The following is a 117,912-nucleotide window of genomic DNA, read 5'->3' on the forward strand; positions in this document are numbered from 1 at the left end:
ATGCACGATTTTTCATTGGAAGCTCCATAGGGTCCCATGAGGTCCCATGAGTTTTCTTAACTATCTGGGTGGAATCTTTCTATCATCCTACTAGGTTCGAAACTCATTTATAAGTTTAAGTCTAATCTCAATCGTTTCTCCATGCATTCCCCCCCACAACAGAAAAAGGGGGCACAGAAAAATAATTTTGGGAAGAATTAAAAAAACGCCGAAACAATTGAAGTGTGATGAAGATTTTTTCCTTCATGAAACTACGTTTTGTCGAGAAATTCTAACAATTACATCGCTTTTTCGCTGAGAAACACACACGTTCAGAGAAAGGCCAGATTTATTCCCTGCTGTGGGTACTTGAGTGCAATGCGATTTTCTTTTTTTTTTCGATGGCCAGAGAGCATCGTTACGCTAATATTCTGGTAATGATGATGTCATAAAAATTGTGCATCTATGGATTAACGGCTCGATAGTCGAAACGAACGATTCGATTATACGACAGAACTAGGCCATCACGTTCTTTTTTTCCGATTCACCGTAGTTTTTTTTTTACGTTGAACCCATAAATCACGGATATGTAGGTGTTTTCAACCCATATGACATTACCGTGGAAATTTCGGGAATCAGCCACGATACGATAGAAAGTCCGTGAACGGTCACCTATCTTTAGAAAAAAATTTCCGCGGATTTTTCACTTTTATTGCAGGCACAACAATAGTGAAACTCAACTAAACTCAATGAATGACGTCACGAGAGATAGTCGAATAAGTTGGTAAATAATAAGTAAATATCAATATTCTTGCCAAATGCTGAATTCATACTCTACTGATGGATTGGGATTCCCTGAGGAATTCATACTTGGTTTTTAAGAGAGCTAAGGGAAACTGAGGATGATTGGAACTGTAAACATTGGTGACAAGGAAATTTGTCCACTTCCCTTGTTCTTTTTTTTTTACTGGCAATAAAAAAATAAAGTCATAATAAATATAGAGTCATCACAAAAAAAAACTTCTTAAATCGAACAAGATACGGTAGTTTTCCTACTGACCTCTGGTCCTCGGCATTTTCTCCACAATTCCTCGACAATTTCTCCATCTTTTCTTCCCCACTTCCCTAGATTTCCTTCGACTTCTGATCTACACCCTTCCGCTAATTTGTGATCTACACCTCCAACACTATATCTTTTCCTCGAAATATCTCAACATCCTTATTTTTGTGGCATGCTTCGTAGCGGAAATTTTCGCCCTGCGGGGGAAGGGAGGGGGAGGGGGGATGCTCTTTTCCTCTGAAAACACCGTGGCTTATTTTCACCTGCACCCAATTGATCAATAAGCAGCTCGTTTGCACCGCTGCAACTTGCTGGCATACGGTATTGTATAGAAATGATTTTTGACGTTTTACATCGAATAATGAAAATCCACTGGGATTTCGCTAATCCGCCGACCTTTTCTAAACATTTACATCGAAAATTAATCGCTGTAAAAAACGGAGAGAAAAAAGTCAAAGTTGCAAGAGGATTTGCAAAATATTGTTGTTATAGCTTTAGAAATCGGAATAATTGCAATCGTTTTTCCTTTTTCTTCATTTCCTTATTGAGAAAAGTACAAATTTAAGCAGTTTTCATGTCCATCGTTTTTTTTTTCGCGCAAAGCTATGAATAATGAAAATGTTTTCGGCGATGGGAAGATTTGTGGGATAATTTTTAAAAATTGATTGTGATACTCACAGAAGGAAAAAATTGATTGAGGACTTTAGAAATTTATTGATTGACACAAAGAGATGGAGAATGAGTGTTTTTTTTTTCTCCTGAGAGGAACGAAACGATTTTCTGACCTCACCTGTGCATCATTTAGCACCGTTGAATGGACAATTTTCTGGGAACAGTTATTTTTTATCTCTATTCAGTTATAACAGCGTATAGCTGCTGCTGCCAGTGCCATCAAAATGGCATTAAAAAAATGTATTTCTTTCCTGTATCGTTGATATTCACTTCCGTTTGAGACCCATAAGCCAATTTTGAATGTTTTGTTGTTGTTGTTTTGTTGATCCTCTTCTATTCCGTTACTACCTAAATAGATTTTATTCACTATTGAATTTATTTATTCGTTAGTTTATATTTATATTACTATATTTGTGTTTGTATTAAATTATTTATAGCCATTATTATTAGTTGTTATTAATTATTACATTATATTTTATTATTATTTTTCTTTTTCTGGTTAACCTGGAAAGACTGATATCCTCTACCACTCTCTTTTTTTCATATTTTATAAAACGTTCAGAACAGTTCTCAAGGTTGTGTACTGTTTCTTCAGCTATTTTGGTCCGTAGAAAAACTGAAAAAAGGGTGCTATAGAAGTAGTAAGTGTAGAAATAAATCGTTGGAAATCACATCAAAAATATCAAGCCAATAGTGCGAAAAAAATAACACGAGAAAAAAAAACTGTCGAATGGGAGAGCACGACACACCAGTGGATTGTAGCCAAAAAAAATGGAAAAAAGAGCGCCTGTCCCCTCGGGCGATGAAATATTATTATTTGTATATTGTTATTTTATTACATCATCATTATCGTTTATTATTAATATTATTTATTATGGGATGGTGTAGTGTAGCGGTTAGAGGTTCCGCTTCCTGCACAATCGATCGGAGGTTCGATTCCGCCCTAGTGCTCACAAAACCTTTCATCCCTCTGGGGTCGATAGATTGGTACCGGACTTGTCCGGGAGGATAAAACCGCTGACTTGACCCATCGGCTAGCTCCCGCAAGTCATTGTATAGGCCAGTTACACGTTTGTGAACCTCAAACGATTCTGAATTGAAGTGAACGTGGGGGCGCATCCAAAGCGATTAACGCCACAAACTTTAACTTTAACTTTATTATTTATTATTAATATATTATTATATTACATTATTATTTGATTATTATTAATATTAATTAATTAAACGCGCTTTGTGGTCAACGTATCAAAGGGCAGCACCTCTTTTTGCTGATTAGCTGGTGATTGTCCATTTTTGAATCAATTCACAACTTCTTCCATTCTTAATCATCGTTTCTCGCTCGCTTAAAGGCATCACCCCACGATTCTGAGGTGGTACGGATTTCCGGTGGAGTATTCGAATACGGGATCGTAGATTACGGAGAGGGGGTGATTCCGTTCATTTCTTCCCAATTGCCGTAGAAAACGGCCCGTAAGATATGGCTTCGAGCGTTCCGAAGCGCTATTTCCTACAAGGAGTTGGATTGGAGCGCGCCGGCCTTGTGCACGCGCCGCATCTTCCGGGCCGTTTTTTTACGGCAATTAGGAAGAAATGGACGAAATCACCCACCTCTCCATAATCTTCTATCCCGTATACGAATACACCACCTAAAATCCGTACCACCTCAGATTCGTGGGGTGATGCCTTTAAAAAAAACGTCTACAAAAAATGCAAAGTTTTTTTTCTGCTCGCTCGCTCCCTTCGCGAAAAATCGTTGACATCGATGGTTGGCGGGGCAGATATTGGGAGCTGTGTTCATGGGCTGGATGACAAAATAGAATGTTTAATGATGATGGTGGTGGTGCCGGCGATGGTGGTGGTTATAGAACGAAAATTGGAAACATTAATCGAACGATACGTGTTGCACTTTTGAAGCAAAACTAAACACTGATTGCCGTCGAATAACGGGGTTCGGTAAACAGCAGACGTCAAAGGTTTTGAGGGCAATACGCCTGCGCATGTATGGGAGCAATTAAGTGTATGTGTATGTGTTTATCCACCATTAATATAACGCGCTAGCGTAGCGCAAACGTTTCCGTCGCTTGTGTACGAGCATTTTTTTTTAGATTAGAGCAAGTTGGGCACACTCACCGCTGTGCTCGGCCCAATAGCTCATAGTATACGGTCGGTGTAGTTCAAATAAGTGTGTTCTCCTTGAATCTCACTAAGGATTGAATTCGTGAAATTCCATAATTCGTGAAATTTTGTATCCACATTTTGTGCCGTTTTGTTACAAGAAGAGCCAGCTGTACATATGTATAAATCAATCTGATCCAATGTATCAGTGATCACCTTCTCCTTGATTGATCTTGATCTAATGCTTCAGTGATAGGAGTTTCTTTTCTCTTCTTTCTTTTTTTTCCTACTGACTTCTACACCAGCACTTCGCTGAGCGTTTTTTTTTCTTTTTCGAAAATCTTGTTTTATTTATTACTACGATTTTATTCATTATTACTTTTATTTATTTATTTTTTTAAATGTTTACTATTCTTTTCATTTTTCTGCAGACAATTTCCTGAAAGAAAAATCCAGTGGTTATGTTCAGTTTGTGGAATATATTTGGATTATTTTTAGTTTAAGCGAAGTTTGTATGGTTGAATTTATCCTATTTATTTTTTTTCCGTAGAAGGCTTAGTCGTGATTAAAAATTTTGGTTATGTGACGTATTTTCACAGCTCTCATTTTTCCTGCGAATTCTAGAATTAATTCACTCCATTGATCCTTCAATGATTTAATGTGTCTATATGGAAATATGTCTGCACGTTTTTTTTCCTGAACATTCGACGAGGGCTGCATGTGCACTTTATATTTCTCCTGAAATGCAAAAATCATCCATATGAAAACAATTGAAGCCAGGGTTTTCAAAAAAGAGAAACAACGTTGCGTTCAGGGCTGCAAGAACAGTGAAGAAATTTAACAAAAATTAAATCAGCATCTAAAAAAAAACAAAAACATTTTCTTTTGTATTATTTTGTAGATTTTTTTTGTGTATTTTTTTGAACTCTTTTTTTTCCTTTGCGCAAGTTTAAATCTTAAAAAAGACCTTTTCTTATACATCAGCCTATGAAAATCAGAAGAAAAAAAACTTCTGAATCAAAAAGTTTTTCCTCCATATATGCCATCCACGTTCTGTATTTTTTTTCCTATTTTTCCGTCTTCATCGCTAAATGGATTATATTTATGGAGTTTCATGTGAAATGCTGCCTTGTTTACTTGCTGTAGTACCTTAACTACCTAAGTATAAATATCGGTGAAAGCAGCAAGTTGTTGGATTAATTTAATTTTTGCTAGGTGCTAATTAAGTTCTCACGGTGATCGATACGCACTACTTTATTATCTGCTGGATTTTGGTTCGGTTAGTGGATGTTTTATGGATGGTTTCGGAATCTCTCCCTACCTGCACCGTTTCTTATCGTCTAAATAAACGGGAAATTTGCAAATTTTGCAATTTTATGTTTTTTTTTCACAAAACTAAATATTAGGTGAAAAAAGTAAGGTAAAAAAGCCTTAGTTTATCAAAAAATAGTGTTGAAACTAATAAAACAAGAAAACCTGCATTTCTTTTGCACCAACCGAATATAACTTCTGGTGCATATATAACTCTATATTCATTTGAAACCACTTTTCCCATCGAATTCATGAAAAAATTCGCAGTGAATTCAACTTGGAATAGTGATGTTTTTTGAAATTTGACAGCCAGAGGTCTTCTGAGGCTGAACTTTCCCCGAAAAAATTCCTTCATTCCTTCCAAAAAAAAGCGATGTGAGTTTATTGTCTTTTCAATTTTTGATCTCTTTTTTCTCTCTAATGATCTTTTCATATTATTCTCATTACTTCTCTTGCTCTCTCTTTTTCACTTCCCTTATCTGTTACGTTCATCTCATTACGTAATGGACTTGCAGCACGACACATACTGATTAGATCCGATCCAGCTGCATCCGATTTTTGCACGGATAAACATCGAAGACCATAGTTCGCTACTATTTATACTTTTCGTATTTTCCTCATCCAACTTACTGGATAGTCTTTGCATATCCGTTTTCTCACTTTTAAGGGAAAAATTGAAGAATTCTGTTTCATTTTTACCGAACAAGGATTAGCTATTTGATTGCCACCATTATAAGCAACGCCGTGGGAACCACTTTAGTTCCTACGAGGTACGTTAGAACGCTCTTCTGAGTAGACGTTCTAGTCCCTTCAAGAGCCTATACATTTCCCTCACTTGAGTAAGGTGATGAGAAAACACCGATGGTTAACCGCTCGCATGTGAATGCGGCGCGTGCACTAGGCTGTCGCGCTCCAATCGAACTCGTTCTAGAAAATAGCGCCCCGGAACGCTTCAACCCGCACCTTCCGGGCCGTTTTTTTTAACGGCAATTAGGAAGAAATGAACGGAATCACCCTCCTCCCCATAATCTACGACCCCGTATAGGCATAACCCACCCAAAACTCACCCCGCCACAGATTGGTGGGGTGATGCCTTTAACTGCTGGCACATGAGTGCAGGGCGTGCGCAAGCGTCGTAACGTAACGAGGAGAAGTATTTACGACGATTTCAATTGCAAAGTCCTAAGGGAGTAAGATCGGAACCAACCAGGATCCCACAATCTATAACCTCATCTTAAGCTTTTCTCGCGGATTCCCTTACCACGTCAGATTCGTGGTATCCTGGCTCCAATGAACAAAGTTTCGGTGTTTTTCTTCCAGAAGGAGAGAGGCTACGACGATAAAGTGTCGTTGAGTACTTTTTTGACTGCCTCCCTACCCCCATGAGTTCGCAGCAAGCCGGGGCTCGTAGAAGATGCAGTGTTCGAGTTTGAAGACGGGTCGTCATAGGATAAAGGATAAAGTTTCTGGCGTTAATCAATCAGCTTGGGATGCGCCCCCACGTTCAGTTCAATTCAGAATCGTTCGAGATTAACGATCGTGTAACCATGCCATAAAATAACCAGCTAATGGTCAAATCAGTGTTTTTATCCTCCTATATAAGTCTGGTACCAGTTTTTCGACCCCGCAGGGATGACGTCTTGGTGGTCACAAAGGCGGGTTCGAACTTTTGATCGATCGTGCAGCTACAATCGAACCGCTCACCGACTGCGCTACACCCACCACATTTCGCCGGCTCATTACGTTGAAGAAAGTTTTATACACCCGGTCTTATATACTTTTAGAAGAAAGCATTTCGATAAACTCCTACAATACACTCGTTCCGTTCCTCAAATTTCTCAACGCAAATTGGAATAAAATTTAAGATAAAAAAGGGAAGAAAGACGTGAGGAGGCCCAATAATAGAAAAGAAGAAAAGTAGAAATAATATAATAAATGGATAAATAAAATGAGTGAAAAATAAAAATAAATTAATAAAATGAATAAATGGATAATTGATAAATAATAATAGTAATAATCATGACAGTAACTAAACAGGAAGCCTGAGCACCAGCATCGACTCCCGCTGCTTCTTCATGCTTCATCCGCCTAGTTTTTTCCCTCTCATCCGAGTACATATAGCTCGACAACTACATCTTCTTCATTCGATCCGGTCTTACCTACATATGTATGCGATTAAATCGCGCCAGCGGACGAGTGAACGATTAGCAGCTCACGAAAATCGCTCTTGATATCCCTAAAATGTTTTTTGTTCATGTCCGAAAACCGCGATCGAATCCCGACGCTCCTCATCTCACAAAGCGTGGGTGTCGTCGCGCCTATTTTTTTTTTCCATTAAAACTGTTTTCACAACTGCATCGCATCGGTACACGGCAGCAGAACAGCATCACCTTTATAAGCGGGAAGTGGGAAGCGAGCGAATGCCGCAGTGATTGTCGACGGCACTTGTTTTTCTTCATGTGCATGCACATATTTCCATCGTTCTTTAGTTGGGATTTTCGGGAAAATAACATCCGTTGAACACACGGCGGCGGCGGTGGCTGAGCGGAAACAGAAATCGCTTCATAGTCTCCAATATCAGAGATGGTCAACACCACCTGAGCCGCCGCCGTCGTCGCCGCCGCCGCCGCGCAACATCCCGTGATTGAAAAAGCTGCTCAACATATGATTAAATTCCCTCGAAACTCGTTTCGAATATGTGTTTTTTTCTGCAAATTTTGTTTTGACCAAAAAATAGGGGGATTTCAATTCCGTTTTGTTATGTTGGAAAATTAATATCCTGTAATATGATATTATAATATTAATATTAATATTAGTTCTCGTTTTCGTCTGGAATTTTTGCATAGGAACATTTTCCCGGCACAGTCGATGTTTGGTTTGTTTTGATGAGGTAGCAATGATTTCCTCTCTTTTTTAAGTGAAGGCAACATGCATACATTTTTTTGTTCCGTAGAATTTTATTCATTTCCATTGTTTAGATTTTTTTCTGGAAGATTTTTCTAGATTTTAACGCGAGCGGTTTTACTTTCAAAATCCTTAGTTAATTCTATTCTTTCTAATTAAATTTAATTAATTAAATTTAATTTTTTTTAAAATCTTTTTTGCAGCAGCCATTGCAGGGCGAATAGGGTAACATTCGCAGTTTTTAGTGACATTTGGAGCAAATATGTCAATTTTGAGACATGCGAATAAATTTGCATCGCTGCTGTTCCCATACCCCGTCGTGAATTTCACGTGAATAAGTCGTGTAGAGAGAGGTGTAAATAGGCTGAACTGTCTACTAGATTTATTCGAAATTGTTGAATTAAAAACCGATAACCGTTTGGTGTTTCACTACTACCGTATCCGAGTCTTCCCGGATGAAGTTATCGTGTGGATCATTTATGGATCATCGTGAATCCGTCGCCTTACCATCTCCTCCGCACTGCCGTTGTTCTTCGACTCAGTTGAGCCGCTTAATAGTTCCATTATTTACGATAACGCGTCGGGAGTTGCTCAGCGACTTTTTTCTTCTTGCGAACGATTCGGAACAGTATCGTGACCTTCTTAAACCGTTCGACCGCGGCGCAGCCGACCGCTGAACCGCGAAATTTTTGGCTATTTTTCACGGTTTTTACGATAACGCAATGATTATTTTTCGTGATTTGAGAATTTTTCAAAAGGTTTTTCTCCACTTAATGAGTTTACCAACTTCGATTCATATCGTAAACAACATGGATGAGGAAAATGAAAACGTGGACCGCACCAGATACGCAAAAGAAGCGCTCTATCGTCAAAAGGATTAAACGACTTTGAGAAGATGTCTAAAAGAAAAGAACTTGTTCTCGATTAATTTCTACGTAAAATTTTAATATTTCACTGCATTACGCGATAACATCTGATCCGTGTTGGCCTTCACTAATTCCACCGTCTCTTTTTAGTTTGGTTTGATCTATGGTTTGGAAATCATGCAGGGCTCACCCATCACCGGAAGAGTGGAGATCCCGCGGTCCATCGGTCGGCGGAGTTTTTCGTGTGGTGCGCTTAGTCCATCAAACACAAAACACAAAACGGCTCATACGTCTGGTCTAAGGGTTATCGCTGAAGCGCATGATGCACCCAGCACACTTGATTTTACTTTCCTTGATGGAGATACGGTATCGTCTTTAATCTGTGATCGGTGACGGAAGGGAAAACCACAGGCATATGTTTCACTGACGAAGTAAAGCGGAACACTCTTTGTATCACTTTTCAATTGGCGCTAACCGTCGCATTTCCTTTTTGTCTGCGATAGGCTGTGCCTGGTTTCTGGAACATAGATCAAACGAAATCAAAAATGGTGGAATTTCAAAGAAAAGGAGGTGGATGGGCGGATTAAGTTAATTGCTCAATACATACTTACCTGAATAAACTCACTCAAATGGTATGCAAAAACTAAACGAAAACTGGTCTCTCTAGAAGAAAATCCAGCTCTAGATTAAGAAGATGTTAGAGCGATGAATGTGATAGCGGATTTTTCTGGAAGAAATTGGAAAAGTTGTCGAAGAACTGCGAAGTTAGAGCTAAATTGCAATGCGCCATCTTTTAGCATCGAAATAAAAAACGACGAGCGTAAAGACTCTGAAAACGAGTAGAAAAGCCAAAAATATTCATAAGTGCTGAATTGCTTTGTAAACTAGCCGCTAGCCGTAAACACATTTTTGGAATCTCTGGAAAAGGTCAGCAAAAAGAGCATTTACGCTGAGTTTTCATGTGAGTGTTGTTCGCGAAATTTCTATTGCAACCGTGATTTTTTAGTTCGAGTTTTTTTCTCTTTCATGGCTCTCAAAAAATGTGAGAATTGTCCATTTTTAAGGAAATAGCCTCAGATTGAGAGGGGGAGATTGGAATTGAAGGTGAAGAAAACTCTCAAGGTAGAAACTTAAGTTAGAGTAGTTTAGTTAAAGTAAAGCTAGTAAAGTAAAGCTTTAGCTGAAGTATAAACTATTTGAAATGTTCCAAATATTTATTGGAATTGTAATCCTTGACGAGACTGCAGTTTTCTCCAACAGTTGCTTCTTTTCTGCTTACCTATCAGTTAAATCAAGTCGTTATTAATATATATTTATTTATATATTTGTATTTATGTGCCGTTATTATTTACATATTTATTTATTTATATATTATACTGCATAAGTGTTTATAATATAGGCCAGTTTGTGCCTGATCATTTACAAAGCGTCTCGATTACTGATAGGGATCCTTATCTGAGAAACAACAAGCACTAGTTTGTTTGCCCTCATGTGATGCTGGGAATCAAGAAAACAAAAAGAAACAGATTTCTTTTATCACATGTCCAAAATATTTTTTCCTTTTTTTTGGGTATTTTCTAGAATCTTCTTCTAGAATCTTCTTTCTAGAAAAAAAAAACGAGCCCAACTATTCATAATTTCCTATTCATTGAGAAAAAATTATTGGGGAATTGTTATTGAGAAAATTATTGGGAAATTAAAAAAAAACTATCGAGAAAAATTGTTAGATGTTAGATTGGCTCCGTCCATTTCAAGAAAAAGAAGGAAATTGGAAATTTGAAATAAATCCCATGGGCGTGGTTCCTTATCCATGCCACGTTATCTGTTTTTCCACAAGAGCTTGTTTTGAAATTTTCCCTTTGTCGTTTTTTTTGTCAACAGCAGCCTCTGCAAAGAGTGCATAACAAAGCATGACGAAAAGCATAGCGACATCGATATTTCTCATTTTTTGTCTATTTTTTAAAATTTTTCCTGGAACTCAACAGCATCAGCTACAATTTGAAACTTTAGAAGCTTTCAGCTTCTTCTTGATCCTTATTTTATGATTCCTAAGAGGTTTTTTTTTTGAGTTATGGACTCAAAAAATGCGAGCATTGGACGCGCTGCTGCTCTTTTTTCTGTCATTTCACAACTTTTTCCGTCTGTGTAGGTGTTTGTTTGCGGTGCGGATGCGCTCAGCCACGTTTTAGCTAAAGTGTTTTTTTTTCTCTAAACGTTCCTGGATTAGATTTGGATAAGTTTGTTGGTTTTATTAAATTTAGGTTAATTTATTTTTATTCTATATTCTTTGAAATCAAACTGCAACAGCAGATATCGAGACACCATGCGTATGGGACCTTTGTGTGTTGGTTGTGACGTCATTACAGTGTTCCGTTGTTATCAGCCGTGTTTAAGCATCTGCGCTTCTCGCTAAATTCTTCCTACAGTCGTTCGCTTCGCTCACTTGCCTTTCCACTGACGAGATCATAAAACCACATGTTTATTTATTATTTATTTATTTATTGTTATCATAAGGCAAACATCTCTTATGTGTTTAGAAGTTTTTCGTGAATAAACGTGCGGATAACGATAAAGTGTCTGTTGCGTTAACCAATCCATTTGGGATCCACCAATTCGTTCTCCTCAATTCAGAATTGTCTGAGGTTTACGAACGCGTGTTGACCCACGCAATGACTTGCGGGGGGCTACCCGATGTATCAGGTCACTGTTCTTATCCTCCCTGACAACTCTGGCACCAATTTATTGAGCCCGGAAGTATGAAAGGCTTGGTTGGCACCAGGGCGATTTCGAACTATCGACCAAGCGTTCAGTCGCAGCCGAACCTCTTACCGTCTGCGCTACATCCACTGTCCATATAAACACCACCGGGAAAAGTAGACAAACTCTCCTTGCTTTGCGGAACTAAACTAAATTTTCACTGCTATTTTCACTCTAAAAGTGCTTTTTTTGTTGCTCAAGACACAGTACATAAAACAGTACAGTAATAATAAATACAAATACAGTAGATATACAAAATAAAAATAGGTACAGTAAATATAAAATACAAATGCAGTATACAGTACAGGAAAGTACAGTAAATATAAGGGCTAATACAAGTTTTTTTTTTGTTTCTGCTCGTAAAGATTCAATTGTCAGAATATTTCCCTCAAGATTCCCGGTAGCGGATTCTCCTGAAACTTACGTGCGGCTACCTGGAATCACGAAAAAAAAGATGAAAATCGAGCCATATTGTTGTGAATGAATATTTTTTAAAAAATGCTGTTAAGATTTGCTATTGAAAAAGGTTGAAATAGTTCCGGAAAAAGGTTCTGAGAGAAGAAGTAGCGATTTGTGTTCTCCGATTCGATTGATTCTTTGCTCTGCTTCAGTTCTTCGCTATTCTTCTTCTTTCATTTCTTTTATTCTTTGTTAAATTTCTACTAAGACATTTGTAGTGTCTTATACGTGCTTGTATGCTTTCCTTTTTTTTAGTTTCAATAGTGAATTGATGGAGAGTAAGTTTAAAAAAAAAGGAAAATGAAATAAAAAATTTCTTTTTGAACTTATTTCCACTTTCTTTTTGTTGTTTGGCTACTTGGAAATGGAACTAGATGTTAAAGGCATCGCTCCACGGATCTGAGGTGGTACGGATTTCAGGTGGAGTATTCGTATAAGGGATAGTAGATTATGGAGAGAGGGGTGATCACGTCCATTTCTTCCTGATTGCCGTAAAAAACGGCCCGGTAGATACGGCTTCGAGCAATCCGGCGCTTCTACAACGAGTTCGATTGGAGCGCGCCAGCCGTGTGCACACGCCGCATCCTCCGGGCCGTTTTTTTACGGCAATTGGGAAGAAGTCACCCTCTTCTTCATAATCTACAACCCCGTATAGGCATAACCCACCTGAAACCCGTACCACCACAGATTTGTGGTATGCTGCCTTCAAATGAAAGAAAAAAAAAACAGTGATGTTGTGGCTCAGTTCATCGAACAAAGTACGTTCAATTACGAACTAATGATTAATTATTAATTTCAATTAATAATTAATCATTTAACTTTAAATAATTACAAATCAAAGTGCATACGAAATTCACGTGGCCTCAAACAATGTTTTTCTCCTCTCTGAAAAGGAGTAAGCCGAGCGTGTTGTTTTATTTTAAAATCAAATTTTCGAATCGAGGAAGGGTGTGGTCCCGACACGGCCCAATATGGTTTATGGTGTACATACGACTTTTGATTGCTTTTTGTTAGGGATTTAGCTATCAGAGCGCATCAGGCAACAATCACATGCGAGCATTCTTCTACTATCAGCTGCCGACGAGTGAACACTTTTCACGTAATCGGCGACGTGGTTTTTCGCCTCTGTTCTTTTCTAATCAAACCTAAAATATTTTCATTATTTTGCATAGAAATTAAGTGACATATCTATTTTCAGAAAATTTTTACAGTTTGGTTTACTTGTGTTTGTTACTCGTAGAGAACATAAATTGTAATATGTTCTATTTTTACTCAGATGGAAAATATTTACCGGATCCTAAACTTACGAGGATTTCTTGAGAAATATTTTTTCTGATCTACATAAGATTCTTAAGAAAAAAAAACAATAAATTCGCCGAGATTTTCCCTCTCCCTTAAATGGTTCCATGTTATATTATAGAAACCAACCGCAGTATGCAGTTTAGGAAATTTCATTATCGCATAAATAAATAAATATGCTCAGCGTCTGCACTTTATTCAAAGTGTTTACGTTGCCTACGAATCCAATAAGGACCTCAATTGAGCAGATTTAATGGATTTTTGTGTGCTTTTTACGGAAGCGTATATGTATAACATGAAGCGAGTGTAGCGCAGTCGGTAAGAGGTCCGCCGATGACTGCACGATCGATCGGATCGATGGTTCGAGTGCGCCCTAGTGCCAATCAAGACTATCGATCGTTCCGAGGTCGATAAATTGGTACCAGACGTGTCTGGGAGAATAGAAACACCGACGTACCGTTCACGTACCGGTTAACCCCCGCAAATCATTTTATAGGTTAGACACACGTTCATAAACCCTCAAACATTTCCGAATTTGAAAGGACGCGTTGGCGGATCCGTCGCGGATTTCGTAGCCAGGCACCTTATTCTTTCTGCATAGATCTATAGCGTAAATTCGATAATAAATCGATAATTGATAAAAAAAGAATAAGAATAGCCCAGAATTTTTTCCATTTTTTATGACACGAGGTGCAATTTATTCGAAGTTCTCACAGTTCGCTTTTAAAAGACATTATATGTGTTCATAATCGTTTTATCCGCTGTTTACTGGTTATTTAAAAAATAAAAACTTCGGGTACTGCTTAGTTTTATATTAATTTTTATATTAAGTTGATTTCTGAATGCAACATGGAACATTTTTTCTTAATTTTTTTCCTTTTTCTCACTTATTTTTTGTTTATTACCTTATTTGTTTATTTTCTTTGTATTTATTTACTTACGTATTCATTCTATTTATTGAAGAGTACCTGAGACAAAAAAAAATATCCACATACAGCACGTTTAACTACAATTTGAATTAATCATTTGCGAGTAAACGATAGACATTTCTTTAATGAACCTCTAGGAGAAACTCGATCCCTGCACCGTGAAGTGCATATAGTGCTGAGCATATTTATTTTTCTGTAAAAGAGAAAATGTCCTTAATTTCCTTCATTGTTGGTTTCTGTAACATGCTAGGACGCTTTTTTTTTTTGTTTCGGAGAGGAAATGTCAACGAATTCATTGTTGATTTCCCCCGAAATCCTATAAAAACCGAGAAAATTTCTCTGCTAAAAATGTAGGTGATCTCAGGATCTGCGGTAGATATAAGGATCCATATAGTGCTTGTAGAGCACGTATTGTGATAATTTTTTAAAATTATTTGACCGCGAACTTAAAATGAGAATTTGGGTTAAAAGGGAGTTTTCTCATTTGTTATTTCTTTAACTCCACGAATTCCTTCAAGGTTCCTCAAAATTCAACAAAAAAATTTCAATGTATTTGTTTTATCTTATTTTATTTTTTTTTTAAATTTATTTTTTAATGCAATTCAATTCAATAAATTTTTTAATGTATGCGAAAATTTCAGGATGCATTAGGGATTCCAATGGGTTTTTTTAATGGAATATAAATTAAAAATAAACAGGAATATAAAAAACATAGAGTATAAGATATAATGAAATATAAGCTATTTAATTAATATAAAATATAAAATTTTAACAAAGTTCCCAAGTTCTCTTCTGCCATCTGATATTTTTCTTCTTTAGTAATGGTGTTGTTTTTCGTGAATCACAAACTTTTCGTGAATCACAAAAAATTCATTGGATGGAAAATCAATTTTTATTCATACTAAGCCCCAAACCGTGTTATAACGTCGAGAATACTATTTATTTATTGATTAATGTACAATTTTTCTGTCCTCCTTTAGGATTTCATTTTTGCTCCCTTCCTCCCTCCCGCCTTATCTTCCCCGTTAGCTCTCTCTTTTTTCTTGGAGCCGGAAAGTCTCGCAACCTTTTTGGGGAAATTTGCTAGGAGCAGTTGCGAAAAATGTACTGTAGGTGAGTGTAACATTTTTATGATTCGTAAATTTTGTACGGCATTGTCCACTCAACCGCTTAGTGCAAAATTGATGGTCGGGTTGCCAACGTCTGCCGCAATCGCCACGAAGTGTGTGCCGTGTGAGGCATGAAGACGTAGCTTTTCTCGACAAATTTTGCGAAAAAAGTATAGTTTCCCGTTAGGATCAAATTCTAATAAGTAAAATGAGACCATTTTTGAGTTATCACCATAACTTCATGCGCATTCTCTGCAACATTTAAAGGCATCACCCCACGAATCTGGAGTGGTGCGGGTTTCAGGTGGGCTATGCCCATTTGGGGTCGTAGATTATGCGGAGGAGAGTGATTCCGATTCTCCAACTTTCTGCAGCGAGTTCGATTGGAGCGCGCCAGCCCTGTACATGCCCCGCATCTTCCGCTTTTTATGGCGATTAGAAAGAAATTGAAGGAATCACCCTCTTTCCAACAATCTACGACCCCGTATAGGCATTACCCACCTGAAACCCCGCCAGCCCCGATCAGTAGGGTGATGCCTTCAAGAGGAACAGAAATAGAGTACACGGAAAAATTAATAGAGTAAAATTAATGGAAAAAAGAGAGTAGGAACTCCAATAACGGTTATAAGTTAAGCCACAGAGAATTTGGAAAATTTTCTATTCACCTATTTCACAACAAAACAAAGGTTTTCGTGGATCTGACAAATGAACCTAAAGAGGGGAACAAGTAGAGGAAAAAAATTAAAGAAAAAGATTAAAAAGACAACGATGAAATAAAGAACATACAACAAAAGGATTTTACTTTTTACAGACTTTTTTCTCTCTTTACAAAAGGAAATGAATTTTAGTTTTAAAAACTTTAAAATTTGACTTAAAATAAGCAAAAGTCTCGAGAAAACTCTCTTTAACTCCCTTTTTACATCGCTTTTCGTTTTTATTTTCTTGTTTTTTTTTTCTAAATGGAGATTTTTCTCGATAATTAGTAGTGCCCAATGGTGAGTGTATCAGATAAATTAATCATTTTAAAATTTTGCCATCATCTTTAAGTTGACACAATCAGCTGTTGTTCTCAAAAGTGCATGTGAAGTGCTACCGCGCTTCAAATAAACAAACAGCTTATTGCTGTTTTTCTCCCGCTGTAAATTGTATAAGCGGAATTTTCATTGCTGGAGTGACACGTCCGAAGGAAGATCCAAAAATGCACTTTCCGAGAAATTTCCTCTAAATGGGAAGTTTTCAGCAGGAAAAAAAAACTTGCACGGACTACAATGAAGATTTCGAATTTCGAATTGTTCGAAACGTTTACAAGTTATTCATTCGACTGATTGAATGATTGTTCAATTCGGTTCGAAGTATGATTATCATCTTTGAGGTTAGATCTTTAGCTTCGTTTCAACTCTCTTCCAATGAAGAAGTTTTCGAAAATCCGTTTTTTACCGAAAATTTTCTGGTACACTGCATGGAATCAATTTGTAGCGTCCGGCCATTTTATTCCGTAAACGGGATTTTAGTTCAAAGACAAAGACAAAAATAATTTCTCGTTAGGTGTCCACGTCTTGCAAGATATTTGCTCGGATTTAGTGAGATTTAGGAGGGGCAGAAATTAAAAAAAAAAGCTTTTTTCTACGTGATCAAATTATATATGAGGTTGAAGTCGATAAGTTTTTTTTTTCGTTGAAAGAACTGCTTTTTTCTTGATGTTTCTAATTTTCCTACTTTTTTCTTCACATTAAGAAGACTTTAAAATTTCAATTCTCTAGTTTCGAACCTCTACCGTAATACGAGTTTTCTGTTTCTATTGTTTTATGGATTCATCGACGAAAAAATCCTTCACTGTGCAAATGTTTCCCCTAACGTGACCCTAAATCTACTCACCGATATTATTTATGTGTTTTTTTTTTCAGTAACGTTGGCCGCCTCAAATCCATTAGGCTGATAGATGTTTGTGGACGAATTTCACCGGATAGCTTTTCGGGTCTCCACTCTTCCCGTTTTGTTGACGAGCTTCACCGAATAGTTTCTTTTAAGATCTTCTCTCGTATGACCTAAACTAACTTTTTAGGAAATCCTAGGGATTTCTGAACAGATCGTGGTCTAACGGAACTTTCTCTACTTCCACTTATATCCGTTCTAATGTTACAATCGATTTTTTTTTCGGATAACGTTTTTTTTTCTCGTTGCTCTAAGGGATTCGACCACGCGTTTCGGTAATCTGCGCGACAAATTGCAGTAGCACAAGCTAATGGGCTCGCTTATAAGCCATAGCCTCAGGATATCCTCCTCCCCTCTCGGGATCTCTCGGAATGAGATTGCTCCGTGCGTTTTCCATGCGAGATCCTTTTATGTCCCTTTGTTTGTCCATCCCTCGTGGTGGTGGGCGACCGACAATCACCTCTACTGGAACTACTCGTGTCCACCATTCCCATACGCACAGAAATTTCATTGTTCACACACAGATTTTGTCATAAGGGGCGGGGAAAAAAACGAGAATTAAGTTCCCCACAAGAAACATCATCGTTCCCCTTGCAATTTCCAGAAATTTCTTCTGTGTATTTGCGCAATTCCCCCCCCCCTGAATCGGTTGAATTTCCGCTGCACGTATTGCCCCTACGTAGATGGGAACAAATTAGCGTTCTCGGCCACGATGCTATTCGAGCACATATGAATGCGTAATTTTACGTATCCGTATGCGATCGAATAGCGTCGCAGCCACTCGGATAACTAACGCGTCTTATCCCCAACATTGTATAGACGATGATGTCATGGCGCTTTGTCCTCTTAGTGCGATTTTTTTCCTCGCTGTTCCAATTACAACACGCTGGATTAGGTGAAGTACGCCGGCACAGCAGCTTTCTATACTCGAACGGTTGAAAAAACCTCCTTTGCCCTTTCACTTTACGGATATTTTTAGGTTTCACAATTAAAAATCGTTAGTGTTGAATGTCACATGCTAATCTATTTTGTGCTAGATCGTTTTAAGCTGGGGTTTTTTTTTTTAATTTCTGTGACGGAAACATTGCGACATTACACTTATGACTAGACTACATATAAGTCATTTGGCAGAAATAGAAATCATTTTTAAAGAAAAAAAAGCAGGAAAGGAAGAAAAAAACTATAGGAAAAATGCATAAATAGTTGTTGGCGGATTTTTTTCTCTTTTTGTATTGCCATATTTCAAATTCTCTCTGGTCTGTAGTTATAGAAGGAATCGCTGAATTTTCTTCAGGAAAATCCTGTGGTAGAAAAAAATCATTTCAGCTAAAGGAAACAAAAAATTTAAAAAAAAAGACAAAAGAAATAAAAATGCAGAAATCTTTCTTTAGGTAATTTTAATTAATTAATTAAATAAAAAATAAAATAGAAGTAGAAATACAGAGATTCTCATAGCTTATGTTTTTTTTTCTTTTTTATTGCTAATCTTCCTCTGGCAGAAATAAAAATAATTTTAGCTAAAGGAAACAAAACTAATTTTAAGAAAGACAAAAGAAATAAAAAGGCAGAAATCTTCTTCAGGTAATTTTAATCAAATTTTCTCTGATCTATAGTTCCAGCAGTAATCTCTCAACTTGCTTTGAGGGAAATTCCGGATAAGGGTAAAGTGCTCTGTTGCTGTCTTTTTTTTCTCGTTCGGGTATCGGTAGCGCGCAACGTAAGCGAATTCCGTGATATGCGTATCATAAAACTGCGCCCATGTGTGGTCTCTCCACGCGTGCGCGCAAATCACAATTATTCGGAACGATGACGTGCCTTGAAATGGTAGTTAACTACCGTTTTACTCAAGAAACACGAGCTTTCGTTACCGTTATCGTTTCCTATGGACGTCATGCATGTGGTGAAGAAATTTTAGAAAAATGAAGGTAAAATTGAACGACAGAGAGAAAAGACAGCAGAGCAGCAGCTAATATTTCATCCAATCATACGTTGTAGTACTATCGTTTCATCTTAGAGAGACATTGCTTTTTTTCAGAGATTCTTAACTAAATTTATTTTTTATACATTTTTTTTCAAAAAAAGACGAAAAAATAAGATCAAAATTGCAAAGAACTGTAAAATATAGGCTTTGAAAAATATTTTTTCAAAAAAAAAAACAACCCTGCAAGAACTCAGAAAATTTCCTTTCGGAAAGAAAAATTTGAAAACACTTGGAAATTTCACTGAAATCTCTGATCTCCTTCATCCAATTTCAATTTCATTCTTTCATCCAAGGGGAAATTCCGGATCTTCAGTACAGTAATTTTCATTCAGAGAAGATCCTATGGGGGTAGGGGGCTTCATTTAGGCGAATTAACGATTTAACTAGCTGAACTTCTTTTTCCATGCCAAATTTCTATTATTTCTTTTAATTCTTAGTCAATGGGTCTCAAATATAATTTTTGAAATTTTCAATTTACATACAAATGTACATAACTTGCATATAATTCTCTTTTTTCCAATTTCTTTCAAATTCAATTTTTTTCAGTTATTCAATTGCTTTACTGGTGGTCAATGGTTTCATTCTTTCTTTGGATTTCTTTGAGTTTTTTTCTTGAGCATTTACATTTAGAGAATTGTTTGATTTTGTAATCTATGGGCATAACGTGGAACCTATCCAAATGTCATGAATGCCATTGGATTAGAGAGACATTACGCTGCTGACCGCACTTTGCAAAGCTTTTTCTCCTGCAGTTGTCTTCTGGAACTGAAAAATGCTTTTAAAAAAATTAAAAAGAGAAATAAATATAAAATAAATGAATAGAAGCCCAAAACTAGACTGGACGGGATCGCTGACAATCCATAGACGGCCGAATACGTTGGCCCTCAACTGGGAACTGCTGCCATTTTCGCCTTTTTAGCTCAATTTTTCACAAAATCAGGACAACCCTTCCTTAGTTTTTAAATACCCTAAAAGAAATTTCTAAAAAATCAATTCCCTCCTTGAAAAACAACCAGAAAACGATCTAGTTTCAGGAAGAAAAAGTGTTTTATGCAAGTATCACACCGTTTGATGACTCAGGAGAGACTGACCACCGCATAGAAAGTTCGTCGTATAAAAATAAGAAATTAAAATAATGGCAACATAAAATAAACAGCAACAAAGAATATGAATAATATAAATAAAATAATAAGGGATAACGACTTCTCGACATGCGGATCCGAATAATCTCCGGAATCTCCGGTTGTTCCTGCAGTGCAAAATGGATGAGGCCGGATCACCTATGATGGCGGCGAATGAAAAAAGCCCACTGGATGCCCATGACACGAATCCTAGCAAGTTTTCGCTCGATTTTTCTTCTACAGTTTCATTTCATTCGAAATGGAAGAGAAAACTGTACGTGAACCAATTTAAGCTTTCCTTGTGGTGAACTACAAATGGAGAAAATTTGAAATTGAGCAGTAAAAAAAAGGAAAAAATTTTGCCGGAGGAATTTTTGTGATCAAGTCTCTATTTTTTTTTTTTTTTTTTTCCTTCTTTCGAGGTGACATGTCACCTTGAAGATCAAAACGCGACGCGATTAATTGATCAAGCTCATTGATCGAGCCAATAGCTTTTGACTGAGTTCCCTCTGCAAATCTGCGCATTTCTTTTGGTTTTTTTTTTTGAAAAACGGTCATGTTAGTACGGATGTCTATGTATCACCCACCGTTTGCGTGACATTATCGACATGAATGATGTGAAAAAATGAGGTGAAATTGGAATTTGACGGAGAAAAATATTGCTGTAGTATATGCAATTAATTCCTTTCCCCAAGCTAATTATTAATGGGACCTTTTTTTGAGCAGTGTTGTTGTCGATTTCTATGGAAACTCTGCGAAAATTCACAGAAAGGAATCACGCACTCTGATGTGCCCAGTCCGGTTGCAACCGGACGGGAGATGACGTGATGACATTTCCACTGTGAAATTTCGTTGATTGTTAGAAGTCGACGGCATCGTTGCTGCTCCGCTGCAACTAACAAACACAAATAATTTACGGTTTGAAATGGCGTGCTGCAGTGCGAAAGCGAAATGTGAGGATCCGTTAAAGGATCACCTATTTTCATCCACAGCTCCTACGAAGGGAATGCGGAATGGAACGGGGTTCAAATGAATGTACTGATGCAAGAATTTTCGAATTTTCGAATAAAGTTGAAGTCGATAATTTTTTTCCGTTGAAGAAACTGCTTTTTTCTTAATGCCTCTAATTTCATTATTTTTTCTTTACATCAAGAAAACTTCAACTTCAATTCTCTAGTTTTGAACACTTCCACCGAGTTAAAGTTGGAGTTTTTTGCGCGCCTACGACTCGCGTATTATGTTGTTTTCTGGATTGATTGGAAAAGAAATTCCTTCGCTGTGCAAATGTTTTCCCACCATGAATCGTAATTCTACTCACCGATAAACTCCATAGAGTTTGGAGAAACTTTTAGGGGAACGAACGGGAATTGATTTCTTTCCCTCTTCTTTTTCCGTCAATAATCTCTTCCGACACTTTACAGTTTTCCGAGTTATCCATGACAAAGGTTCTTCTTTTTTTTACTATAAATTATTGTGCCGATCTTTTTGTGCTAATGTTGTCATTAATTCTAAAAGAGTAAATCACGTCACTTTTCTTTGTGATTTTTTTTTCTACTTTCCGATAAAATCCGACAAGACTAAACTATTTATTTTCATTCGTCCGTAATGCGCTTGCAAAAACGTAACGTAACTTGCATTTGTATGATTGAATGTCTCGACTGTCAAAAAAACGAAATGTTTTGAAAAAAAAGTCCCTAACTTCTATTTAACTACTACTAACTACTTTCAAAAGTGCACAATACGAGGAAGTTCCCTAAAAATATTATCTACAGTTGAAAACTAAAATTATCTGCGTTTTTTTTTAAATTCCTATCTAAACAAAAAGGTTATTCTATTCAATTGTTAAAGGCATCACCCCACGAATCTGAGGTGGTGCAGATTTCAGGTGGAGTATTCTTATAAGGGATAGTAGATTATGGAGAGGAGGCTAATTCCGCCCATTTCTTCTTAATTGCCGTTTTTTGCAAACTAATTCTTAATTTGTAAAAAACGGCCCGGAAGATGCGGCGCCGCACAAGGCTGGCGCGCTCCAGTCGAACTCCCTGTAGAAAATAGTGCGCCAGAACGCCTGAAGCTGTATCTTCCGGGCCGTTTTTTACGGCAATTAGGAAGAAATGGACAGAATCACACCCCTTCCCATAATCTATTATCCCATATACGAATACTCCACCTGAAATCCGTACCACCTCAGATTCGTGGAGTGACGCCTTTAAATTCAATTGTTTAACGGGAAATAGAGCTGCAACTATTCCTTCGCAATGTTAAGGATGCAGTGGTTTAGTTAACTTGCCAAATTACTTAAAAGAGTGCATTAAATTATTGCATTGAATAACACATCGTCAGAAATTTATTTGATATTTATTTCTCGATTATTTGCAATCTACTCGATTCTTCCCTCTCCAGCCCCTTATTTTCTATGCCATATCAAATAGGCATACATATATGTATGTGAAAAATTCGAAGAAAAAAAAAACAATCCACCTCAACTATATTACCAGCTTCTGATTTTTTTTACTTTTTTCTTTTTGAATTTTTCTAAATCAATTATTTCCATATAGGTGTCAGAGTCTGGGCGCCGTTCCGAACCACGTTCAGGATTTTTGTGACACTTGCATCGGTTGCCTTCAGCTATCAACAAAAACAACGAACTAAAAGCACTTTCTGTAAATTTCTGCTACAAAATTAAATTTGGTGTTTTCTCCCTAGCAGCGTTACTTTCGCCATGTTTTTTTTTCCTCTGGAAGTACAAACATTGATGAAAATATTCTGTAGTTTTTTTTTCTGTTAACAACGTCAGTACGACATTTTGGGAATATTCTAGCTTAACTTCACACCTACATTCCTTTGATACCGCTACAATTTGAAAATATAATTTGAATTATCAGCTTTTTCTCGTATTTTTCTTCAAATTTAAAATAAAATGGTGAGGTATGTGATGTGCCGTGAACGTCATCATCGTCCCGATAAGTATAAGGGTCCCACGTCAGATCACGTGAGCTTCTAGTTGCTATTTAGGCAGCACTTTGCGTGTGCATATGCAGTTTCTAAAGAAAGGATCCGACCAACCTTATTGATAAAAACGTACACGAGAATAGACATACAGAGGCGCTCACCAGAGCGAAACGCTACGCACGCAATTGTAACGACCATGAAGCGATTGACAACATCTTTTTTTTTACCTTCTGACAAATCCGCTTGGAATTATCGCTCGGTACTGCTTGTTCACCAATCGGAAATCACATGTTATTCGTTCACTGGCAAAAAAAAGCTTGCTCAGTATTCAGCTGCAACCTTCGTCAAGTGATGTAGATGTGATGGAGCCTAGCTACGGTAATACAGCACTAGGGATTTGCAGCGATTCGTCAGAGAAGGACTTCGTTTACCATCAAATCTCTCGATAAGAGACCTTGTTCGGGTGCTGGTGCCTGATCTCAGCGTCATCTTCCTCTCGAGCATCCAATGGACACCACTTCTTGAAACAAGGAATTGAACCAGTCGAGAAAGAGACATTTCTAGTCAAAGGGTCAGGAAGAGGTAGAGGTTGTGTGAAATGTGTCATACAGCACAGAATTGGTGCGTTGATGCCAGAAATTCAGAAAGTCTGACCAGCAACACGACGAAGCTAATCAAGAAATCACAGTCAAGTCACTGAATTAGAATCAGCGCGGTTACTGGTGCACTGGGGCCGCCTCAGTGACTAGACTGCGATTTCTTGATTTGCTTCGTCGTGTTGGCGGTCGGGCTTTCTGAATTTCTGGCATCCATGTACCAATTCTATGCTGTATGACAGTTTCAATCCCATTCTACCGCCTTCTGACGCTTGCGCACCAATTCGACGCCATTGGACTCATCTCAAGACAAAAGCACCGGTACGGACTTGGATCCTACCCACTGTCTAAATATAGCCCTGACACGCAGACAAACACACACATACTAAGCCCAATATTACATAGCATGATATCAGTCAACAAAAAAAAACAAGGAGATAATTTAACACTCAGTGGAATAACATTTTTGTAAGGGCATCTAAGGGCGCTATAGAGAGGTGTAAAAGAGTCAGCAGAGTGTCTGTACGGTCGATGGTTCGAGACCGGCGTAGGGCAACTAAGGCTTCTCTTACCCCGGGTTTGATGAATTGGTGCCAAGCGGATAAAAACATGATATATCGTTGGGACCAGCACGTTACTGTGTACGTACTATGTGTGTTCTTGAACGTCAACGTCATGAACTTTATTGAAATTAAGCTCCCTTATGTACTACTAAGAAATTGATCAACACGAAGCAGTGTGGCGCAAAAAAATGCGCAGAGGAAGGAAGATGAGGTGTCCGAAGTGGATTTTTAGTGGCACAAGCTGTGGCGAAGGCTGAAACCATTTTAATCCATATTAACGGTAACTGCAGATTCTTCAGTTTACGATACGCAAAAAAGTGCGATGTCCTCAATGGCTCAGACTTGAAAGGTTCAAATAATTGTTGTTAAATATAAATTTTCAAACATATAAAAGAACTTGCAAAGTGTTCACAAAAGATCTCTTAGAAAAAATAGAATAGTGGTAATTGTTCACTGCGTGCCTTCTCCGAAAACCAACAGTAACCCCTCTACCCTATCCATCGTTTCGTCCCCCGTTCAAAATTAATTGATGCAGCAAAACTTCTCAAATCGATCACACAATTGCGTCGCAAATAATGGCAGCTATGTAAAATGTATCATTTTCAGCACAAATTGTAAAAAAAAAGCTGGTCGTGAAAAAATTAAATTGGATTCACCGTACCACTTGGTTGACCTTTCAGATATGGGTTTTTCCCTTGCCGTACCATGCCGTTCCTATTCGGTCTTCAAAAATGTGGATAGATTTCAAATGGCTATAGTTATCTTCTTTTTTGGATGCGTTCGATCATTCACGCAATGGAAAAATTTTTGCATGTGAGCGTTCAACGTTTTATCATATTTTGTCCGCTGTCGATAGCTATGAGGAAGCAAGGATGTCTAACAAATGCATACTATGCATATCGATCCAGTACATTTTCGTCTGAATGGTACTTTTTCGGCAGCGAAAATTTGTCGTGGGTGTTAGAAATAGTCCATCATCCACCACTGCTGAACGGTTTCTTTGATTTCGTCCCAGCCAACTCAGAGGTTCTCAGAAGAAGATCGAACTTCTGAACTGCGACGTTCGTGGAGTATTTCTGAAGTAGGCGTCTTTCTCCCTCGGTTTTTCCTTGAAGCTTGACAAATACACGAATCGAGTGTCTTCATCGTCACTCTTTTCCTCGGTAACATACTTATGCTACTGGCTACTATTATTGCCTCTGGCATTGTTGCCTCTCAGTAGACTACTTCACTTATGTATACACGTGATGACTGCATCATTCCGAACGCTGCACAATCCCTGAATTATCGACGCTTGACGAGAAAACAATGTGAACAACAACGGAAGTCTGACAGAGATTCCATTGTCGTTACGCTGCTTTCTTCGGCGGATACCTTCTGCTGAGTATTGTTTACATTTCGGCAGATATATCTTGAGGAGATGTTGATGGAGTGAATTGATCGCTCTGCAGTGGGTATTGGGAGAAAACATTCTGAGTTTAATTTAAGCATTCTATGACTGTCGAGAAGATCAGTTAAGGCCTGCAAGAGCCGTAAGGTTATGAAGTTTGAAGGGCTCCGCTGGCGGTTTCGTTCACGTATCGTTCACTAGTTTTCACTCTCCTAGAATAGATTCACACTCAACCGAACGAATATATCCGAATGCTCCAGCTATGTATATCTAGGTCGGAATATATCTAGGTCGGAAAATTAACATGACGAACGGACTGACTTCCAAGCGGGCCAGGAGAAAACGAGCTGCTTGGAGGGCATGTAAGAGTATCGACGATGTGTTGAAGAAGACCAGGAACACTCAGCTCGGTGCTAACCTTTTTAACAACACCGCACTTCCTGCTTTGGGCTGCGCTTTGAAAATCTCGGTATTTTGGAGACCAGGGGAAAAATGTGAGGTCAGCGTCGTAGAACGCTCAATTGAAAAGCTGACGCTAGGAGTATCCTGCTTTACGCAAGTGAAGGAGGCTGTTTGAAGTTTACTCCTACGTCAGCGATCGAAGATCAGAGACGCTGCCGCATGCATATATGTCGTGGGAAGTGAAATTAGGTGGGCCGGACACGTGATGCGTTTCAACGGGCCAAGCTGTTAGCGACTGCATATCATGCGATGTCAAACATACTGCAGGAAGACCGCCGATTCGATGGTCAGTCCTCACGAACTCCTTCAAAGAAGGATATGATGTTCTCTTCGAGTTCCTCGCGAGAAGAGGAGCCATTGGGGAGCCCTTCCTTGTGCACGACTGGGACAAATAAATAGAAGTATTACTGATGCCGGTCGAGCAAATCGACGAACAACGAGGGCACAGGTGAAACGGAATACGGTACAAATCTAATCCCTAGAAGTAACTTCTTAAAAAAACCAACGTAATTTTCCTTTGCACTTTGAATATGTCTGTTATGAAGAAAATTGCAACATTGACATGAACTCGGTACCGCTACTTTCGGCTCACTAAGGATTTCTTCTTTTTTCCATTTTCCAGTACTGAAACGCGATGGTTTTGGTTAACCAATTTTAGGAAATGGAATTGTTTATGAAATCACAAAGTTCTTAAATCTGATTAATGTTTTCCACGTTAATCAGATTTAAGTACTTTATGTTTGTATGCAAGTTGTTTTCATGTTTTTCCCTTCTGAAGTGAATCCAAATTCTTGAAATGCATGAACCTGGTGACATCGCAATAAACCCTTTATTTATCCTCCACTCAGTCAGAGTGTGAAGCTCATCAGTAGATTGAAAGAGAAAAAAAAATCTTTCGAAAAATCCAGCCATAAATTAATCATAATAAGTAAATATTAAGCTAATAAATTGGTTTCGGAATATTTGAAATATTTTTTTTCAAATGATTGTGATTTTGCAAGATTGCAAAAGAGCTGATGCGTATTTAATTGAAAAACTCTTTGATTTGCTAGATTGCCGTGTATTTTTCTTTCAAAGAGCAAACTAAATTTCAAATTATCCCCAGATGAAGGGCTCGTTTTCATTTTGAATTGCATTCGCTTCAACTTTGCATGAACGAATTTAATAAATACAGTATGATCCAAATAAAATTTCAATTTAGTGTTGGAGGATTTTTTTGTTGAAGTGCGGATTAGCGATTAAACGATTCTGTTTTACATAGAAGAGTGCACCATTTTATCCTTAATAATCCTCTTATCCCTTAACCTTAACACCAGAAATTAACAAAAAAGTTACTGTAGAATTTATGAAGAATTAACTAAGCGCTTGCGTTTCTGTTCTGTTTTTTTTATGTATGTACGAAGGCTGGTCTCTTATCTAACACTGTTTTTTTTATTCTCAATAAAAAAAGTTATAAGAGATATAAAGAATTGATAAAAAGAAAAAGATTTGAAAAATCATATAATAATAGGAGTATATGATGAGATATATGAGGTATATAAAAATTAGGTGGTCGGTGGATGAAATCCGTATTTATCCTGAGTTAATTTTATCCACATTTTCCTTTTTTCCGCCGTTAACTACCATTTTCTTCGCATTCCTCTGCTGTTTACTTTTGGTTTTTCCCCCCAGAAAATTCAATGCCCATTGTTGAGCGACTGACGTCGATCTCGTAACGAATTTGAGAAATTCTCCCCTTTATCTCTAGTGGTGTGAGCATATTTGAAATTACAGCATGAATTTTATTAGAGACGTCGCCTGAGGATAATGATGTGATTCGCCATGTTGGATGATGTCATTCGCCCGGTTACGTACAATAGGATCAGCATAACACAGCTGGGGACTTACATGTGCCTGCACCAGAATATGGTACCACAGTAAAAATCGATATATCCGCCCTACAGTCGACGCTCTGCACCGTGTCTCAAAAATTCATCAAAAATACCCGCCGCGTGTGAACGTTCACTGCGTCACCATCCCACCATTTGCGGATCCAAGTGATTTGTAACCTGTGGGGCGTGGAAGAACGCGAATTTGAATTCATCCACGTCCCGTTACCACCCACACATCCATACATAAAAGATTGGATTGGAGAAATGTCATTCACATTTTTTCCTATGTGAATAATGTCTTCTCTTTTCTCAACGACGACACTTTCACGCGCAAAAAAACAGATTGTCAGATGTTGCGTCGAATTCTGACGGTTCCCTAAAAGAGTAGAAGTTGAAAGAATTTTTGACCACGTGCATTTCAAAGTCGGCGATTCGAGGAGCGGTAACTTTGCGTTGAGTTACGCCTCCAACGTTGGAGTTCCGCGTTTCCAACATGGTATGACCACAATTGTTGGATTTCTTCAACTTCCCGTTAAAAAAATGCTTAGCGCTTAAGTTCACTTCGATAAGGTTGATCAATTCTGCATGGTAGGATGTAAGAAGACATTGGTTGGTTCTATGGGTTCTACTACTAGGGCTAACCGGCAAGAGGTCCGCTGTGACTGCACGGTCGGTGGTTCGAAACCGCGCTGATGCCAACCAACCCGTTCATCCCTCCACGATTGATAAATTGGAACCAGGCTTGTCTGGAGGGACAAAAAACATTGACTTTATATGTGGATTAGGCCCCGGAAGTCATTCTATGGACCAAACCGCGTTCCAAAACCTCGAAAAACGGCAGCAAAACGCGTTGGCGCATCCCAAATGGATTGATACGGCAGAGACTTTGTCGCTTCAATCTTTTAAGACCAATCTGTTCAAAACGGTGCGTCCAGAGTACATGACACTTTCAAGAGCTCTCCTCTACTTAGAAGGCAGTCGATAGTTCGATACCTCCCTCATGTAATCCAAAAATTTCATCGTAAGAGCAGCAACCTGGATGTTTCCATCAATTGAGCGCCGGAAATCATTGTATAGGCTCGGCCACATGCGCGTGTTCATAAAACCTCAATGTTTCTGAATTGAAATTGAATGCATTTGCACATCACGAGTGGATTGACGCTTTAGCATCGAGGAAAAAAAAGAGGATTTGTGGAACTGTACATGCGTTGCTGCTACCGGCGTTTCTATCGGCTAGAAATATCTCCGCCCACATGCCGAGTCTAAGCACGTTGAAATTGTTCAAAAAAAATGAAATAATAAATAATAGCAAATAAAAGGACAAGAGTATAAATGGAACAGAATATGAGAATCGTTTTTTCACGTGAAAGAAGGCATCCGAATGTTCTCAACGATCGAAGATCAACTACGCTGCCATGTATGCCGAGAGGAGTAAAATTAGGTGGGCCGGGCACGTGATGCGTTTAAACGACGACAATCGTTGGGCTAGAGCTATGAACGACTGGATACTACACGATATCGAACGCATCGCAGGAAAACCGACGACCCGATGGTCAGACCTCTTCCCGAAGTCCTTCAATGTCCTTCAAAGAAACGTATGATGCTCTCCGAGTCCCACGCAAGAAAAAAACCACTGGGCAACTTTGGCACGCAATCGCGAAAAATGGAAGAATTACTGATGCTCGCCGAAGTAATTCGACGAACAACGGGACAGGTGACAGGAATGAAAACAAGAGTTTGAGGTTAATCCAGAAAAACCAGGAAGAGTCGATTTGGTAGAGTCGATAGCGTTCTTGGACAACGTTCTCAAAGATTGACAAGCTTGAGGTTGTCCTCCCGCTCAGGAATAAGATTTCTGAACGCTTCATTGAGAGCATTGAAGTCCGCATACTATCTTTAGCACTACATGTCGTCTGAAATTGAAAAATTAGATCTATTCGCAACTCCCCCCACTTACAACAACCTCTTTGACTTCAATGGTCAGGAGATGAAGGTTCGAATTTGAATATGGGAAAAATGTTTATTTTTTTCGGACAGGAACACGTAGAATTAGGTTGGGAATTTGCTAAATTAAGTTACAGAGAAGCCTTTTTGAGATTCATCACGCAAGCTCTCAAGAGAATTTCTCATCTGCTGATGAGAGGTTTCTTAATGTCCCTGAAAAAGAGCTAATTTTGCGCCAGATTGAATTCGAATGCTCCGAAAAAAAATTCTACCGAAAAAATGAGCCAGAAAGTTAGAAAACTGAGATTTAGGTTCTAAAAAAATTAGAAAAACATACGTCTCTGGCATATGTGATGTTCAGTACTTTCGGTGGTCTAACCAGTTTCCCAGAAACGAACCCTTACCTGCTCTTGATACCTTTCGTTAGGGCCAACCCCAGCTGCCTCCAAAAAAAAACACGAAAAGAGAGAAGCTCATTAGAGATTCAATCCATGGCCAGCCATAAGAGCAGCAGCACTCATTGCCTGCAGCTGCACACCTTACCACTAAGTGCTCTAAGTGCTGGTCAAGCTCTAATGAGTGCCAATTTGTTCGAATTGACCGTAAAAAAAAACCAATAAGAAATAAAAGAGAAATGAAAGAGGAGGAAGAAGAAGCTGAGGTTCAGGCTAGGCTGTTGCCCCGGTCAAAGTTCTTTTTTTAAATGAGATAGAGGGTTTTAGATCATCCAGAGTAGAGTTCTCTGGAATTTTCAGAAATTTCACCTTTAAATTCTGCTTCTTTGATTTAGCTATCTATCTTATAGTCCTGTATTCGTTTCATGCTTAGCAGCTCGGGGAGAAGGATTCTATTTCTTCTTTTTTAATCCAACGCAAACGCAGTAAAATCATTTTAATTCGCCAACTCAGACCTGAATCTGAGTTACGAGTTTAATTCATCTGCTTGCTCCTCTTTTACAACCGGTTCGAGTAATGAGGTGGTAACGAGGTGTCGTCATACCGAATACTTTAAGCTCAATAATTTGCCCATGAATAGATTTTATTAAACTATGTTGACCACCACTAGTCGATACTGAACATTCCAGAATATTCTTAGCATTTACAAAAAAGGTCACACCTAATCCTTTGCAAATATCTTTGCGCATGCAAAAAAAAGAAGGCCGAGAACATTCCGCCGCTACTTGACGTCAATCGCTCTTAAGCGGGTCGTGCTATCATCATTCCAAATATATCGCGGACTTTTTTTTCGATGTCCCATGCATTAGTGTGAATGCATAGCTTTCTAATTATAGACGGACTTAACCAATTACCCTTATCGATGAAAAGACAAAGGACCTTTGTGCGCGTTAAGGCCGATTCATGTCATTCATTCATTCGGTCATTCACCTTCTGTGAATGAAATGGGAAACTTAAACACAGTACAGCGTTGAAGACGCTGCCCTGGGGGAATACACTGGAATCCGCCCGCCAGCTTCCAATGTGAGAATAGTCAAATGACCTCCTAGAATTAGGATTAGAAGCAAAAAACTTGAACAACATGGACTCCAACCATTCCGCTCTTATCCAAGTATGTCTTCACAAAAAAAAAAATTGAAAAAAAAACAGAAAAATAAATAAAGGAAATAAAATAAATAATGCAAACAGCTGGTTTTTTTTTTGCTCCAGACCTTCTGCAACGTCCCCTGAGTAATTACGCTCCTTGTCAAGACAGATTTTCATTGCTTATCGGAATGTTGAATAAAAGGAAAGAGTCGAGAGGAAAAAAACAGAACGCTAAGATGCAACCCAGTAAAACTTCCGCTTTTCCTGGATAAGGACAACTAAGAGGTTGTTGTACTGGAATAGCCAAAAAAAACCCCCACCGAAAACATAGAGAATCTGTTCTGACAATTGAACTGTCACATGGCAACATTAGCAAAAAAAAGCGTACATTATGCGTAATAATGCAGTACGGTAGTATGTAGATAGTATATGAGTGCATCCCAGTAAATTACGGTAACCCCCTCCGACTTCGGATTGTCTCGTTATTCCTTCCCTTCACTCTAATCATCCACTAATGTTTACCATGTCTATGTCGAAGCCCGTAGTAGAGTATCCTAATTGATGGTTGATGACGAATTCTGGACGCTGTCCAAACGACGTCAACGCCGGCAGCGGCCACGCCCCCTCCCCTCGAGGGAATGACATCATTTTTGACCGACAACAAAAGTGACGCCAAGCAGCTGCGTGGGCTCCGCTGCGGCCGTCCGAGCAGCGCTGAGCGAGAGTGCTCGCCGAGCCCGGAGAGTGCTGGGCACGGCTCGGAAGCTTCTAGAGCCGGGCGTTCGGCCCATGTAGGGAGGGAGTGTGTTCGGCGCGGCATCGCCGAGATAGCACCGTGTGGGCTGAGCGTACGGAGCCGTGGCCGCGATAAGAGCACAAACGCCGGCGGAGTGCGCCAAACACGGGCTCACCACGCCCATCGCCATCGTCGTCCTCGACGAAGCGAGCGGGCGGGGCGACGGATTGCTGGACGGGGGCAGCCTGGGCCTGCATTGATCGTCATCGCTAGAAGAAGAAGCGGTCGTTCTTTTGGTGTGTGTGTGCGTGTCTCGTCACTGGTCGACGATTCCGAATTAATTCTTTTATCGAAGTGCAGTACGTACTACAGTGAACGTATCGTACGCGTTTCATTCGATGCAGTCGTCCAGGAAACGTCTTGTATCACAATGGCCAAGAGGGGTAAGTGAATGAATGGATCAGTGATAAGACATTTCAATGACATCGGGGATAGCGTTAGAACTTCGGTTCCGCCTAATTTTACGATCACTACTTACGCACACACACATCGAACCTTTGGGAGTTCGCCTTGGTATTCAGCGCAGCCGCGTCTGCACCCTTTCTATTCGCTTCAGAATTGCTGTTCCCCCACTTTTTTCTACTTTAAAAAATCCACTTCATAAAACGATCATTGTTGATGTTTTTTCTTCCTAAGAAGTGCACTTTTTATCACTTTTCAATAGCAGTTACGTCACTGTTTTTGTTGCCTATCGGCCGTATTTCACCGATACCCGCACCCATTTCAAAATGTTTGGTCATTTAGAGTTCTTGTTTTGATTCTATGCTCTTTCCGGACCTTTCTCTTTCTGTTTGTGAAGTGAGCCATGTTTTTGTTTCTCTCTCTCTCTCTCTCTTAGCGATGCTGCGTTAGAATTCATTTCCTCTGGCAATTACTGTCAAAATCCATGGATCTTATCCACTTCCTGGATGTTATCCGACTTATCCGCGCTAGCACCTTATCCGGGATTATTAAGGCAAACTTTAATATTCTTTGGCAGCGGATAATTTTCTGGATTTACACTTATGGTTATCGAGCAGCTGAAGTGCATAGAATTCCATTAAAGAAGTTCTTTTGCTCACTGTTTTTTTTTTGTTTGTTTTTGGAATGAAACGTTAACTTTTGGATACCTGAGCGTTGTGAGGGAGTATAGAGCGAGTAAAATCGGCTTCTATTAACTCCTCACCTCACACATGCAGACATAGTCGGCTGAAAACCTGACCTGAAAGTCGGTGCAGTTATCGAAAGTAATCGAGATCGGATCGTGGTGGGACCATCACGAAGTGCACTGTGGTGATGGCAAAGGTCGCACCTCGATCTTAACCGCTTCCGGTATGCCGCACCGATTCGAGCGCGGCAGCTTACGCAACTGTACGGGAATTACGGCTTGAAACGCTATTTGCCTTTAAATTTCTACTAAGAAAACCTCTCTTTTTTGGGTAAATCCTACAACTACATTTGTATCGTTTGTTTTTTTTTTGTATCCTACTGCTTAGAGTCTTTCTCCCCTCAGGCGGTTCCAGCCGACCCCGTGGTGCCATTCTCAAATTCTAACTTCTGGTTTATGAAACGGAGGAAACTACCTGTGTCTTTCCATGAAATCCATTTAATCCGCTCAAACTCTCCTTAAAACTTCAACTTCAAGTGACTCCAAATTAACAGGATTTTCTCCCGGAGAGGCACTCTCCTCTGCCCCTAGACATCGTTTTGTGGGGCCAAATATTCGGATGCGGCTCTTTTCACCAGCGTTTAGGTTACATTTGCGTAGAGAACGTGGAAAAATCTTTTTTTTTTCAAGAAAAAAATCATTGTTGCATGGAGTGAGATCTTTTTTGAGCAGTCTACTGCCTGTCACTGTGTTGTTTCCGTTCTTCTCTCATTACATTACTGTATTTCATCCTGTTGTACAAATAATTTCATTGTGACAAACAACTTTTTTCTATGTTCATTTTTCAAATAATTTGAAATTTTCCACACGCATACGGCTCACAATCCATCCATAACCTCCTGGTTTTGGATGGACCTATTTTCAAATCTCTCTCCACTATTTTTGTAATTGATGGCAGCAATTGAAAATCAATCCGTTTCGATTCATTTAATACCATACATTGTTAGAATCAAATCTAGCTATGGTAACCCTCATTCACTCACTCTTCTCTGCTTTCCATTGCGGTAGGGATAAAAACGGCAGTTGTTCAAACTAAGCCCCGAAATCATTCTGGAACCATAGTACCAGAATTAAAATCAACTCTAATTTTCTCGATTTTTCCAGCTCACCGTGGCCCCTCATTCGCATAGTTCGAGAAGTATGAACAAGGAGGGACCATATGTGGCGAGTACAACCGAGCTCACGCGGAAACAGGTACAGTTCGTCTTTTTTTCCCCGCGTCTTTTTTTTTTGGACCTCCTGGAAGTAACTGCACGAGTTAGAAATTTGAATCATGGATTAGTCGGGGAAGGCGAATATTTTCTGTCACAACGGTAGTTGTCTGCGGTTTTCCCTTTTTTATTGAGCATAAAACAAGACGCACGACATTTTCTCCGCTGCCTACGTAGAGGTTTTGATGAAGCGTTAGCATGACTGCGTTTGCGTTTTGCATTTCTATGATTTCTTGGTCGTCCACGAATAATCTCAACACTTCCAGCACGTCAAGCGACGACGATTTCCATAGCCGTTCTTTTTTTTGCGCTCCTCTAGAAATGCATTTCGTTTCAACGACGAGCGACGCTAACGCCTATTGCTTTTTTCTGACAGTATGGCGTTATGAAATATGACACGCATATATATATATATATATATATATATATATATATATATATATATATATATATATATATATATATATATATATATATATATATATATATATATATATATATATATATATATATATATATACACAACGATATGCATATCAGCTGATATTTGTGCACATATAGCATCTCATATATTTAAATATATAGCGCGTATAGATATTCTGGAAACCCACACACGTCTATTGCGTAGGCGTGACGTACGACGTTGACATTGACGTACGTACGTATGTATACATGCAAATTGTGCTGAGAAGGAATACACGTCAACACATCAGCAGCAGCAGCAGCAGTTATGTCTATAATTTATCGCAGCGCATATGAGGCATACCATATACTTCCCAGAAACTTCTGGGAAATGAAAAGAAAATTTTTTCCTTCCTAGTTTCTTTCTTCTCCACCGTCCCCGAAAATTCAACAACAATATCTATCAAAAAGTGCTATTAATAACATGACTTATGATTGTGTTGTTAGAAGGGGGGGGGGGGGGGGGAATGTCTCACAAATACATAATAACGATTGCTGTGCTTGCTTGCTTGCTCTTTTAAAGGACGTGCTGCACCACACGTTTATAAGACGCTACCGTATCTGGCGGCAATAAACATATAAACACATTAAAGTTTGTTTGAATGTCGTGAAGTTGAAAAGTGACGACATTTTCATTTTTATGTGGGGCCGTTAAATATTATCACTTTCTTTGCAGCTTTTCTTTTTCTTTGTTTACGATGGAAAATTCAGGGAAGAACTGTAGCTGTTATCTGACCCTCCACTCGGTGAAACATTGGATTTAGTGTGTAGATGGGGGGAAAAATGCAACATGGGTCATTCAAACCTGATCGATGTTCACAAATAAGAAGTGGAACTTATGTGGGAAGATGATTTTTGTTTTAAACAGTTCAATTTCTGACCGATTCCTGATGCGCCAGACTGCTACGGTGCTGTTCCTATTCTTTTGAAAAATTCTCATCCCGTAATTTTTCTTACCGCATTCGATCACTTCAATTCATACATTGGACTCCCGTTTTGTTTAGATCATGGAAATTTTTCTTTACATGATAATTTTGGAATTGTGGAAACTTTGTTTGGAATCAAATTTGGAATCATGGAAATTTGTGGAATTTAGGTGGAATATGGTCTTCCGGGAAAAAAAAATAGTTTTGATGCTGTTCATGAGGATTTTTTGAGATTTTCCTATGTGTGTGCCATGTATCGAAATGATCAGCTGAGCGCTGATCGTTGTTGATCGGATTCTATTCGCCTCTGTCAGCACACATGCACACCTACCACACACACACATCCCAATACGTTAATCCTTCAAGGTCTCTGGCCGATCTAATGGAACTTATCGCTTGCTATTTTTAGCGTACAGCGTATTCGAGCATTTATTTTTTTTGGAGAATTCTCCCCCTAACTCAGCACCAATTGCTTCAATTTTCTTTTTCACAGCAGCAGCAGAAGTAAGGATGGTGAGGTTATTGAAAGCTATAAATATTGTTCTTGCTGAAGAAATCCAATATGCCGGGTTTCTCGTTCAACGCAGCGCCGTCTAATTAACGCCTCCGGCTCTGCGATGACGGTCGTTGACGTAACGCTGTTTTTTTTTCCCCGGTCATATCCTTAGTTGAACGAGTTACGACGACGACGACGGCTGCTTCTATGTATGTGCTCCATCGTCGTCGGTGAATGAACGAAATCCTGCATTTCTTTTCGAGAAAAAAAAACGGCCGATTTTCACCACCACAAATTCCCCCACATTTTGCCGATATTGAATAAAACATACCGCCCACACGTCTCCGCACGCACACATGCATTACATACATACGTACATGCCTGCCTGCCTGCTTTCCTGCCATGTCGACAAGAGTGTGTATGTGTGTATGTGTGTGTGTGTGTGTGTGTGTGTGCAAATTCTCGGAGATTTTCGTTAGCGATTTATTCGGATGCCGATGCGAAAACATCATGAATTACAATTTTCCACCCTACCGTATCCTTTCATGCACGAAATGACGTTGCAAAGAAAGGATACGTCCATACGCACACACACACACAAATGCGCACACAGACACATACGCGTGCTCCCAACACGCAAATTCTCAAATTGCGACCTACAGATGTCACGCGAGCCACTACGGATATGTGGATGGTGAGAGACGCGTCAAACGAACCAGCCACCCACATCCTTTCCATCCATTCGTGTTACAAGGTAATGTGCTATTCGATGTTGAAGCACATATTTGTGCATGATGCGTGCTGACGTCACGTTGGAAGCACTCGTCGCCCGACTCTCCAACATTAATATCACGGAAAGTTGCACAAGTGCAAATCAACGTCAGCCCTCGTCGACAATGAAGTGGTTCATTACCGGAAGAGGAAGTGAGCGGGAAGGGGACGAAGGGGTGGCGGATAGGCGGTGGTTCACTTACTACCGTAACAGTTCATGATATTTTGCTGAATGATGCAGACTAAATGGTACTGACCCACATCTCAGGAAATATGCACCCACCAAAAAATGTATTTGGGCCAGGAGGTAAAGGGTAAGGAGGGAATGAGGGGGCGGGGAAGAAAAGGGAAGCTTAGCTTCGTTAGCAAACGTATGTGTGAGAAACCTGCCCAAAAGCTTAGGGATACGAAGAAAATCCCCTCCCCCCACAAAAAAAAAACTGTGAAGGCGCAAAATGTTGTGTTATATTTATCTAAAAATTAACAAAAAAAATTTATAGCATGAAAGACAAAAAGGAGTATCTTTTCCGGAAAGAAATGCTCTTCAAATAACACGTTACATAACGCTAAACTCTCTTTTTTTTGCATACGCAAATTAAAAATTTAAAAAAGGCATCACTTATGCGTCAACCTAACGGAGAAGATGCCTGTCTCCTATCAGCAAAAAATGTCACTGACGAATTCCAGCCAACAACTTTTAATGGGTGGATTTTTTGGTACTTAGGGGGCTTCTCTGGTAACTAATTTTGTTGTGTGAAGAAGTGAAAGAAAAGGATTATACCGTATCAAGCGATCACACTAAAATATGTGGAATAAACTCTTTAAGGCTTTAAAGGATTATGTCCTTTAAAAGTTATACAGGAACGTTAATCGTGCACTACAGACAACCTTGAGGCAGACTGGAATGTATCGAGGTCGCAACGTTTCCCTCAAGTCCATCTTCGTAGTTAATTCTGGAGAAAAACAAAAGAGCAGAGCACTGCAGGTGGTCGGTCGCCGCCGACTCCGCTGCTGATGAGTACTCGTCTCTGCGAGTGAAAGAGAGAGAGAACTCACATAAAACAATGGCGATTTATGCATGCATTGCTATTTTGAGACATGTAAAGTCCTAATGAATTGCAATTCGTACACATCAAAACATCGACTGGATGACCCCAAAATGAAATTGACGGAAACGAAAAAAGAGAACGAAAAACGGAGGAAGAAAAAAGAGAAAAACCAACGCTAAGAAGCGATAACGGATAACACAGTAAAAATTGTATTGATGTTCGTATCGTGTTGAGCTGTATAGAAGTTTATTAAATAATTTTATTGGCTCACATTTTGGAAAAATCATCAATCTTCACCCCCTAAAATGCCCGATTCAATTCCGAATTTAAACGAGCAAATTTTTTCACAATGAAATTCCATTTATGTGCGTGTTTTTTTCTTCAGGTTGATCGTCTTCGAACCGTCCTCAGCGAGACGGTGGAAATTCATGGGAAAGGGAATTTCCCGACCATTTCGGCTCGCCTTATCGATATAATCTCATGCGTTCGAGAGAAGCTCAGGTTGGTGGTGGTTTTCTGGCTTTCTGCAATTTTATTCGAATATTCATTACAGTTGCTGCTGAGAAAAAACAAACCATTCAATTTATTCAGTTGTAGAATGTCAACTTCTCTTCCTCTTCAAAGTTTTCATACTGCTCTCATGCTGTCACAAAAGCACATTCTAATAATCTCTTTATCACGGAACCTCTTCATGGAAAATCTTTATGGAAATTAGGATGAGCAGAAAAAAAAAACTAACGAGAAACTCTCACATCGTTCTATTGATTGAAAAAGTTTCATTGGGTCGTGGGAAATTACTGAAATTAAAAGCTCGAAAATTTGAGGGTTCGAAATAACCTCATTTCAGTTAACACTATAACAGTTCATCCTATTAGAGAAGATCTCTCCATAAACTGCGTTAATCTCCGCCCACGTAGCGGAAACTGTAAACACTGTGCTTGCACCCCTTCGTATTGTATTAGTGCGCACTGTGCACCGTCTAAAAACACAACAAAAAACACCTTGCAGCATACGGTAGTTCTGCAGTTCTGCAATTGCACTTGTGAAAAGATGAGCCAGACGTCTCGAACTTCTTCCACGATGGGAAAATCGTGGAAGAAGTTCAAGACGTCTGGTTTCAACTTTTCAAATACGCGTCTTTTTTTGGGGTGAATTTCGGGTATTCTCTCGCCTAGAATTCTACCGCTTGGTACCACAGTTCTGAACGTCCTTTGAGGGGTTTTCACGTGTGATTCGCTTCTGAAGTGCGGTTCAGAAGATGTGACGATTTCGGGGAAGATCCTAATTTCGCATTGTCGCATCTGAGCGAGCGAAAGCTCGTGGTCCTTTTCGTGGTTCGCCGCTTCAACGGCTCTTTCCCTCATATCTGATGTATTTATTTCATTTAATCTCCAGGTGGAATGTATGGGAATCAAATGCACTCGTCATTTTCGATGAAAAATTGTTTGGATGCGTTTGTTGTGCTTATATGTGCGACGATGTATTGATGCGCAACGCTGAGAGGATATCCATATGTACTATGCTCGCCTACTTCAACGCTTCCTACCTCTACAGCTGTTCAATCTATCCATGTGCGGAAGCATAACGTCAATGATCCTCCTGAAATCATAATATCAGTAGTAGTCGAACTAAATAAACGGAAGCTGTTTACCAGCAGTCGCAACAAATATTTGGGCACATCTGCGCCGGGAGCGGCAAGGACATTTCGCCATTTCGCCGTGACGACAGATGCGACAAAGCATACGACGACAAGAAGTGTATTTACGTTCGCCTCTTGTTCGCCGGCGACAAAAACCGCACATCTGCGATGATTGTTTACGGTGAAAAGTAAACTAATAAGTGACGATGGAAATAGACGAGGAACCACTTTTCAAAGTCCTCTTTGATTAAGTTAGAGGGAATTATTACGGTAAAAATAACGGGGAAGGATGTATAATAACATGTTGTGCGTGGTTGTCCATAATTGGGTTATGTCAGCAGCAGTGAACGAATTGCATGTGTGTGTGTGTATGTATGTAGTAAGTGCTGGTAACTATTATGAATGAAGAAGGATACGGTATATTTGGATAGTGACGTCAATTGTTTCTTAAGCATTTTTGATCTTTTCACATCCACGAATCCAGTCCAAATTTCAGGCAAGCCGGTATGCCGCCTAAGTCGGTGAAGCTCAACGGTGGCGCCGCATCGTATGTTGCGTCCGCTGACGACTTCTCGTACGCAGATCTTGATCTCATTTTCCCCATGGATGTGGAGAATTCGGACAGTTTTGACAAGGTATGGAACGTCTCAGTGGTTACGATTTGCTTAGAATTGTTCTTCTTTTCGAAAAGTGAATCAGTTTCAATGCACTGCGGTTGAAGAAGGGATGATTTTTTTTGTTCTCTTCTCTGCTATTGGGTTTTGTTTGGGGTTTATTGCATACATACACACACATACGTACACAAGCGACGCGGTTATATGAGCATATGACATCTTACAGCCCAATATGATCAGGATAATCGCAGTGTGGAAAATGTATTTTGATCATAAATTCAATCATAAGTGCACAAACTGGTAACGTCATATTCCATATGCAAACATTTGCAAACATTGAAGTTCTGCAAATTTCTTCATTAACTTTGCAAATATTTTCATGAAAATTTTGCATACATTCATGATGAGCAGAACTAGTATAACCGATTAGCGAAAACAAGAAGTAGTTTCTTTTTTTTTTAGGTTCGTGAAGCTGTATTCGACACGATCATGGATATGATGCCATCAGCGAACAAAACCAAAATCAATGCGGACACCTTGAAAGATGTATATATTGGAAAAATGGTCAAGGTAAGAATGTGACTAGCGATAGGATTCGTCACATAGTAGCTCCCAGTCGTTTCGGGTCCGTATATCCATAGTACGTATCCACATATATCGTTCATGTCCGACGTTAAGGTGTCTGGGGATGACGATCGTTGGTCGCTTTTCTCGTTGCACAACGACTTCGGCCGGTGTATCGAACTGAAGTTCGTCGATAAAATGCGACGCCAGTTTGAGTTCTCCGTCGACTCGTTCCAGATCACATTGGACCCCCTACTTGATGACTTTAACGCGTCGGACGCTAAAGTCTACATTGAAAGCATGTTCGGTGACGTTCATCAGGTTAGTGTTGTCCTTTTTTTCAAACTCCGGACCCTAAAAATTAGGTAACGGGGAATGAAGTGTAATTAGGTATTTGGAAAAGTTATTTTGTGCTGTTTTCGTTATATGGATGTCTCTTCCCTTTTATTCTAGGGTTTGGAAGCTATACCGTTTCTTAAAAGAAGAAACGAGAAACTTATGGTTTTATGATGGCAAATCTCAAAGCACAATAATTTCCCCACTTATAAAGATTAACGATTCTCCAACAAATTTTATGTGATTACATTATAAAACATCTCGAAACTTACAGCCAGCTTAGCTTGACGTGTTTTATGTGATGCACTATTAGGTAATGGGAAAATATGGGAAAATATGACGTGTATGATTTGCGTATAACGTTTCTCATTTCTCTACGCAACGAAGTGAGGGATTTGTACCGAGTATCGATCGTTCCTAATCTTTTTCTTCCAGAAAAAAAAACTTGGAAGTTTTGGTTCTGTGAAGGAACCAGTAATATCATGTAGTAAGATAGGTGTAAATACACCTTTCAGTGATTGTATTGTATTCGAATAACGAATGTGACGAATACCGTATAACGTGGGTCACAGTGGATGCATTCAAATATTTTCATATTATCACCTTATCGTCAGCAATTTAAAGGCATCACTCCACGAATCTGAGGTGGTACGGATTTCGTAGGTGGAGTATTCGTATACGGGATAGTAGATTATGGAGAGGGAGGTGATTCCGTCCATTTCTTCCTAATTGCCGTAAAAAACGGCCCGGAAGATACGGCTTTGAACACGTTCCGGCGCACTATTTTCTACAACGAGTTCGATTGGAGCGCGCCAGTCGTGTGCACACGCCGCATCTTCTGGGTCGTTTTTTGCGGCATTTAGGAAGAAATGAACGGAATCACCCATCTCCCCATAATCTACTATGCCGTATACGAATACTCCACCTGAAATCCGTACCACCTCAGATTCGTGGGGTGATGCTTTTAAGTAATTCACATAGCGAGTTGATCATGGACTTTCTTCTGTTAGATATATCCCTTGCAAGTTTTACAACGGTAGTTCTATGGATTTGTAAATTCTTCACTTCAGGCTATGTCACATTTGCACGAACGACTGATCGACACGCGTCGACCGGAAGAGATTCGTGGCGGTGGACTACTTAAATATTGTCATCTACTTACAAGAGGCTATAAAGCAGCTCGCCCATCGAAATGCAGGCAACTCGAAAGGTAAATCTCTCTCCGCTCTCTTTCTTTTTTTTCTGCTTTATGCTTTATGCTTGGGTTCCTGCATGCGTGAATGTCACGTGTTTGCGTTGGCGTTCGTTCTCATCGGAAAATTTGATGCGTTGGATTAATTAAGTGTCTTTTATACACGATGACAAATGAGATATCGTAGGGTAGTGTTTGTGTTTGGCCTAATTGACAAGTCAATGTGAACTGGATAATTTCCCTCCTTTTTTTTAGAAAGAGATTAGCAAGAGTTTCTCTCATTGTGTTGCATGCTTCTTAAAGGTATCAGAATATTTACGGTCGCAAAAAGAAATATGGCCTAGACGTAACCCATTTGCTTTGTCACCATCGTAGCTCTTGGTTTCTTCCTGAAAATTTGATCCACCACCCTCATTTTCCACTTTTCTCATTAGCATATCTGCTTCTTGGATATTCTGGATATACATGTATTTGTAAGGGAAGTGGATTGTTTTGGAATATCTGATCAAAAGCAGCACAGCAAAAATGCTTAGTTCACCGGGTGCAACACATTGACGCCATGTAAGATAAGAAATCACGCCTACGCATACTTGAAAGACCTTTTTTGATGTCAAAAAAACTGTTTAATTTTAAATCACCAAGACATAAGTGAACCGAATGAATGAGTAAGGCATAGATCAGAATGTTTTAGATCTAAGCAGTTTGAACATTCCATTCAAAGGCACATACCGCGTAATCGTAACCGATGATGATCTCTCCTCGAAAGGATAATGCTGGAGGGTTAACTTGTGAGTACGAGTATGTTCACGTCCAATCCCCGTAGTCGCCCTGAAAAACGGCGTGGGAAACGGGCTTCCTGTACGATTTTTCCTACCAGGCACCTTATAACGCCACATTTTGTACACGTACCGGTTCCCTCAACAGTCTATCCATCAGTTTTACTTAGAGAAACCTCACTGATTATGCTCCGCCTGCTCGTAGAAGCGATGCGTAAACAAGGATGGCGCGTCACGATTTCCCTTGTAGGAAATTTCGCACTGGGATGCTATTTCCCGCGCTTTTCCCGTTTTTCGGTACGATTAGGGGAAATTGAATGAGAACACGCTCATACACCGTAATCTACACCGCTAGCCGTATGTTTTAATGGAGGGGTTCAAAAAATGGTCGATTTAGCGGTGTGTTGCCTTTAGAGATAAAAACAAAGCAGGCATTGCAGTAATTATCCGAGGTCAAAAATTTCCATCATAGCCAGTAGGAAACAAAGTGGAATTTGGGAAGAAAAATCCTCTCGATTTCCTAAATTGCAGGTATATGTGTTCTCGTTTCTTCATCGATTTCCCTGACGTTGTAAGCCAAGAGCAAAAATTGCGTAACTACTTGGACAACCATTTTGGATCGAACAATGACCAGGTTCGTGTTTATTTCCGCTTTCTCTTTCTCATATGTTTTTCGGTCATATGACACTCAGTTGCTAATTCACTCGGTCAACGGTTATGAGCTGTTCAAATAGCGAGAGGCCCATATGGGGAGGTTGATGTTTAGCCAGGTGTTTGTGGATGCGAGGAAGACTAAGGCTCACTCAATTGAGACCAAATAAAGCAGTTAGCTGTGTTATAATTTATGTATATCCGCCAGATCGGCCGCTTAAGAGGAAAGTCGCGGGCGCGAACTTGTTGAGGGTAAGCGGAGGCTGAGAAGAGATAGATACGTAAGAATTTGATTAAGCCACTTTTTTTTCGACTTTTATACACGCAGCCTCGGGGGACCTCTAATGAGGGAACGTGGCGATGTGCTGGAAAGAAATCAGTAGTCTACAGTTATATTGCAGACTTAACATGACTTTAAGAAAATCGTGCACGTGACGTGATTGCGTGTAAAATATATTATTTGTCGCTTGAAGAAGTCAAATTTCGTCCTTACACTCATTTTTGATGTTTCCATTAGTTAGTTGTGCAATTCAGCTGGTCCAAATATGAAGCACTTTTTTTTGAAAACATCGTTTAAGAAAAAAAAAGTTGTTCTCGCTAGAGAAAGTTGTGTAGCGGCGCCGTTAAATTGGATTTAGATTGTCTTTTTTTTGTCCAGCGCTAAGGTCTATTACGGTAGATAGCAGCTTCTCTTTGCTTATCTAAATATCTCTTAAGATAATCTTTAGCTGAGATATTATTATCTATATCCGTAGGTAACAATGTCTAAACTATCTAGGAGACGCCTGAAAAACCCCCTCTTTTAAGAGGATTTTACTCTTAGCTTCGATGCCATTCCCGTCTATTATGATATCACTTTTAATTACATGCTAACGTCCGTCCATAATTAATTATTTTTCCACAATAGAAGTTCGCCTGCGGACTAAACATTTAGCTTCAAAAGGGCAAATCTGAATACGGTTCGTGAGAAATTGCGAAAATAAAGGCACATATGCACATATGAATTTTGTTTTTGTTGTTTTTTTTTTGTCCGACGTAGCGTGAAATTGCTGCTTCTTTGAATAATCGAAAATGACAGAGTCATTACATCACCATTAAAAATAGATTAATTACCTACCTACTTACTTGTTATCCCCCCATCCACCATCCCACATGCGTTTTCGCATGCGGATCATGTGTTTTCATCCATTAATCGGCAGGAAATGGGATATGTTGAGAGGTATTCAATAGTAACCTGAAAACCCTATATAGTATCCACAATTTGGTAATGATGCAGGTCGTGAATGGATTTTTTTTTTCAAATAGTGTGTGTGTGGTTGTTATTATGTCTGTTGAGAGCTCAGAAATCGGTATTACTCTCGATAACAACCATAATTGCTATGTTCTATTGTGGTATAAAAGAGGTACAATAACATAAGGTTATAAAAATCTTCCGGAAAAATCTCCCGGAAAGATTATGACTTTTAATCATGTAAACCTAGCTGTACCTAGCTGTTCCCTGACACGGACCTCATCCATTGTGGATCGCGTTTTCCAAAAGTTTAATTGGATGCTAATTAGAACAAACGAATGGAGCGAATTTGTTTCCACGGTTCAGAATTCCTGATAGTGCATTTCGATAGCAGAATAGGGAATGAATTTCCCGTTGGAAGACGGTGTATTGTTTTTTCGATCTTTGGGACTTTTGCGGTTTTTTTTTTGGTGATTCACGCCTTGCATTTTATATGATTTTTTTGGGATGGTTTAAAGCATAGCATAGAAGTGAATTGGTTAGAATCCGATACGTCTTGGAAGTCCCAGTTTCTTTTTGTCTGTTTTTTATTCTTTTTTTTTCAAAGAATAGTATGTCGTTTCGCGCTCGCCAACTTTATGGACCAATATGGAAAGCAGGAAGGGTTCTCACCCGACTTTTGACAGTTTACAACTGTTTACAATATATACGTTAATTTTGTATAATAAAAGAAAAACGTAAAAATGTTGTGGTGTCGTTCGAACATGGACTTACGCTATCCCAGCTGATACATTAAAGATACTAGTTAATGTTCACAGTACTCTTCAGTTGAGTGCTTACCCATGGTAAAAGACTAAAATAGGATATGTAATGTATTCGCGGTAACTCGCACTTTGATCCAATTCAACCGTTAAATCATGTGCCTTAGAGGACGAAAATACGTCACATTATGACGTATCCGTTCGTACACTCGGCAGATACGTACGTACACATGTTCACGGTAAATTAGCTATAATACCGTTGTCCTGGGTGTAATCGAACAACCCACTTGTCGATCCCGTACATCCCCGGTGTATAGGAGCAGGCAAAAATCACGTGCCGTAATTGCTTGTTCTTATAAACATCCATGCACTAGCGCGATATAACTTGAAAGTAGACAAATGTTTGCCCAGAAGTGGTTATTGATGATTTTTCTCTGATGTGGATCCTGTAATTGTTATTAACATGATCACATGTGATTCAAACATTCAACCGATTTATATCCAACTCTCCAAATGTAAACAAAAGAAAAAGGGTCCAAAGCGGGGAAGAATTTCAGCGAATGGAACTTAAACCTAAAAACATAAACTCTGAAATTATGTACTTCAAAATAGTTGTGATTTTTTTGCTGCATGCACCTACAGCTCTCCCTTTTCTATGAAAAATCCCCTAAAGCACCATTATCCATGAGCGTATGGATGAACTATTATTGTTTCGCAAATATATCTATCATGTGACATCATGCAATCGACTGCTTTGCTATGTAGATGGCTGTGACGAGCGTTGAGAGCGCTTTGACTCACTGCTTTCGGCGGCTAATTTGCTTCTCTGTTTGTCTTCTGCGTTTTTCTGGACATGTGTGTGTGTGTACATGCAAGCGATCGCCGACCGAGCGATAGTTATCCTCGCTCGGAGGCAACCCGTGACTCTCGTCGGCGCGACTCTTCCGCCCCGAACGAATGAATATCAGCTGCATCAGCGGGCCAAAAGCAGCAGTTCATGTGTTTGAGTGGGACGAACAGCAGTATCGCGTAGGGAGAGCTCAGCACGTTTCACTCAAAACATTCATTCCAAAATCAATTCACTTCAGAACATGTACCAATGTAGTGAAAAGTGTAGTTCGGGGAGTGAGGGACCAGCCAACCGCGCTTTTTATTTCTGAAAGCCCTTTTTTCTCTTAGCAGCTCTAGCCTACCTGTCATAGATCCTCGAAGACCGACGCTTAGGTTTTACGGCTTCGACTGACTTAGTTATTCACTTCCAGAAATAAGAGCGCACTTAAGTCTCCCTCGCATACGTTCCTCGCAACTACATTTTTCTAACTAATCTATACTTAATCACTAAATAGCTTACTTTATTTGAGTCTATCGAGTTATTTTTGTACTATCCAAGTACGCAGCATGGACATACATGGAAATGTATTAGGCTAAAATCCAGAGTTCTCACTTTTGCGATCCTAACAAGCTGGTCGTTAAGCTCTTTGGTTAGAAATGAAAGGAATTTGGTAAACGAAGCTGCAAACATTTCTACTTCATCATTAGGAGAAAAAGTGCAGCCGGAGCAACAGGGCTGACTTTAATCGCAACCAGATCCGAGTAGATTAGCCGAGTCCATCTCTCTCTAGTGCGGACCAGGACCAGGAGTTTTCCACAAGGAAAACTCGGAACTTCTACGCCTTTCTTTTCATAATTATGGTTACGACTCAGTAAATCTACAAGTAGAGAATGTGGAAAATCCGCCTTTAGGCGGTATCCCCATGTTGTCCCCTAGAGAGCTGAAATTCCTTCTCCTTTGATGTAATTCCGTCAAGTAACAAAAGAAAATCGGTACACGAATGATTGATTGACAGTCTGTCCATATGCCGGTGTCTCTTCGGCCACGAATACGTTGGCGTAATTATTCGTGCACCACTAGAGTCAAGCAGCCAGCGGAGTGAGGCATAGGGCGAAGCCGGCCGAGACATTACAATTGCCCGCGGTGATGTCATTTTAGTTGATTGCTTTTTTGAGGTTGTGGGGAATTTCTCCACCGAAAAGCGAGCGCCAGAGTTGAATGATGGACGTGGGTGACGTTTTTAGTGTTAGACCCGATGAGAAAGTCGTATGCAAATCAATGACGGATAGGCTCATCACACCGTTAATAATGCGCTCATTCATTCTCGGAAATTGCGAGCATAAAGCGAAAATAGTTGATTGCGCCCGAGAAGTTTGCATCCATAAAAGAGAATGCGACTCGGTCATATTACGAGGGGAACCCTATGGATTAGGTGATCCACGGTGTGAATTCGCGAACTGACGTCGGTCAAACGTCACTTCAAATTCTGAACTCTTATTACTTCTTTTCTTTTTTCAGTGGTCAAGCTCTGGTGACGATACGGACTCGGAAGCTTCAACAAGCCAAGCTCCATCAACAATTCTGGCGCAAAGTCAGGCGAAATACGACTTCTTGATGTTGCTACATCGTGTTGTCAGCGAAAGTACCGTCTGTTTGATGAGCCATGAAAGACGCCAAACATTAGTGATGATCGATCGACTGGCGTTCCAGGTGGGACACAATTCACTTCATGCTTCAACGAGAATTTGTGTTGTGCGGGGGAAGATTGAGGTTCAGCAGCCATATGACAGCCCCTGACAGCGTATGTGGCCAGCCTAATACACTTTCTATTTCAGGTCTCTCTGAGCATCTACAATCCACAGAGTACTGTAGCTGGTCACACGCCACGAACAACGCTCTTCTACCTCCCACGCAACACAACACAATGGATTCCGGTTGTCTGAACAGCTCTTCTTCTAACGACAATCTAATAATCTAATAACGAAAATAAGCGCTTATCGGGTCAGGTGGCCACGTCCGGTTAGCGGACGTGTGCAACGCGTCGCGCACGCAGAACGCAGCGCCTCCGGCAGCGAGCCTGCACGAATCATTCGCGTCATCAACTATACGCAGTCGTGTAATGATTGCGGCGCAAACAGTGAGCGAGCGCGCGCATCGTAGTGTTCATCGTACTTCTCGTCCTTGTCTCCTCAACCGAATAGCATACGCGGTCGTTCAGCGTTGTATTGTGCCTCTCTAATTTTCTCATCCCTCCTTTCATAGTGCTAATTCGAATACAGTCCGACATGTCACTTGTTTGAATACGCATGTACTCCATATTTTTTTATAGTATATTTATCTAAACATGTATGAATACATACATACATTATTACTTGCTGGGTTTCTTACACTATTTTTTGTTTTGTTCTGTTCCTTTTGTTCCTCTCCATTGTCTAGTACCACAATCAACGAATATGTCAGGTGTTCATTGTCCACACCTGCAGCTCTTCTCCAATGTTTAACGTCTAGTTATTCGTGCTCTCAAATAGTGATTCGTTCGATGTTTGAGGTGGTAGTGGAAACCCAGACAATGGTTAATATTACTCAGTAGTTCTCAGTATCTAGTTGTATATTTTAGTATCGCGGTAGCTTCACGCCAGAGTTGGCGCAGTTCCAACGCTCCACTTGATGTACAAATACCTGTAAAGTTCCGGCATATTTATTTGGTCTAGTGATAGCATTTTTTGATGATCCGGTGTAAACGTTTCGGGCAGTGTTTAAATCTCTTTACTTCATACCGTTCATTATTGTTGTTCTTGAATGTGCCGGTATTTCGCTGCGTATCGTCCGAAACGAGATTAAGCATACGTAGCCGAATACTTGCACAATCCATTCTATACACGTATCTGTCTATATTCGGAATCATTTCGGTTGGGTCGCTGACGTGTACGTTTGAAACGCGCGGGTACGCGTCAAGCGACGCGCACACGTGCGAGCGGGAAACTCGGACCGTCAGCAGTATACTGCATCATGTGTACTGTACGCACTTCCTTTTCCTTTTCTTCTTCGCGGGACGTAGCTTCTCTGTATTGTTTTTTGTTGGAAAGGAAAACGAAAACAAATAAAGTTGTATGTTATGTTTTTTTTGTCACCAGCAACACACGTGTCTTATCGTAAATTATCTTAGTGACAGACAAAGAAACCTGCGGAGGTAAACGACCCATATAAAATATTTATAAAAAAGTAGCCTCTTTTTCGGTAGGGAAAAGAACACTAGGTTAGCCTAGAGATCCGTTAAATCGACCAGGGGATTTTTCACTTTTTTGTACGTTTCTGTGCACGAAAGCCTATATTAAAGCCAGTACCTATCTGCGCATATAGTCGGGATAAAACGACATGAATTACGAGTGTAGCTGCGGTGTATTTGCGTCCGCGCTCGAAACAGCGAGGTGGAGGCAGCAGTTGGAACCGAGGTGGGACAGTCGCAAACTACAGCGATGGGTGGTGCTGGCAAGCGTTTCACCGTGCCCCTAGCCGCTACGTTCCACAGAAGCCGCGTACGCTATTGCGTACCTGCTTCATGTCGTTTTGACCCTACTATAAATTTCCAAGGGTTTACTTTCCTAGTACAGTCTTATCAAAACGTTTTGATCTTATGAGATAGCATACAGCATGTTTTCTTCGCTAGATGGTTACTTACATGGCGGTGCAGTTTTCATCTGCTTTCATTATCTCTGAGTGAAAGCGTATCTTTTTAATGCAGTTAGTCATAGAGTTTCATGTAAATTACGAGTATGAGTGTGGCCGCACTCAATTCCTCAAAATCGTTTTGAAAAACGGCATGAGAAACGGTGTTTCTCCCAACGAGATTCGTTAGAACGCGCCACTCTTGTGTGAGCGTCGCATCCACGAGCGAGCTCTAAGATTAATTAGATCTCGTCACCAGCCTTCAAGTGAAACCAATGAATGCGGTGCTGATGGGACCGGAGCGTTTGCAACGGAGGCGCGCTCTAACGTACCTCACAGGAACAAACCCCGTTCCCACGCAGGTTTTTCAAAGACGATTAGGGGAATTGGCCGCGGCCACGCTCATACTCGAAATCTACACCCCCGAATTCCATATTTGCCCACTCAGACCCCAACATCATCAGTTCCTAGTGCGCTGCCTTGAAGTAGAAGTACCTCCAGGGTCAAAGCATATGTTGGAATTTTCTCAACAGAAGGCTCCACGAGCGATCGGTCTAAGATTAATTAGATAAGAGGGGAGTGAGCAAGAGGGGGTTGTAAATGGTCATATTCTCTAGGTGCCTTTGAAATGAAATTGTATAACTTTTGAATAAATGATTGCGGAAGACTCAAATTTTGTACAGCAAAAAATAGTTCAGTTACGATTTGATCTGAGGGTATACAAGCTAAAAAATGATAGAAAATTTCTTTTTTTTTGCACTTCTGGTCAGGGAACTAGTCCGCTCCCTATGAACTTATGTAGAATATGGATGACTAGGCCTGTTCTTGCACTGTGGACAATGCTTGATAACGTAGGCGTAGCTTCTCTCGCTCAAGCCATGCAAATTCGTATACGGTATTTGCAGTCAGTTGTTAATTCGAGGATAACTAACCATCGGATACTTGAATAAGTACAATACCGCTATTAACTTCTGTCCCAAAATCCGTCGCAAACTGAATTTTTGAGAGTGGGCAGAAGTAAATTATGAAAATACCTTTCGAAATCAAATGAGCTTTCAAATATACTCGAAGCATTTACTTTTGACAAATGTCGGGCTTGAAAACAAGCAAGGTTTCCAAAACCTTCGTTAATTGCTTTCACACCTCCGCAATCCTGCCCTTGTCATATCCCGCGGATACATCACCATGGAAAAATAGGTGTTCATAGGTTTGGCGTTAATTTCGTTAAAATAATTATTATATTCGTAATCAGGAGGTTATTTAGAGCATTTTTCATCCTCTTTCATTTTTTGACAGAGCATCGAGGAAAACTCTTAACTGCAAATATTTGTCGCTATAGGTATTCTGGTTCTCTCTAAAGGTATTTGGGGAAAGTATAAAGGGAAAAATTTACTATTTTTCTCAACTAGGTTCTAAAAAATAGGAAAGATAGAAACACCAAATTTTGCACAAATATAGAAAAAATCTGTCTCCACAAAATTGCAGTGTTATACTGCATGAAATCTAATGAGAACATCGTTATTCAACAACTCCTGCGCTACTTTGCGCTAATTTTACCCCTATTCCCACTTGTGGATTTGCTTTCTTCGCATAGAATTTGACGTTAAAGTTACTTTTTCCACGGATAAGATAAAAATTCATCATTATTGGATAAGAAGTATGCTCATTTAAATCTTTTACGCTGAATCAAAAAACTACCTTCTGTCAGAGATTAATCACTGATCGTTTAAAAGGCCAGCCTGAAACCTGTGTCACTCAACGAATCTGGGGTGGTACGGGTTTCAGGTGGATGATTACTATACGTGGTCGTAGATTGTGAAGGAGAGGTTGATTCCGTTCATCTCTCCCTGTATCAGTGTAAACGGACGACACCGGAACTGCCCGAATTGGTTTTCGACGAGTCGCAGACGGGGCGTAAACGTTGCGCATTGCAACAGAAGCCGTCGTAAGAAACAGCGTTCCGGGTCGTCGGTTTCTACTGATACAGAGAGATGAACGGAATTGCCTTGTCCCCACAATCTAGGACCCCACATAGGGATTACCCGCCTGAAACCCGTACCACCCCATATTCGCTAAAATCAGCTCTAAATTGCCCGTAAATGGTGCGAATATACTTTTATTTATCTATATCTATTTCGCTTATAGTTCGTTCGTTTCGTTGTCTTGTCCGTTATGTTATCCTTTAAATTAATCTTTTTGAATTTAATTCATAAAGCGAGAGGAGAGAAGGTCCTTCTTTAGAGAATCGTGCTCCACCCCATGCTTTACCCTGGGTGCCACTGCGTCAAAGCCTGATATCATCAGAAGCATAGAGAAACGTAGCATAGACACCGAAAAGTTTTGACTGGAATGAGGTATTACTTGTGGTATTAAGAAAAAAGTCCAAAAAAATCTGGTAATTTCCACTTCTTAAAGTACACACTGCCTTTCGTTTCTTCTGAAATATGTACGACAAAAAAAGACCAGTCATATCCGACATTCTATGCTTTATTTCATACTTATTTATTCTGCACAAATGATGTCAAATGACAATAAAGTGATTTTTACATCTATTTGTTCAGTAGGGTCAAGGCGATATGAAACACGGTGCGGTTGCGTAAGCGGCTGCGATCGAAGCGGCACGATGTAGGGTAGTGGATAGGATCCAAGGGGGGACCCTTACTAGCACCAACCGTTCCGTTCCGCACTGCGTCGTGCTTCAGGTCGTTTTGACACTAGTATACATTATGCACAACTATAGCTTGGGATTGCACCAAAACAGGGACATCAACCTGAGATTCGCTTCAAAATGATATTGCTCCTATTCTTGTAAAACTCTTCGGCTAAAATGCTTGTGGTTGTTCCTTTGTTCTTGTTCTGATCTTAGTGAAAAGGCCACTTCACAAATGATTAAAATTGAGAAGGATCGGTTCCCGGTTAATATGTCTATGTCAATACAGCGATAATCGGGTAGATTATTTAAATCTAATTATTTCTGTATAATGGAGGTTGCGAACCGCACTAGGTGCCATACTAGGTAGGTGTAGGTATAAGTGCTCCACGAGTAAACTTGGAAGAAAAAAAAGTGGTAAAAATATCAAGGGATTTCTGCCCACGTAAAACTACGAAGCAAGATCAAGAACAAGAACAATCACTGATGTTTAGTAGCGTAACAATTATATTAAAGGCATCACCCCACGAATCTGGAGTGGTACGGATTTCCGTTCATTCCTTCCTAATTGCCGTAAAAAAACGGCCAGGAAGATACGGCTTCGAGCGTTCCGGCGCACTATTTTCTACAAGGAGTTCGATTGGAGCGCGCCAGCCCTGTGCGGCGCCGCATCTTCCGGGCCGTTTTTTACGGCAATTAGGAAGAAATGGACGGAACCACACCCCTCTCCATAATCTACTATCCCGTATACGAATACTCCACCTGAAATCCGCACCACCTCAGATTCGTGGTATGCTGCCTTTAAGTAGAATCATAGTTGGAAAACTGTTGTTATCAGACTCTACTATCTACGACGAATAGTCACAACAACATGGTAACATAGATGAATTCAGCAGCAGATTAGCAAACAAAAAATGTTTCTAAGGAACGAAATCGCTTCAGACTAATCGCAACAGAGATAAACAAGAATTCTAGGGAAACAAATGCGTCTAGGGACAGAAAATAAAAGAAAATACAATAACAGTTCAGAAAAAAAACAATGCCAATCATAACATTCCAACATATATTAATAGCAACTCTTGCAACTTTCAAAATTTTCATCGATATAGGTTTGTCAGAAGAAAAAATGCGTGAAATGTTCCTATACATGCAACTAACCTAGTCTGCCGCATTGAGTTCCCGCCCATTGAGGGTCACGGAACTCCTTAAGTGTGGCGCCTAAATAAATTATTACAAATAAGGGAATAAGGATAAGGATTAATATGAAAGTAGTACTTTTGTTGAGTTTTCATGTTAAGCAAATGCATAAAAAATAAAAATCAGCCGATAATTAGCTCAGCAAATCTTGATTAAAGGCATCACCCCATGAATCTGAGGTGGTGCAAATTTCAGGTGGTATTCGTATACGGCATAGTAGATAATGGGGAGATGGGTGATTCCGTTCATTTCTTCCTAATTGCCGTGAAAAAACGGCCCGGAAGATGCGGGGTGTGCACAAGGCTGGCGCGCTCCAGTCGCACTCCCTGTAGAAAATAGTGCGCCAGTACGCCTGAAGCCGCATCTTCCGGGCCGTTTTTACGGCAATTAGGAAGGAATGGACGGAATCATCCCCCTCTCCATAGTCTCCCACCCCGTATATGAATACTCCACCTGAAATCCATACCACCTCAGATTCGTGGGGTGATGCCTTTAAATTAGCAAAAATGCATGAACAGTTACGCACGGCGTTTTGTTAAGGAAGTTTGGGTACGTGGCAAATTGAAAAACGAATGCTCTCCCACGGATGCCTGTGGCATCGCTAACTACAAAAATGCTAATCTTACTGTGCTGAAAAATTCGGTTAGTAACTGAATGGACGTAAGAGAAAAGTTGAGAATGTTTTGGCAACACTCACTATGTAGGCGCACCCAGAAACACAAATCCTGTGAAAGACCTGTGAAATTTTTTCGGGAACATATTTTTGTCCATTGGTTCTAAATACTTTTTAAAATCCTACCACGAGTACATCTGTCCGCACTAAATCGGTCATATGATCAGGATGAAAATCCTTCTGTATCTGATCCAGCAAAGAATACGCGCAAGTTGTTTTTGCAATAGATAACCTTCCACATTAAACCAAACAAACGGAAATAGTCCTTTTGCAGCAAGGAAAAGCACAGATGTCAATCACAAAACGTTAAAACAAACTAAGTGAATCCCACGTCGAAATCAAAGAAGTTGTCTACGAAAAAATTATGTAATGTCGTCAAGCCGCACTGCCAGGCATTTTTGCATAAAATACGTATTAAAAGAAATGTTCTCATTTTGATCGCCTTCAAATTGCAAAATCATTTTGACCGCGGTTTGTACGCAGCTGACTGAAGAGCAATATTACCGAAATCAAAAGTTAGAGCTTACGTCCAAGAACCGCAAAATATTTCACTATTTCGCCATTACACTGTTGTACGATTTCTTGCTCTATGATATAAATGAACCATAAATTCTAAAAAAAAAGGTAGAACTTATTCTTATAGGGGGAAGAAGGTACTAACTTAAAATATTCTTACTAGTCACCTGGGAAACATTGCTTCCACAAGTTTACCAACTCCTCCATGTCCTCGTTTGTTCTTCAAAAACGGGTTTAGAAACTTTTCAGAACTGTAAACAAGAATGACCTACTCAAGTGAAACGACTCCAGTGAATTTAACGCCTTTGTGGTAGCGCCGATGATGATTGAGCACCTGGAACTTTGAAATCGGACAAACATGAAGAATAAGGAGAATACAACAATCTTCCAAGAACCTTTTTCTGATGTGACGCCACATAAGTGCACAAAGAACACTTTTTCACTTCTTTCCCCCAGTGGACTCTAACATGATCCACTAAGCGATTTTTACCGTAGCGTGGTCGCCAGGACACCTTCGAAGTGCACCCCTGGTGAAAGCGTTAGGAATACTGCTAAGTATGAAAGTAAGTATAAATTGTTCCGTAAAATAAATTGAGAGGCCAAAAACTGTGAATGAAGTGCTAAGTAAGATACATGGCGAAAACCATGAATTAATGACAATCATATTACTAAGTATTGTTATAGACGGAAAAGAGAACTTACTGGATACTTGCACTCGAAAATTTTTCCAGTGGGTTCCTGTTTTCTTGACAATAAAGTACATTTCTGTCCAGTAGCTTCAACAGCATTCTAGAATAAAGACAGACTTAGGATCTGAAAGAATTTTGGCCACAAGATGAAAAACAAACCTCACTCCTTTCTTCTTCAGGAGGCGACTGCTGAGACTGGGACGAGGACCTGCGTGCGCGCTTACGGCTTGACTTGTGTGACAATACTTTCTTTCTAGTGAGTTTCTTGGCACTGTCAGACATTTTCTCTTGGAAAGCTTGTGCTGTATTACTGAGCTCCGCCAGGACGTACGAGGTATCCGCAATTTCAAGCGCATCGTTCTCTTCTTCCGCCTCTCCAACAGCTAAGTTCTCTTGAGTGATTCGTACTGGCTCTGCTCGTCCAACAATGCCCTCTCCATTGGAAGAGCATGTTCGACTCAAATTTGTAATACGCATACCATCCATAACCTCTTTCGAAAATTCCAGAAACGAACACCCTTCTTTCGTTCCGTCCGTATTATTCGGGTGCTTTCTTTCATAGGCGTCACCACTATTTGTAGTCGTAGATAGAGGTGTAATCGGGTATTCCTTTAAAATCTGAGATGTCTCCGGGAACAATTTTTCTGGATTAGTTTCGTGGAACTTTCCGTTTTCTTCAAATTCGCAAATGCAATCTTGAAATATCGCTTCACCACCTGAAGCGCAAAATAGTGTTAATAATAATTAATAAAATAGATATTACAATAATAATAAATTCCTTAGCGTTGCTGGCTCACTCCGCTTAGTAACCCCAGACAGCTTTATATCTGTCTTCGATCACATCACTTTTGTAGTAAACGGTGTTGGTAATACAAAATATATCAAGCATTAAGTGTAGTTGGGTCAAAACGACATGAAGTACGGACAATTGCGTAAGGGGCTGCGCTCGAAGCAGCGTGGTGGAGCGTAGCGGCTGGGATCGTGTAAAAATTCTCGCTACCGCCATCCATCTCTGCAGTTCGCCATCGTCCCACATCGATGCCAACCACAGTCTCCACCGCACCGCTTCGAGAGCTGTCGCCTACGTAACTGTCTGTGTTTCATGTCGTTTTGACCCGATTTTATATTCATCGATAGCGCGACTAGAACTTGGTGGCTGTGAAGATTTGTACGACCGCATTGTATGTGTCAAAACTCATGCTCTCCCAGTACCTCAAACTATCTCTCGTGGTGTCAAGCTAATACATAGCAAACCTTCATACTTAAGAATAAAAAGTAACAAATCTGTCTAACAGAAAGGATTACCTAGGTTTTCTCCGCAGTTGTCACTTGAAGGTCCCGCAAGTGCACTAGAACAGCTCAAGTTGACACCGACTTTCTTACTAATTTCACAACTCTTCGAGACGGGTTCCTCTTCCTTCAAATGAGACAATTCACAGAGAAAAAGAAAATTCCGACAAGCACTAGTCTGTAGTGAAATGGAAAAATCCTTTCGTACCTTCACAACTGTGTCATATAGTCTGCTTACGTCTCGAAACTGTTTTTGGTCAAAACAAGGAAAGTTTTCAGAGGGACGAGCATCCTCAGCAGCGCCAATTGAATCCTGAGAAGATGATATCTTTTTCAAAAAGTAGTAGAAAATCTACATAAGAAGACCAATATACAGTCGGGTCAAAATGGCCTGAAGCTCGGTTCAGTTGCGTTAACGGGCTGCTCTCGAAGCGGTGCTGTGGAGCGTAGTAGTTAAGATCGAATGGGGACCCTTGCTACCACAATTCACCACTACCGCTGCGATGGTCCCGCCTGGATTTTAGCTGCTGGCGCTAAGACGCCTATTCCAGCGCAGCCGCTTACGGCTTATCTGCACGAAGATTCATATCGTTTTGAGCCGACTACAGTTCGTGATCCATACATCACGACTCCACAAAATGTGGGGTAAAGCGTCGTTTGGGGGGGGGGAAGGGGGGCGCTCAGTGGCGCCCTTATTTCTCGAAACTACAACTTACTTTTTTCTCTTAGTAACTTAAGTTTACATGTCATAGATCCTCTAAAATCTAGGCCTTAGGGTCCCGATTGATTTGATTACTTACGTCGATAAATAAGGCCACCACTGAGTGCCACCCCCACCACCCAACGACACTTTACCCCAAAATGTGTTCAGAAACAAAACGCGGAAACCGCTGTGTCACAGTAGTTGCATCGTTAGTTCTCAGAAAACACTAGATTTATTAGAGTGTTAGTTACCGATGACTATGAAATACCTCGACTGCTGTTTTCCTCTCATATGATTTCGATTTAAGAATAGGCACATCCATAATAACAGAATGACAACCAATATCTTGCTGAACAAGAACTATCATCTATGCCATAGAATCTGGGGAATACTCCACATAAATTACTTACTAGTATGTTTTGAATATTGACTCCTCGTTCACGTAGCTCTCCTACACTAGTATCGTAGATGTTGATCTGTACATAAGATGAACCATACGCCCACACACTTGGGTCATTCACAGCGGAAAGCACTTTCCCTCTCATAATTACCGCCGTAAGCAAAGGTGCTTTAAGATGGGTGCCACCAATAAAAATGAGGATGCTGTAGTTAACGTGCACTAAGCAATGTGTGCAGTTGCAGAAAATGAAGGATTTCAACGATAGACGTGAAAACCTTGTACTGCTTTGCTTTGTTTTTTTATGCTATGAACTTTCGTCACTCCAGAAATAAATGGAACTATTATTGAAGGCATCACCCAACGAATCTGAGGTGGTACGGATTTCAGGTGGAGTATTCGTATACGGGATAGTAGATTATGGAGAGAGGGGTGATCCCGTCCATTTCTTCCTAACTACCGTGAAAAACGGCCCAGAAGATACGGCTTCGGGCGTTCTGGCGCGCTATTTTCTACAAGGAGTTCGGGCCCGATAGCCGTGTGCACACGCCGCATCTTCCGGGCCGTTTTTTACGGCAGTTAGGAAGAAATGGACGGGATCACCCCTCTCTCCATAATCAACAATCCCGTATACGAATACTCCATCTGGAATCGGCACCACCTCAGATTCGTGGTATGCTGAATTTAATGAGTAAAAGAATTAAATGGAGAATTAATAACAGCGTAGGCTGCGGCGCTCGAAGCGGCGCGGTGGAGCGTAGCGGTTGGGATCGCGTAAGGATCCTCGCTACATCGCAATTCGCTATGGTCCCACCTTTGTTCCAACCGTTGTGTTCACCGCACCGCTTCGAGCGCAGCCGCTTTCGCAACTGTCCGTACTTCATGTCGTTTTGACCCAACTATAACTAGGAACAATTTCTTTCATACTTCACATTCACGAACCTGCACCAAATTGTGGAATTTGATTGTGGTAAAAAAATAAACAATGGGATAAATCTCGACGGAAAGCGTTTTTTAAAATAGCAGTGGTATAAAAATTCTAAATCTTAAAGATCTTGAATTTTCGAAACCAATCGGAGGAATACCCCAGCTAGAGCTTAACTGAATCCAAATCAAAGTTGGAAGACTGTATATCTGTTTTTTTTTTTCGAGTTAGGGCTTATTCCTGTTACTGGATTGGGCACTGCACTCAATGTGAACTCTAACCCATAGATAAAGGAAAATCGACACTCTTTTTTTCAGGGGTGCATTCGGCCCTTTCTCTATTTTCATGGGTGACAATGCTCCAATAGACATGCCTTCCTTCTTGTCTGTTGCACAATGGAGCGGTCATGTGCTACACTAATTGTACTTGATCGACCATCTCAACTCCTTTGGGAAGAAGTGCTTGTTTTTCGAAACGCCTCCCGTGCACGATAAACAATGTTGTGAGCAATGCCAAACTTTTCGCCTCTAATAATTTACAGTGAAAAATCCGTTTCGAATTTCATAGTGGCACAGAGGTGTGTAGGCTTTATCGACGTTCTACAATGTAAGATTTACATATCAGTATCATATACTGATGAAATTAACGCAGTTAATATTGCCCAAACAGTTATCAAATCAAGGGAAAGTTGAACACAATTTTTCTTTAAAGAACAACGGAACCTATTATCAATACATGCTCAATTGCAGATACGGAAATGGAGATGGAGTAATTGAAAATCTGAATAAGAGATAATGATGAGATCAGAGGTTGACAATGATAACAACTTGAATGACATCAAAACACTGTCCAAAATGGACAGCCATCCAAGATAATGGACGAGATACTATTCACATAACAAAACAGCCGAAATGACAAATCTGGACAGGAGATGGATCAACATGCGCTTGAGAAACTTTGAATGATTTCCATCTGCCAGCCAGCTCAACTATTCCTGAGTCGATTCCACCCTGTATAGCAGAAATGGTAGCTCCACCGCGAAGAGAATGAGATGTGAGTCGACGATGACCCAAATCCACTGGTAATGGCGCTTTCTGAATTTGTTGGGCCACATTTTTCCTATGTGGGGGTCTTCCACTCTTGTTTCTGAAACTAAAGTCGGACGCTTCAAAAGGTGAGCAAGCATCGCAGTACGAATCCCACAATTCTTGTGAGCTGTAATACCATCGAAATACCACCGCTGTACCTTCCCCGATTTGATCGGTTAAGGACATTTTAATCAACAGCCACCAAACTGAATCTCCGTGATAAACCAGGTCCGAGAAACGTAGGGTACCGAGTTCACTAATCCGAAGAAAGGCTGAAAACGCCAACAATATTAATGTTGCACCCTTCAAAGACACCACGGAGCCAGCTTGTAGAGCCTATTTTATAATTTTTTCGATGTCCTTTTCCGTACCCTTTGTCTTGTGGCGAGTGGGAGGTCCCATCCTGTTCGCGGTTCGTAGCATTGCCGGCTGAATCTCCATGTTCACCCTAGAAACGGGACTGAAGAAGTGCGTTAGTGCAGTGACATGATATCGTATTGATGTAGTCCTGTCTTTGTCGATGAGATATGATTTGAAAACGTTGTTTTTGAAGTGCTTTAAGCGGGACATTGAATCGAGTGACAAACTTCAGGAAGTTTTTGTTGACCCTTCTATTAATGCGTAGCGTTCCTGGCGCTACTGACAGATCGATACATGAATCAATCACTCTGGCCGTGGATTTCAAGACTCAGCGTGACGCCATAATCGCCGTATTTTCTTGTTTCCTCGCACTCGGGTGCGAAGCTAGACTATATCAGACCATCGTCCGAATACGTCGCTACGAAGAGCCTCTCCATTTGTGCAAAAGCGGTCTCAATAATTTGGTGAACATATAAGGAGTTGGAGAAAGACCAAAAGAAAGAACAAAAAATTTGAAAATTCTACAGTTCCACCCAAAAGCCAAAAAGTTAGTGAAATCCTTGTGCATTCTCACATTATGATAACTTGAGTGCAAATCAAATGATGCCATGAATCCGTCTTTTGGTAGTAATGGTAAAGGTTGTGCTACATCTTCATATTTCACACTCGCCTTCAGAAGGAATTTATTAAAAACTGATAAAAAAAATCCAAAATCAGACGTAACTTCTTACCCTCAGCTACAAAGATTGGATTAATCATCACTTTCTCCCATTCGAGTTTAACCATTTCTTGAATGTGCCGGAACTCAGTATACGCGTTTGATTTTTCTGTGCTTGGTGGGAAGACACATTGAGTGCGTATGTGCCAAATCTTTCGCAGTTGAAACACATGGGCTTGAGGCCTCTCTGGCCGCATTGCTGCGGCACGAATCATCCGGGATAGACCTGTAGAGGAGATGCCTGCTGCTGTATCCCTTCACTTGGTAACTGTTGGATTGAATCGCTCTGGCAGATCTGGAAAGAAGGAGGAGCGGGTGCTCAGGCCGATTTTCCTCCTCGAAAGTGGTACTTTCTCCCCATGTATGGCTGATATCTTCCACACTTGAGAGCGCGTGACTGGTTTCCTCTCATCCTTTCTTTTTCCTCGCAAAAAAAGCAGCTAGAATTGGGTTCGAGGGCGTAAAATTACGAGTAGTACCTCGTTCCTCTCGGTCAGCGAATGAATAACTCTTAGTAAGTTATTCTCCAAACCCATCCTCTGGTGTGTATTCAACGATCAGAGACAGAAGAGATAGAATTTCTGAATTGAAGTCGAATTGACGACTCAGACTCATGGCTTCGTGAATTTAGGTTTTGACGACAATGACGGGGCAGAGTTAGAAGACTTAGAAGTCGTTCTGATTTACAACACCAAGCTGTCAAAATCTTCTCTCCGCATCTGCACGATATTGTCCGATATGGTCGCTTCAGGATCTTGGTAGGTATCAGTCACAGAAATAAGAGTAGCGCTCAGCAGCCGATGAGCCGGAATGGTTTTTGGTACCTTTGTGATCCTCAGTCACGTCTTTTATTTCGTAATAGTGTCTCGCCCCCAACCAAAGAACAACCAGAGAACACTATTACGAAATCACCCTATGCCACTACCCACCTATCTACTTCGTAGAAAGACGAAGAAAAGTGAAGAATGTAGTCCAAGATGTCGTTTTGAATTTCGAGAATTGTAGTAGTATTGACTACGAATTGTCCATATTATTCATATCAAAACTTCAAAACTCGGGAATGGGAATGTTTTGTAACGAATAAAGGCTGTCCTACGGCAGCCGTAGGTTATTTGAGTGATCTTCGGTGTGGCTGTGAGTATATCCCCCGTGTGAAGTCATCCAAATGGTGCCTCAGTACCATGCTGCAATGAACAACATCACCACAGCAGAAACTCAGCAGTACACCGTAACTGTTGACACTAAAGCTGACACACACTATCTTTTCCCGTTCCTTCAGCTGCCTCGTATTGCAGCCCAGTGCCATTTGAAGCTATCATCGACCCCGATGATAGATAGGGGGCGTGGTATAAAGTACCGTTCGCTGTTATGGTTATTCTATCACATTACTACTTGTACCGTCCAAGAGTGCGGCAGACAACGCTCTTCCCATTCTTTCATCCAATCCTATTGCTGGCAAGCGTTCTGCTCACCTGTATTCACATAATAAAGACATTTCACTGAGCCACTGCTTTTTGGTCTGTTCAATTAGGGTGATAAAATCCCTAAGTCTCTAGTCACCCACTCAAACAAAAGCTATAGTCAAGCCATGTGACCAATTTTCTGTGGACGACTGGGTGACCACTGGCAACATACTCCCGCACTTTCATTCATTTCCACCGCAGTTAACATGCTATGTTAATTTACCTTTGCGTTCCTTACGCTTTATTACAGACACGTCGAGTAGGAGATGTAAAACGTAGACAACAACTTGCTTCCTAAAGGATTTTTGTTCTGAACGTCGAAGTCCTGCACGACAAACTTGAATCGAGTTTTCAGATTCAAGGAGCAGATGCTTGAGAAGCTCCTCGTCGTGAGATGGAAATGATTTCGTAGAAATCCATTCTCTTACGTGTCAAGCCAGATAACTCCCACTAGTGAGATGCCCCCGGTTAGACGTTCATACTGGAAATACCAGTAGCGGTCAAGAGCATGAAAGTAACTAATGTACACGATATCAATATCATAGAAGACGGGGTATCTGAGCACCTGTACAGGTGAGCACTAGTAACTTTTATTTCCACTTAAAGGCATCACCCCGCGAATCTGAAGTGTTACGGATTTCAGGAGGAGTATTCGTATACGGGATCGTAAATTATAGGGAGAGAGGAAGAGGTGAGGAGGGATTCCGTCCATTTCTCCCTGCATCAGTGGAAACGGACAATCCCGGAACGCTGTTTCTAAAGTCCTCAATTGCAGCGCGCCACCCTTGCGCCGCCCCCGCCAGTGATTCGTCCGAATGGGTTTTCGATGAGTCGCAGGCGGGGCGGGGTTGTGCGGAGCGCAAACGTTGCGCAAACATAAGCGTCATAAGAAACAGCATTGCGGGGTCGTTCGTTTCCACTGATACAGAGAGAAATGGGCGGAGTCAGCCCTCTCTCCATAATCTACGATCCCGTAAAACTCCACCTGAAATCCGTGCCACCTCAGATTCGTGGGGTGATGCTTTTAAATGAGTAATTCAAACTGTCAAATAGTTGCATTCAGAGTCAGCAAGCGCAACGTCGCGGCCACAATACGCTATTTCTGGAAAACGATGATGCATCAGAAGTGAGTTCAGTTCCAGTTCGTATAAATGTATGACAGATATGGCCTGGACTGCGTGTTGCTCGCAATTTTATAATACGATGTCTGGGTCCGGACGAAACTTCATGTACTGTTCGATCACTTTGTTTATTCTATGTACATTTCACAAGGTTTGAGAGTCTTCTGCTCCTTTTTCTTTCAATGCAACGGTAGAGAAAAACCCGTGAAATTTATAACATTATTCAAAATACAAGAAAATAAAGTCATAGAATCAGGGTTGATTATATCAGTCTCCATATTTCGGAAAATGCACGTTAAGTCTTTTTCGTGATGCGATATCGTTGAGGACCTGAAGAAGAGAAGTTATGCTTATGTTATTGTCATTTTATTTGTTATGTTTTTTTTTTGAGAACAATTTCTTCACTAATTTCCAGTGTTAGCAGATTAAGTATACGTGGAAGTATTTCTATCAACTTCCACGGCGGAATAGTATCTCACCTCATTAACTGGTCTTTTGCTTGTTTCCGGACATTGCGACCACATGAAATAGATGAATATTGCTGTAGGAACAAGGAACAAAAGCAGCGATTGTCCTCCAATCTAAATAATTTATCCAACAATCTTCCCTTGGGATTCCGCTAAACGTGAACACTTGAATCAATGCGTACGCTATCAGTAAACGACTTGGAGTGCACTGGCATATTCAAAGACTCAAGCAGACGAGAACTGATCCCGATCGCACGAATATATTCGGCCCCCTTCTCCCTTAATTATCAGCGGATCAAATTAGTCTAGAATTTTAGTGACAGCTCATAAGAATGCTTGCTCGCGGAATGACACGGTACCTGCTCTTATCGGCCTATCCTAGCGCAAATATACAAAAATGGTGCTCAAGACACTTGCAATATTATCCGGGTTTAACAAGTGGTCCCACCAGATTATAGGTAGTTTAGTACCATACTTGAACGCTATTTTCCATAAAAGAATCCTAAGATCTGATTTATTGGCTGAGATTTCAGCAAGCTTCTATTTCATTTAAAGTCTGAGATGGGGTGACACGACTTAGAGTTTGTTAGAATACTTATTCAATCACGCATTCGAAATTTTAAGGCTTATTTTGTATCAGTTTCAACTACAAAGCTAAATCTTCACCAAGAGATGTGTTTTGAGACCTTTTTTTTTTTAAAAAAAAAAAAGAGAAACAAAGGATAGTGGTAATAAAATAGCAAGAAAAAGGAATGTTCTCCGTCTGGTTGAACGTGCAAGTCATACGGGACCATCTTTGCGGTTGATCACAAGGTTTTTGGTGTGAATACAAAAACCCGAGTGAATTATTATGTTTAAGTTTTATTATGTTTCTTTACTGATGCGTTATAATTCTTACATAAAATTAAAATTGGCTGCTATGAGGTTTTTCAACTCTGTAACCACGTGTACATGTAGGTGGACGTGATCTACACGTCTCGTTCATCAAGATATTTTTTTGATACTTGCGCTTGGTACGCGGATTTCGAACTAAGAGGGGTTTAAAAACGTTAGCTGGTAGTTGTTTAACCGGTCAACACACCTATTGATGAGGAATTCGCATTGCAAAATGTCCCTAATCAAACACATAGTCGGGTCAGGTTGACATGAAGCACGGTACAGTTGCGTAGGCGGCTACGGTCAAAGCGGCGCGTTGGAGCGTTGGGATCGTGGTAGAACCATCAATCTTGACCGCTAGCTTAATCGCGCCGCTTCGACCGCAACTTACGCAACTGCACGGTGCTTCATGTCGTTTTGACCCTACTGTGTGTCCTAGAATTTTGGTTGTGTAGTTGTGTAGATCTCCGGCCACTGAAGCTCTAAAGAAATAAATTTGCCGTAACTTCAGCCAGTAGATCAGTGTGATGAACCTCATGTACGGTTTTAGGAATTATCAGAAAATCAACATATTGTTCGAAATCAATGTGATTGTTCATCAAAAGTCGAACATTCCAACTGCTAGTATTTTGCTAAAATGCAATCATTTCTAGCGGATAATGTGAACACTTACAATATTCGCTATCGGATAGAAGGCGAACTCCACCGCAATCTTTGAAAGTGATTCAAAAGTGTTCAGCGTTGAAACGCAAGGGAGTAATATCGCTCTGGGAACCAATTCAGCCGCATAAAATCTTGACACTGATCCAAGACCACATGCGTTGATGAGCAACAAAGTAGTAAGACCAAGTAGTGTCGCTACCTGAGCATTTTAATCAGGTTCCAAATCTTGTACATTTGCTGTTCTTCTTACCTTCAAATCTTCACCAACGTCGATTCCTATCATCATTGTGGCCAAAGAAAGAAAAGAGATAAATGTTGACATAATCATCAACGGCCGACGTCCGATTCTGTCGACGAGAAACACCGGTACCAAAGTGGCTGGAAGTCTCAGCAGGCCTCAAATATCAGGACTTATTTGGAGCACCAACATCGATTGTTTGATTGATTCAGGACAATTTTCGTCCAGTTGTGCTGTATCTTTTATGCATACGACATGATATGCAGTAAAGTAGTAGCTACATGTGAAGACTTTTGGGAACTTCTATCATTTCGCAATAGCGAATATTTTTTATGAGCACTTCGCGGAAACCAGCCTAAGGAAGCCACTTGAAAGTTGCAGTAAATGACATATGCGTGAATTTAGGTTCCACACTTTTGTCACTGCGCTTCTTTTTTGATATTAAATGTAGCTTATAGTTTTAGCTTTTGTTAGTCTTGTTTTAGTTAGAATATAGTGTCAATTTTCGAGCACCGTATCCACAAAAATTTCTCAGTAATGGACAGTACCATCAGGTCGTAAAATTTCTGACGATACATGAAAACTAAGCCTAAACTGTGTTGTTGGGCGTACCCAGGTAGTTTGCTTCAGTCCTTTGTTGTAATTGCTTGCATTTTTGCATCATTTGAAATCGTGACATTTTAGAGAAGAATGAAAAAAGTAGACTTTTCTAAAAGGAGAACGCTAATAGAAGAATTTAATCTATTCTCCTTAACTCTCAACGACTTTCCGCAAGAAAAATTCTATTTAAGTTTCCCATTTCTTCAAATGTAATCAATTCATTATTTGTTGGGCTGACGATGTGTTACGAACGACTTCACCTTATTAACTCAGTTAGGACAGCGCAAAATGAAAGATTCACGTTGAAAACAGAGTTGATCTCTTCTGACTCCACCCGTTTTGCGATGTAGGTCAAGACTTGACTAAATATTGACTTAAGTAATCATACGTGAGCGTTTTTTCTCAAACATCAGAATGCACAGAGCAATAAAAAGTGTTGGCAAAATATCATATTCCATTTGTTAAATCAGAGAGTCAGGTGCAGGAACATTTTCGAAGTAATATCTCCCTCTTATCAACACTCAGACGAGATTCTCTACCCGTTACCTGTCCTATGCTGTTCTATAAGAAGGAAAATTAACATAACATTGTTAGCAATCGCCCAATCTGCCTACTATCCATCATCTGCAAGCTCTTTACAAGAGTGATACCACGAATCTGGGGTGGTACGGATTTCAGGTGGAGTATCCGTATACGAGGTCGTAGATTATGGAGACGGGGTGGTTCCGCTCATCTCTCCCTGAATCACTGCAAGCAGCCGGCCCCTGAATGCTGTTTTGTACGATGCCTTCTATTGCAGCGCGCCACCCCTGCACTCCCTTACTGCCTATCGGGGCAGTCCGAATTGATTTTCGACGAATCGCAAGGCGATGGGGGGCAAGGGGTGGAGCGTTGCAATAGGTGGCGTCGTACAAAACAGCATTCTGGAGGCGGCTGTTTGCAGTGATGCAGGGAGAGATAAGCGAAACTACCCCGTCTCCATAATCTACGACCCTGTATATGGATACTCCACCTGAAATCCGCACCACCTCAAGCAAGGTTGCGAAAAGGATTCAGCACGATTGACTAGATCCACCGTCATCGAATTAGAAAAGGCCTTCGACTCAGTCGGGACGCAGGTGGTAATGGATACCTTGGACAACCAAGGCGTCCCCATCTCAATAAATAACGATAATTTGAGTGTTGTAGAGTAACTTCACGACCGGAGTTTAGGCACTTTATAAGAACACTATCATCGAGTTAGGGTCCGACAAGATAATGCAATCTCACCAAAAACATTTACGGTCATTCTGAGAGAGCAGAGCAGAGCGGAAGCTAGGGTGGGATGACATGGGATGAAAATTGATGGTTAGCAGCAACACCGTCTGTGCTTAGCTGTTGACATTGTTTTAATTACATCTAGCATCAACTACGCGGAAGTAACGCTGGACTGACACTGAAAAAGACGATGTTCATGTGAAAAGGATGAGCCTCGGATGGCCTATTCACGCTCAATGGGAAGAACAAATCCGGATGAACCAGCTACTTTATCTATGTTAGCAAATGACGGAAAGTACGATCCCACCTCTGAACAGGGCAAGCTGAAACGAGCAGATTGGAGAACGCGTAAGAGCATCGAGGATGTAGTAAAGACAACAGCAACACCCGGCCACGTACTAACCTTTTTAACACCGCTGCAATTCCTGCTTCGACCAATGATTCAGAAGCCTGGATGCGTTGCAAGCAGTGCGGTCAGCATAATTGAACGCTCAATCGAAAAAGTGATGTTAGGAGTATCCCGTTTCACATAATTGATGGGATTCGAGGTTTTGTTGTACCTAAGTGGTTGAAAATTAGAAACTTCGCTGTATTCGTCAGAGAAAGAAAACAAAGTGAGCTGGGTACGTGGTGCGTTTCAACGACAACTTTTGGCCTAGAGTCGCCAGCGATATATTCTGCGCGATATCAAACACACCACAAGAAAACCGATCACTTTACACTTTTCACAAAGTCCTTTGAGAAAAATATTTATCCCCTCCGTGTCCCATGCACACGAAAAAAAAACCAGTGAGCAGCTCTCGCGCGAGATAGCGAAAAACGGGAAATTATTGTTACTCATTCGATCAGTTGGAAGAACAACTGAAGTCAAGGTGATCAAACTGGTATGAGTAAGATTACTTACTCTTAGTGGATTTTTCCGTTACTTGCACAGTTTATTTTGTTCCTAGTGTGCCTCTACGATCTTGTTTCGTAGAGATTTCATTTCTTGAAGAATTTTTAGAAGTAATTCTACGCGATTTTCATCTTTGAAGTTGTAGTACCAAAGAAACCCTTGTTCAGATTTTTCTCATGTTTTAAGGGGATCTTCTCAACGACATCGGTTTGCTAGCATTGGAATTCCGCGTTACGTGTTGTGCATCTGTACCTAGTTAGTCCTTCTGGAACAGATTTTGTTGTTTTGCCACGATTTCGATTACTACAAACGGTAATCATGCGCAATTACAGTGGGGTGGAACAGAAATTGAATTTTTACAACCTGGGATTTTAAATGCGTCCCAAGAGTAGAACAGACAAAAAACCACTGAAAAGGGACCTAGATAAAACCACATGAGTTTTTTCATGCACCGTTACACAAAAAAGTGAAAAATTATAAGAGTAAGAAGAAAAGAGGTAGGAAAGCCCTCTGCATACTACGGAGGGAACTCTATGCACACCTTCATCGAGGACGCTTCCTGTTCTCACCTTACAACATATTTTACATCTACTATATTTTACTGGCCTGTAAGATTACGAATAATTAAATTTTAAGAAGTTAGAAAACCTCTACTCTATACAACAAAAAATTTTCTGTTGAAAGTCGATCGTATGTGTCAAGCGGAAATTATATATAACATGGCATATAAAATCTTGCTAATATTTTTTAAAAATTTCTATGGTCATTTTTACGTTAATAAAAACGTTCGGGAATCATTTCTTAACCCGGTAATTGATGCTTCATTCTTGGGGAAGACAGTCTACGTTATCTCATCCGCACTCTTTCACAAACAACCCACCAATAACAAATGATCCGTAAAGAGCGCCTTCAATGTTCCATCCTCCCAAAGTGTGAAGAATAAATGTACTGAATGCACGCAAACAACGCGCTCCGGAGAAAACGTAGGCAATCTAGAATCGAAACAAACAAACGTAGCCATAGTTAACTGAGGTTCTGGTTGGAGAAATCACTGATAGAAGACCATATTTAAGACAGCCACACTTACCTTAACCATAACACCCAACCATGCGGCGTGACGAACAACCCTTGATGTCAAATCCTGAGCTTTCCATGGCATGAACATTACCGTCATTGTGTCGTGCTCAGTTTCGATTTCATAATTAGTTGTCTGGAAATTTAAATTGCTTTCGATATCTCTGTTTCTCTTCTGTCGCATACATCGGCCACTAAAATATTGTTTAAAGGTATGTGCATATGTTATACCATATGACACGTGTGTTTATGTGTACGTATCTATGTATATGTGTATACGTGCATGTGGATGTGTATGTGCGTGAGTGGATATGGATATGTGCTGGGTGAACATATTTTCGCATTTTTTGGGAAACTTTCGCCATAATCCAGTGCAAGTTGTTAGGTAAACAAGAGATTCTTGTCAGGGTTTTTTTTTTTTTGAAAAACACGCAACTTCAATTCTTGCTCGTTACCAATGCTATATCATGTAGTAATTGTAGAACATTCTCGAAGCATCTCCGCAAGTGTATGTATATTGGCCGAATAAACTTCCTTAACTTTAAACACGATGCCAATTCCACGAAAGCACCTTCGAGCCATCATTTTCAATGAATGGTGCCGCAGAAGCGGAGCAACGACTGTAGTCCCCAACAGCGTGCCATCCACTACCATCTGGACTATCCACCGCTGATTCTCTTGCTTTGCAAGGGGAGACACGACCTTCGAATATAAGTCCGGATTAAGACGCTCCGCACAGCAGAATACTCCCACTTTCGACGCTGTCAGAGAGGAAGTTAGCACCCGCAGTCGTGTGATGAGACTCAGGTGTAGTCAACCAGTCAACCAACAGTCCTCCTCCATGCCATCAACCACAGGAAATTTGTAACTCGATCGATCCCTCATACTTTGACTTATGGCACGGTACACCCGGGCCATCTATTATCGAAAGAAGATTCCTGGAAGACCTAGTTACTGGAGATGAGAGTTAGGTGTTCTAAGGTGTTCTACGATGCCACTTTATATCCGTGCCGTTTGACTCCCTCCAGGAGAAAATACCAACGCGAACCAAATCGGACACGCTGCTCGGAAAGGCTCTCTTCCGCTGCTTATGGGTTTTGAGGAGAATGTTGTACTACGAGCTGCTCGCGGAAGGATCCACTGTGATCGCTGTCATGTACGCTACTCAAATCCTGAAACTCCTTTTCAAGAAAAGACCGAAACTAGCTTCGGTACATCTCTTTCATGATAACTCGAGACTCTAATAGGTAAGGAAACTCACCAAAAAATCAAAAAGCCAGGCTGGGACACAGTACCCCAACATCTCTTTTCCTGACATAGCCGCCTCTGATTATTACTTGTTCCGCCCCCTTAAGGTTTTCTTGGTTAGGAAAACTTTTACCAATTTCTATGAAATTAGTCGGGCTGTAGCCGAATTCTTCGATGTCTAGTCTCCCTTGTTTTGGGGAAGGAGATAGTTGATCCTGCTCATTTGCCTGATTACTATAGCAACTGACAGTGGCGATTATATTTCTGATCGATTTCCATTTTATACTGAATGAAAAAAGGAGAAAAGGATTACAAAACTGACAAGATTTTCTTATCAACCTAATATCTGGCTGGTAGTTCCCCTATGCGTATAGACCATATAGAATCTGATAATATAGAGCCCATATTTAATAAAAACAAGGTCTTCACGTGCACGTAACAGGGACATTTGTATACGAGGCCACAAATCACTTTCAGTTATGTGTTCATATGTTGTCTCTCCAAACAGCCCCGTATTTCTCCGTTTAATTAAGAGAAAAAATTGTGAATAAACCTACTCTAGTGCTACCATTTTTCTTGGCAGCGCTCTCTTCACAAAGTCTAATCTCGGCTGCCACAGAATCATCGCGAATACCGACACCGTGATAAGCAGCAAGAGCTAGGCGAGCCTGAAAAGTATAGTTGCCACGAACACGAATCCAGAATTTTGGGATGTTTTTGCCACATATAAAGTTTTCTATACCGTCAATATTTTTTCTCAACTTTTAGAAGAGGTACTCTACATATCTCATACACAAGGAAAATTAATTTTTGTTGTATTATTTTTGCTTTTGAATGATCAGGGAGATTAGGCGGTAGGTTTTTTGGCTGGTGTCTTTGGATCTACTCTGTTCCAATCGGAGTTTAACATTGACTATAAAAGTTGTATAGTTACCAGCGCAATAAGCCGGCTCGGATACTAGTACGAGAATGGAGAGAGACGGGTCCAAACAGGGAGAGCGCTAAATAGGTGTGCTCGAGCCGCAAAGCGATAAAATGGGTTCAGAAAGGTCGCACGGGGTCGGAATGGTGCGCCAGCTCTGCAAAACGGTAAAAAGGGATGGGACGAGTCCGACGGCATCGGAATCGTACGTTGGCGCCAGAAAGTTGTAGAATGAGGTGGGACGGGTCCCATGACCTCAGATTTGCACGCAGCGGTACCGTAGCATCCAATTGAATTTGTCAAGAAGTGTATGAGACGCTGTGAACCGTTTCATGGCCGTAAACACTGCGTGTATTACGTTTCGCCTCTATTTACTCCACTGCCTGTCTATTTCCACCGCACGTCGTCTGCTGGTTGGCAACATCCTTTTTTTTAGAAACTGGGAACAAGAATGCAAACGGCTGCTTAATACTTTGGTAGCTAACAGTTTACATGATCTGAATTATGTTTCCAAATTTTTACGGAGTCGAAGGAATACAAGAATGTAGGCGTATAATCGATTTTGAATACACTCTAAATGTAGAGTTGATGCCTTTAAAAACAGAATTAAAATCATCATTTCAATTCATTCATGGATTTTTGACACGCTTCTTTCGTTCTTTTGTTTTGAATTTCTAAAACAAAAGAACGAAAGAAGCGTGTTAGAAAAAATACAAATTTAATTATTTTACGGTGAATGCCAGTACTTCTTACTTCTAATATCAGTGAAGGAAGACGAAACAAGAAGTTTGAAGTCCGGTCTTAGCCGGAATTCCAGACTGTTTATCAATAATGTCGATGATTGTCTGAAGGCACTTTATGCGACATACTCATATCCACAGCCAAATCTTTGCGGCTTGGATCGAAAATGCGAAAACTTTGCCCTCACCTGTCCCTATAGTTGTTCTTCATTTTATCCTTAAAATTTGATTTTTATGTTCTTCATTTTTTTTTTGCTTTGGTAGGTCATGCCTAGTAAATCCAACTGCATGATATCCGAAGAAAAAACATAAGAGTGGAAACATTGCAGCGAAGTAGTACTGTAAATTTCTGTGGGGATAACTTACCTTCTCCTCATCTCCAAATTTTTCCAAGATGAACTGCGGAGATTCAAACACGAAAACGAACATTGCCATTGAAACCAGCACGAATGCAATGTTTGGTACAAATATCAACGGCCATGACTCTGCGTTTGAGAATGGAACGCCTACCGCTTGTGTGACTAGTGATCCTGGAAAGCTTCAGCGACAGTTGCATAGATACTTCGAGAAATTTGCTCGAAAAACCAACCAAAAGCCATGAAAAACTCTTGCATGGCGGCCATCCGTCCGCGAATTTTCGTCGGCGCGCATTCGACTATCCAAACGGTGGCGTTGACGCTGTTGATACCGTTGGCTAAGGACCTATGAGTGGTTCACAATGACTGGATATTAGTTGTGCTGAAAGTGACTAAAGCTTACCAAATAATTCTTCCTATGTACAGCAACTCGAAAAATGGATAGAAATACTTGGATAGGGCACAAAGAATTGTACCGGGTATATAAAGACTACTTGCAAGTAAGGCCGTACCTTTACGGCCAATACGATCACAAAGAAAAGCAGCTAAAAATTGTCCGAATATGGTAGCGATAGGGAAACAAACGTTCAGCAGTGACCATAGGACGTTCTGAAAATGTTACAGATCTCTTTGACTTTTTAAAATTTTTTCGAAAGTATAAGTATGGAATTTTGCAAGGTGAGAATTTTCTAAAATATCTTTCCGACTGATTCATATCCTATTTGGACTTTAGTTGGATGCGGAAGATCTGGCTCTTATTGCGATTATTTCTGGTTATTTTTCCTGCTAGTCAATAATAATCCGTAAAGAAGCCTCCTTACAATAGGTCTCTCTATCTCTAGGTTCTTTCTTAGTATTTGTGGAACATGCAGTTTCACCAACACTGAGGAAGAACTGGAAGAACTGGTCCTTGTGGATTTTCTATTAATTCTGCGTTTTTACTCATTAATTAGCTAAATAATAGGGCTGATACACACAAAAAAGAAAAGAAAGAAAGATCGAAAGAAGAAATACTGCTAACGTCGCCCTTGTGAAACACAAACAGAAACCAGAATAGATGTGAGCGTTCCTTTTTCTTACTGAGATGGCCGTAAGCGCGACATGTGAAGTTATAGACTGACCTGGGAACCGAAAAAAAATAAGTTTGTTAATTTTTATGCGAACAGTGGAGAAAAGGAAGAGATCTACAGTTACGCTAATGGTGATGATCTATGCTATTAAAATTGAAATGTAAAAGTCGGATGAGAGGGTAAGTTTTGAGGTGTGGTAAACAAACTTTCAGACATTAATAGATGAATGTTAAGATATTTATCGTTTGCTAGAAATTGTGGATCATCTCAGTTTTTCTTTTTGTATAATTTTTTGAGATACCTATTCGAACACTGAAACCTCACCAAGGCGCCTGGTTTTAGTGGCTGATCTGTCCTTGCGACCCATGATTCGTTAATGAAACTAGTGATTTCCAAGTATGGCTGATTGAGAACAGAAGCAATGTATCCCTGTTGGAATCCTGCAGAAATACAGAGGGCGATCGATAATATATGGATAAATGCAGTTGCCATTTTCCTTCCTGGGACATTCACTGTTCCCAGGCGCCACCTGTAAATTGAATTGTAATCGGGTCAAAACGATCTGAAGCTCTGTGCACTTGGATGCGCTGCTGTGGTCGAAACGGTGGAGCTAGTGGTGGGATCTTTGCTAGTATCACCCAACGCTGCAGTTCGCTATGGTGCCTCCTCGATCTCAACCACCAGCTCTAGCGCGCCCCTTCGGCGGTAGCTGCGCACGCAACTGCACCGAGCTTCATGTTGTTTTGATCCGACTATATCAGAGAAGTAGAAAAAACGAAATATAAGGAAGGGAATACAAGGAATTATTCCATGTTATACATTTTTTCTAGATTTGCCTCCATGTACAAAGAAATTAGGAATAAGTGAGAAGGAATGATGGACAAGTATGAATCGAGCGAAAATAAGGTATGTGATTGGAAAAATCCTCGTAATTGTTGCAACTATCATCAGCTGTCATTTTAGGGTAGAAATGCTAAGTTGAAGGGACATATGGGAAAAGGTATTTTTGAATGTTTTTGGAAGTTCGAGCAACAGTAGACGCGGTAATCAGAAATAATTAAGCCCATAACGTTGTAAACCTGTCTATTGTGTTAGACTGACACGAAATTCTGAATAAAATCCAGTTAGATTGAAGAATTCTTGTGAGAGATTAAGATTTGCATCCACATACATTTTTTTAGCTTGATATTTTCGTCGATACTGACTTTAGGACATAGGCTATAAATTTTGAGGACTTCTTGAAAAGTTTGACCACAAAATCAGGTCGTACGACTTCAGATAACTTCAATGTATGGGCAAAGTCCAGAAACAACCGTAAATGAAGACTATTTCATTCATTGTTAACAAATACGCTGAAAAAAAAGAGAAATGGACTAGTTGAAACGACTTCAGTGATGAATTAGTTTTGAAGGGTTAAGGACTACTCTCTAGAAATAGAACAACGTTTTCAAAGAATTTTGCAGAAACAGGACCTTACAATAATAAACGGCCGTCATGCGATCAAAGAATACTCAAAAATACGGTGTGGTTCATGTTGTAAAAATTTCGCTGTGAAGAAATTCTGGGAAGTAGAGGGGATTTTCCAAGACTAGACTTTGCTAACACGGAGTTCATGAGGTTGTTAACATCCCGGAAGGTAATACTATGAAATCTGCTTTTACTGTTGCTCATCATCTCAATACAGGGTGACGTGTAATCCCTTAATAATCCCTAACGACTTACTAACTGGTTGATGATGATGATTAACAACAGGTGTAGTGTACTTTGAGCTGTGATACATTTTAAAGGCATCACCCCACGAATCTGGGGTGATGCAGATTTCAGGTGGAGATTTCCTATACGGGGCCGTATATTATGAAGAGGAGGGTGATTCCGTCCATTTCTTCCAAATTGCCGTAAAAAAAAAAACGGCAAAAAAACGAAGATGCAGCGCATGCACAAAGCTGGCGCGCTCCGACGCAACTCCTTGTGGAGAATAGCGCGCCGGAACGCTCGAAGTCGTATCTTCAGGGCCATTTTTACGGCAATTAGGAAGAAATAGACGGAATCACCCTTCTCTCCATAATCCACGACTCCGTATAGGCATAACCCACCTGAAACACGCACCACCCCAGATTCGTGGAGTGATGCCTTTAAGTTACGATTATTTTCAAGAATTTTTTTTCAGCGAAATGTCAGCTGTAAAAATTTTACTTTTTGAGTTATTTGCGCAACTTATTGCATTGTTCAAATTGTTGCTCGCCTTAGTTCAGACGCTAAAACGAGCAACTCTTAGCTATAGATATGCTAAAAACCTCATTTTGAAGGACTTGATTTTTAATGGGAATGCCGGGTTTTTAAAATTCCGCATCGGGTGTCTGCCAAAGATACGTTGCTCTTAAATACTTCTCATAGTAGGGTCAAAACGACATGACGCATAGAGCATATGCGTAAGAGGCTGCGCTCGAAGCGCTGCGGTGACAATCGAGGGTGGATCCTTGCTAGCACGACTCATCGCAACAGTTCGCGTTGATCCCACCTTGATCCAACCGCTCCGAGCACTGCGCTTGCGTAATTTCGTGCCGTTTTGATCCGACTATAATCAAGAAGATGAATGTGCTTAATATGAGGGTAGCACTGCAGCTTCAAATTATACTATCAATTATGAAAACAGAAACAGCAAAAGCAAAATTTGTTGAATTCTTGAGACAAAGACAAAGATAACAATTTAAAAAAAAACCACTATGAGAAATTTTTGGGAGATATCCATAGTAATAGGTGGCATCTATTTGTCAATGAGTTTACCATTGATAATACAGATTAACCATACTCTACAACTTCACAGAAATAGACCTTAAATATCATAGAAAATAAATCAAATGCAGCTACTAATCTTATTCAGAATAAATCCAACGATGAATAAGCGGAAAAGTTCTGTTGGAAATTCGGATGCGTGTGCTCTGACGAAATCGACCTTGCACTATGAGTTTTAGTCATCGATAGGTCTCTTTATCAGCAAAAAACTGTACTACCGTACCACTAACTAGTTCGCGAAAGTTGGTGGATTATCCTTACAGTTGGAGTTTTTCTGACTATAGCGTATATCTGTGAAATTTAAACGGTAACTGTAACGATTCAATGCAGGCGTGGAATTGGTTTCGTGTTCGAAGAGCATTAATAATTGATCGGATGCAATTTTGTACTATTTCTGGCAATGAAATCAAAGAGGAGAATAGAGAATTCACATCGTTTTATCGATAGAGGGAGTGTAAGGAAGCGGAGATTTCATTGTTTGACTGTCAAAGCGTTGATCGAAAAGGAAAACAAAGTGGATGAACGTGACGAGTTCCTTTGACAAACACTACGAAATGGACAAAGCTGACTGCAAATGAATTTTCAGTCCATTAATTTTGCTTCGTAGCGAGCTTTTCCTCTGTACAAAGAAGTTGGAGAATTTTATAGAAGAATCCAGGAACTTTGAAGTTTTGCGCGAATCGAAAAAAGTGAGTTGAACTTCGCAGAATTTCACAAATATTGCAAAGTTTAGATTTCCGCGAGGAGATTTCAAACGAATAACTTTCCTTGTGCCAAACCGGTGAAGAACCATTTTGGTCTCATCAAACGGTATGTTGTACTACTTTGACTTTATACATCATCCAAACTATGCAGTATCCAAACATTTACCATTCTAAATGGCCTAATTTGTGCACACTGTTGGCTCCAGGTGTTTTCCAGGGGCTAGCCGATGTGCCAGATCACTGTACTTATCCTCCCAAACAAGTCCTGTACTGATTTATCTACCCCTGAAAGATGAAAGCTTGGTCGACACGAAGACGGTTTCGAACCTCCAATCGATCGCGCAGACGAGCAACGAAACCTTTTACCGACTGCGCTACTCCCTCCCTCCAGATGCTGATAAACCACTAAATAAATCCCGAAATTGATACTGATCCTCTCTAACTGAAATATGAGCTTAGAGAGTTTTATGATTGTGAAAGTGAAGAAAAAGTGTTTGGTTCTGGTCCAGATATCCATTAAGAGTTAAATGTATCTTATTTTTTTATCATGAATTCAGCGTGGATGTAGGTGATAAAAAGAAAAATAATTAATGATAATAATTAGTTACTAATTGACAATTAAAATAATGATAAAAATGCTTATCTTATACCTATACTTATCTTATACTTTTTTCTTTTCCTTGCGGAAATCAATAGTTAGGAAACCACACGGAACCTCTGACTGCTAATTCCTCGATAATTATTTCCTCTCTAACATTACAAGAAACTAATGTAACAGAAATTTCATGGTAGTACCTTGGGACTTAGTGTTTTTCTTTAAAAGATCTATCCTAACAGCTAATTCATAAATGCGCTATTTTTTCGTAGAAACACTATAAAAAAGGACTGTTAAAAAAAAAACTCAAGCGATTCTAACAAAAGATGTGTGAAAAGAAAAAGAAGACTAGTCTTAGTGGTGTGATAGCGACGCGAATGTGTGTACGACCAGCGATTATTTTTCTTTAAGTGACTGAGACTAGCACATCGCATCAAATGTACTCTTATTGCAGATAAAGCGCAAAATTCCTTTCTGTGTGAAAAATACCGGTGTGATATCGTCAAATCTCTATAGTTTCGAATAAATAATAATAACAAAATAATTCGGCTACAAACTGCAAGTTTACAAACTCAATCTGATGATACACGTTGTTCACGCTGAACTCGAAATTTTTTATTAACAACGTGAAAAGTGCTCGAAAATCCTGATTTTAGCAAATTTTCATAACGTGCTGCACGTTTACACTTGCGGGTCTATGAACTCTTATAGGTATGATGATCAACGCGACTCTCACAAAATGGTGGTGTATGATTAATGGATTAAAAACTGAAATTATTCCCATGTTTTTTTTTGCAAAATTCTGTCAGTGGACTAGTACAAAACATCCTGAGAATCAGGAAGTCGTCTACCTAACTTGTGCTTAAGGCTGAGGACTCAGTTACTTCAAGCATTTACTGCAAAGAAATGAAATATTCGGCCGTGACTCCAGAAAGAGGAAAAAATAAGACTAGCTAATCATTGAATGGGCAGGCTTTGATTGATTCAAATAGAAGAAAGGACAGAATGGAATACAATATAAACATCAAATCCGACAAACCTTGTGTAAATTTCGAAAGGACACGCGAAGGAACATTTCTGCTGGTGAATTGTGAGCGTTTAGTTCAATTTGCAAAGAAATGTTCCGTTCCTTCGCCTCGTCCTTGCAGGAGCGTAACGTCCTAAAAACAATCCAATGTCTAGTGAACAATTGTTTCTTCTGAGTCACGCAAAGTATGACTGAAGAATCTGTACTGTGGCTGTTTTTACCTGAAAAGAAGCTCTAAATTATTAACTTCGTAAAAAAGAAGGCAACTTGTCTTGCAGTCGCTTTCTTTCCCGTGTGGAAATACTTACATAGACACTTAGATACTTAGATGGCCCGTCTTCACTGGACGTGCGGACCCCAGCATCTCTTCCACTCGTTTCGTTCCCTCCCTATTGTCATCCAAGGTGTCTTCAAGTTTCGTGAGTGACGTTGATGAGGTCCATCAGCTGTATCCAGCTGAGCTCTCAGCTGGTCCATCCGTGTACCCCGTCCCGTCGGCGGTCTCCCTCGAGGGCGTTTAGCATCTCTTGAGATCCACTCTAGCGTTCTTTCAACTAATAACTAATAAATCTGACGATTTCTACACGTTCTTAAAAAAGAATGTGTAGAAATTATCAGATTGATTAGATATTAAGGAAGTTACATACTACAACGTCTTGACAGAGGTCCTCTTCGAAGGTTTACCTAGTAGATTTACTTTGTTTCAAAAGCTATGTCCACTTATTCTATCTATAGTAGGATAAAACGGACATGTGGCTCGGTGCAGTTGTGCAAGCGGCTGCGCTCCGAGCGGGTGGTTAGGATCGAATTGGGACCATTGCGAACAGTAGCGGTGAGCGGTGCTAACAAAGGTCTCTCCCTCAATTCTAACCGCTACACTCCATCCACTGCTTCAAGCGCAACCGGCTACGCAACTGAACAGAAGTTCATGTCGTTTTGACCCGACTATACCAACTTTGTAGCCCATTCCGTTTTTAAAGCATGTCTTACAGCCATAATGGTCACTTCAAAGGCAGCGTATCACGATTTTGACGTTGTGCGGAACCCACAGTGAGAGCGTAGAGTTCATGTGGTGGATTTGCGGAACCCTGCAAGGATCCGCTCCGCTCATCTCTCCCTAAACGTCGAGAAAAAACTGCTTGGAACTCGCTGTTTTTTTACAACGATTTCAGGTGCAACGCGCCATCTTTTTGCATGCGCCGCATTCAAGTGCGATCGGTCGAAGATCAGTGACGTCTTCCCACCAGCTTACTCAAGTGAAATCAATGAATGACCTGCCGAGGGGACTGGAACGTGTACATAGAGGAGCGTTCTCACGTACTTCGTAGGAAATAAAACGGTTCCCTGCAGTTTTTACGGCAAGTAGAGAAGAATGAACGGAACCACGCTGAGTCTCGCAATTTACTATCGGAACTCTTGGATTTCGCTATGGTTTCCGCGCCACGTCAAAATCGTGATACTCTGCCTTTAAAGGCATCACCCCACGAATCTGAGGTGGTGCAGATTTCAGGTGCAGTATTCTTATAAGGGATAGTAGATAATGGGGAGGAGGGTGATTCCATCCATTTCTTCCTAATTGCCGTAAAAAGACCGGAAGATGCGGCGCGTGCACAAGGCTGGCGCGCTCCGGTTGAACTGCCTGTAGAAAAAAGTTCGCTGGAATGCCCGAAGCCGTATCTTACGGGCCGTTTTTAACGGCAATTAGGAATAAATGGACAGAATCACTCTCCTCCCCATAATCTGCTATGCCGTATACGAATACTCCACCTGAAATCCGTACCACCTCAGATTCGTGGAGTGATGCCTTTAACCAACGGCTGACTGAACGCTGCACATGGAAATGTGCTGATCACTGCAATTCCTTTGAAATCGCTCCTATTTATCTATCAAATAAGTGAAAGTTCGAGCCAATATAGCATCTTGTGGAGCCAAATAGCAACCGAGATGTTCGATAGCCTGGTAATCTGTGGGCATTAAGCTTTCGAAGGGATATGGTTAGAAATTTTATGGATTTGAATTTGATTTATATTTGGCAACTAGAAATCCATAATTGTGAAAAATGTCTTGTCGTAATAAAATGTAATTGTCTTGAAAGAAAAACTTATTCAGTCACTATCTGATACTTTGCTTTTTTGAGTTCTTTGGAACAATTTTTTGTTTAGGTTCTTGTTTTTCTTTTTTTATTCCTTTGTCAACGAGAGGCTTTGCCAACGTGAAGTGAATGAAAATAAAACTGTTGAACCAGTTTTGGAAATGAGTTCTCTAAGTAATCATCAGCATTTTGAGCTGATAATTGCGCTGGAGCAGTTTGAATGTTGCTCCTTTCTTTTCTCAAGTATAGAATTTTATCCCATATAGACTCCCAAGACTTAAAGGTCAGTATAATAATCAAAAATAAAAACAATAACATAACAATGTAATCAATACTTTCATATCTGCTTCCTAAAGAAAAGCGTTTTCTAGTTACAGTGCCAGTTTCTGGTCATCTAACAGTTCCACATTATTAGCGGTCGATTGGGCAATTTTATGCTTTTCGCGGTTTTTGGATAATGAGTTCAGTTAAATGGCTTCGTGTCCTCGTTTTTTTCTTGTGCGATGCCCGCAGTATGAACGCCACGTCATTTGAAACTGTATCAATAAATCCATGGAGCTCCGTGTACGGAAATGTGTCCGGTATAAAGATGGACGTCCCATGCGGCATGAGAATCCCTTCCAAATTTCTTTGCGACGTTTTGCGATCTATCTCGCAGTGACCGACTATAAAACAATTGGAGATTGTTGTTAACACCAACACACAGTGAATGGAACAGCAGGATTTGGATGTAAATCTGGTAATGTTGGAGCTTCCATGTGATGCACTGACGTCACCCTATTATTCGCTTTTCATATTTGAATTGTTGCTCAATATAACAGCAGGGATCAGCGAAGTAGTTTAAAATTCAAATGAATGTTCAATCTTTTTTTTGATAACCTTGTTGTATTTCTTTAGTTAGTCATAATAGATAGATAAATTTCGGCAGGTATGATCAGTTGAGTGGTAACAAAGCTACTACAACTGCGGTGAAATCGAAGAATCGTAATATATGAATATCAAGAGAAGGAAATAAAATGAGAGTAGGTTTAGTCGGGTCAAAACGACATGAAACACGGTGCACTCGCGCAAGGCTGCCCGCAGAGTTCAGAGCCGCGCAGGCGGGGCGGTTCGATGGCTCTGTGTTCGACAGTTATTGAGCGCACTGTTGTGAATAGTCAATAATCATCGAAGCGCAGATTTGCACGCGCGGCTCTGAACTTTGCGGGCAGCCTAAGCGGTTGAGCTTGAAGTGGCGCGGTGAAGATAGCTGTTGGAATCCAGGTGGGACCATCGCGAACTGCAGCAATGTACGGTAGTAGCAAGGGTCCTCACTCGACCCTAACCGCTGCGCTCCACCGCACCGCTTTGGGCGCAAGCACTTACGCAACTACACAGTGTTTGATGTCGTTTTGACTCTACTATAGATTTGGTTGCTAATATACTTCTGCCTTCGCCAGTACTTGTGGTCGCGTGAGCAGCCGCGACACGACGTGGCTAACACGACTGACCTAAGTTGTTATAGTCGGGTCAAAACGACGTGAAGCTCGCCAGTTACCTAAGCGGCCGAAGCGGTGTGGTGAATGTAGCGGTTCGGATCGAGGAAGGAGGACCTTTGCTCGCACCACTCATTGTTGCAGTTCGTTATGGTCCCACCTCAGTCCCAACCACTAGCTCCACCACAGCTTGTTGCCTTCTCTCACCTGCATATTTCACGGGGATGAAAATATTCGCCCGATAGGTGCGATCAGTTACCAAATCGTTAGAATGGGCTGCGCGCTAAAAACCCCTCCATTCATATTTTCATAAACAGAAGGCTTTTCATGCAGTATAATCAATCCATAACGAAGCTTAACCATATTAGAACAAATCTATAAAGAACAACCTTGTAGTTAATTAGTCAGCCAGATTCAGTTCGAAGCTGAAAGGATAATTGCGAAAACTCTTTTTTAGCCGCTCACTTGATAGTCATGCATGTTTGTGAGCTTTTTCATTTCACCCACCAATTTGCAGGCCAAATCCACAGGATCGACCACAACGAACCACGATCAAAAAACCCGGATACAGGCGTCAATACCCGTCGATTGTTGGTGCTAAACACGAAAGCGTAGCGTCGGATGGGTTGAAATCCGTTATATGTGCCGAAGATGATGCAGCCATCGCTTCCTTTGCTACTTATCATTGTTTCTGAGAGTACGTATCGTCAAATAACAGATGTTAGAAAGAGATTTCAGTTACTGTTTAAAAAACGTTCAGTTTCCGTCTCTGTCACACTCTATGCCCGAACTTTGTCTGATGCAGCCCAGAGAGGTATTTTAGCTGGAGGAATGAGGATGAAGAGGCTGGACGCAACTTGCAGACTTATTAATCAAACTCATGGAGGAACTGACAGATCACAAAAGCTACAAATGGATGCAGAGTTATTTCTGCAAAAATTCATTGATTGGAACCATAAGTAGTCGTTCTATAACAAGATGTTAGCAGTTCATGTGTTACTACCATCATTTAGTTCTCACCTTCCAGTATTAACTTTGCTGTTTTTTTTTTACATTTCTTTGCATTTTATCCGGTAATATGTATAGTACGGTCAAAATGACATGAAGCACGGTGCAATTGCGTACGCGGCTTCTCTCGAGCCGGTGCGGTGGAGAATAGCGGCTAGGGGTGCGCTGGAACCCTCGCTGGCACCGCCCATTGCTGCAATTTGCGATGGTCCCACTTAGGTTCGAACTGCTGCTTCCAACACATCATTTCGAGTTCAAATGCACTATGTTTCATGTCGTTTTGACCGGACCATAAATAGGTTTTGTCAGAAGAACCAATTGGTTCAGTTGTTTCGTCTAGGAGTTCTCAGATATATCTCACCTGATCTTGTTCTTAACCCTTTTATTACCATTCACTAAAACAAGGTTAGTTCATACATCTGAATATTACATAAAATACTATTATCGCGCAGTCGTAATCCTCGTTAAGAATCAAATACATAAGGATCTCGGCAAGCAATGATGGGAAGATCACGTCGAGCGCCGAAATAACAGGGTATTTGTAGTTGGGTCAAAACGAACTGAAGCTCGGTGCAGTTGCGTAAGCGGTTGCGCTCAAAGCGGTGCGGTGGAGCGTAGCGATTAGGATCGTGGAGGAACCCTTACCTGCACCACTTATCGCTACAGTCCCATCCAAGTATACCACCGCAGAAACCCAACCACGTGTTTCTGCTTCTCACTCAACATGAAGAATCAATCTTCAAATACCATTATTTATAAATCCTTAGAGGCAGCGTGTCACGATTTTGACGGGGTCCGGAAGCCACAGCGAAAACGTAGAATTCGGGATGCAGATTACGGCCGACAGCGTGGTTCCATTCATTCCACCGTTGTAAAAAAACAACGAAGAAGACGTCATTTTTTCCTACGAAATCAATTGGGATGCGCCGCATCCACAAGCGAGCGATCGAACATTAATGTGGTCTCTTCACGAATATATTCAAGTAAAGCCAATGAATAGACTGCTGAGGGCAACGGAGCGAGCACAAGGTGTACGTATCTAGTAGGACCTGGTATAGTTGTAAAAAAGCGGCGTAGGAACGCCGAGGTTCCTACGCCGCTTTTTTACAACTATACCAGGTCTAAATCGTGATACGGTGTTTTTAAAATGAGTCTGATACTCTTACAGACCTATCCTTAACATCAGCAAGCCTTACCTCATTGATAATACTTGTCTGGATGATAAATGTACACAAATGGAGCAGGGGAATAAAATTTGTATTTCGAGCAGAACTTGACGAGTTCCTTGGGTGCATCGGTTACTGGTTATAGAGCAGCAACAGTTCACAGAAGCAAGCACTGAAAAGGAGTACTATTGCCGATGGTGGTGAACGAGGAAAGAAAAAGGCGAAGCGTGGTTCATCACATACCTATGGAAAGGTGTAACCATAGTGTAATGGTAAGCCGCGGAAAGCTTGAATGTTGCGAATATGTGCACTTCACTTACACTTCCATGGTTACTCCTAATCATTCACAGTTCCACTCATGCTTGTCCGACCTTGTCCATTTGGCGCACACCACGCAAGCACACGCACTCGCGAGCGGTCTCCGTTCAGTTGTAGCGCGGCGCCTCTGCGTTCACACCGTTTCACATCTACGAGGTGCGAACGACGACACGTGGAAAAACAAGTAAAATATCGTAATTAGAATCGCAAAAGCTACACAGAGGTACATTTGCGCTTCCTGAGAGGATTTTCGACGTTTTGCTTCCTGGTAGGATACCTTTAGTAGAATCAGGCGGTCAAATCATATCAGTACAGCATTTGCAACTGGATGAATAGCCAACAACTGCTGTCAGAACCACACGAAACGCGTGGGAATGAGTATTCGGATCCAGCGTTCACAGTAAAACGTCGAAGAGATCGCACCAATGAGACCGCTCAACAAAAATATGAGCGTCAGTTCAAAGGAAGACAAAGAGCCTTTCTCCGAAGAATGGACGAAACGCAAGAGCAACGTGAAAATAGACTAGAAAGAGAACGAATGAGGATGAGACTAAAACGAGCGCACGAGACGAACGAAGAAAAAATTAAACGTCGAAAGGAGAACATGGAGCGTGTGAGGTTAAAACGAGCACTGGAAACAGACGAAGAACGAGAAAATCGTCGAAGGCGAGAACTGGAGAGAAGGAAAATTCTGAGACGACTGGAAACGCAACGATCAAAAATGGCTGGTGCCGGCTGCAACATAGAGGTATGTTTGTTTAGATTGTGTTCGCATCACGGTTTTTCATAAGTCGAATAACTGTATATGAACCTACTGCGGTATGAGTGCATATTCAGTCAGATGAAAACAAAATGAAACTCGGTCCAGTTGCGTGAGCAGCTGCGCTCAAAGCGGCGCGGTGGAACTGAAGACTGAACTCCAGATGGGACCATCTCGAACTGTAGCGATGAGTAGTGTAGGCAAGAGTCCCCAGATTGATCCATACCGTTACACCACACCTCACTGCTTCCAACGCAGCCGCTTGCGCAACTGCATCGAGCTTCATGTCGTTTTAACTCGACTACATCTACGGGAGTAGGAATGCTTATACTATGAGTTGAACAAATCTCGCAAATAGTGAAGGACCAGCATTGCTGGGAGCACGAGACGCAGTCCTGCGACGTGGGAACTGAGACTCTCCCATGGATGTGAATATTAGCGAAGAAGAGGTTAACAGTAAAGTTCGTTAGCGAATCCTTTGTGCGTTTGAAGTTATGTGTGGGGCATTTAATTTTGCCCATGGGTTAGGCTGGCGCGTTCCAGTCGAACTCTGTCACAAGAGGTTCCAGTCGAACGCCCGAAGCCGTATCTTCCAGGCCGTTTTTTTGGGGAAAAAAAGGAGAAAAGGGGGGGACCCCCCCCCCCCCCAAATTAAAAAACCCAAAAAAAAAAAAACAAAAAAAACCAACAACCTTGGGGGGGGGGAGTTTTAAAAACGCTGTCACTTAGAGGTGCGCTGTAGAGACAAGGTCAATGGTTCGGAACCGCCCTGGTGCCAACCAAGCCTTTCATCCCCCGGGGTCGATAGATTGGTACCACACTTGTCTGAGAGGATAAAAACTTTGACTTGATTATCGGCTGGCCCCCGCAAATCATTGTATAGGCCAACAGGCGTTCCAAAGTCTCAACGATTACGAGTTGCAGCAAAACGTGTTGGTGCATCCCAAGTGGATTAATACGCAATGACTTTATCCTTTATCATTTTATAAGTGATAAAAGAAAGAGACCTCTACTCCATCGCGCCAAGGAAGACCAATTGATTTTCCGGTCATAGGAGTAATTACACATAAATGCGCTTTGGATTATCACACCAATAGTCCAAAGCACGTTGATGTGGTTGATGGATTGACCCGATATATTCGTTTTGAAATTTTCAGGTCAAGGTCTAACATGCATTCGAAAATTTTCGTGGTCATGGGGATCGTGTAACTGTTCCGCCTTCATTGATGGAGAAAGCGTACGTGATTCGTGATCACATAAAAGCTATACAAAAAAAAACGAAACCAATGGAGCAGAAGTTCAATCCCTACGAACCGAAACCTTAGAATCTTCGTGGAGCAAAAGATAAGGCTGATGTAAGAGGATTTTGCCGTGACCAGCTAATCTCATCCGTACATTATTGTGCAGGATAAGAAGATAGGATAAAAGGATGAAGTCTCTGGCGTATCAATCTGCTTTTGATGCGCCAACGCGTTTCACTGCAATTCGTAGTCGTTGGGGTTTTGGAACGCGTGTTGGCCTATACAATGACTTGCGTGGCCAGCCGACGTATCAAGTCAGTGTTTTTATCCTTCCATACTAGTCTCGTACCATCTTATCGACCCGGGAGGGATGAAAGGCTTGATCGGCAATAGGGCGGCCTCGAACCATCGATCCATCCTGCAACCAGAGCCCGATCCCTTGCCGATACCCGCCCGATAAGAACATAAGAGCATCAAAAAGAAAAAAGAAGAGTTTTGAAGAGCTGGTCAAGCTCTTATAAGTCGTCTCCGCGTTCGTCGTCACCAAGGACGTAACGCGTCATGCCGGCGGAACACTTTCGACGATGTCTTACGTTGTCTCACAAATAAAGTCGAGTAAAAACGAAGTGAAGATCAGTGTAGTTGTGTAAGCGGCTCTGCTCGAAGCGGTTTGGTGGAGCGTAGCCCTTAGCATCAAGTTGGGGATCTTTGCTAGCACCTTCGAGCATTACCGCTTCGCAACTGCCCCAAGGTTTATGTCGTTTTAACCTGACTATAGGAAATGTGGCTGCACATAGTAACACATAAATAGTAGGTGTCAGCGAAAGAGCTGGTAAAAGGTAGCTGGATCAGGGGTCCACTCAACACTGCTCTTATCGAACTGCACTCAAACTGCGCTTAGGCCGCCCGCAGAGTTCAGAGCCGCGCGGTTTCGGGGCTCTGTGGTTTTGATGGTAATTGAGCGCACTGTCGTGAATAGTCAATAACCACCAAAACCACAGAGCCGCAAAACCGCTCACCCGCGCGGCTGTGAACTTTGCGGGCAGCCTAAGAGCGCCAGAAGTGCTCCTATAGCACAAAGATCGTTCTTAACTGCCGAATCCAGATTGCGGAAATGCCATACCTGAGGTCGTTGAAAGGGTTCCACTTATATTCGCTCTTATGACCTATATATTCACTTCCAGTGACTCTGTTTGGAGAGTTTGGTGATGTTAAAGCTATAGTGATTCCATCTCTATCTTCCTTTTTCTCTCTTAGGAACATCTATCCTACATGTCCCCTAGCAGAACCTCTACCATTAATGCCTAGGTTTTAAGACCCCAACTAACTCAGCTATTCAATTCCAGTGATGAACTATAGAATTTTCGTGAACTATCGCCTTCCACATCAAATGGGAAGACCACTAAACAGTAATGAACGAGATCTTTGTGCTGCAGGAGCAATTTTGCGCTCTAAGCGCAGCTCGATTAGAGCACTCTTGAGTGCCCCCAACTATTTTCTACCTTGAAATTGGAGTAATATCACAATCAATAGTCACGTGATCATCTACGCTTTTTGTGAAGAATTAGTTCTGGAATTTGGAAGAAGGAGGAACTGATTGAAAATAAGGGAACAAATGCAAAACAATAAGTTCTGTAAGCATGAATGATTCCCACGAGACTATGGGGACCATGATCAAGTGGCCTACAGTGCAGGGTGCACCACGAATCGGTGACGACAATTAAAACACAAATGGGCACGATAGAAGTGCATGCAAGTATGGGAAAGCCTCTGAGCGAATTTCTAGCATCCATCCTAACCATGAAAATCAGGAACTACTTCATAAGTACAAAGGACTCGCGCCCGAACTTCTACCACTTATCACTGCCAGGTGTGTTCCTGCACCTGTAACGCGTAGCCCAAGGTTACAGCGTATTGAAGCCCAAACCGCCTACGCCTCCGAATCCGAATTCCGCTTCCATCAACAACCAATGTATACAGAGAACGAGCAGAGAACACGCACCAAACGCAGTTTGGCATGGTTCACGTGAGTCACGTGCCCCATGCGTCGCGTGCTATTGACCGCACTCATGGTCCTGGTAAACTTATTGTGGCATTATTTTCATCTTTTAGTCGTATAAATCCCACTTAGAGATCTAACACTCCGACTAACTTCTATATAATTGGATCTTTTTCCTCAGCAGCAGGTGTTACAATCCCCCAGTGTTTTTGAATGCAACGTGTTTCACACGGGTAGTCTGCAATCACGACCATTAATAATGCTAAGCAGAGTTTCTGAAATGAACCTAGAACTGTGAACTAGGCTGAACTGTACACATTTCGCGACGCTTCGGCTATCGCAAGGTTCGTATGGCTGGTGACGTTTGCATACGTAATACTGAAACCATGTGCATCCGGCATGATGTGCGATCCAACGGATTTCGTTAAACCGGGCAATCTTGTTCTTCTACCGTTGTCGATCAATGCTAGAGGTTGAGTAGTCGATGTGACTTTCTTTGCAATCATTATAATAGTATTGGATATGACGAATGAGCGGTGATATATCCCACTGACTTGGGTCTTGCTTGTTTTTGTGACTTTACAATGTTTTGGAAACATGTGCTAGGCTCGAGTGTGCTTCAAATACTCCAACGTTAGAGTAAAAGTGCAGTAATTAGTGCAAGCGAAGGCGGAATGAATGTGCAAAAGGAATGTGTATTTATTACGAATTGAAATTAAGGCACTTTATACAAGAGAGATTTCGATATATGACTCTACCATTGGAAACAATATTTTGTTTATTTATTTCATTGATAAATGTTACAATAATTTGTTACAAAATTGATTGTGTATGAAACAAACAACTAAGGTAGAAACATAGCAGTTCCTACCTCCTGCTTTCTGCCTTGAGTCTTACTTCTTTTCTGATGGATCTGACACACAGGATATAGAAAAGACGTTAAAACATTACCTTTCTCTAAGATATAGTTCATATCATGTGTTTTCGTGCCGTATGACGCCGCTATGCACGCCTACTGCGCCAGCGACGCGTTCTAAATACCTCTGATGTGTGAAATGCCCTTGTGACAAAGGTATCGATCGGCAGTACATTGTAGCCACAGGAAGGAGTGTATACTCGCTGCAAAGAGCACTGTATCGTGCTAAGACGTCAAGTCCACGGCGTAAGCAGGCGTCGGTGCCGCTTCAGCCGGTCGTTTTCACGATCGATAGAGCGATGATGTCGATGGAACTGAAAAAGGACTTTTCTGTAGTCGGCTTATAACGACATGAAGCTCTGTTCTGTTCCGTAACCCGCTGCGCCCGAAGCGGCGCGATGGAGCTAGCGGTTGCGATCGGATTGGGACCATTGTGAGTTGCAGTGACAAGTGGTGTTAACGAGGGTCCCATCTCGATCCTAACCACTCTGCTCCATCGCACCGCCACGGACGCAGCCGCTTACGCAACTACACCGAGCTTCGTGTCGTTTTGATCCGATCGTACGATTGTGACCGTGAAGTTATTCCAATCATGCACAATTGCTCAAAATCATATACTATAAACGCGGATCAATGGACTCTCGGGTGGTGTTGGCTTCTCCTGACCTATTATTGATGTATTTTTGAAATAGACTATACATCCATCATATAGTTGATGTGCGGGATATGTTGCTGGATGCGATGCAATAAAGATTCGTTCCGGATGCGATAGATCCAGTCCGTGTGGATTTGTGTCACCCGTTTCATGGTACTGTGAGAACAACTAGGATAGAACGAGTATTTCGGCCGTCATCATTCTGAAACCCTTGGAGTTGAAAAAGAAGCGACGTCGTGAACGTAGTTGATCAGAACTTCATTCTTGCTCTAATATCATTTCAATCTGGGTAAAGTAGTGATCCGTCCTTCATGGTCCTACGATCCCACTGATGACTTCATCACTACTTGTGTGTCACTCTCAGCATCCGATCGATAGGCACATTTTGCACTAGCGATGGCGATGCAGATGGTGCCGCCCCCACATTCTCATTCCCGACCGATCAATACTGCGAAAGTCGCTGTGCGGCCGTTACTGGCGCACCTTTCCACAGCTTCTAATTGATGGTCCTTTAAGGTTCATGGTATCTTAGTGTTGCCTCTTAATCGTGCGCCAGTTTGTTCCGATCGTGCTTAATTAGAGACGATTTCTTTCGTCTCTTTTCTTCTTCCTTTTTCGTTTCTCTCCTTCTCTCACGATGCATTCAGTAGTAAAAGTATCTTAAATCGTTGTGTTCATCAGATGGAAACGGAAGTGATCGTGCTGGATTCGGATGACGAGGACAGTCCAACTAATGCTCCAGTGAATGGCTCAGCTCTTGCATCAATTGCTATTGTAAATTCAAAGCCACTAGATTTGGACGCTTTGGGTGAGCGTTTTTTTCGGAAACTTCTCTTTTCTTGGGATTGGGATTGAGCTGGTCTATGGCTACCGTTGACTGGAGATAGCTCTCCCCTTTGGAAATGATGGAACACTAATCACTAGCTTTTATCCGTTACTAACCATTACTCCCATGTCTATATATCTAACTATAAAGACAAGTTCTTCCAGGAATCGGTCCTATAAGGTCCGGAGAAGGTGTCTTAAACAACAATCAGAATACTCGATACTGTTCGCCTCGTCCTATGGAAACAAGAGTACAAAATCTGTTACCAGCGAATAGGATCAAGTCGAATACTAATGTACCATATACGCAAACGGTTAGTTTATTTCTTTAAAAGGTTTCACATCTTGTTTTTTCATATCGTTTCAATAAAATTCACAATTTTTCGTTTGTGCGACATCTTGAAGATCCAGTTTGTTGAACTCCTTTTCTTACATGCTCTAGATTATGTGGAATGCATTTTGGGGGGCATATAGAATAGGAATTCGTGATTTAAGCACATAATTCTTATCAAAACACGTGTGGTGTTAAAAAGAAGGTTATGTTGCTCACGAACAGACCTCTAATTTGTAATCATTCCTCGTAAAAGCTACATAATGGAATGAAAATTCGTGAGGATAAGTGATCTTTCGAACGATGGCTTCTGCACGTTACGTTCTGCGTTCTTGTTCTTTTCCACAAATCGTACACCTTTTTTTATGGAAAGCTTTAATAGACCAGAAAGAGGAAATTTCCAGTCACTTGCACCGTAGTCTGTAGAAGAACAACGAGCTATTTATTCATTATAAACTAACATTCATTTTAAACTAACAGGTTCGACTTTAAACTCTGAGAAAGATGGAAGTATTAATGTGCACATGTGTACAATAAAACGAAAGCATATGATCACGACAGATATTAATTTCACGTAAGTTTTGTCACGGTTTTAAGTAATCATGACTGAAACGCGGAATCGGTAATGGTAGGCTAGGTTAGCCAAGATGTACATCATCATCGGCTGTTTGTTTAATTTTGACATTTTCCCAACTATTCAAGGAATCGTGCCTATTTATATTTCGAGTATTTGTACATGATTGGTTGCACTAGAAGTGGAACTTTTTCGGTTTATCAGTAATCCAGCTCTAACATTATCTTCACAGAAACGAATTTACTTTGTTTAATGCTCAAAAATCCCATCAGCCGCCTCTTCGACTAGGAACGATTATGAGCTTTTGCTTTGCCATTAACTTCATGCATGTTGATTAGTTGTTTTACCGATTACGTTTGCTTTGCTGAACATGAACCTTTTCTTGGGAGCTGATCGAAATCAGTCAGCCCACGTCACTGTGAAATCCTGAAATTTAGATTACACCTATATCGACGGGTCCTCAGCGTCCAAGATTAGCCTACGAGAAGACTCGATCTCAGCCTCTTTGTGAAGACTCTGGGATCAACGCCATCTCACTACTCGGCAGTACTCCTTCTCCTCGCCCTATTCAGCCTCGTCCTTCGGCACAAATGTGATTCATTGGGTTTCTTAAATTAGTTGAAGTTCTTGAGCCGAAATCAAGTCTGTTGCAAGTGTTTCTTACAATTCCAATTAATTACAATTCCATTCTCTTTGTAGACAATCACACAAAACTCAAAACAATTCACCTTCAATTCGTTCGGTTGTGAGTTAACATGTTTCTGTTTTGCGGAGCAAAAGTAGCTTTTGATTGCTCGTATTCGTACTTCAGCCACGTCTTGTGCCAGAATCGCGAGTCCAGAACTATAATTTTGAAGTAAGCGGAGAAAAATCGACCGAATCAGATCGTCATCTATGCCCGTCTCTCAAGTTCAAAGCAAGTGTTTTACTTTTTTTGTGTTTTCCTCGATTTTTGTTAGTGAGATTTTTCCTAATGCTTGCAGTTTTTTCTTACATATTTTTAAATTCATTTAGGAGAATTTGTTCTAGATTTTTACAAATGTCTCCATTCTGTCTAGTCACTGTGGTTATCGCTAATATAACACTTCGGGGGCGCGCTTGACAAGCGAGAGTCGGTAAAAAAGAGTATCTATGGGCAAAGTGTGATATTTCGTGACAACTTTGAAATGGTATACCATTAATTGCTTCTTTTTGCGAGGGTTCATCAATCAATTGACTCCATAGAGTTCAATCTTATGTTGATGGGCTTTGTTTTACATCTTCCTGTTCATCATTTCCCGTCGAAGAAGGTTTTAAGGGTTATTTTCACTACGACAGAATTAATGAAAGCTTTGTACTATTTTTTACTTTCACTTTCTTCACTTCCTAATGCCCTTCTTAGGCTAAGTTCAATTTTGCAGAATAGCTAGAAATTGTTCACACCATAATGTTGCTTCCTTCGTTAACCTAACGTTAACGAATGGAAACAGAACTGTTCTCAAATCTCACTGGAGAGTGCTGTGGCTTTCATTCGTAACTATTGGAAGTTCTCTTTTTGGATTGTAATTCAAAAGTGAACAATCGTTCTTTGAAGGTGCTGATTGCCTGAAAGGTTTGATAGTAAAAATTACTAGAACATTCTTTTCTTTCGATCCAGTTTCTTAAATTCTGCAGATTTTATTCTTTTTTGCTCCACCAATTACCACTTAAACTGATCTGCGGATTCAGTTACACTTCAAATTGTCTATCTCTTTTCTACTTTCCCGGCAAATAGTGTTTTGCACAGAGATAAGATCGATGGAAGTACCAGTTGACTATGTTGTCTAAAAAATTCCTTGAATCTGGAGCCCATAATAATGGGGTGTAGGTATTTTTTTTCCTATGAAAAGGGAGGGAGGTTTTGCTCTTCCGTTTCGTTTTGGATGATGAAGGTCTCAGCTCTTATCACTCTTATTGGCTCCGGATTTACGGAATTTTTGGCCTAGAATGTATCTCTGATTGTCCACAATTGTTATATAATTAGAACAAACCTATTTCCTTTATTTCTCCTCTTATTTATAAAAAGAAGAAGAAACCATGTAAAGCTATTATGCAGGCAGACCATTTTTGGATTTGTTTACAACAGCAGTGATTTCTCAGTCATTTACACTTTAGTGTCAATATCCAAGCTGTCGTCGTGTTATAAGCGGGAACGTCTCGTTTGTGTGTCATCTTTGGGCGCATATAGCAGCATGGAAGGAATACGATCCGAAGTCACCCAGTTTTCCTTCATTAGCCGAAAGTAGCGCTCCTGGTGTGGGATCCTCTAAAAGGAATGATGTTGACATTTTGTCTACTTGCCCTTGTTGCACCGCAAGGTTTCATACCCCTTATTTGATGCAGGTATGCAGCCAGAGTGATGATCATTGAGGTTCTTGTATAAACTTTGCATTCTAACTTATTGCAAAAACCATCTAGGTGCATTTCACACGCTGTCATTCAAGGCAACCTCAAGCAGTGAATCGTGCGACTTGCGCAATTTGCGAGAGGGATGTTCGCTCAGATGTAAGTTCTTCCTGGGTTTATTGAGAAAGGAGTTGAAAATGAGTTTTTTTAGGTTGGTACTGCGAGTGCTCTTCGAACCCATCTTCTGGCTCACGAACCAAATGATGCGCCGTATCATTGTAAACGTTGTCGGTACAGATGCACTGTGCGCATGCATCTTTTCGATCACTTTGTCAGAGAGCATAAAAACACGAGGTATATTACATGTGCATTAATGTTGCGGAACATACCTCTCTCATTTTTATTCTCAAATTCTTCGTTTTCCTTTCACTTCTAGCTTTGCATTTTCTACCCAAAACGAACTTTTCACTGAAATAGTTTAGCAAGCTATCATTGTCTTTAATTTAGGTCATCATTTTTGAGAAGAAAATGTATAGTGAAATCTTACCAAGCAGACAGGTTTCTGAAGTCTGAGGTTTCAGTTTCATTGCCAAAAAATTCCAAACCAATGCACTCAGCTCCATTGCTGATGTAGATATTTACTCCTCTTTTCTCGAACTTGTTAATGAACAAAACTCGAGGCAACGAATCACGAAACTGGCGTAGTTGACAAACCTAAGGGAATATATGGAGTTCGGGATGCAGATTACGAGTATGAACGTCGATTACGAGTATGACCCCTTTCATTTTCCCATAGTTGTTCTGAAAAACGCCGTGTGAACGACGTTTGCTCCTACGAGGTACGTTAAAGCTTGTCAACTTGTACACGCTGCAGTCTTCTCAGTAGCCTAATCATTGCTTTTACTTGCTGAGGAGACCCCTTTGGTCTTCGGCCGTTTGCTCTTGGACGCACACAAGGGTGGTGCGTTTTCAGATACACCGAACAAGCGCCGTTTCCTACCCCGTTTTTTAGGACGATGAGGAGAATTGAGCGGGAGCGCGCACATATTCGTAATCTACACCCCTAACTCTGTGTTTTCCACCACATTTTCCAACCATGTTTCACGTCACTTTCGTGATGCACTGTATTTAAAGAAAAAATACTTTGCCCCTAAATAGTGCATCTGTAGCTTGTCTGTTATGTTGCTAACTTCGGATTTCATCGTGTTCTAATATCAATTTTCGCTTTTTTTTAACCTCTGCGCTTTACGATCGTATTTATAGTACTCTCATGTGCCCCTTTTGCACTTTCACACTTGTTGTACCATCTTACCAACGAAAGCGACCTGTGATCCGTGCATCAGAATTTGTCTACCATATGATAAGTCACGAAGCAGGTGCGTGGTTTCTAAGCATGCTTCAATAGATGACGAAATAGCTCCTTCTGAAATCACGATTAAATTCGAACTTACAGAAGCTCGTTTGGGTTGCGACCATTGTGCTTTGTCGTTCTCAACTCTCTCGGAAAAGCAGAAACACCGAAAGGAGCACACTGCAGTTAATCCGAAATGGACATTAACCTACAGGGTAATTTTACTAGTTATCCGGACACATTCATGCCCCGTCATTACTATAATGAATGTTTTTCGGTATCATGCAAGTGTTATCTTTTTTTCCTAAATACTGTACCTAACTTTTCAGAATCCAGAAACTCGCTCTAGACAGCGTAGTAGGTTGGTGTGTCCAGAGCAGAAGCCTATGTACCAATGCTCAAAATGTGCGTGCTCTTCTGATACCGGAACAAGCCATAAGAAATGCATAGCTTGTGTCACACTTGCTTTCAATGAGAGTTTATATGGTAAGGGAAACCTTGTTTGTTATTTTTGTCTGGGATTCCCTACACATGTACCTATTAGTAAGCGATTTCTGTTCAGAAATCGTCTCTAAAAATTTTAGTGGAGTTGTGCTTTCGGTAACACACCAACGGTTTAGCTTGCAACATTGATATGTAGAGGGATTTAAGCGGTCCTGAAGGTACATTTTTTCATTAGGGAAACGACGAGCTGCGACAGACACCTCACTTCGTCGTGGAATCGATTCCCTACAATGCAGTATCCGTGGTATGCGATTCCGCTGTATATGTGGTCTAAGCACGAGGAACGGCAATCGTATGGCCCTACATTACTACTACTGTCAGAAAGATTTCGATGTGAGTCTTGTTCCTTGCTGGTACATTTCTTTCCTTGTTTCGCTTTTTTCATTCTATTTTCATGGTCGTCCATTAAGTTTGCCGTGACGGATGTAATGTTCCCCTGCAAAGTTCGTCTTATAATTTGAACGATTTTTTATTCGTGGTGGTTTCTACAACAGTTTACCTCCTGACGTGAAGGTGACTCTGACCGTCAAACTGTGATGCATAGCACGTCCTCTGGCAGGGTCTCACAGGCTGGGATGGACTTTGAAATCTCTCCCTTCATCGGAAATCGGAAGCATAGTCAGGAGTAAACCGATTGTTTTGTTTTGACTTGCTTTTCCGAAGCTCCCCGGAGTCTAGGCGTAACATACATCTGATCGTACGTATACGTACATCTGATCCACTTGGAGACGAGTTGTAAAGAAAGTTAAACTCGCTATTTCAAAAGTGCTTAGTATGAGGAAAATTCCTTCTGTCCCTACAGCACGAATTCTGCCCCATGAGCCTTAAAGTCACAGAGCCAAACAATGGCGACTGGTAAGGGACGCTCTAATTTTGGTTTGTGTACATTGCCTTCGATTTTGGATTGAAACGATACGAAGGCAACTTGACATTTTCTCTAAACTTTCCACTTACAACTTCAAAACAGTGTTCCCGAAGGCCCGTATGCTCCGCACATTCATCAACCTATTATGATGTCTAGTTTCTGTCTTAATATAAATACCATCGTATGCGGTGGTTCTAATAACCATCTTCTTTGTGTGGAAATACGGAAAACAAACGAGATAAACCTACGTTTAATCTTCCGTTATGAAGTAGTCTTGTGAGATAAGTTTTACTCCTCTGTACTCCTAGTGGTTTTCATTATATCGTTACACAGGCCAGGACCTGCTTCCAGAATATTGCTACCTTTGCGGAATTTGCATATATGCTCACTACGAAAAACTTGGGACTTATTTCGAAAGTTGCTTGGTGAAAGCGTCGTATGCGTTATCGATGGAGTCTATGCACCATTACGATACAGCTCTTCCAACGCTCTCACTCGGTAGCAATGGTTGTAGAATTACACGAAGCAGTGGAGATAATGGGATTGGGAATAAACAAAAAGATGGCACGGAAGAAATTTACAGTGAAAAAGGAATACAACTTGAAGAATCCCGAATAGTGGAAACTTTATCGCAACTGTCTATCGGACGTTCTTTAAGCATATGAAAGATGAACTGAATTCAAAGATGAGAGCAGTACTCATCGGACAGCCATCGCATCCATAAGAGAAGCAGCCTTACGGACCGAGAGCTTCGCGATCACCTGTTGTTGCACCCAATCACCGACTTGTTAGTTCTTCCATTCCTCTGAGTGTGTGGGCTACACTTTTCCCATGTTCTCGAGTTGCTTACCGCCCTGAGACCGCTTGAAATATAGTCGGGACAAAATGAAGCACAGTGCAGCTGAGTGGCTGCGCTCTTAGCGGCGCGGTGGAGATAGCGGCTGGAATTGAGGCGGAACCATCATGAACTGCACCAATGAATCGTGCAAAGGTCCTCATTCAATTTTCATACTCCACCGTTCCGCTTTGACTACCTAGTGAGTTCTAGCAGTTCCTGCTGTTCATTTCAGTTTGTCTTCAGTTGAAGATATTGTTCGTGACTCAACATGATATCGAAATATTAATCCACCTTAGGAATAATCTTGTGTTTTCGCGACCCATCGAAACATATATCGAAAGCCAAGTACAGATGAGCCGACTGTATTGTTTGAAGACAAAGCTACGAAGCTAAATATGAACCGTATGAACTAAAAGATTGCTAGAGTGGGTCTGTAAAGATCTTGTATAAACTCCATCGAGCCGCTTCTAGCGCAGGGCTTATGCAACTGCATCGCGTTCCATGTCGTTTTAATCCTCCTATACATCAGTACTACAACCTTAGGATCCTCAAACATAGGAATAGCCTTCATATATAATATCTGAAGTCAAGTGAAGAAGTCTTCATCTTTCAGATTGTTGAGACAGATGATGAATTAGCTGATCAGACTGAAGCTGACGAGGCAGAGGACAAACATGAAGCACAGTTATTTTCTGTACTCCATAAAGTGGAACCTGTTGTGAAAGTTCGAGAGGTCTGTTCTCAAATGCTGTTTACTACTAATAATCTCATTTTTTTTTTGTAGTTGTAATAGAATTACTGCTAAGGTACATTTTCTTAACGGACAAAAAAGTTGCAGAAATTCGTTGAGCGAAAGCGAAAGTTTGTTGAACCTCCATTGTTGATTTTCGAACAACAAATGAACAGCATGAGTAAAGCAGAAGACATGAACAATGCTGTAGTCTTCTTCAAGTGGGTTATTGTCGCCGACATTGTAGTGGTTTCGTAACACATGGAACACTTTTTGTACTTTCTTCGGAGAACAAATCGTTTTAGAAAGTGCTCTACCAATCTCCCTCGAACGAGCTTTGAGGAATTCAGAGACCTGCGATCTTCCTATGATTTCTGCTAGTTGGATTTATGACTGATCAATGAGTACAAAATTTACCTTTTTTTTTCTATGTTAAATAGTCTCCATCTATTCTGAAGACTCGTTGCATAAACGTCCACTTGTGCGGGTTGATTTTATACATTACCAGGCGCGTTGCTGAATGGGTATATTGACTCGGCTGATTATTGTTTGTTGATTTTGTTGCAAATTCTAGCAGTTGAAGCTAAGTGAAGAAAATTTCCGGAACTGCTCATTTGCTTTTTTTTCTTTGCTTATTATGTAAGACTACGGAGTGTCGATTATTTCCATACTCAACTTTTTGTTGTTTTTTTTCTCTTTATGAAATAGTGATAAACCCGCACACTCTGTGTCACTCCAGGTTCTGTAAGGTGATTAACTATGTAACTTGTTCGCATATGTTTTAAAGTTGTTCGTATTTTATTTTTTCCCCCTTTGTTCTCGCTTTTGTTCCACTTAACATGTTTATTACCTGTATTTGTACCAGAATTGTAGTGAAGATAATTTTGAAGCAAACCTACATTATACATGTGTGTTGTGTGCTTAGTTACCTATAGTAAATCTTATTCTTGGAGAATAATGATTGTGCTTTGCCAACGTTCTGATCTCAGAGGACAGGTATTTCCTTCTCGTTTATGAAACTGTGTGTAATTCTAGCTCTCAAGTAGTCATTCCAATTAACAATTTCATTCAAGACGAGGAAGCATAATCACGACCATCATAAATATTTTTAAAGAAAGAAAAATTTGTGGAGGTGGCACAGATACAGACGTTCCTCCTTCTAACTTGCATTTTTTTTTGTGGACGCGTACGCGGAAGAAATAGCAAAGTTACACCTTTTTGCAAGAAGTAGCCGCCAATTTAGGGATTTATAGTCCAGCAAAGTTTTGTTGCATTGTAATAACCGAGAGCTGAACGCATTTTTGCTATCCTATCATTCCCAGTCTGAGGATAAATGCTGTGCATTTGCACGCATTTTCCAAAGCGAACATGCTAATTAAAAAGCGAAGGTTTTTTTGTGCATGTTGACCTTAAATGGAGTTAAAAAGGTTATTCTTTGTTTAAAACAAGGTAGCAATTGAGAGCATGATACCGATTACTCATTCGTGATAGAAACTATGCTTGTAGAAATCGCCATTCTTAGTATTTTCTCATAGATTTGCGTTGATAGAACTTTGTTTGTAAGGGCTTGCTATGTTTTATTTCGCTGAGACAGAAAAACTAACTTGTGCGATTGGCAGTAGATAACATTATCAAATGATAAGGACACTATTATAGTGTCGCCATCATCTCCGTATGCTATGAAGTTGGGTGACCTCACACAAAGTTATTAGATCTTTTCAGTAAACCGTTTCATCTCAATGGCGGTTGAAAAGATCCTAAACCATCCCAGTGTACGAGTTCGCAATAGGGATGCAGTGATAGCGAAATTGAATGCTATATTAGAAGGCGGTAATGAGCAACTAGCGGTAAGTGTTTAGTTAAGAAGTGCAGTGTTTTACTGCTTACCTGTATTCACCTTTATAAATAGAAGATTCACGGTTACTACTTTTTTCTTTGTTAAGGTAATATCCGACTTTGACTTCACATTGACTAGATCAATGGACGAGAAGGGTGAACGCTGTTTGGGAAGTCATGCAGTGGTGAATCACCTCCTCTTATCACTCCATCCAGAATTAGAAGAAGAGGTATGTGTTACTCTTTTACATCTTTTAGCACTAGTATCCAAATCTTATAGTGAAATGCGTAATTTACATCACGATGGTTGTCATAGTCGGGTCAAAATGACATGAAGCGGACAGTAGAGAAACGGCTGCGCTCGAAGCGGTGCAGTGGAGACAGCGGTCGGGATCGAGGTGGGATCGTGGCGAAGTGCAGAGATGGTTGGCGGTAGCGAGGATCCTCACACGATCCCAACCGCGACACACCACCGCGCCGCTTCGAGCGCAACGCTTACACAACTTCCCGTGCTTCCTGTCGTTTTAATCCAACTATATATTAAGCATTTATTCTATATATCTAAAATTCACAAAGTTTTCCTTCCATTCATATCTATTTGTTTGTTTATTGCAGGTAACGGCTGTAAATGCGAAATACTTAGCTATAGAATATGATCCGCATCTGACTAAGGAGGAGAAGGTTCCATACATGGTTGAATGGTACATATTGTGTTATGCCTATGGAATCTGAACATCATTCATCAACCATTTCAGGTGGACGAAAGCTCACGAAAACTACATTACATTCGGAATTCATCGCGACGATATTGAAAACATTGTGAGAGATGTACACATTAAGCTAAGGTGAATATCCAAAATTACAACTTTTGCTGTTATGTCTTTGCACCCTATTGAAGAAATTATGAACATTGTAGAGATGGCGCAAATGACATGATGAAGCACCTTGAGACTGCATCAATCCCATTATTGCTGTTCTCCGCTGGTGTAGGTAACGTCATTGAAGCATTTCTCCGACATGAGCTAGGATCAATACCGAAAAATATTCACATTATCTCGAATACATTATCTTTTGATGAGAAGGTATACTTTTAATCAGTGACGCTTTCTGGAATTTCTGTCCTGTTTCGTTTTTAGGGCCTTGTTAACGCTTGTTCTGAGCCATTGATACATGTGTTCTGTAAAGATTCGTCTGTGATTCCCCATGATGCTCCATTCTTCGATGATATTGCCAACCGGTAAGTACTCCTCGCTGCAACTATAATTTTTGTTCTTGTAGAGTTTATGTTGAAGATTTTGGCCGCCTACAATCGAAATAATAACACTACAATATTGAATATAATCGCGAATACTTTTCAATTTAGTGGAAATGTTCTCCTACTTGGTGATAGCCTTGGAGATCTACATATGGACGTAGGAGTAGATCACAGTGGAACAGTTCTACGAATAGGATATCTAAATGGCAACGTAAGTGTCTTGAATGTACACAATTCTTCCATTTCCCAAACTTTAGATTTTGTGGAAGAAAATATAAAGTAGCGTAAAGACAGGTTGTACCTTATTTCCTTTCTCATAATGTTTCCCTTTCTACTATATCAACTCTTCTTGTGTTATTAGTGAAAAATCCTCATTGGTGAATAATGTTATAGGCTGATAAACTGCTGGATCTGTACTTGGATGGATTTGATATAGTGCTCATAGAAGATCAAACTATGGATGTCCCAGATCTCATTTTACAAGCTCTTGTTAAACGCTGCTAGGCTTATCAGATCAATAAATAGGTGATGCTGAAGTTCTGAAGAATGTTTTTTCGTGGTGTTCTTTTCAAAACCACTATTTATTCTTACTCAGAGCAATTCTGTTTCTGTGAGAAGCAATTACTTCAACTCATGATCCTCTCCATATTCAATGGGTGATTATGTTGCTATAAGCTCAACATCACACGATTTATTCAATGTTAATACTGTGGCATAATAAGAACTAATAGTCAGAACTCATGTAGTGAAAATAAGTGGTTGAAATGCTGACAAAGCGTTGAAAGAGAATCTGATTAGGTGTGAATGGGACCTGCCGCACCATTGCTTTGTAAATAGAATACTAAAATAGCTAAAACCGCTATCTCAAGTAACCGAAAAATAGTAACTGCATCATGTGAGTGAGGAATAAGTATGGCAATAGGAAATATGAGATCAAATCACAGGACCCTTGTAAAGCGGAGGAACGTAAAGATAATAAAAAATCAAAGCTGTACCTAAGCCGAAAAGAAATAAGTATAGGAAATCTGAAGGATTAAGGGAGTTACGCCGAATATGACACTGATGACAATGACTTGAAAACTCGCTAAGTGATGAATGTAACCTTGGCGAGTCGTGGGCTGCAAGATCTTCTCGTAGAGTGGACAAAGGTGAGTGATGCACTGATGTAGTAGGAGAAAATTCCAAGGCAAGCCGTGGAACAACCGCCTCAATACTTCTGAGCTGCTAAAAACTCACCAAAAGTAATGTGAAATCCGACAAAAACGATGGGGTGAAGATGGGAATATAACTTCGTACCTCCTCTTCGGCAAGAGCGAAAGTTCCTATTTGCTTTGTTGGGCTGAACGATAGCCTGCTTCTCTCATTTTGATCGCCACTTGCGAAATCATCAAGCGCTAAACATGACAACACTAACATGAACTCATAAGTGCAGTTCTCAATCCTAAAGAACATTTAGAACAAATAATAACCTAAACAATTGTCTGGAGAGTCAGTTAACTTGTCGGGCGTTGGAGAAGAACTTGGTGACGGAGATAACGACGCCAATGTATTATTTAGTGAGCTCTTGGAGAGGATCTATAAGAACATCAATTAGGCTAGTGTCTCTCTGACCTCTTCGATGTACTAAAATATTAGAACGGAATTAAATTATTTGGTAAGGTGATAGAAGTAAAGTCGTGCCACAACAACGTGAAGCTCGGCTGCGCTCGAAAGGATGCAGAGGGGCGTAGCGGTTAGGACCAAGATATAACCATCTTCTGTAACCAGTTTCAGATCGTTTTGACCCGACTATATTCATGTTCGCTTCAATGAGAAAGGAATTAAAGAGACCAAGAGAATAGATATTTGAACTTCCCAATCGCAGACAGCTAATTTTACTTCACTTCGTAATATGTAAAGTTTCTGCAATTACATAGTAATAGTTCAAAATACCTTCAAAGTATTAAAAATGGAATCAGTAGCAGCTGAATCATACGAATTTGTAGGCTTCTTCAGTTGTTCTGTGAGGTGTGATACCTGAATCAATGGAATACCAACGTCAAGAGCAGTGTAAAGCTTAGTATCTTTTTATACTTGCACTTTTCTACTTATGACATCAATCATGTGGTGGTCGGAACTGAACGCTCGCTAAGATGTGATACACACGAGGAAACTAGTTTTAAGCCAAGCCACCAAAATTCGTGGAAAGTAATAATTTCACTGAACGTGTTGTTACATTACCGTCATATCATGCTTATAGACACACATATCACACACATCAGCACGATACAACTGCGTTAATGAACTGAGATGATAAATGACTAGTCAGATCTTTACGACTTGACTCAATGTAAGATTACTAAGTGTTATCAAAGCAACGAAGCGACAACAAGCGCATTATGTTGCCACCAATAAAGAAAACATTGAAAATGTCAGCTGCAAGGACGAGTATTCCAGAAAACGACCACTTTTGACAATTATTTCCACACAAGCCTTACATTTTCATGTCTACTTGAGCCGTATTCGTAATTATTTATTCTCCCCTTCATCTTCAATTCGCGTTCATAAAAATATTTCAATTTAGAAAACTAATGAACCGTGTGGAATCATTACGCTGAGACACAGCGCAGCAATTCGTCGAATACGGCGCAATCTTCCTAAGGAAAGCAATATTTTGTTCAAAGTATTATTTTTACCTCAATGCCCCTGGAAAGTCCATTAATGATTTCCAATGAGGAGTTGAGAAAAGCATCATCCTCGTCCGACTCCTCATCTTCTTTTTCCATATCTGAAAATGGACGAAGTTTGCGAGCTGATTACATGGATCTTCCATCTTGTACCTACTGTGACTCACCGCGGGAAGTGATCTTCGTATGGAAAGTGTGACTCGTATCGATCAACTCTAGCGGTGACGTCGGTTCGATTCGCGCGCACCGTGCAGTGGCGATGGCTGCTGCTGCTCCTCCCAGACCTGCACCGAAACCTGGCAGAGTTCGAGTCTATCGAGCCCTCTATAATTATGATGCAAGGACGGTGAGTAAACAATAAATAAGTTTACTATAGATATTTGTCGCTTTTCTTACTCTTATTAGCTCACTTGTTTAAAATTTGACGAAATTCCTCACGAGGAAAATCGCAATACAGAATCAAATATCCTTGTTATATGGTAAGGACACTAGTATCATAGTTTTAGTGCAAATTTTCTACAAATAAAGACAAAGAACATCAAATTACTGGAGCTAAACTCAACTACCTGAACTATGGATGCGAAGGTTTTGTTAACTGGACACAAAAATGTTTGAATTTAAAATCCACAGCTTCTTAATTCTCGGAATAATGTCGTGATCAATCTGATGCTTGAATGTGCAGAATTAAGGCAGTTGTGAGAAATGCACGTACCTATAAACTGTCGTATAAACTACACATGAAAACAAAACATAAAGTGAAATACATTTCTATGTTGCAATGTCTTTGATTTAAGGATCAAGAGATGTCGTTCACGGAAGGCGATTTGCTCTACGTGAGCGATCGAGGCCCGAACGATGACTGGCTCCCAGCAACATGCGGCGGGCGAAAAGGGCTGGTTCCAGCAAATTACGGTGGGGTTTTTGTTTTTTCAGTAGTTGCTTTTTTCACATTACTGCACTTTAACGCAATGTTATTCGAGACAAATCAATACAATGTTCGTCGTAGTTCTGTAGTTTTAGCTCACTCTAGCATCAGCATATTGGAATTTACATTATCGGTCTATGAAATTTGTTCATTGCTGTGTGTAGCCTATGACACAGATCAGTAGTCCATGTCCACCTGGTACGCACTCAGTGGTAGTTCGCGGACGATGATATAGTGTAGTCCCTGAGCGTTCACCTATCTTTGACATATGTTCACCCACTTGAAGTGAATTTTTCTTCTTGGCGGAGTTCTTATTACATTATTAATCACCCTGGTCCGATTCTGGATCCATGTCGAGCATCAGCATGCAGAGAGACAGCGTGAATGCATAGCAAATTCAAGTGGCTTTCTTTCGAATTGTGAAGCATTCGTTTGCACCCTGATAGTGGTTGCGCACATTTTTTCAGAGCACACTGAATCAGCTGAAAGAACACAAGAATAGGAAAGAACCAAAGAATCTATTTCCCAGTCTATGCTTTAGCTTAATACAACGAATGGCTTCTCTTTAATACCTTTTATATTCTCTTCAAAAAAAAATCAATATAGTGCATGCGCTCTCTGGGTCGTCCTTATCCGATTGTGGTTCTTTCATCAATATCAGTTCCCAAGCGTCGGCTCAGTAAGCGATCGTGATTGTGTAGCATTCCTTTTTTTAATGCAACAGGTACGTTCCTGCTGATGAAATACGGTTCCGAAATACGGTTCGTCACTGAATAGTGTAAATAGAGATGAGTAACCTAGACTGTTCATTTCTTATAATATAAGGCGAGCGTTTCTAATCGTCATGTTGTAGCGTTTTGTAGATGGAGCGTTTCTAATCGTCATGTTCTGTTTATGGTATTGAAAGTAAAAGTAAGGAACTAACATTGAGGAGTTTGTTGTAATTTCGAGGTCTTATCATTTCGAGGTTTTTGCGTAGGAGTCGCGACACTGATCGCTAGTTTTGATAAGACTCCATTTTCATACACTTGGCGCAGGTAATCCATAAGCGGAAGCACAAATTGAACTTATCTTCTCCTTAAATTAGCCATTGAAATGGTGCTTTAATAAGAGATGATAAACAAACCCAAGCTTCCAAGCACAGATTAGTTGTGGGGCCTATGTATGGATTCGTCAGAATATCGATCGAATATGAGCCGCATCAAAACAAACGAGTTAGGATCGTCTTAGTAAGAAATTGAGCAAGTTTTTCTAGAAATGTGTTTAGAAGCATGGAGTATTGAATCGTGTTTATTGAAACTGTTTGGAAGTGTTCGAGAGTAAACACATTAATTCTTCGTTAATTTTCAACTGAATCGTCACAACTCAACATAAGTAATGTAAAGTACCTTTCAGTTGTCAGCGAAAATGTCGAAGAATTATCAAATCCACTACACGAAGCAGCACGACGAGGAAATCTCCTCTTTTTGAAGGAATGTATTGGGAACCAGGTATGTTTGAGTAACGTAACATCGGTTGGCTGGATGAGTATCCGGAAATCTTTGGATATTTGCTATTCTTCTACTTACTATTGTTAGTATTGTCAGGTATCAGTTAACAGTCTAGACAAATCAGGCTCCACAGCACTTTACTGGGCTTGTCACGGTGGTCACATAGATGTAGTCAAGTATTTGTTGCAACTTCCTGGAGTAACGATCTCTTCACAGGTGACTTATGTTTGGTTTTCCTTTCCTGAATGTCTCCCCAAGCTACAACGTAAAAAAATTCCTCCTATCTGATCCTATAGGGTTGGTATTCTTAAATGACAAGAAGGATTTACTCCATGAATTACTTGCTTTGTTAATTTATGCCTCATTATAAGACCTTCCTAGTGCTATGCCTTAGAAGTATTTCCTTTGAACTTCCGATGGGAAAAGAAAGCTTAAGTTTCAAAAAACCCCGTAGTGATTCTGTCACCCCTAGTGACTATCCTAATATGTTTGTGTATCACTTCTAATTTTTCATAACCGTCGTACTCAGCGGATATCATATCCAAAGTGCAACTGGAATATCTATTTTTGACTGAGAGTTCTAGAAAGCCTAGTAAATAATGAGTACTAGTTTGCCAAGGCGAGATATCGAATTAGACATAAGCAAATCTTTGTCGATAATCGCTGACCCAATAACTTCATTAATGGCAACTACTGTCCGATCTATATGTAGGCTAATTTGTGAAGCTAGCAGTTGCTATGTGAAGTACTGTACATTTTGCACGGAGTAGAGAGACGTGTATCCAGTAAATGTGCTTACTTCCACCACTCACCATCGGGATATACCATGCCCATGGAACTGTGAAAGCAATGACACCTTGCCCTTGGTAGATAAGCTGCCTGCTTACTTTCATGGCCTCGCGCGCTTCTACCCTGTCCCTCTTACCCTCGTCACCAAATTAGTTCCCTCCCTATGATATCACTAAGCTAACGTGATCGTTAATACAAACAAACGGTAAAAACATTCTTCATATAGCTCATCTCTAATCGTGTCTCAGCTGTAATCTCGCGATTAGGCGCGTATGGCGTGCGGACACCCGAAATATAATATTATGGGAATGATAATGTGGGTTTATCTCCATGGTTTTTGAGATCGAGTATCGCATAGAGCTAAGAAGTTCTTTTATCGCTCATAATGAGCAGGTATGTAAGGATTTGATCACTTACACACTTTGAAGTGGTGAAGATGGTTATTGTTGTAATTGAAGCAGTGTGTCATTGTTGTTAACTATTTACTTTGCGTCCATTGCTGAGCTGTGATATTTCATCCTCCAGGAGAATTGCAAAAAATAAAAACGATTGCAACCCTTCCCCACTAGAGAGAACAGAAAAAAAAAGTCAAAAAAGTGAACTCGCTAACGAATGCTATGCACGTGTGTATCATTGCTCAACTATTGCTCAACTATAATAAGATAATAGAGTGCTACTTCGACCACCTGTGAAATAATGGAACAATGGGAATGAAAAGTCGTGATGTACCATACAGGTTATCTTGTGTAAAATATGTTGGATTAAAATATCGTTGGTTTAGTAAATCAACTTCAACTGCACTCACTTCGATTTAAAAAAAAAACAAAGAAACTAGGATTTTGCATGATTATAAGACGATTACAACCTATGGGATATGAACCGATCCGACCATTGCCAAAGCCCATATTTTTGATCTACCTAGTCCTTGCAATAGAAAGAACTAATGCCCTGTACTTCAACAGTCATTTCTTACTTGTTTTTCCTTTTGCCCGCAACGTTTCGTAGGAGATTTTGACCTAATTCCAATACAGAACAAACTCGGTGATACACCACTACACGCTGCATCTTGGAAAGGTCACAAAGAATGTGTGCAGTTGATGATTGACAACGGAGCTAACACCTGGGTACGAAATCGCGATCAAAAGCTACCAATTGATGTTGCTAAGGTGAACGCAATCTCATTCAATTTGATGATCTCAATAAAAAAACACACAGCCACACATAAGGATCTGAAACGTATGGAAGCCATGTTCAGGATGCAGATATAGCGGGTATAATCGATCAAGCAATGCGGAGAGACACTAAAAATGAAGACTGCGACAACGAGTATGAATCAGGATCTGACAAAGAAGACTAACTTTGGCCGTATTGTACATCAATGTATCAGAAATTATTTATTGAATAAATATAAACAACTTAAAAACCTGACTAGGACAGAAAGCATTTGTACAGAAACCGTACGAAGTTGTACATGATTCTAGAGAATGAAAGTGAGCCAACCAATTATAAATAGGACACCACCTATCGGAGTGAATCTTCGAGTGTTCTCCTGTGCGGTGATGCTGTAGTGGTAACAAGGTCCGCAGAACATGACAATTCCGCCTAAATTAACTCGAACATTCTTTGGTACTATCCATCCATGGTATCTGTAGGATACCTCTATGATACTGCAGACAGGCCACTCTCTAACTTGTACCCCAAGGAGCCCAAAAAGAAGGAGTGATTGCTTGTTAAGCTCAGTACAAATACAACGCCTATTTAGCGTTTCACTACTTCTGTAGAGTTCAAACTACGAAGGTTTTGCTAATAAGCGCATTTTCTACCTTTAAAGAGGATGTCGATCAGAAATGGATAGATTACCGAAGTGCAAAAAGCCTAACACTATGCCAGTACAACAAAATGGATAGTCACAATCAATTATTATTATTATTGGTTTATATAAATATCCCGAAGACTATGAGCAAATTCATAAACCGACTGCCTAAGGAAAAATGTAGAAAAGTAACTTACTCAAGAAAACTGCACTGGTGAGCCAAGGGTACTTGGCTCTTGGGGAGGCGAGTAGTGCCAGAGTGTGAATAAGATGGTATCGAGAGCCAACTTCAAAAGCTTTCTTTCGTCTATAGTCGACCTTCTCATCGTCGCGAATAACTGCAATTGGCAAAAAAACAGTAATCAGTTGAGAAAGAAAAACGAGGTGAAAAATACGAGAAATCGAATGCTCATTTTCTCCCAACGTACCGTGGGCTCCATAAGCACCAATTGCTACAGCTACTGCTCCAGATAATCCAGCAACTCGAATAATTGTAGACATGTCAGCAGAGTAGGTAGAATGATGAGGAAGCACTGCAGCAGAAACAGATGGACCCGCTCTTTTCTTCGGAATAGGCACCTCCGGCAAGTAGTTCAACAGTGTGTTGATCTGCGCCATGAACGACATTCTGTCTTTGAAACTGAGACTAAACAAAGAGGCTGGAAGATTGAAAAAGGAAACATCTGGACGGTGATCTAATGACTAAATCCAATGAAAGATTCAATAACACAGAGCAACTATTTTACAAAACCAAATGCTACCAAAAATCTCTGAGTATGCTTTGTGAGGCGCTGAAAACGAGGAAGTGGCTGCTTCGACACTCTGTGCACCTGCACTCTCTGTACTTGAATCACAAATAATCAGTCATTCTTTCAAGATGTCAAAGATGAACTGCATAAGGAATTTGAAGCAAGCTACAAATGAACTTCTTCGATGTCTATCAATCTAGGATTTATGTCATTCGAATTCAGATAAAATTTACAACACTTCCGTCTTTTTCAAAAATCTTATCAGTGAATAATGTTAAAGGAAAGAACGTGAGTGTGAAGAATCAGTTCAATTTATCAATGTTTCAGTTCCAACATACGTTTACTTCAAAACATTCTTGAAAATAACACTATGGAGATCTTCTTTTGGGTCTAATAACACCTTTTTGTAAAAACCATGACTCACTAAGGAACTGAATTCTATCAAATTTTGCGCAAAGCACATTTAAAAGAAATAAACTCGAATTAGAAAATGATAGAATACGATTATGTAGGAGTAAGATATGAGAGGATATGATAAAGACACCAATGTTGAATCGATGCTCATAGTAATGCAACATGAAATTAGACTCAAATGAATTTAGATCACATCATCCATATCATATATGGTCATCCATATCCTACAAATTAGAAGTTCAAGATCGGAAAGTAGGCATTAATGTAGGAATGAGAAGCATGAATGGAAAAGAAGAGACAGAACATCCTGTTATTAATCGAACGGTGCGCGCCTACAAATTCTGTCAACATTCAATCGAGCGACGTGAGCGCATACAGTTTGTCTCAAAAGTGCACGCATTTGCACGCTACAGTAACCAAAGACCTTCGCGTGCAGTCGATATAAGAAGCGACTTCCTCCCCTCTTGCAACAGCTGCCATATGATTGATTGATTGATGCCAGCTGATTTTTTAGGCATTAATGCTGTTTGCACCCCATACTTGGTACGAACATTACAAGAATATCCTGAGAACCGGGAGCTATAGGAGGTACCCTCCAAACCACACACACACACATTGCAATCCCTTAGATCCTCCTCTAACTCCTGGACAAGCACGAACACCCAAGCAAACAGACCTCGATCAATCACGCCACAATCGCCCCGCCACCCCACTGCCAGCTGAGGCCAGCACTTTTTTGGGACATTTTTCAAATCGGCATTTCGCGCTTCGATAGTCAACGCGCTACAATCTGCTTCGAGGCAGCCCGCCTTGTGTGCAGCCGCCGTGTGTTGCACACTTGGAAATTGAGGGCTGCTACGCAGTCAAAAACATCTTCACCTACGCGCCATCTGTTCTTCACTTGAACGCACGATTTGATCGCTGCTGCCCCTGTTGTTCTCCTCCTGGGTGGAAATGTACGTTATTTGAGTCGTTTTAGTGGTTTTCTTCCGTTTTGAACTACTGTATAGTGACCACCGTGTGGTTCCTGCAGAGGGAAGTCCACAGAGTGGCGGTTCTTTACTACTGTTAATGGGCTTTTTTCTAGCTTAGAACTTAATCATGGGAAAGGAAAAGACACATATCAACATCGTCGTCATCGGTCATGTCGACTCAGGAAAGTCGACCACTACTGGTCACCTGATCTACAAATGTGGTGGTATCGACAAGAGAACTATTGAGAAGTTCGAGAAGGAAGCCCAAGAGGTACCTAGCTTAGTCCTTTTCTTTTGGCTGCAATGACATTTGGGGTGGTGGGGATATTGCATGTTACAGCAGATTTGGCAGTAAGCTTTGGTGATGGAGTTTTGTTTGTTGCGCAATATTTCTACCTATTTCGAAATTGCACTTAGCGATCCAGATCGACCGGAAAGCTGCTATGATCTAATTCTTTGGTCCATTTTTACAAAGAGAGAACATTGATTAGTTGACATCAGGTGAATGATATCCAAACATTTCTTGTTAGTTCCTAAAGTCAAAGGATATTAAATGACGATGGGGTGTTTTGCCTCTCCTTTTTTTCACGGTGGGTTGTGCCACAGCTCTTTATAATAGGAAAGGGAAAGTTTCTGGTAGAGAGTAAGATATAGTGCATAATATCTGAGAAGGGAGTGTTCCATTAAGTATGGCTGCATTAAAAGGGGCAGAGGTTTGCTGTTGCTGTTTCGAAATGGTAATAAAGGTCGCGAAATATAAAATAATGACTGATGGTGTGTATTGTACGAATTTTGAAGGAGAGTTGATCTTTTATTTCTGGATTCCAAGATGTGCATGATATAGAATAGTTACTAGTAAGTACTTAAAGTGTGTTTCGAAATGATTGGTTGGAACTTAGTCCATCAGTTTTCTATCTTCAAGTTTCTTTTTTAAACACACTTTTTCAGATGGGAAAGGGTTCCTTCAAGTACGCCTGGGTGTTGGATAAGTTGAAAGCTGAGCGTGAACGTGGTATCACCATCGATATTGCTCTCTGGAAATTCGAAACAGCAAAGTACTACATCACTATCATTGATGCTCCTGGGCATCGTGATTTCATCAAGAATATGATTACTGGTTGGTTTCCGATGTAGATATCTGATACTTATTGTCGAAACAAATCACTTCATATCTAGGAACCTCCCAAGCCGACTGCGCTGTGCTAGTCGTTGCTTGTGGTACTGGTGAGTTCGAGGCAGGTATATCGAAGAATGGACAAACTCGTGAGCATGCTCTGCTTGCTCAGACTCTTGGTGTTAAGCAGCTTATCGTTGCTTGCAACAAGATGGACTCCACCGAACCACCTTTCTCTGAGGCTCGCTTCAACGAAATCACCACTGAAGTGTCGAACTTCATCAAGAAGATTGGATACAATCCTAAGGCTGTTGCTTTCGTTCCCATCTCCGGATTTAATGGCGACAACATGCTCGAGCCATCACCAAACATGCCGTGGTTCAAAGGATGGAACGTTGAGCGCAAGGAGGGTAACGCCACCGGCAAAACTCTTCTCGAAGCTCTCGATTCCATCGTTCCACCTCAGCGGCCTACCGACAGACCTCTTCGCCTTCCTCTCCAAGATGTGTACAAGATCGGAGGTTGGTCGATTTCCTCGATGTTCAAAGAATGCTGATTGCTTGATTGTGGTAATCTAAGTGCATTCAAGGTATCGGAACTGTTCCCGTTGGACGTGTCGAAACTGGTATTCTGAAGCCCGGTATGGTTGTAACTTTTGCTCCACAGAACGTCACCACTGAAGTGAAGTCTGTTGAAATGCATCACGAGTCCTTACCCGAGGCTGTTCCTGGGGACAATGTTGGTTTCAACGTCAAGAACGTATCCGTAAAAGATATTCGGCGAGGATCTGTTTGCTCCGACTCCAAGAACGACCCCGCCAAAGAGGCCCGAAGCTTCAACGCTCAGGTAGGGAGAAAGACTTGTTTATACTTTGTTTTCGTATATGTGGTGAAATTAAATACAACAGGTCATCATCATGAACCATCCCGGACAAATTGCTGCTGGATACACCCCTGTATTGGATTGTCACACTGCGCACATCGCGTGTAAATTCGCTGAGTTGAAGGAGAAGGTATGTGATCTCTCAGAGATTTTGAGTTAAACAATTTATGAAGAATTAAAAACACTTTTATTTAAGGTTGATCGCCGAACTGGTAAGAAGGTTGAGGACAACCCGAAATTCCTCAAGTCTGGAGACGCTGGAATTGTTGAGCTCATACCCACTAAGCCCCTTTGCGTTGAATCTTTCACCGACTATGCCCCTCTTGGACGATTCGCTGTTCGTGATATGAGACAAACTGTTGCTGTAGGAGTCATCAAGTCTGTCGACAAGTCCGAAGGAACGGCAGGCAAAGTCACGAAAGCTGCACAGAAGGCAGGAGTTCCCAAGAAGAAGTAACCCGTGTGATCATTGTTCGATTTTTGTTGTCTCTCCCCATTCCATAAGGGTAAAAGTTGTTGGTTTGATGCAAGTTTTGTTCCGGAATAATATTTTGAAATGTTTTGTCTTCGTTACACATTCACTAAACCTGATTATATATGAGAAGTAGAAAGTTTGGATGCATTTGAAAGCATGGTGGTAAACATAAATGAGCGCACCGAATGATAGAATATGTTGAAATGTGAGGTGTTCGGGCTAGCATAGCTGTTTGAAGTGCTGAACTGCACTTCAAAAATTCTAATATTATATCGAACATTTTATTTGACTTGACTAAGAGTTCTTTTGTATTGTTTCACTCACTTGCAACAATATCTTGTTTTGAGTGGATCGCTAAGTGAATCCTGAGTGAGTGTATTCAAGAAAAAGTCCAACTATAACTCGGCACATGAAAACCTACTAAAATTTGGATATAAAAGGGTAACGACTATCTTATGGGACTTCTAGCTGTCAAACCTAAGAAAGGTCACAGATACGTGCAGCGTGTTGACCACCATGAATTGCGCTTGATCTGTTCCGTGATAGATCCACCAATTTTCATGGAAGTGCTGTATTTTTGCAAGTATGCTTCAATCTCAGTGACGCAAGACTGAGAAGTGAGAGCTACGTGAGTCGACGAAGGCATTGAAGCAGAAGCAGAGGCATTGAATCGTGTAGGGAAGAGCTTGACTTGATCTTATGATCTTACGGATCTATAACTTTCGCACCACCACTCAGTTTTCGCCCAATCCTTTTCGATTGGTAGATATTATAAACACCTCCCTATTTTCTGTTAGAACTATTTTGTCAAGTTTCGTTCCTTTCACGTAGTACTTTTATACATGCAGTATGCTTAACTATTCGCAATTTTTCATAGTTGGGTCAGAATGGTACGGTGGAGTTGTGTAAGTGGCTGCTCCCAAAGCGGCGCGGTGGAACTAGTAGCTATGATCGAGGTGGGACACATTGCGAACTGCGGCGATGAATGGTGCTAACAAGGAGGGCCGCTCTCGCTCCTCACCGCAACGCTTTACCGCGCCGCTTCAAGCGCAGCCGTTACTTACGCAACTGCACCAAGCTTTATGTCGTTTTAACACTACTACACTTTGACTCTACTACGACGATGGCGGTCGACCAACACGAAAAACCGCAGACAATGAAAAGTTCAGTGTTTCTGAAGCAATATGTCAATTTTTCTCGTATGAGTAAGCTACTTCATACAACAACGTTTCTGTCATTTAGTCTGTGGATCTCTGATGGTTTCGTCGGCAGGTAGCCCACAAGCGGGTCACTCGAAGGGACCGGATAAAGGAAGATCGAGAAGACCATAAAATTTCCTGGAGGTTAGCTGGTTTTCGTTCATGCTAATCATCTGTCCACGCCATAACCGTTGGTATATCTGCATTGAATGTGTTAAATAGTGTGAGAGCTGTGTTCCTGCCAAAAGGACAATCTTTGTCTGTTTTACTTTTTCTCTTCCCTCTGCCCAGCCTCAATCAAAGATCCATTGCTTCTACCTTACCCGAGCACATTCGACTAGACTTCTTGGTTTCATGTCTTTATCTCAAATTGATGTCGAAAAGCTCCTCAGATAGGATTATTTCTAAACCTCAAAGCTCTTATTGATTGGACTCAGTCGCTGATTCTATCGATTTAAGTGTAGGAGAAATATAGTCGGGTCAAAACGACATGAATCACGAGTGTAGTTGCGGTGCATTTGCGTATGCACTCGAAGCGGCGCATAGGAGGCAGCAGTTGGAACCGAGATGGGACCGTCACAATCTGCAGCGATGGGTAATGCTAGTAGGGGTCTCACCACGCTCCTAGGCTGGTCTCACCATAGCGCCTCGCTGAGACGCATTGACATGCTTCTCTTTGACCACCCTATAGTCTTGTTGAACCGATTATAAATCAGTGATTACGCTCATTCAAGATGTCCTCTCGAGACAAAGCCTCCATGAATAAGGTTACTCTAACCAAAAATATGATTGCTGTTGCCTGCTACTGAAAATGAACTTTACCGCGTATTTTGGAAGTTGGGAACAGATTCCAGACCAGTTTTCGTGTCTTTTCGAAAGGACCTCGGAAATCCCAACACTGTACAATGTTGTATACTTGCAATGTTGGGACGCGAAGCTTGAAGGCAGCGCATCACAAAACTGACGATGATGGGTCCTTGTGGGTAAATACAGAGTTCTGGGAATAGATTACGAACACGTGCGCGACCTCAGATCCCCTCTAATCGTCCTGAAAAACGGAGTTTGCTACTA

General features: G+C 40.6%; 13 protein-coding genes across 19 annotated transcripts; 6 read left to right on the forward strand and 7 right to left on the reverse strand.

Annotated features, from left to right (window-relative positions):
* Positions 1-17,699: 17,699 nt before the first annotated feature.
* On the reverse strand, positions 17,700-17,903 carry RB195_004903 (uncharacterized protein; the record flags this gene model as incomplete). The annotated part of the gene is made up of 1 exon (XM_064177123.1): positions 17,700-17,903. One exon carries the CDS (start codon positions 17,901-17,903, stop codon positions 17,700-17,702), a length of 204 nt encoding a protein of 67 aa, XP_064034248.1.
* A 14,548-nt stretch (positions 17,904-32,451) lies between these two features.
* RB195_004904 (uncharacterized protein) lies at positions 32,452-49,210 on the forward strand (the record flags this gene model as incomplete). Of its 2 annotated transcripts, XM_064177125.1 has the most annotated exons (11): positions 32,452-32,845; positions 32,910-32,992; positions 34,861-34,950; positions 39,057-39,172; positions 40,807-40,945; positions 41,387-41,494; positions 41,603-41,809; positions 42,895-43,034; positions 44,324-44,426; positions 48,786-48,977; positions 49,103-49,210. In XM_064177125.1, 11 exons carry the CDS (start codon positions 32,452-32,454, stop codon positions 49,208-49,210), a joined length of 1,680 nt encoding a protein of 559 aa, XP_064034249.1. The 2 variants fall into 2 exon arrangements, with proteins under 2 accessions (XP_064034249.1, XP_064034251.1); XM_064177124.1 differs by lacking the exon at positions 32,452-32,845 and having other exon boundaries at positions 32,948-32,992.
* Positions 32,458-32,739, reverse strand: RB195_004905 (uncharacterized protein; the record flags this gene model as incomplete). Its single annotated transcript, XM_064177126.1, has 1 exon — positions 32,458-32,739. One exon carries the CDS (start codon positions 32,737-32,739, stop codon positions 32,458-32,460), a length of 282 nt encoding a protein of 93 aa, XP_064034250.1.
* A 2,167-nt stretch (positions 49,211-51,377) lies between the features above and the next one.
* RB195_004906 (uncharacterized protein) lies at positions 51,378-59,196 on the reverse strand (the record flags this gene model as incomplete). Of its 4 annotated transcripts, XM_064177128.1 has the most annotated exons (11): positions 51,378-51,487; positions 54,742-54,801; positions 56,137-56,189; positions 56,242-56,303; positions 56,365-56,496; positions 56,672-56,758; positions 56,818-57,374; positions 57,964-58,075; positions 58,157-58,261; positions 58,920-59,000; positions 59,062-59,196. In XM_064177128.1, 11 exons carry the CDS (start codon positions 59,194-59,196, stop codon positions 51,378-51,380), a joined length of 1,494 nt encoding a protein of 497 aa, XP_064034253.1. The 4 variants fall into 4 exon arrangements, with proteins under 4 accessions (XP_064034253.1, XP_064034252.1, XP_064034254.1 ...); XM_064177129.1 differs by lacking the exon at positions 56,365-56,496; XM_064177127.1 differs by lacking the exon at positions 51,378-51,487 and having other exon boundaries at positions 54,737-54,801.
* A 1,667-nt stretch (positions 59,197-60,863) lies between these two features.
* Positions 60,864-61,502, reverse strand: RB195_004907 (uncharacterized protein; the record flags this gene model as incomplete). The annotated part of the gene is made up of 2 exons (XM_064177131.1): positions 60,864-61,333; positions 61,433-61,502. 2 exons carry the CDS (start codon positions 61,500-61,502, stop codon positions 60,864-60,866), a joined length of 540 nt encoding a protein of 179 aa, XP_064034256.1.
* Positions 61,503-64,990: 3,488 nt separating this feature from the next.
* On the reverse strand, positions 64,991-75,621 carry RB195_004908 (uncharacterized protein; the record flags this gene model as incomplete). Its single annotated transcript, XM_064177132.1, has 11 exons — positions 64,991-65,053; positions 65,203-65,304; positions 66,740-66,928; positions 66,980-67,125; positions 70,600-70,711; positions 70,807-70,929; positions 72,599-72,709; positions 74,070-74,233; positions 74,293-74,405; positions 74,463-74,668; positions 75,454-75,621. 11 exons carry the CDS (start codon positions 75,619-75,621, stop codon positions 64,991-64,993), a joined length of 1,497 nt encoding a protein of 498 aa, XP_064034257.1.
* Positions 75,622-76,002: 381 nt separating this feature from the next.
* Positions 76,003-84,778, forward strand: RB195_004909 (uncharacterized protein; the record flags this gene model as incomplete). 2 transcript variants are annotated; one of them, XM_064177133.1, is made up of 3 exons in its annotated part: positions 76,003-76,035; positions 78,656-78,732; positions 84,333-84,510. In XM_064177133.1, the coding sequence occupies 3 exons, from the start codon at positions 76,003-76,005 to the stop codon at positions 84,508-84,510; spliced, it is 288 nt and encodes a 95-aa protein (XP_064034258.1). The 2 variants fall into 2 exon arrangements, with proteins under 2 accessions (XP_064034258.1, XP_064034259.1); XM_064177134.1 differs by lacking the exons at positions 76,003-76,035; positions 78,656-78,732 and adding an exon at positions 84,576-84,778 and having other exon boundaries at positions 84,467-84,512.
* A 1,857-nt stretch (positions 84,779-86,635) lies between these two features.
* Positions 86,636-100,641, forward strand: RB195_004910 (uncharacterized protein; the record flags this gene model as incomplete). Its single annotated transcript, XM_064177135.1, has 16 exons — positions 86,636-87,055; positions 92,560-92,686; positions 92,869-93,017; positions 94,046-94,200; positions 94,308-94,353; positions 94,420-94,524; positions 95,742-95,969; positions 96,045-96,131; positions 96,184-96,326; positions 97,236-97,348; positions 97,426-97,538; positions 97,653-97,809; positions 98,003-98,160; positions 100,144-100,263; positions 100,369-100,481; positions 100,566-100,641. The coding sequence occupies 16 exons, from the start codon at positions 86,636-86,638 to the stop codon at positions 100,639-100,641; spliced, it is 2,310 nt and encodes a 769-aa protein (XP_064034260.1).
* Positions 100,642-101,999: 1,358 nt separating this feature from the next.
* RB195_004911 (uncharacterized protein) lies at positions 102,000-103,855 on the forward strand (the record flags this gene model as incomplete). The annotated part of the gene is made up of 8 exons (XM_013440349.2): positions 102,000-102,107; positions 102,204-102,326; positions 102,712-102,797; positions 102,852-102,941; positions 103,013-103,178; positions 103,233-103,333; positions 103,460-103,562; positions 103,745-103,855. 8 exons carry the CDS (start codon positions 102,000-102,002, stop codon positions 103,853-103,855), a joined length of 888 nt encoding a protein of 295 aa, XP_013295803.2.
* Positions 103,856-104,145: 290 nt separating this feature from the next.
* On the reverse strand, positions 104,146-106,116 carry RB195_004912 (uncharacterized protein; the record flags this gene model as incomplete). 2 transcript variants are annotated; one of them, XM_064177136.1, is made up of 6 exons in its annotated part: positions 104,146-104,201; positions 104,347-104,575; positions 104,648-104,745; positions 104,821-104,926; positions 105,284-105,367; positions 106,027-106,116. In XM_064177136.1, 6 exons carry the CDS (start codon positions 106,114-106,116, stop codon positions 104,146-104,148), a joined length of 663 nt encoding a protein of 220 aa, XP_064034261.1. The 2 variants fall into 2 exon arrangements, with proteins under 2 accessions (XP_064034261.1, XP_064034262.1); XM_064177137.1 differs by lacking the exon at positions 104,146-104,201 and having other exon boundaries at positions 104,285-104,575.
* Positions 106,117-106,276: 160 nt separating this feature from the next.
* RB195_004913 (uncharacterized protein) lies at positions 106,277-110,578 on the forward strand (the record flags this gene model as incomplete). Its single annotated transcript, XM_013440347.2, has 6 exons — positions 106,277-106,363; positions 106,812-106,929; positions 108,338-108,432; positions 108,529-108,648; positions 110,253-110,387; positions 110,477-110,578. The coding sequence occupies 6 exons, from the start codon at positions 106,277-106,279 to the stop codon at positions 110,576-110,578; spliced, it is 657 nt and encodes a 218-aa protein (XP_013295801.1).
* A 120-nt stretch (positions 110,579-110,698) lies between these two features.
* On the reverse strand, positions 110,699-111,661 carry RB195_004914 (uncharacterized protein; the record flags this gene model as incomplete). Its single annotated transcript, XM_013440346.2, has 3 exons — positions 110,699-110,823; positions 111,232-111,372; positions 111,463-111,661. The coding sequence occupies 3 exons, from the start codon at positions 111,659-111,661 to the stop codon at positions 110,699-110,701; spliced, it is 465 nt and encodes a 154-aa protein (XP_013295800.2).
* A 1,637-nt stretch (positions 111,662-113,298) lies between these two features.
* On the forward strand, positions 113,299-115,624 carry RB195_004915 (uncharacterized protein; the record flags this gene model as incomplete). Its single annotated transcript, XM_013440345.2, has 6 exons — positions 113,299-113,442; positions 114,120-114,288; positions 114,348-114,806; positions 114,875-115,131; positions 115,193-115,297; positions 115,364-115,624. The coding sequence occupies 6 exons, from the start codon at positions 113,299-113,301 to the stop codon at positions 115,622-115,624; spliced, it is 1,395 nt and encodes a 464-aa protein (XP_013295799.2).
* Between the last annotated feature and the right edge of the window lie 2,288 nt (positions 115,625-117,912).

Source organism: Necator americanus, chromosome I (assembly GCF_031761385.1).
Source record: "Necator americanus strain Aroian chromosome I, whole genome shotgun sequence".
NCBI classification, from domain to species: Eukaryota; Metazoa; Nematoda; class Chromadorea; order Rhabditida; family Ancylostomatidae; genus Necator; species Necator americanus.